This window comes from Acanthochromis polyacanthus, chromosome 3 (genome assembly GCF_021347895.1).
Source record: "Acanthochromis polyacanthus isolate Apoly-LR-REF ecotype Palm Island chromosome 3, KAUST_Apoly_ChrSc, whole genome shotgun sequence".
Taxonomy (NCBI): domain Eukaryota; kingdom Metazoa; phylum Chordata; class Actinopteri; family Pomacentridae; genus Acanthochromis; species Acanthochromis polyacanthus.
In genome coordinates this window covers 12,746,039-12,887,969 of record NC_067115.1, presented here as the reverse complement: position 1 = coordinate 12,887,969, position 141,931 = coordinate 12,746,039, and the positions used below count along the sequence as shown (strand labels likewise).

At 40.0% G+C, this 141,931-nt stretch overlaps 9 protein-coding genes across 14 annotated transcripts in view; 2 read left to right on the top strand and 7 right to left on the bottom strand.

The window, feature by feature from the left end:
• nfil3-5 (nuclear factor, interleukin 3 regulated, member 5) overlaps positions 1-6,594 on the top strand; it is a 9,393-nt gene extending 2,799 nt beyond the window's left edge. The window contains exon 2 of the mRNA XM_022205231.2: positions 2,606-6,594. Within this exon, the coding sequence (XP_022060923.1) occupies positions 3,158-4,972 (1,815 nt within the window). The 5' untranslated portion in view covers positions 2,606-3,157 and the 3' untranslated portion in view covers positions 4,973-6,594. The remainder of the gene's footprint in view (positions 1-2,605) is intronic.
• Positions 6,595-21,065: 14,471 nt separating this feature from the next.
• On the bottom strand, positions 21,066-44,482 carry rgl3a (ral guanine nucleotide dissociation stimulator-like 3a). Its single transcript, XM_022205218.2, has 19 exons — positions 44,373-44,482; positions 43,933-43,981; positions 42,851-43,110; positions 33,716-34,005; positions 31,146-31,190; positions 30,803-30,972; positions 30,265-30,425; positions 29,857-30,168; positions 29,664-29,767; positions 29,493-29,577; positions 28,038-28,112; positions 26,612-26,698; positions 26,501-26,533; positions 26,249-26,370; positions 26,063-26,158; positions 24,760-24,895; positions 24,424-24,663; positions 23,586-23,700; positions 21,066-22,867 (listed from the first exon to the last, which is right to left on the bottom strand). Exons 3-19 carry the CDS (start codon positions 43,037-43,039, stop codon positions 22,713-22,715), a joined length of 2,415 nt encoding a protein of 804 aa, XP_022060910.2. The 5' UTR covers positions 43,040-43,110; positions 43,933-43,981; positions 44,373-44,482; the 3' UTR covers positions 21,066-22,712.
• A 2,155-nt stretch (positions 44,483-46,637) lies between these two features.
• odad3 (outer dynein arm docking complex subunit 3) lies at positions 46,638-54,622 on the bottom strand. The gene is made up of 13 exons (XM_022205063.2): positions 54,452-54,622; positions 54,124-54,245; positions 53,600-53,677; positions 53,187-53,378; positions 52,938-53,039; positions 51,474-51,599; positions 50,934-51,056; positions 50,057-50,206; positions 49,785-49,945; positions 49,203-49,359; positions 48,906-49,055; positions 47,338-47,425; positions 46,638-47,264 (listed from the first exon to the last, which is right to left on the bottom strand). Exons 1-13 carry the CDS (start codon positions 54,528-54,530, stop codon positions 47,140-47,142), a joined length of 1,653 nt encoding a protein of 550 aa, XP_022060755.2. The 5' UTR covers positions 54,531-54,622; the 3' UTR covers positions 46,638-47,139.
• A 274-nt stretch (positions 54,623-54,896) lies between these two features.
• On the bottom strand, positions 54,897-80,190 carry slc44a2 (solute carrier family 44 member 2). Of its 3 annotated transcripts, none has more exons than XM_022205206.2 (22): positions 80,008-80,190; positions 71,265-71,313; positions 71,106-71,179; positions 69,144-69,228; positions 68,925-69,009; positions 68,711-68,830; positions 68,539-68,599; positions 68,311-68,437; positions 64,392-64,475; positions 63,335-63,447; positions 63,129-63,260; positions 62,950-63,049; positions 61,635-61,727; positions 61,388-61,472; positions 60,905-61,167; positions 60,515-60,609; positions 58,934-59,037; positions 58,762-58,835; positions 58,558-58,628; positions 58,371-58,459; positions 58,198-58,282; positions 54,897-55,784 (listed from the first exon to the last, which is right to left on the bottom strand). In XM_022205206.2, exons 1-22 carry the CDS (start codon positions 80,042-80,044, stop codon positions 55,675-55,677), a joined length of 2,136 nt encoding a protein of 711 aa, XP_022060898.1. In that variant the 5' UTR covers positions 80,045-80,190; the 3' UTR covers positions 54,897-55,674. The 3 variants fall into 3 exon arrangements, with proteins under 3 accessions (XP_022060898.1, XP_022060889.1, XP_051801512.1); XM_022205197.2 differs by lacking the exon at positions 54,897-55,784 and adding an exon at positions 56,004-57,944 and having other exon boundaries at positions 80,008-80,188; XM_051945552.1 differs by lacking the exons at positions 54,897-55,784; positions 80,008-80,190 and adding exons at positions 56,004-57,944; positions 74,470-74,579.
• Positions 80,191-85,600: 5,410 nt separating this feature from the next.
• On the top strand, positions 85,601-93,183 carry gcdha (glutaryl-CoA dehydrogenase a). Its single transcript, XM_022205184.2, has 12 exons — positions 85,601-85,734; positions 86,105-86,214; positions 86,416-86,448; positions 86,552-86,692; positions 86,865-86,927; positions 87,111-87,281; positions 87,388-87,517; positions 89,565-89,781; positions 91,316-91,419; positions 91,562-91,687; positions 91,785-91,945; positions 92,301-93,183. The coding sequence occupies exons 2-12, from the start codon at positions 86,112-86,114 to the stop codon at positions 92,372-92,374; spliced, it is 1,323 nt and encodes a 440-aa protein (XP_022060876.2). The 5' UTR covers positions 85,601-85,734; positions 86,105-86,111; the 3' UTR covers positions 92,375-93,183.
• Positions 93,184-93,233: 50 nt separating this feature from the next.
• syce2 (synaptonemal complex central element protein 2) lies at positions 93,234-94,923 on the bottom strand. The gene is made up of 3 exons (XM_051945901.1): positions 94,850-94,923; positions 94,637-94,763; positions 93,234-93,626 (listed from the first exon to the last, which is right to left on the bottom strand). Exons 1-3 carry the CDS (start codon positions 94,912-94,914, stop codon positions 93,429-93,431), a joined length of 390 nt encoding a protein of 129 aa, XP_051801861.1. The 5' UTR covers positions 94,915-94,923; the 3' UTR covers positions 93,234-93,428.
• A 12,747-nt stretch (positions 94,924-107,670) lies between these two features.
• Positions 107,671-110,915, bottom strand: acp5a (acid phosphatase 5a, tartrate resistant). Of its 3 annotated transcripts, none has more exons than XM_051945421.1 (6): positions 110,775-110,915; positions 110,180-110,270; positions 109,894-110,093; positions 108,611-108,735; positions 108,180-108,525; positions 107,671-108,093 (listed from the first exon to the last, which is right to left on the bottom strand). In XM_051945421.1, the coding sequence occupies exons 2-6, from the start codon at positions 110,268-110,270 to the stop codon at positions 107,854-107,856; spliced, it is 1,002 nt and encodes a 333-aa protein (XP_051801381.1). In that variant the 5' UTR covers positions 110,775-110,915; the 3' UTR covers positions 107,671-107,853. The 3 variants fall into 3 exon arrangements, with proteins under 3 accessions (XP_051801381.1, XP_022060857.1, XP_022060864.1); XM_022205165.2 differs by lacking the exon at positions 110,775-110,915 and adding an exon at positions 110,412-110,628; XM_022205172.2 differs by lacking the exon at positions 110,775-110,915 and having other exon boundaries at positions 110,180-110,392.
• Positions 110,916-112,504: 1,589 nt separating this feature from the next.
• LOC110958552 (interleukin enhancer-binding factor 3-like) lies at positions 112,505-124,376 on the bottom strand. 2 transcript variants are annotated; one of them, XM_051945419.1, is made up of 20 exons: positions 124,159-124,372; positions 123,576-123,683; positions 122,651-122,762; positions 121,839-122,032; positions 121,548-121,722; positions 121,267-121,423; positions 119,308-119,399; positions 118,733-118,828; positions 118,476-118,587; positions 118,294-118,391; positions 117,870-117,978; positions 117,637-117,771; positions 116,818-117,008; positions 116,225-116,344; positions 115,951-116,082; positions 115,088-115,249; positions 114,859-114,988; positions 114,695-114,733; positions 113,199-113,540; positions 112,505-113,034 (listed from the first exon to the last, which is right to left on the bottom strand). In XM_051945419.1, the coding sequence occupies exons 2-20, from the start codon at positions 123,680-123,682 to the stop codon at positions 112,922-112,924; spliced, it is 2,616 nt and encodes an 871-aa protein (XP_051801379.1). In that variant the 5' UTR covers position 123,683; positions 124,159-124,372; the 3' UTR covers positions 112,505-112,921. The 2 variants fall into 2 exon arrangements, with proteins under 2 accessions (XP_051801379.1, XP_051801380.1); XM_051945420.1 differs by lacking the exon at positions 114,695-114,733 and having other exon boundaries at positions 124,159-124,376.
• Positions 124,377-125,268: 892 nt separating this feature from the next.
• Positions 125,269-134,898, bottom strand: LOC110966292 (prostaglandin E2 receptor EP1 subtype-like). Its single transcript, XM_022215617.2, has 3 exons — positions 134,502-134,898; positions 131,499-132,409; positions 125,269-127,217 (listed from the first exon to the last, which is right to left on the bottom strand). The coding sequence occupies exons 2-3, from the start codon at positions 132,366-132,368 to the stop codon at positions 126,948-126,950; spliced, it is 1,140 nt and encodes a 379-aa protein (XP_022071309.1). The 5' UTR covers positions 132,369-132,409; positions 134,502-134,898; the 3' UTR covers positions 125,269-126,947.
• Between the last annotated feature and the right edge of the window lie 7,033 nt (positions 134,899-141,931).

The window sequence follows — 141,931 nt, the reverse complement described above, 5'->3', positions numbered from 1 at the left end:
GTGTGTGCGCTGACGTCAATGCCACATCCAGATCCCTCACTATCATTTTTCATTTGCCACTGATTCATATTGTTGTGCGCCGCATTCAGGCGTCACGGGGTTTCTAGAGCGGACAGGAATTACTGCTGCATGAAAATCGCCGGGGCTTTCATAATCTGATTTTTCGGCAGATGATGTTATTCAAGTGTGTCTCTCTTGTATTCCTTCCCGCTGCAGATTCTGTAAAATTCCTCTCATGTTCACCAACCGAATTCCTCCTGTCACCCCCCCCCCCCCCCCCATATCGCCGCTGCCTGCTTCCTCCCTCCCTCACCCTCGTTCTGTCGCTCTATTTTTAGAGTGCACTCTAATGCTCTCTTTCCCTCTCATGCCCTCCCTCCCTTGCAGTCCCACTGACCTATTTTATGGCGCACCGTCAAAGACAGGAGGAGTGTTTACTGCTTAGCGTCGTTTCTAGGTCAGTGGGACAGCACAGACGTATGCGTGCTTCCTTTTCGGCCCGCCTTTTGTTTTGCGCCCTACTCTCCCTGCATGTCTTTATGAAAATTATTCGGGGTTGGAGAGAGAGAGAAAAGGAGGGGGTGACCCTTACATTTTTCCACATCTGTTGGCGGTTTGTGTTTAAATCCTTTTCTGTAAGCTGAAGCTTTACACGGGTCCTTTAAGAAGAAAAAGAAGAAGTAAACAAGTGATGGTATCAAAAAAAAAACCTGAATTAGCCTGCAGAATATCCACACCTCACCCCTGAGTTGCAACATAACAGGCGTTGCTAAATAAATGGTTAAATAAAGCAGTTTTTAAGCTGTTTCAAGGTCACAGTTTTGAATGTAAGATTATGTAACAAGGCCACTGACTCTGGAGGGAAGCAGAGAAATGTGGTCGTTCAAGATGTTCACTAGTAGATTACAATGGTATGTGGCATTGAGTGATTGCAGCAAAGCAAGTGGTTCGTGTTGTTGGAACAAAAGTCTGGTTTTGTTGAACCAGCAAACTTTTGTTCTACTCTCTCAGAGACTTTAGCGTGCGTTTGCCCTCTTGCCTTCGCAGTTTGAATAACAGGAAGAGTTTGGTCTTTGCTCTGCCTCTGGTCTCATTTTCAAGGCTTCACTTTTGCAAGAATTTTTGAAAACAGAGCTCTCAGTTATTTTTCATTAACAGCAGGTCACAAATAGGACTGACTGCAGTAACAAATGTGTAGTATACAGTTTTGAAAACAACTTTTGCTCCAGTTTTGCATGAAGCGTGGAGCCAAAAAGTAAGAGAGAATATTCCAGTTATTGCTGCTTAACAGAAACCCGTAACACAATGAAAATATGTTGTTTCCACAGACAACTTAGTGTCCATTAAGCTGTAATTATGCTTCACTGAATCCAGTTTCCGTTGTTTGAAATCGCATGCCCCGAAAATACCACAACATTTAGAGAGCAACAGGGCTAATAAAAGCTTTTCTAATGCTAAAAGGTCATATTTGTGCTCTGTGTAATTCCAGCGCCACAAATGAAAAGCAACACCAGAGTCACTGTTACCCAGAGGCACAGTGGCCTAGATTATTTCACTGGCTGTGTGTGTCGTAGAAAAAGATGTTTTCATGTTTGCAAAGAACTCCAGGGCTCTGTGTAATGATGTGTTGTTAATTAATGCATATAAACTTGTAATGCTGCGCAGCCAGAGTGCAGCAAAAAGGAATCGAGGGAGCTAAAAGAAGAGATTATTACATAACGGCGGACCACTGTCAACATCGCTGCGCTTGGCATTGTTTTTGACTTTGTGATGTAAGACGTGTTCTGAGGGCAAGGCTTCCTGTTGGGCTACGATGTAGACACCGCACAAGGAAATTCAGACACTTGTGGTGTTGTGTAATTTCAGACAGTGCAAAGGCCAGCGGAGAAACTGAGACGCCTCTGGACTGTGACAGAGCCAAACACAGGCTCATTTAAAAGCAGAAATTTGAATTCTTGGCACTTTGGGAAAACAAACATGACTTCTCTTTTAGGTTTTTGAAGACGTTTCAAGATGAGAGATGAAACGTCTTCAGGGACCTAAAGGTGACCGTGACATGGAGAAATGCAATTATTTGTCTCATCATGCATTAAACTACAGTAATGTGGGGTTAAATTGACGATACGCTAAATCTAACTCCTCCACCCTCCCCTCATCTCTGAATGTGTCAGTCTCTGCAGAGCTGGCATCAGGTCAGCCTGCCTCAGTCATCATGATGTGACAGAGCTCTGCCTTACACAAGAGCTCTGCAGTCGCAGCAGCACCAGCAGCACGTACACATGTTTAGTCCCAGCCACAACCCTTGTTTCTACTTGTCTGTGCTGCTCAGACTCGGCATCTAGCCTCCTTTTCTATCTGGAAACACAGACAAGAAACGCAAACAGTGGGGGTTACGTCATAGATTTTTTTGGTACAGACTCTGCATTGATCTCTAACTGTAGACATTACACCACAGTGAAGCTTTGCCTTCCAGCTTATAAATCTATTTTGACCTGACTTAAATGTAAATGTATGACACAATGAACTGCAGTGATTTTACAGCTAATCTAACTGTCTCCTCCTCTGTGCCCCTCCCTCCTTCTTTCTCTCTCTCTGACTGTCTCAGTAACCCAGTTGATGGTCAACAAACAGCGGCACTGAGGCTGGATCCACAAGGAGCCCAAAGTAGACAGACTGACCTACATCCCGTTTAAGACACTGGAAGAAGCAGGGCAGCAGCCTGACAGCCATCACAGCTCTGCTAAAGATTGAAGAAGACAGTGGTAAACTCAAAGTCACCTCCAGCGAGACTCCGGAGACTGCTGCAAACTAGACAGCTCAAAAACTTGTCGCGCAAAACTCAAACTTGCTTCTTTTTTTTAAGTTCCTTGTTCAGAACACTGTTTCAATGTCTGAGGTTTTTGTGGAGTTCCACCTCTTTTTAATCTTCTTGGCTAATTTGGACACTTGAACGTTTGGCTCTTGAACTCTAAGTAACAAAAATCAATGAGGCTATCTCTTCGAGGAGCACAAATACCTCATCCAGAAGTTTTCGCTGATCCTGCGACATAATTCAAACATCTTCGGAAAAGAACAGAAGGGTAATATCGTTTTACATCTTTTCCCTTCCCCCTTTGCCCTTTGCTAGAGTCACACTCTGGCCCCCAGCTGGGAAAAAATGGAAAGTCTCAGCCTACACATCCCATCCACCAGCAACAAAAATGCCATGGAGGTCGACTCGTTTTCCCCGTACAGTGAGGGCCTCCACTCCCCCCTTCCTGAAAATGAAGGACGGATCAGTCGCCAGGGTAAAGGCAGCAAGCCTACAGTGACCTCCCGTCGCAAGCGAGAGTTCATTTCTGATGAGAAGAAAGATGCTTCCTATTGGGAAAAACGGAGGAAGAACAATGAAGCAGCCAAGCGCTCAAGGGAAAAGCGTCGTCTCAATGACATGGTGTTAGAGAACCGCGTCATGGCGCTGAATGAGGAGAACGTTCGTCTGAAGACAGAGCTTCTTCAGCTCAAGCTGCGCTTTGGCCTCATCAGCACAGCCTCCTACATGGAGAAAAGTCAGCAGATCTCCAACAGTGCTGCTGACAGCAACACTGGTAGCAACGGGAGCAGCACCAACGGCACCCCAAACAGTAACGCCTACCTCTCGAGCAGCGGCTACTCCAGTGCGTCCCAGGTGATGCTGAATTCTGACTCATCGGAAACTGAACAGTCGAGCCGTGGCGAGCGTCACTCAGCGCTCCACAAGTACTCTCCACGGGGGTCCGTGTCTGACATGTCTGACGGCTCCTCCAGAGACAGCCCTGAACCCATGGGCTACAGCATAAAGAAGGAGCCCTCAAGCATGGAGATGGCTGGACTGGAAGGCAGCAGGATTCCCAACGGGATGCCAAGCGGGGCTTACCATGGCAACCACGCTGCTCTGGTTTCTTCTCACCAGCAAAGCGCCCCATTGGCTGAAAGTGCCATGGACTACCAGCATCACCAACAGCAGCAGCAGCACCACATGGAAGCCTCCGGCTGTGCTCCTCAGGCCAAGTCTGCACAGAGGAGCGTCATTTTGTATCGCTCCAGCAGCGGCTGTTACCCCATGGACAGCCAGCGGCCGGAGGAGCAGCAGACCCAGCAGAGCAGACTGCCTCAGCACACACTGACCTCCAAGTTCTCCGACTGCTCGGTGACCATCACAGAGGTCGCTGAAAAGCTTGAGAGAACGAAGACGTTGGACTCGCCGCAGTATGAATACACCAGTGGTCATGCGGAGTCAGCAGAGGAGCTGCAGCAAAGATACGATCAACAACAGCGTGACCATCCCTGCAGCTACCAGGGTCAGGAAAGCAGTCTGCAGCACACTGAAAGCCACCACAACCCCTTCGCCCCAGATCTGATCCACAACAACGAGGAGGGCAAGTCCTCCTTCGTACAGCACAACGGCTACCTCAACACACTGGATGAAGAGCCCCCCGTGCTCACCTATGAGGGAGGCCCCCGAGCCGACGGCTTCTATCAGGAGAACTCCTCTGCTAAAGACACTTCCTCGAGTGATGGAGACCCCCGAAGCTCTGATAAGGAGGGCTCCACGGACGACGAGTCGCCCTCCTCGTCCTCCTCAGATATCAGCAGCTATCACCAGAAGACGGAGGAGGCTGCCGGTTTGCACGGCGAGTGCCAAGCCGAAGTCAAAGCCACTGCCCTGCCCCACAAGCTTCGGCTCAAATACAGAGCTCTGTCCAATGGGGCGTCTGGAGCTCAGCTGGAGGGGATGGTCAGCACCTCCATGTCCCCTTCTCCTACTTTGCCCCAGCACCCTTACTTAGCTCTGCCCAGCAACCCTCCCAGCGGCCAGGCCAATGAGGAGAGCAAAGAGGTGGAGAATGAGACTGAGTATGCGGAGGTGAACGAGAGGCCGGAGGCTAAAAAGGAGGGTGGGAAAAAGGGATCCAGCAGCGGGAGGGGAGGGCGCAATAAGAGGCGAGATTAAGGACAAATAGGAGCAGCTTGAGCATTTTTCCTGTCACTTCTTTGTTGTCTACAGCCAACAGACAACCTCGACTCATGTTGGCATCTTGCAAGACAGAAAAGAAGCCGGTGATCTGTGTGAGGAGTAGTTAAGATGTGATTTCACCATCTAATATCACTGTGTCACCTGTACCCCCTTCCTTTACTCTCCTACCTCCCACCGATCTCTCCACTTCAAGTAATAGATTAATGAGGGATTCGGCAGAATGAAACTCTCCAGAGCTGGAGTTTGGGATATTCCTCTTGTGGAAAATTCAAACATGATTCAATTATTCATTATTGTAAACTGCCTTAGTGGCTGGCCAGTGTTTATTGTGGCATTATGGGAACATTCCTTTAACCAAAGACACACATCCTTCCTTTGCAATCTCCCTTTTTTAGCAGAGAGTTACATTCTTCCTCCCTCTCTTCCCTCTTATTCCTCCCCTCTTCGCCCTTTGAACCATCTGCACACGAGTCCCCCTTCACTCTCGAAGCACTTAGATTGTATATTACTGTGACATATAAATTTGCATATATGGAATATATATTTTATGAAGAAAAATGTGGCAAAAACAATAAAAAATAAAGCAGTGGGCAGTCGTAGACTTTAAAGTAACCGGTTTGTTGTTTTGAGACACCTTGTAAAGTCCTTTGTCTAGAAAATGCCTCAAAGATTTTCTTTTACTAAAAGTGTGAGCCACAACTTGTAAAAAAAAACAAAAACAAAAAGATTTTGTTTTTCAGGCTTATAGTTCGGATCAGCATCCTCGTTCAGACGATCTGAGCTCTTTGACGCTCAAAGCTGTCAAAACAGTCAAGGCCAGTTATCTGCATATCAGTCAAGGCTATGCAGTCCCACATCGCTGCTGGCGAAACTTGACAAGCACAAGGCGAGCCTTGTTTGCCATCCATTCGACAAAAATCAATGCTTCATTTCAAGGACAAAATTTGTCTAAAAAATGAAATGTCTCTTCAGTCTCAACCAGCAAAGCTGCTCTCTCTCTTCATAAGGTGCCTCTTTATTGTGTTGTTCCTCGTCCCCACGTCGGCCAACGTCTTAACAATCCCACTCACCTCCGCACTGAGTTGTTTTAGCTACAGTAGCTGCAGTAGATCATACAGTATGTACAAGTTTAACTGTTTCACTTCCTGGTGCCTGCCTCTGGCCACTATGTATAAATGTAAAGTTGTCTCTTTATCTCTTGTATACTGCTGTCATTATTTTATTATTATTTTATTAATATTGTTATTTTCTATTGTATTCGGTTACTATTTTGGCTACTATTATTATTATTATCATCATGTGTAATTTTCTGTCATCCACTTGTGTCATTTTGCTCTTCCTGGTTGTGCTGTGTATTTACCCATGCTACCCTTTGCCCCAGTTACCATTTGTAATCTGTGTTACTGTATAACCTTTGTCGTTTGCCGAACAGCTTTCCAGCAACGACAAAAAAAGAAAAAAAAAATCTAATAAGGCTTGTCCAGAAGTGATTATGTATTGCTATACTTCACGTTAATATGCAAATGGTTAAAAAAAACACTCATTTTTGATTGTGAACGATTCAAAATGGGGAAAAAATAAAAAGGTTGTTGAATTTATGCACTTGTCTTTTGAACTTTTTGAGTCCCTCTGAGGGAGTGCATCATGAAAGGGACATAAGCTCACATCCAGAGCAGCTGAGGCTGATTCACAGACAGTAACATCCCAGTCTGCCAGCAAAGCTCGGTGTGAGTGGACACAGCCAGAAAAACTTCACTGATTCACCACATCACCCCTTCATACCGCCTGCTGGCAAACAAACTGAAATGGAGCAAATGATCAACACACTGACTGTGTAGCACAGGAGATCCGTCTGAATATTCATGCGATATGCTTCCTACAAACTACACACGGCTTCATTAGAAACCACAAATCTAATTTTTCATGAATAGGTTTTCTTCTCACAGGGATTTAGCGTATTAAATAACACAGATCATTGACTGCTTTAATTAACTAGCCGTGAGGGCAAAGCAAATCAAATTTAAAGAGTTTTACGTAAGACAAAGAAATGTATTTCAAGAACATTTAAAAAGAATTTACATTGATAAATAAAGAATATATATGTGTGTATATCAATTATGAATTAATGTAGCCTAATAAGATTTTTAACAGAATTTAAAGCTAATGAAAAATGTTTTAAACATTTAAGGAATTTCCACTTGGGGATCAATAAAGCATTTTTATTCTATTATTCTAAAAAATAGTTTCAGCGCAACTGGAGTGAAGAAAAACATCCAAAACTGGAGAAGATTCAAGCTGCATGAATCAGAATTTTATAGTAACAATCAATTATCAATTCATCTATGCCAGTGTTAGAGCTCAATGATTTGGTTTAACAGCCCAAAAATATATGATTTAGAGAACTTTGGTCAATGTTTTACAGCAGGTTGCAGTTTTTAAATTCCACCCATGCTGCCGCAAAGGGCAGACAAAGGGACAAAATAGCTGGTAGGCAGTTAATGGCTAAAGAGAAAAACATTTCCCTCAGCAGCTGAGACCAAAACAGACATAAAGGGGGAAAGCTTATTGGATTTGCATTTGTCAAATAGCCAGGAGCACAACTCCAAATTAATGCTGTGCCATGTCTGCTATGTGTAAATAGGAAACTATTTGCTCAACAAGGTGATGGTATGTCGGTGTTGCCTCGCCAGTACAGCTTGTTCCTCCGCCTGGCGATGGTCAACAAATAAAAAGCAATACAATAAAAATACTACCTTAATTAATAAGCCACCCAATAAAACCCAAGAGTGCCATCGGGGATCTGGTTCATCACCTTGTTGTCACTAAACCGACAGAAAAGCTCAAATCTCACCCAGAGCAGTGTTTACTGTCTGTTTCTGGTGGAGTCCAGAGTTGCTCAATGCCACCAGCCGATTATGTGTTTTAGTTGGAGGAAGACCGAGTGAAAGAACACTCAGCGTATCAGGGTACAACAAGCAAAAAACAAGTTACACAAGTGTCTTGGGAGAAGACTGTGAGTGCCGAACATAGCAGCCCCTCCATCCAACCCTGGACCGACGGGGCTGATGGGAAGAGCAGGTTGGCAGGAGGCCGCTGACGATGGTTACATAAGAGCCCACTACAGGAAGGAGAGCCTATCAGATGCAGAGGTGTTGCAATTTCAAGAAAACCCCCAAGTTTCTTTAGTAATCAGGACAGCAGGTCTGTCAAGAACAAACCCTTCTGCTCTAGCAGCTTATGTGAACTCGTGTTCTGATCCTTCAGCATTTATTATTTCGTGTTGTGCAATTTTGTGACGCACTTATATTTATCCTCTGCACTTCCTGTCCCAAGACAGACGTAAGAAGGGTTGTTTAGGAGCTGCTGACCACAGACGGATGTATTTGCCATTTTGCATCTGTAATATGAAGCTTAATTCCCTTGTGCTCTCCGTAACCACCCACCAGCCAGCTACAACAAGGTGACATTCCTGAGAAAAACCGCAGTGCTTTGTAGTGCATTATCCTTCCCTCATTTTCTCTCCTACACCTCCTCCTCGGTATCTCTCTCTCGCACTCATTCCCCCCTCTTCTTCTCTTTTTTTCAGCCCTTCTTTGAGCTCTAAAAAAAAGCTGCCTTGTATTGTGTGGAGGCTTGTGAAAACGGGCCAGGAGAGTAAAAAGTAGGTCAGCGAGGAGGGTGAGGAGAGGATGGAGGAGAAAGAGAGAGGGGTTATTCAGAGGGGAGAGAGAGGGAGGAAAGGAGGGGAGGAGAGGTTATGTCACAGCCCTCTACAGTGTAAACTTGAACAAACTACTCAGAAAGAAGCTCGCTCTTGTTACTGCCTGAGGGAGCAGGTCAGTAGCACACGCATTACCAGTATCGGTTTGTCGTTGCGTCAAAATAAAAAAAACCCACACTGGCTGTTTAATTCATCAAAGCTAACCGGATTTTATATTGGAAAGCACCGTGATATATTCACATAACTGTAGATCATTAATATGATGATGATTATTACAGCATCAATCAGTTTTTTTGTTTGCATTTGATGACCTCTTGAGGGCCTATTCTCCTGATTTTAGTTCATTACTTAACACCAATTTGAGTAGAAACTGAGGAAACTTGTAAATTTCCACCTTAATGAATGTCATTCCCAGGTAGAAACCTGGATCACCTGACAGTGACTCATGAAAACGACACCAAACTAAAGGATTTGACTTGACCTCATTTTGAATTTTTCTCACTCACACCCCAAACTAGTCCACCTGTTCCTCAGGTGTGCACAGCAGCAGCACAGGTACGACATCCGGGGTGCCAGAAAATGAACACGTTAAGGAAATTTGGTAGGTCACAGCGAGGAGTGAATGTGTGCGTGAAAGAAGCAGAGTGAAGGGGGGTGTTGGCCCTGCGCTGCCTGCAGTGATCAACAGCCCTGGATGGTTATGTAACTGGGATGCTGCAGTATGTAGGTCAGCAGCGCAGGGAGAGGCAGGGATGAGGTTAGGAGGATGAAGCTGCGCAGTGTGCCTCGCTATGCATCAGTCCTCTCAGCCGTTCGTCCACGCAAAGTAGAAATCATGGAGAGCAGATGTCAGATACCATCAGAAATCTCTGCCTAATGAGCTGAAATTCACATGCTGAGAGGAGATAAAGATCAGAAGCCGGATTCTGCAGAAGGTTGTTGCGCAATGAAGCCAGTTGTTTAAGCATTTACTCGTTTGTTGTGGGTGGATGTATGTATGTGTGGGTGGATGTATGTATGTATGTATGGACAGACAGAGGGACAGACAGACAGACAGACAGACAGACAGACAGACAGACAGACAGACAGATATTCAACATTACAAGGTGATTTTGTGTTAAATAGATTTAATAGCTGCTGATCTTATCAATAAAGTCAACATCTGATTGTACAGTTAAACTGAATATTATGAACTATTTACTGTTTTTTTCACATATTTTGAATTACAGACAATAACTGTTATGTTCAAAACAGGCAACACCAAAAAAATTATATTTTTTATAACTATTAATTTGTTCTTTTAGTGTTTGACCAAAAAAACACTATTTTATTGCATTTAAATTAGCATAAAATATTATTATTACAGATATTTGCTGTTGTGTCCATGAAAAAAGGTTCATAGAATCATTTTTTGTTCCCCATTTTGCTAAATTACAGAAAAAAGGTATTAACCTATGAAAGAACAGGTCAAAACAGTGATTATGTTCACATCAAAAATCTGTATTTTTATAAATAGCAATTCACTCTTTCACAGTGTCTGACTGTATGCTCTATGTTAGACATCATTTTGCTAATTTATAGATGCCTGCCAATATTTCAAGGAAAAATCCAATATGTTAAGTATTAAAAGCCTGTTATTTAACAGATTTTTGTGTATTTGTTAAATTACAGACACTTATAGACATCTAGTAAAATAAAAATCCAAACTAATAATTCACATGTATTTCTTTTTACAGTCTGAAATCACTGCATTGTGTTTACTGACAGAAATCAAACACTGCAACCAAAATTGTGATGTGACAGCAGAGCGGTTTAAGTGCAAATGTTTTCAGCAGTAGATCCTTGAAACCATGAGATGCATGTTGTTCCACTACTCTTTCCCCCAATTTCTTCACCTTCCAATCAAAACAAGGCTAAAAAGCCAAAAAGTACATTTAAAAAAGAAAGTAATCAAATATGGTCCTAATATTAAACACAGAAGGGACACTGGTAAAGAAAGACTCACTCTGGAATGCAGCTAATCAATTATTAAACATTTTTCAGCATGACTGGACAGACCAACAGAGTCTAAAGTTCCCTCTGTGAGTATCATTAGAAAAATGCTATTAATACATTTTCTATGCATCCTTTGAAGTTCATCTCCCATAAATTATTTCCTGTGATGACGACGGTAATGATCCGAATAAATATCCAGGGCTGTGGATCACTTACTGCTGAGTTTCTATCTGACTGAAGTTGTAATTTTCAAAGAAACAAATTCCCCACCCTCAAATGAGAGCAAACCAAAGAGTTTGATATTAATAAAAATAACAAAAGCTGTGTGTTTTACTACCCACGTAAGAAATGAGGTTTACGCCTGTAGAAATCCTGAGAGAGAAAACGAAAGAGAGAGCGAAAAGAGAGCGATGGAGGGAAGAAAAACGACTCCTCTGTTGAACATGCTTGGTTGGCTGCGGTTCAGGACAGAGTTATGTTGCCTGCCATGACCCATTCAGTCCCTGCAGCCTCTGTCGACTCTAAAATAGGTCATTCAGTGCTTGTGTGTGTGTATGTGTGTGTGTGTGTGTGTGTGTGTGTGTGTGTGTGTGTGTGTGTGTGTGTGTGTGTGTGTGTGTGTGTGTGTGTGTGTGTGCGCGCGCACTGCAGATGTATGTACAACAATGATTTGAGGATTGCCAACTCCACTGACACACAAACACACACACACACACAGCATTTACATCACAGCATTAAAAGCAGGCCACAAGGATGTTGCGCTGCTGAAATGAAAGTAGGCCACGAGGAATATCTGCGCGTGCGTGTGTTGGTGCATGTGTGAGAGATGAATCAGCTTCATGTTATGCAATGTAAAACCACACTTGAGTCCCCATTAGCATATCTTGTGCCCTTGTGCTACTGGAAAAAAAAATAAAACGGTGTGCGTCCAAATGGAGCTCAGAGAATGTTGACCTTTAAGCATCTGAATTTAGTGACGCATGATGTGCCTGGTGAACTCGTCCACCTGTTGGACCTTCAGATTTTTTTTTCTTGCTCATTGAGTTTGTTATCACGGCCCCGATTCGATTTAAAGGTTTCCCAAAATAATCTTTGTCCACTTCTAATTTACAGTAAATAAAAAGACCTCCACTGTTAAAAAATGCAGCTTTTTTAAACCTTGTTAAAAACTTCCATGTGATACTTTTTATGTGTGAAGTGGAATAAGGAGTCAGCACCACTCTGCCATGAAACTGCAATTTAAAAATAACACGTTCAAACACGTGGATTCAGACTTTGGGGCTTTGATACAAAACAAACGGAAGCAACCAATCCCGCCTATTTGCAGGATGGGAATGTCTCAATCGTTACACTACTTCAGAACTGGTTTCTAGCTTAATTGCTCCAATTTTACAATGTGCTTTTGCATAGCACAGAGTCATTTTACAGTGAGTGCAGTCAGAGGTGAGCTGGTGTGCCCGAGCTGCAGCCATTAAGGAGGGTGAGTGGAGAAAGAGGTGGGGAATTCGTAGACTTGCAGATTTTAGAGGAAAAACAATGCAGAGCTATAATGCGTGTCCACATTATCTGATATGTCCACGCCTCCATTCATTGTCTATTTAAATAGCTCTGCAATGCACCGTGTGTTGAGAGACGGGGCATCACGTTAACTCCTCATTTGCAGAAAGTTGAAGTCTAGGGCTACTTTTTAAAAAATTAAAAACATCTAGCTGCCACTCATTGCCACTGGGACCTCCTGAAAAACAGCCCATTGCCAGTGTAAGATAATGTCAGATTCAGCAACTGCATGCCTTATTTCTCTCTTCAAATGTTTTCAGACACACCTTTTAATTAATTTTTTAAAATAATTTAAGAAAATGCTGGCTTGGTTTGAAATCTAGGGGAAGGCAGTCTACAAATGAAGCCATTGTTTGTCATAAAAGATTGTAGTCTGTACCGGTTTCTAGTTAATGAGCACCAGTCAGTCATCTATCAGCACATCAGGTGTCCGATGCTGGGAAGCAACAAGACTCCACATGTCCAAAAATGCTCCTGTGAACACCTAATCATTACATGTAAGCCATTTCAACCCAGGAAATGATGAAGGAGAAGAAACGTATTACTCCCCCCCCCCCCACAAATACGAGTTTTTAAATAACCAGAGAAGGATTGTAAAATATTAACTAGATAATAGAGTAACTATTTTAAAGGTTTAAACTTTACAATCATAAACAACTGGAAAGTTACACTTCAAAACGTGTGAGACTGCTGCATGTGAGCTTATCATTTATGATGAATACTTTATTTGTCTTTACACGGGGCTGCACTGTGAAAGCAGTGGTGCATGAGTGACTTTAAACGCACTAATCCGCTTTCAACGAGTTAGACGATAAGACTGAAACTATTCTATTGTCTGCACACTACATATGACGTTACAGTTCTGCTTTGAAAGTCTTCACCCTGTTGCCGCTGGTTACCTGGCAACCTCACAACATCAACGAGACTCCAGGAAATCAGTACATCCAGCCAAGAAACAGTCTGACACAGAACCCCAAATAAAACCACAACGTGTCACTTGGATGAAGTAAGACACAACGTATGATGCTGGAGTTACTGAGCCAGAGGGGTGCTGCATGGCAGTTTTCATCAACTTTGGATGGACAGTCTTACTGTGGTCCTATATTTCCAGTCTTTCTGCTCAGCCACACTGACTGGCTGTGATAGCACTGATCATCAAAGTGGCAACAGTTCAGTTTTTTCTTGGTTTTCATTTATTCACAATGTCTGCATTTTATCAAAGTACTACCCTTCTGTTGTCCTCATTTACAGGTACCAAAAATATTTTCCTTGTCAGAGAAAAATCCAAAAATTCTGCAAAAAATTTCCCCAAATTTTTGAAAATGTGCAAAACCTTCAGGAAGAAAATTTCAATATTTTCCTAAAAATTTCCCTTAAAAGTTTTATTTAAAAAAAAAACTTCCCCAAATTTGGCAAGACAATTCTTGCAAATATTTTCAAAAAAATCAGTAAAAATCTTGAAGAAAAATCCTAAAAATATCTAAAGTGATGACATGTATATAAATAAAACTTATATTTTCTTTAAGAACATTCACGTAAAAATCAATGAAAGTCAGTGAATTTCACTGGATTTTGGTTGATTTTTATGTGAATGTTCTTAAAGAAACATTTCTAACATTTCTTTTTTCCACCAAAAAAATGTTCAAAGATTTCCCAAAAATGTTGAAAATGTGGACATCAGAAGGTTCACTGTGAAAATATTTTTTTTTCCACATTTTCAAACTTTAAAACAGGTCAGTTTTGAACTGCAGGATGTCACGAGGGTTAATAGTGCTTCATAAAACCCTTCAATGTGTTCAGAACTTTATACATAGTGTCTTTTACTCATGTATCCAGCAGATCTTTACAGTAAAACAGTCACATGAGGTAGCTAAGAACAGCTCTTGACTTTGTCCAGACTCACAAATTTCCCACATCGCTGTTGGAGAGCTCTGACTCAGGCGTAATGAATGCCTCTTCCTGCTTCCATGTAAAAACAGTCATACTTGTGCGATGTATGTGAACGGCACAGATATTTCCCTGACATCAGAGGAACACTAATGGCCCTTGAATGCATTAGTTCAAGTGCACAGCATTAAATCCAAGCTGCCACATCATTACATGAATATTTTAACTGGAGCATCACTGATCAATAAAACTAATTAAACACAGAGAGGAGGTAGACTACCTGCATCTGTAAGGTGACACTTTACAGCCAGGCAGTAAGGGTTTGTATAGTGTTTGTAAAAAAAAAAAAGATTCATTATTAATGATTTGTAATGATCTATTAAAATGCATAAATAAAAATATCCTTGCAGCTCACACAGTGTCTATGAGAGGAACGGCTTCTGTTGTGATATCTAAAGACAAATTCGTCTTTATAGCTATTATTCTTTCATCTAATCAGGACTCTTTATTGCTGATATTTTCTACTTAGGGTGTTAATACCTACACTCAGCTACATAAAGGCTAGGCAGCTGTGTTGAGGTAACAGATTACAAAGTACGGCATTGTAATCACACTACATTATGCATTACTGCTACTAAATTCCACATTACAGGTACAAACCAGGTACAGCTACCACTTTTATTTTGAGCCAGTTAAGCTACCTGCTGGTTCTTTTAGACATAGAAGTGAGACTTGTTCTCACCTTGGCACTTTTCTGTGAAACGCTTCTTCAGCTGATCTTCACTTTGCTGTTAGCTGACATCTGAGCACACACGGTTAAAAGCCATGCTGCCAACTGGAAATGAATGCATCTCAGGTCATGTTGCTGAGCCATGCAAAAGTACCAAGTAGTGTAATGAGGAATAAATCACAGTAGTTCTAATATTAATCATTAATAACGAGTGAAGCGATGCCATTATAAGTGTGGGGTCACTTCTGAATATGATGCTGGCCTCTGTCAGTCTGTGTGCAACTTATTACTATATATTTGTTTCGTCTTAAAGGAGATCGTATTTGTAAAGTTCAATCCACCAAAAGTGTTTCATGGAATACTACTATGTTCCTTCCAACCAATTCCACTACACATAAGACATACAGTCTCACTGTGTATTCACCGTGGTAATTCTGACCCATTGGACAGCAAACATGCTGGACGACTTATGAGCCAAACAAATATATCTTGGTCTAATCTGACCAAACAATATGCCCCCAAAATTCACCAGGCTTCTTTTCAAGTTCTTTATCAAAGTTTCCTCTTGCAGTTTTGTAACAACTGGACAGCAAGTTGTTTTTAAATTTGTTTTTGCATGCCATCAATAGAGGTTAAATTATGAACCCTGATTTCCAATAATGACACACTTGTCCATCTGTTTTCCAGAGCTAATGTTGCACGTAGCCCACTATTCAGGGCATTATATTAGGAGAACAGCCACTTCGGCTCTGATCTGTGGTACCACGCCGGTGTTTCAACAGATTTTTTTTTAGTTTGGGCAGGTTGAACTTCTAGCATACTTCTCTTTGTGAAGTCTCACTATCAGATTTTTCAGTTTCTCAAGGAATTGTTTCCCATGTGGAGCCATGATGCAGGCATGCAGATAAACTCATGGATCCAAAAACTGAGAAAGCTTAGATAGACTGAAAAAAAAAGTCCTGCTACCTCCCGCCTGTAGGCCCCAAGGTCCTGTTATCACACTTGAAAACTTGTTTCATGGCACTTATCCAGGTTGAAAACATCTGCTAAATCACAATAAATCACAAGTGTGTTCAGCTTTGTTTGAATATTCAGTTTTTAAACTTCACTTTTGTTGCATTGGTTTGCTGTATTTTCAATGTCATCTTTACAAAGTATTTTGTTTTGGGTCTTTGAAAATAGGAAAGATGCAGTTATTGAGAGGTGATGAAATTTGAATCATTCCACTTTTACATGATATTGGACAGGGCTGAACTCAGTACTTTTGCACACTGTATTAGTCTTTATGGCTGACAAAATCAATATTTGATGAAAAAAACTTACTAATATTTGCAGTCTGGGTTTTATCTTTCAAAGCTCTAATCTTTTAGAATTAAATTCCAGTTTGCTCAGTCAGGAAACTCTATATAGGTCAACAGAAAAGAAGAATTTTCTTGGAAGACATCCAGTTGATTTGGCTCAAACTTCTGAACAACATAAGATTGAGTTGCGTTTTAGAAAACAATAATTAAAATATCTTTTCAGAGTCAGTATGGATTCTAGAGGTCTACATGTACCTGTAGGTATGTGAACATTTAAAATCTATCCCAGGTCGATACTGTGAGATTCAGCACACAGACAGCTGATAATGTGCCGTTCCAACAGGAAGAGGCCATGTCAGCATTTTCCAACATTATTTGAGCTCCAGCAGCCCGACAGACAAACAACACGTTGAAGCTGTGGTCAGTGAGGTAACCTGCAGTCATTCATGGTGGTTATTAAGTGGATTAACCCCTTTAGATTCGTCTCAGCCATTTCTTCCATCTGTCCACTGTTACAGTAGAGGCCTGCTAATGTACAGCCGCAGGAAAACACAACAAAAGAGGCATTAAAATATGTTTACACGAGCATGTGAGCAAATCTTCTCCAACTGACCTACTGTACTAAATATCTGTGCGTGACTTGACGCACACGCACAAACTGACCGTGCTGGCTTGTGTTGCATGCATGCTGTAGACATGCTCGTATGCACAAAAACACACGCACACACTAATCTGTGATTAACTGCTGGTTGTTATTCGCAGCTGAGTGAACAGGAGACATGCAACTGGTGTACAGTAGTGGCACAACGAGGTGGAGTTAGTGACGTGTGGCTTCGGACACAGCTGTCAATAAGGAGGGACTTTAGATGAAATGTGTGTCACTGTGACACTACTGAGGGCACAACTTAAAATGCATAACTAACTTGTTTATTGGGATTTTTGTTTAATTTAACACACTTTATTTTGACCATGAAAATAGAAAAAGAACCCTGAGGACAAATGTAGTGAATTTAAGTAATTACTTTTTAAATTAGGTGAGCCTTTAAAAAAACTACCTGTTCTCACTGGCATTTGTATAATATTTTACATATTTTTCTAATGTTTTATTAATGTAGTTTATTTTTTACTTGTCTTTATTGATGTTTTACAGTCTTTTTTTAAACATTTTAATGTAGCTTTTTAATGTTTTTTATATCTTAATGTAATGTAAAGCACCTTGTAACTCCAACTTGAAGAGGTGCTTTTGAAATACATTTTTTATGATTACTATTACTACTAATACAAACCTTAAAGGTGGACTACTCTAGCTTTTTTCTTTTTTAACCTTTTTTTTTTGTCAAATTTAATGAATATCTCTTCATGTCTGCAAGCTGTCCAATCTCTGTGTTCAAAAAAATCTGGAATTTGTGTGTAGTTGTGGCTCTGTAAGAGGGGAAACAACCAAAGCAGCTCCAACAAACTCACAAACAGTTTTCACAGATTGCTTGTGCGTCTTTGTGTTCGTGCACAGAATGGAGAGAAACAAGTAAATGCAAACTATACAAATATTCTAACTTGGTCAATATCGACAATCTTGTACCAGAATCACAGACTCCACCTTTAAAAACTTCCTTACGTGCTACACGGCTCAGTTCTTGTACACATAGTAACATATGAGCAGTTTTCAGCATTCTATAGCATTATTTAAATTTATAAACAACTCAAATCAACATCAAGTTAAAATCTGATTAGCTTTGGGGCAGACAGTAACATCATCTAAAGTGTTGTGCCTTAAAGGAAAATTATTGGCAAAGCAGTTTTTTTTATCCGATTTTCAACAAGCAGTCCCAAAAAATGACTCATGAGTACAAAAATGTTACGAAAGCAACTAAAACTGAGAACCTTCCAACACCCAGTGGCAAAAGGTTAATAATCATCCAGTGCTGTGCTCACACTGGTGTATGAATGCGTGTGAATGTTGGTGGTGGTCGGAGGGGCCGTAGGCGCGGATTGGCAGCCACGCTTCCGTCAGTCTGCCCCAGGGCAGACAAATGTAGCTTATCACCAATGAATAATGGATCCATTGTGAAGCGCTTTGAGTGCCTAGAAAAGCGCTATATAAATCTAATCCATTATTATTATTATTAATGTGAAGTACCATGAACACGTTGTACAACTGCAACCAAACTTTGATTACAAGCACACACACCAGTTCAAAGGGATGCTGCTACATCTGGTAGCTTTCTACAGATAACTGCTGCTACACAAACATTACACAGCAGGTCAAAATGTGGCGCAATTAATCTTTTCACAGAGACTCTTCTTCAACTACACATCTGAGTGTTGTGTCTATTTTGATGCAGTTAATTAGCTCTAACACCGTTATAAGTTCTTAATTAACATGTTGCTACTTATCCAGGTGGATATGTTTTCCCCTTTATGATGCACCAGAATATCTTCCAAAAAATAAACGCAGGCTTTTAACTCTGTTGCAGTTCGAGCTACAGATGATGTTATATTTAATTCACAGCTCACAGTGAAGCCTCTGTGAGTCAACGAGAGCTGAACTGAGTCTAATTAATATTTAGCTCTCACATGACACTGGTTGACTGCAGTTCAGACAATCAGTGTAAGTTCAGATCAGGAAAGCGGCCTGACATGAACTGAACATAATAGACAACATTGAGGATCAATTAGAGCGAGGCCTTGGGGGCCGAGACGGGCGACAAGAAACAAATGCAACCACATGTGAGGAGAAAGAGGACTGTTCTGCCATCAGGGGACGAGTCACTGGTTATTTCTGTTCAGGCTGCTGTCCGTGAGGCTAATATAGCTAATGACACACACACACATACACATCCAAATGAGCGCATTAACACCACAAATGCAACAGGATAAGTAGAAGTGCTGCATGGCAGAATAAAGGAAGGAAAGGAGGAAAGAAATGTAAAAAATATGGTTCAGACTAAGAGGCGGAGGATAGAAATATGAGACAAATTATATGAAGCAGCCTGTTCCACCAGCGTCCTTGTAGCATTATTCCATCTGAAATCATCAAAGTCTTACAACAGTTTCTGATCAGCCAGCTCTGCTCAAAATAAAGATGCTCATGAAGTCTTAGCTTGGAATATCAAATAATTTCCTAGATTTTTTTTTTAATTGCCCATTAAACCACTTTAAGCAAATCTTTTGCACATTAAAAAAAAGGGGCTGATTGAATGATAATATTTCAGAAACTAACAAAGATAAAAGTCTTATATTTTCACCGCTATTTCTCATCATACCATTGATTCAGAATCTGCAATATTGGACAAAAAGATCAAATAGCCTGATAATGCGTTGACTTACAACATGAAAAAAAAATGAGTCATGAAACATGTAAAACACTGATAATGCAGAAGTCACCTAGTGATATGTCTGAACCACACACGCATGTTGTAATAATACAAAACAAAACATAAAGAATACTTCTCAGAATGAAATACTTTAAAAATTAAAAGCACTATTGGAAAACCCATAATTCATAACAAAATAAGGTTTAAAGCAAATCAGAGATGGTCGAGCAGAAGGTCTTTGATGATTTGAGATGAAATAACCCAACAGGCAAATCTTACTACTGAGCAGCCTTCATGGAAACACCAGAGACCAGACTCCTATCTGAATGAATGGGGGGAGGGCCATAGCAAATTATTTTTATAGCTCCTTTTTTTTTAGTGAACAGAAAGTTAAAAAAAAGAAAAACACGAAGGCAGCAGCTTAGCAATAACCCCTTCCTCATTTTAAAGAAAGAAAGAAAGAAATGTGTCTGTCAGAATTCTCCCATAGATTTCTATTTAACTCCCTTAAAACAATCTCTGCCCCTAGCAACAGAGAAGCTGTTAAAATAGCGAGAAGCGTGTTAAAAATAGGGAAATTAGAGCTCCAGCAACAGGCAGCAGAAGTGTCCAGACAGGTCACGGCCTCCTGCTGCTGCACACTCACACATCTGTCAGTCCCTGTGACCTCTGACCTCCTGCTCTGTTTGCTGCTGCCTCGGCTGCAGAAACAGGAGATTTCTTTTCTTTTTTTGTAGATCTACAATCGTGAGGTTAAGCTGTTTGTTTCGCTCTCATATGGGCTTCGTTTCCCTGAATAGATTTTTGCTGTTTAACTTTACACAGAATGTAGGCCACTGCTAAAAAGCAGCAATGTTTGGCTGAAGGATAAATCAGTAGTTTGTCTTTCATAGGAGCCAAACAGAGTTCATCATTTACAGTCTTTGTGTCCGGCTCCACCTAGTGGTTGTTCACAATCACTGTGTTTATGCAGAACCATTATTCCTGGAGCTCTTCAACAGTTTCCTGCAACCCCAAAAGGGCTTATTTTAAAAAAAAAAATCATATTTCTTTAGAACTACATGAAGGAACCTTTCATAACTCTGTTTTACGGGCTTGATTAAAAGGTTTTTCAGAGCCGATACCGTTAGTAATCCAGGCCCCAATACAAATTTGCAGTAAAGGTGAAAATCCTAAAGTCAATCTCCAACACAAAACACTAATGAAATACCTTTGTTTCACATATTTGTCATTAAAATGGAACTTTTCAACATTTATTGTTCAGTGCTGATAGGCTGCTACTTGTGACGTACAATCCATGAGTGCCAAAGTAGTGAATTTTTAAGAATTATTTAGTCAGGAATTGGCAATAATGAGGAAAAATAGTGAATATTGGGTCTGAGGAGCAACCACACTGGTAACTGGTTTATTTCGAGTCCGTTTATCTGAAATAATCCTGGACGACTTCATATTTGTTGTTCTATCGCTGAAGTTAGCATCCTCTTTCATTTCTCCTGGGATCAACAACGTCACACTTCATCAGGAACACAGCAAACAAAAACAAGTCATTACAGAGACACTGTGCTAAATAGCGGATTTACTTTATTAGTGGGCATTTGATGCCAATTATATACAATAAGTGCTTACATTAAACTTTAAAAATGAAGAGTCTTGTTAAAAAAAAAAAGAACAAAAATATGTTTGTGCAGCAACATGGAATTTCAGAAACATGTTGAACACCTGCTAATGTGACACACGGACGGACACAGCAGCTGAGACTTTTCCTTCATTTGCTGCAGCTGCCAAACCTCCTTCAACTTGACTTTTATTCAACTGCAACAGCTGCAAAGCCAGTGATGTAAAATCCTGTAGAAGACTTCACCAGAGTGCCTATGATTTTTGAGTCAATTTTAAGCAGGGATGTGAATTTATCTTATCACATGCTGATTGAAGAGATGTTCACACCAAGTACTTGTGAAAAGCTGCCTGGTATTCCTGGGGAGGACCTCACATCATGTGTCAAACTTGATTCGCATGCAGGGACACGTAATCTTCACATACAGGAACCCTTCTTCAGATGCATCTCATTCACAGCGACACAGGCAGAGGAGCTACTGGATTTCCTTCTCTTTATCGAAGGCCTAATGTTCTTTAACTGCCTGTAATTCACATTAATCTCTCATGTCAGCTGTAAAATTAAACCCCTGACAAAAATGCCTCAATTTGGACAAAGCAACTGCATATTCTCACATAAATTTTCCTTCATTTGACCACAGCAGACAGTAAAAATCTGCTTTCTTCATTCACACCGATACAAACTTGAGCTGAGCTTCCAAAAACCAAAGGAAGTTAAGATCTGTGAAAGAAAACAGCATATCGTTGAAGACTGGAGGGGACGGCGGTGGACCAGAAACAGACACAGAAACACATTTTTATCAGGCCACCTTTGCTCTAAAAGCAGGAATACTGAAATGCATTAAATAATTTATGTTGATAAAATTATATTAACTCACAATAAAATATTTAAACTAGAAGACGGCTGAATACTTAACGACTCTCAAGAAAACACATCAGGCCTGAAGTCCAAACTGTGTTTTTCACACATTTGATTTGGAGGAGTTTCACCATTCTCCAAGTGCAGATTCCACATTCAACCCAGATCTGTTTGCTTGCTCTTCAACTAGCAGCAAACGTCCCGTTGTCACTCGTCCTTTCAGGCTTTGCTTCTTTTTGTGTGTTCGAGAGTGTCAGTGCCTCCTGTTAGTCATTCAGCCAAACAGGTTGAAAGAAAAGTGCCAAATCTGCTGCACCAGTCGCAGACAAGAAACCGATTTCTACATTTTCTACTGTTACGATGCAGGAATATTGTCAGTCCAGCTGATCCTGGTGTGCAAAAACAGACATTTACTGGAATTATTGGTGCACTACGGTTATTTATCTCAGGAGAGAAGTTCCTGGGTGAACAACAATCTGTGACTCAGATTCTTTCTTCTTTATCCGTTTACATCTCCCTAAAATGTTCCAACACGCTGCAGTGCTGCTTCTGATGAACTACATCTTGTCAAAAGCTCCTCCAGGTTACGTTTCAGTCAAAGTCTTGGCGTCTCTGTGGCGAAGCTGCTCTTATCTGCTGCACTGTGACAATAACGGCCACAGATGTGCTGCTGTTGCAGATGTGCAGCTCCTCCGCCTTCCAGCTGTGCTCTTATCGTTTAACCGGGACAGATGCTCTTCACTTGGCGTGGCGGCTCTTGGGCTGAGCTCCAGGGCTGGAAGAAGAGCCAAGATGTCTCCCGTGGCTCTTCCAGCGCTGGCGCAGGACAAAGTCATAGTTGGCCGTGGTGCACATGGCGTAAAATACGTTGGCTTTGTCAGGTATCTGGAGCTCTGAGGCAGAAAGAGGAATAAAGCGATGAAGTGCCGCTGTTTAGTTTCACTACACCTGATTTATCTGCTTCTCAGGTTATTATGGAGAAGGATTTGCAGCACTGCCTCCATTTTAAACCCATTTGAAAACAATGAGAGCAAATTTAAAAGCAATGAAAATATATGCAGTTGGTTTTCAGCTGTGGATGATTACATCTCCTCAAAACATCATCATGTCTGGCAGTTTATTTGCACTGTGGTTTATGAAATATTGATTTTTGCATTCTTTAGATTGTAGTTTGTCATTTTTGGTTTTACAGGAGCCAAACGGTTCTCTGCTTTCAGCTCTAATACTGGCAAACATTTAGCCAGTTGTTGCAGTTTAAGAATGATTTTCCTTTTTGGTGCATAAGAAAACATCCCTATTGACTATTAGGCTCAAAGCTGGAGTTTTTAAGATTAAACTAAGATCTTATGCTGCTCGTCTTGTAGCTTCAGAATATTCAGCACAACCAGCTTCAAATACAACTTCCCAGAGGATTTGTACATTATATATGATTTGTACCGTGTCACGGCTTACCAGCAAAAACAGTTACCCTATTTAGAAACTTTATATACACACAGTTTAAAAAGTTCTGCTCTTGGTCTAAAGGACTTTGGAGTTAGCTCTGTTTCGAGCAAGTTCTACCAGCAGTCAGAAAAGTTCAGGCTGCTTGAAGCCTGGGGAGAAGATATTCACCTTTTCCGTTGTTGAGCATCTGGCAGAGGCGGAAGTCATTAGAGCTGACGTCCTCCATGTTGTGCTTTTCAAGAGCTCTTTGAATCACCCGAGGCGTGTGGTCCTGACTGGTCAGCTGCAGATGAAGCAGAGAATCCAACAGAAATCAGTACCTCACATCTGTACTCATGAAACCTATTAATCCTCTCAACCACGAAATGCACCAACAGGATTAAAAGGCAAGTTATCTTTAAAAAAAAGTATCAAAATAAATGTAAAAAAAAACAAACTAAAATGACCTCATTTATCAGAGCCAGAGCTGTGAAAACAAAGAATTGTCAGACTTCCATGTGGTTCTTCAACTACTCAGCTGTGATGTTGCTTCATTAGGAAACTTTCACAAATCTGGGCTTAAAATTGTGACATTTTATCAAAATCACTTTATTCTCCATGTCTCATTTAAAAATTCATCAAAAAACCAAACATTATAACCAGGTCATGTGAAAAAAATCTGTTTCTCAGCATGAGTGTAAAGTGACATACACTTTACAACTTTGTTTTTGAAAAGTACCAGAAAAATTAAGGTAAATTTACATAAAGGAAAAATGGTGAACACTGATTTACTGATAACATGTTAGACTATTTACAAATCCAAAGAGTCCTAAACTGTTTCTGATTATGCACAAACATTTTGCTCCAAAGTAGCCTTTGATTTAAATCCTCTTGAATGAAGTGTGTCAGTTTTCTGTCAACACAAGGAGGGTAAGAAAGTTCACTAAGCAGTCCTGACTCTTCTGCTTTCCATTTTTAGAACGACCGTCTGTCTGGCCTTTGAAGTGCCGCAGATTACAGAACTCACCAGAATGCTCTTGTAGACGTTTCCGTTGCTGACAGACTCCACACTGACCCTGACGATACAGGAGTCAGCGACCTGCTTGTTGTAAACGGGCAGCACAGCCTGAGGAGAGCAGCTGGACGAAGACTCTGGACTCAGAACCAGAGAGGAGGAGCTCAGGTCTGGATGTGAGGAGCTGCAGGACGAGCTGGAGGACATGGAGGAGAAATCTTCTGTCACGTTGTGAAGGGAGCCCGAGAGAGACTGAAAGAAGAGAATATGAACGTATTTACATCCCTGTTGTCCTCCACACGATCTGATATTAAACACAGGAGTCTGCAGACTGATAGTTGTTGGTACCTTGAGTTTGAGTCTGAGCGGTGAAGGCTGAGGGACAGTGAGATCCTCCATGTCTGAACTGCTGGAGCCAGAAGATGACACACTGATCTGGTCAGCATGAGTCTTCCTGAGGCAGCTGTCGCTGCCCGTTCGCAACCTGCACACACAAATATAAGCTGAGCACTATTTCACTGGTGAAATACATCTTTTAAAAAAACTGGCAACAAAATTGACTCATAGCAGCAACTCCTGTAAAGACACAAAGCTTTCTAATTTTCTAGCTTTGAACCTCTAAACCCCACACAGTATCAATGTGTTTTGTTCCTGTGACCTTATTTCAAACTGTGGGCTCGTTTTTCAACTGCAATAGAAAGTCTATGGAAACAGGACAACCATGACTAGAAGTACAACAACCTCAAAAATCTATATTTTGTAGTATGACCCAGTAATAATGCCATAAATTAGAAAACAAAACTGCATACAGTTGAAATTCTTTGATTAGTTTTTTTTTTTTTTTTAAACAAATGTCACATAACTGGAATCAATGTGCAGCATTTTTCTAAGGGCGACTCTTCATGCTTGAGATATTTATTTACTTAATTTTTAATTTGTCTTCTATCTTTTCTTTCTATAGACAGCCAGCAGTTTAGTCAAAAAGTCCCTGAAATGTGACCATGTTACTGTTGGTCACAGCTGGGTTACTACTGGCTTTACAGCTGCACCATGAAGGACAGATTATTTTGTTTCTTAAAGTATCTGGTTAGTGCATATAGCTTATTTTTGGAAATTTTTAAATGCAACATACAGAATAACCCGATTTTGATGAAAATCACAATTTAAAGCTTGTTCTGGATATCTGGCCAGACTGAACCACACAAGACAAGTGGGTCATTCAAGAAGCATCAGAAATTTTGAGATCCACAGATTCTCTTCATTTATAAAGTCTTTGACTCTGACAAATTTTGGCATTGATTTAAAGTAACGTGACTTCTAAAACCGTTGGTGGGTTTTGGGTTTCACAGAATTAATGTTTACTTCTTCAACAATTTTACACTAAAGATATAAAAAATATTGAATTTTCTGTTAGGAAAATAGCATTCACTTCAAGAGTTTAACCTGAAAGCCATATTTTGTCATTTTTAGATGAACTATGACGGACACAGTTTTCAAGGACTTTTTAAACCTTGAGTGACGCAGCCTCTTTGAACGTTTCCTCATTAACTGCTGGAATAATGCTGCTAAAAAAAAAATATTCATCTACTAAAGTAACTAAACTACATCCATTTCTGACAAGTTTTCCATTAAAGTGGCCTTCAGGACTTACGAGGCGAGCTTCTTGGTGAGCAGGCGGCTGCTCCATGAGTTGGGGGAGGCGGGACATGGGTCGACTGGAGGCTCCAGCTCACGAGACAGTTCATAGCTGCACAAGACAAGAACAGAGATGTGGTCAGCTGTGGATAAACTTACTTTAAAATCTTTACTGCTGCATTTGGTTCAGTATGTTTCTCACCTCTCCTGGTCTGTGAGCAGAGTGTGGGCCTGCAGCCAGGAGGTGATGTGAGGGTTCACTGGAAGGTTGTAGTGAGAACAGGAGGCCTGAAGCTGCCGAATCTGAGAGAGGATCTCAAACTCCTGTGAGGAGGAACAATAAAATCTTGGTCAAGGAAAAGGCAGCGTATTAAAACTAGATTTCAGTCAGAGCACATTATCTAAAAACCATCACAGTTGTTCAGGTAAGACACCACTAGGAGGCGACACCTACCCGCCTGCGTTTCTCAAAGTTGATGAGTCCACCCTGTGGAAACAAGGAAAGTGTTATATGGGATCATAAAACTACTAAACTGCCATAAAGACGAACAAACAATGAGCTCACCTCTACAGTGTCGGTCAGAGCTGTATCCAACATGGTGAGGACTGTCAGGTACGTGCCCAGGTACGGTACGATGCCACTGCTGAGGCTCTGAAGACAAAATAAAACCTGAATTTCTATAATAGCAATAAACTATACCTCTACAGCATCTTTCAGGACCATAATTATAAGCTGCTCTAAAAAAAACAAACAAAAAAAAAAAACAACAACAATGAAACATTAAAATGACAATATAAAGTTAGAAATGACATTATAAAATAAATCCAAATGCCAATCTACAGTCAGTGGTGAGAGTGGTCGTGTGTGTGTGTGTGTGTGTGTGTGTGTGTGTGTGTGTGTGTGTGTGTGTGTGTGTGTGTGTGTGTGTGTGTGTGTGTGTGTGTGTGTGCATATATGGAGGGAGGGTGGGATGGGTCCTCTTGTTTTTAAATGTTGCACAGCACTGTGTTACATTCTTTGTATGAAAAGTGCTCTATAAATAAAGTTTCATTTGATTTGAATCTGTACATATAGTTTTAAAAAGCTTTTTAATTGTGTCATTGACTCCACTGCTCTGACTGTAAGGGGAAAGTCTTTCCACAGTTTTTGGAGTAGAGCAGTAACAGCATGATCCTCTTTGCTTTAAGCATAAACAGCATAATGTTTAGCAGCATTTATTTTTTTAATTTGAAGGGTCTAGGTGTAGCATAGGGTTCCGAGGTGTAGAGTGGAACCAGAACACATAAAAATTTCAAGGTAATTAACTAAATAATAACTTGAACTATGAATCAAATGGCTGAAGTAAAGTGTTTCCCGCAGTCAGAGTTTGAGAGCAACCGCTTGCTGCAACTGTAAACAGGTAATTAGTTGTTAGACTGCTTGTTTGCAAAATGCAAAAATCAACAAATGTAACCACCTCATGACTAATTTACTGCAGATATTTTATTACAGTGGTGATCCCCTAAATGTTTTTATTATAGGAAATTATCCAGAACTCAACGTGAGAGGTCCATATACTGAGCTCTGTAATGTATCCACATGAACAACGTAGAAATTTAGTTTACGTGGAAACACACACGTACCTGAGACTATTTAAACAGAGGAAATATGGGGGCATAAAACGCTTCATACACAGCTCCACCCAGATTAAGTAAACTGATGAACTGTGGGAAACGCGAAACACATGTTCGGTTTTATGTCTTTGCCTACGTACGGGGGAACACTAGCAGTCATGTGAGCTGGAAGTGTTTCCATTAAATACTCAGATTGGAAAAGAAGAGGGAACTTGGTGTTTTTTTTCTGGGACGTCAGCTTGAACACGTGACTTTTTAAGGAAGAAGAATTGATGAAAAACAGACCTCAGCCTTTCGTTTTTTTACTGGCTAAGGTCTCTGGCGGTCAAACAGGACTGAATTTGAGGAACCAAACAAAATGCTGAAAATCTTCTTACCGTCTGTCTGGACTCAGAGCAGAGTTTGGGGGATTTGGAGTCCGAGGTAGCGCTGCTGTCTGGGTGACTCCCATCCTGCAGAGAGGGGACAAAGTCAGCATTGATGGGATGAAATAAACACAAATCAAGATGCTAATGCGAGACAACAACAAAGCTGGCATGTTATATAATTGTTCCGCTCACGGTTGAGCACCCACTAACAGGGTGCTGTGGGTGTGGGAGGCTGCTGTGCTGCAGGACGAGTTTGGTTAAAAGCATCTGGACACTTACAGACAGTATGTACTAAATATATTAATAGCTGCTGGTTAATATTGAAACCCAGCTAGCTTCTTTTATGTGCAGCCGTATTGCTGGCCACTAACAATGAGTTTCTGCTGCTGATAAACGCAGTATCATTAAATACACATTCATATCAGGTATTTTCCACAGTGGACGGCTCTCAGAACAGAAAAACAGAGTGGCAGATGAACTGGACGTTGAGAAGTCATTCAGTTATGTGAAATAAACCAAAAACAACAGGTTATAAAAGCTAACAGGAGGGCAGTTAACTAGCTGACTATTAGTAATTCTACGTACAATTAATTCAGTAAGGACCAGGTTAACAGGTCTAACATCCCAAAACCTGCTGCCGCATGTGAAAAGTGAATCATGTTTAAAAGATAATCACCAAAATTACATCATTTATCAGAGCCAGACAAATTAAAAACAGGAAGAACTGTCAGACTTTCAACTTTCTGAGGGTCATTGAACTTATGTGTGATTTTCAATTCAACTGAGGGAAACAAACCGAATCTAAACTTAAAATACATTTTCAAAATCACTTTATTCTGCATGTTTTATCTATAATTTGTGCAGAATTTGTGCCACTGAATTAATGATTTGCAGTCACATTCTATGTAAATTCATGTGAACCACATGTACACAATGGTTAGGCGACTACTTACAGAAAAATAATTAGACTTTAGTGATTAGACTTCTTTTTACTGTAAAACTATTTTCTCACAGTTGTCCTGGAGCACAGGACTCCACCAATAATTTCTCTAAGTGACTCTGTGTGACAGCTCATCTGAATGAAGCAAAGAAAATCACAGAGTTACAAGATTCTGACCGATCCTGTTCTCTAGGTTTACAAGTTTTCCCTCAATTTAGGTAATTTTTTGTTTATTAGTAGCTCAATAAATGTGAATGTACGGTCCAGTTTAGCGCATTTGACAAAAGCTGTGCATGTGTCTTGGCTCTCTCTGCCACTCTCATTAGTACGTCTGAACAAAGCTTTGATGAACATAAAAGTGACCTCTGTCAGAATGAAAGGCTGAAGTAACATCAACAGACTAATGAAGTGTAAATTATCGCTTGTCTGAAGAGGACTTTGTTGAAATAACAACAGAACTCCTCCAGAGCCAGCATTATACACATAATCTCATCTGTGTTTGGGTAGAAAACACATGAAGTTACCTCCACCAGGATCTCTCTGCTGGTCAGCACACAGTTCTCATCGGGGAAAGTCTCACACAGGTGGTCAAAGGTTGCCATGCTTTCCCTATTTGATATATTAGGACAGTTTTAATTGCAAAGTCAGTATTTTCTATTCTAAATATGTGCAGCATGCTGAAAACGTTGGCTGACCTGCTGACAGCTGCCCAGGTCTTCTTGAGGCGATACACGGCATTGGACTGCAGGGCTGAAAGAATCGCTCTTAAAGAGGAGAAGTTCTTCAGCTGTCTGCAATCCTGCAGAGGCACAAAACACAGTCATGTCTTCAAGTTTCACTTGATTGCAAACACTTAATGAAATTGTTGAAGTTTTCCCTGATCCTGACCTGTGCGATGGCGATCCACCTCTCGATGATGCGTGCTCTCAAGGCGGGGCTGGTGCGAGGGCAGCGGGGGGAGCTCAGGGCGGTGGACGGGTACAGGAAGGCAGAGGACGAGCAGGGCGATGAGATAGGGGAGGAAGTGGAAGGGCTGGATGAGGACAGGCAGAGCAGCGAGGTGATGACACGGTTGGTGATGGCGTTAAACTGCGAGATGGTGGCACGCACTGTTGGTGCCAGGTTGCGGTTTTCCTTCTTGTCACGCTGCGACCAGACGCAGCCCAGACAGTGGAAGGGCACCACTTTGACAAACAACTCCTGAATGAAGGACAGCAGATACAAAATAGTCTTAAGAAGTGACTCCAACACTGTCAAGTATCACAAAACATAAAAGCTTCTGAAAACGAAACCTACAGCGTCCAGTCTTGTCAGCTGCTCTGCCACGTCTCTCACAGGAGAGTCCATAAAGTCGAATTTGTTTTCCTCCTGAGTGGCCCACTCTCCTCCATCGTGCTGATCTCTGATCTCCTGCTCCGATGATTCATTGTCGTCCTCTGACGCAGGCTGGATGCGATCTATCAAACACACCAAGTCAGAAATGACATCCAAACGTGCTCATCTACCGACACTAAAGAAATTAAATATTTGAGGCTGAAATTGCTGTTTTTCACCAAAATGACGCAAAAACAAACAGAGTACTGAAGTTAATATAAAGCTCAATAGGTATCTCACTATTCAACTGCTGTAACTCTCATCTACACACCTCAGCTTTGAAAAATCACCATTACTATTTTCGATGAATGATGGATAATCTTTTGCACTGAACCAAAATACTGGAGCTGACAGTATAAAGAAAATTACAAATGGATGTTCTGAAACTCAACATTTTCAGTGTATTTGAAACTCATCTGCTTTGGTTATGCATCATCATGTATATAATTTTCTATCATACTTTGTTCCTGGAGCTTCTTGAGCAGGATCTCTGCGTTCTGAGCTAAACGTCTGAAGCAGAGGCGCCGGTGGAGGTGGACACACAGCAGCCGGAGGGCCCGATACTGAGGAGGTTCATGGAAGTCTTCACTGTGTTCCTCCAACCACAGCCGGATCACTGGGACTAAAGTACTGAGGAAAGACAATGGGGGAATTAATAAGTCTTAATTATGGTGTTGCCCAGGATTACCAGAGGCCTCGAGGACATCTGTATCATGGGTAAGAAACAAATACCAGCATTTGGGGAAAAAGGTGCAACAATGTTAAGTTGGAGAGAATTACCAAAACCGCTCAGCTGAACTCACCTGCGAGGGCAGACGGTGTTATCCAGGTTGGTGATTGAGTCTTCTCTGTGGGGCAAATGGGAAGCAAAATTACTGAGCAGCTAAAATGTGAATGAAAGACTTCTGTTTAATGTCAAGCTTTGTAGTTCTGTTGACACGTCCATATGGTGGTTTTCACATGCCAGAAAGCACAGCAATAAGCGGTTAGTACCATGACTAAGCATTTCTGCCCTAAAACTGCTGCTCTAATGGTACTACTCACACCATGAGATCAAAGCACGCCAGAATACAAAGACACATAATTGTAAGAGTTAAGTTGGGTTGTTGTATATCTATATGAAATTAAATTATGTTTAAAGTAATATAGGAAGAGATCAGATGAATCGGGTCGCTTTTTTTTGGAGCGAACAGTAAGAGGCTTTTGTGGAGTGGGGTGAAATTGGAGTGGAGCCATACTGAGTTGAGCACACAGGTCAGAAAAAGAGGAGCGCAAATGTTGTTCTCTACAGTCTGTTCACATGCCCTAGTGTGGTCTGGACTAGTTCTACAGTGGCTGAGCAGAGTTGTAGGTGAGCTGGTGTGCTCAAGCAGCTTCACAGACTTCACAGATCTGCACATTCCAAGGGAGGCTATAATGTTTATTTACATCCAAGCCATTTCACGAAAAAAAAAAATTCTAGGCAAGCGATTTTGACACAAAACAACACTGATTTTAACTAATTATCCCCACATAAAGATACAATATGGGGAGTAAGTGATGACAGAAAATATCCTGTAAACAACAAAGATCTCAGGGTTGAACGTGCCTCACTGTCCATCCTGTGGAAATGTCCTGCAACACCCTGAATCAGCTGGGACACTGTGGCCTTGTTACAGAGTGTAAACAGAATAATGTCTCCCTCGGGGCTTAACACCAACATCATAAAGTACACGTGCAGTAAAACTGAAGCACGCTGCCATGCTGTCTCATCTGTCGGGAGCCTGGTTCAAGTTTTATTACAGGACTCTCGATGGTTTTTATCGCACCGAAATGTGGCACAAAAGAGAATTGTAGGATTAAAAGTTTAATAACAGTCAGAGTGGAGGAGCAAATTAAAGACAGTGGAAGTTGCACAAATAAAGGCTAGTTTATGGAGAAGTTATCCAGTTACAGTGCTGATGTGTTATAATTTAACAGCAGCAGCAAACTGTGACATCATCAGTATAATCCTCTAAGGTGAAGGAGGGAGAACATATTTCCTACTTAGCCCTGACTTCACCATAAAGATCATCGGAAACCTGTTGCCACCAGCACCGCAGACATGAGGGCGACTGTTTGACAAATAATACATCAAGTCAGCAGACCTAATGACCACAGTTTAACACTCTCAGACATTTACAGCTCATTGGGCAAAGGTGAGCTGCAAGCAGCTGATTGAATTCAAGTTTCTTCTAGCTCTTTAATCATCTATTTACCAAAATGATTAAAAATTTTTACTCATTTCTACTTTTCTTGGGGGAATCTCACCCTACCTTCAAAAACATTCCTGCAGGTTATGCCTATTAAAACTTGAATGAGGCATGTGAAGCAGCTCCTCTGCTGGGTGTGGAGGGTGGAGTCGTGACCATTTTGGACAAAGGAACAAAGGCTGAGATTGCTTTGTTTAACTCGTGATGATAAAACCCGTCATAGAAAACCTGCTTCATGCCAACAGAGTTTTGTTTTGCGAATAACTGATGCGACACAATGAGGTCGTCTCCTTTTGAAAATTGATTTGTGCATTTGGTAGGTGGTAAAAACCTGGTTACGCATAAGTCCAGCTCTCACTTGTATACAGTGACGAAAGCAGCACACACACTGGAATAACAAATCAGTGTCAATAAGCCAACATGCAAATACTAAAGCTTTTTTATCTGCACCTGGTTTCTGATAAGAACCTTTAACTCATTCCACTTTCTAAAAGGGAAACCAGTGAGTTAGTTCATTCAGCCAGTTGAAAAATATACAAGAAGATGTGATCAAAGTTGCTTTGTTGTAACTTTCATATATTTTTTTTATTTTCTTTCAAATCCATGCCATGTAGATGTTCTTGTCAGAAAGTAACTGCACTTACTCGCTTTGTGGTCTAATGTGGCCACAGCCAGTTAGCCTGGCTTAGCATAAAGACTGGAAACTAGTAGAAACTGCTAGCCTTGTTCAGGCTGAATGCAATTAAATAACATGAAATATGCAGCGTGTCATTTTGCAGGGGCAGGCACGTGAATGTAACTCTTGGCAACAAAGAAAATAGGTCAGTTTCACAAAATAGAAAGATGAATAGAGGTAGCTAGATACTTTGTCTCACAGGAAAAATTTAAGGCATCCAGTAACTCCTACATGTTGCCTTTAAGAAGAGTAAGGAAATAAATATGTGAACTGTGCTGGTAGCATAAATAAGGCATCAACCTATTCCTTGCTCCTCCAGCATAAATCTTAGTGGATCCTTCTAAATCCAGCAGCAGCAATGACATCATATGTGGCCTTGCAGACCAGCTGACTGAGCCCTCATGGTTTGTGCTAGCACAGTTGACAGCTAAAGTCTGCAGAGCCTCTATTTTTGACAGTGTCTCACCTCTGAAACAGCAGCTCAATGAGTGTGCTGGTGGAGGTGAAGGCCCTGTAGGTGGACAGGAACACCGGCATGAAGTCGAGCTCGCGGTGTTCGCCGTCCAGCAGGTGGGTGACCAGACGTTCCAGCGTGGCGGCCTTCAGCCTGCGCACCTTCACTGTGTGGTACTGGACGAAGCCCAAAGCTGTCGGGAGCTCCGTCGTGTCCGAGCTGGGCAGGACGGGCTCCCTGCGCAGCGTGATGCCAAACACAGCTCCGTCTTCCTCCTCCTCGCCCCACTCCTGCACCGGGTCCTGCAAAGAAAGGAAGTCAAGGTCATCAAGATGTGGCAGATATGGAACCAAACACCTGATATGGACTTTAAGGTGCTGCAGAAACCCCAAAAGAATCAGTGAACTTTATGAGGGAAAATGTGTACAATCAGAAACTTTTGATCAGATCATAATCAGTGCAAAAACTTGCACTGCAGGAATAAGATGATGCTGCAAATTTCCCTCTGCATGAATCGAGTACAGCAGCTGTGGAGTTTCTTCAACAGCTGCCTACATCTGCAATAACTTGCCTTCAAGCTGCATTTTACGTCCGTTAACCTCATTTTTCAGATGCTGCTTATGACCCGGCCTTGAAACCTGACACAGACAGACAGACATCTCGTAACTGGACACGAAAGTATTCACTGGCGTCCTTGTTTATGTGAGCAAACACGTCAGGGACAATTAATTGAGCCGTGACACAGTTTGACCTGGAATTTCCTCAGTTTTATTCTGACTTGACTCACACTCTTTGCCTCCAAACTGTGGAGAAACACTGATAAGTGGATAGTGAAAGGTGGAAGTTGTATTTCTTGCTGTTTAGTTAAGCACTAGATCAGTTTTTTTCTTATAAAAGTACAGTTTTGGCTGCTTTTCACGAATCAAATTCTTATTCTCTAATTTTATTTATAAATCTTGTTTTTATACATTATGCACAAAGATACTGACTAATTTTGTTGCAAAAATGCAAAGACAATAAAAATTTTTATTCTATCCCAAGCACAACAAATGAGAAAATGAACACATCCACATGACAACGTCATCCTCTTATGTTGATTATTAATAACATTAAATTACAGCCCAGCAGCATTGGACAGATTTTTAGCATCAGACCACATGGCAAAGTCAGAAAGATCATTGTAACGTTTAGCTGAAAAATAAAGATTTAGCTGCTATTTTCCTCCGAGCAAAGCACAGATTCCGTCTGCAGTGTATTTATTTATTTAAAATCAATTTCAGAGAGATGGAGCAAAACTGCAGAGTAAGTCTTGAGTACAAGTCACACATAAATGGAAAAAGCAGAACTGGATGCAGAATATGCTGTTGCAAGTGTATGAGAGCTGTTTTTTTTAAATAAATATTTATAGCCACAACTTCAACCAGACATAAGGCAAAGGTGGAACAGCACTGAAATCACTACAGAAAATGATTTTAGACAATTAAAAACACACACACAAAAACATACATTTCTTCCATCCGCTCAAAATACAGCTGACTGCCTTCATAATGTAGGGTTTATTGACTAAATGAATCATATTCTCTGGGTGTCACCTCCTCTCCTGCCACTCACAGGCCTGGAATGAGGAGCATTGATTGGTCTGAAACATGTGTCCATGCAGGTGGTTTGTAATCACAGAGTTACGTAGCACATGTGCAACAATGGAAGCAGATCATGCTTAAAAACACCTGACAGAAACCAGCGTTAGCACAACACAATGCCACACTGCAGTGAATGAGAGCTTTATCAGAGTTTGTGCTGCTGACACAGAATTAAGCTCACATGAAGCTGACAACACTCAGAAACAGAAAAACACTGTCTCTAAAGTTCCAGCTCAGCGCCACAAGGCAAAAAAGTAAAATGTTATATTTAGGATGAACCTACCATAGATAGGTGCCATTTCCCCATGTTTGTGTTTCTGTGGCTCTTGCAGAGAATTAATCCGAAGTGAAGGCAGTTAATTAAGGATTTAACTCTGACCTCCGACAGTTCAAGTCGCCTGAGACGTTCATTTTTGCAACTAATGTCAAGAAGAAATTTTAAGTGTCCAGACGTCGAAGGTTTCAGCGACAGCGTGGAGGAAATGAAGTGAGGGCAGACGAAGAAAGAGAGGTATCCCAGTGGGCGGGGCTAATGAACAGGTATGGGCGGGGCTATGGCCGCTGACCAATGGATATGCAGAAGTGAATAGCATCATATTTTATTATGAAACTTCATGCAAATTTTACATGTAAGGGTCAGACTGGAAAACTGATTCTGATGCTGATATTTCTAAACTGAAGATTCTCCTCTTGTCAACTTCAAAGTTTTGCAATATTGTGCCACTTTCAAAGAAATGTAAATTCTCCACTGAAAATTTTAAGAAAAATCTCAAGGCATAAATGTTTCATTTTGTTTCAGGTTCGACTTTATGGTCTTAATGCCTTATACTGAAGGTAAGGTTTAAAAAAAAAAAAGAACTTTATTAATACCACAGTGGGGAAATCTGCAGTGTTACAGCATCACAGAGGATAGATTGTTCTTTATGTAGAGACTTCAGATATTGAACAGATTTACTTTAATGTAGAAACTTGAAATATTGGACAAAGTTTTTCTTTATATAGAAAAACTTTGATATTGCACAGACTGTACCATGAGTAGAAAATACTGATTCTTCTGTATGTAGAAAACATATTACAAATTGTTCTCTTGTTTTGCTTTATTTATTTTTTGTATTTCATGTATTTTTGTTGCTGGCTGCTTCATAACATTTTCAGCATGTGGGTCAGTTAAGGTTGTTTTAAACTCCATTTGAAATTTGATTAGACTTTGAAATCCTGCAGTACTACTGGACAAAAGTAAAAACTCTCATCAGATCAGTGCCTTGCAAGCGATGCAAAAATAGCATGCTGTAGAGTATCACTTAGTTGTCAAGTATGAAAGTAGTTGCCAGCTATTTTGGTAAACAATTACTTGATTTATTGGATAAAAAAATACAATTTATTGGGGTGGGGGTGTAGAAATTTTCACTTAGTAGCGTCATAATGTGTGTATGTTGGTTTTGTTTACACTGTGACGGTAGAGTGAATATCAGGAATGCCAAAAAAAAACCTGACATTTGCAAAATATACTTGAATATGAAAAAAATACAGGGATCACCACTGAATTCATAAGCACTAATCACTCTAAAAGTACTGTGGGTGATTTTGTAGGAGTACATCTGCATACATACAGTGCCTATCATAAGTATTCACCGCCTTTGATGTTTTACACTTCTATTGCTTTCATAAATCAATCATGGTCAATAAAATTTAGCTTTTTTAACAAAAAATATATTGGAAAAAACTCTTTAATGTCAAAGTGAAAACAGATTTCTATAAAGTAATGTTAAAGAAAGAAAATTATATAAATAAAAATAATTGTTTGCATAATTATTCACCCCCTTTTTAATTTAATGGTCTAATTCAATAGAGGTCCATCAAATTGTTGCCAATAGTCTCACAATTAGTGAAATGAAGATCACCTGAGTGGTGTGGGTGTGTTTCAAGTGATTGAGTTGTAAAACACCTGTGACTGAAGGGTCCAGAGAGTGGTTGATCAGTATTCCTGGCTACCATTACACCATGAAGACAGAAGAACTCTCTAAGCAACTCGGGGAAAGGGTTATTGAGAAGTACAATTCAGGGGATGGTTACAAAAAAATTTCCAAGGCACTGAACATCCCCCGGAGTTCAGTGAAATCAATTATCAAGAAATGGAAGAAATATGGCACTTGTGTGAATCTACCTAGATCAGGCCGCCCTCGTAAACTGAGTGACCGTGCAAGTAGGAGACCAGTGAGAGAAGCCACCAAGACCCCTACAACTACTCTGAAGGAGTTACAAGCTTCAGCTGCTGAGATGGGAGAGACTGTGCATGTAGCAACTGCTGCCCGGGTTCTTCACCGGTCAAAGCTTTATGGGAGAGTGGCAATGAGAAAGCCACTGTTGAAGAAAAGTCACATTAGATCTCGACTAGAGTTTGCCAAAAAGCACGTGGAAGACTCCATGGTCAAGTGGAAGAAGATTCTTTGGTCTGATGAGACCAAAATTGAGCTTTTTGGCCATCAGACAAGACGTCATGTTTGGCAGAAACCAAACACTGCACATCACCAAAAACACACCATCCCCACTGTGAAGCATGGTGGTGGCAGCATCATGCTGTGGGGATGTTTCTCAGCAACTGGACCTGGAAGGCTTGTAAAGATAGAGGGCAAAATGAATCCTGCAAAATACACTGAAATCCTGGGGGACAATCTTTTTCAGTCTGCAAGAGAACTACGTCTTGAGAGAAGATTTATTTTCCGGCCAGACAATGATCCAAAACATACTGCAAAAGCTACACAGGAATGGTTAAAAAAGAAGCAGGTAAATGTTCTGGAGTGGCCGAGTCAAAGCCCAGACCTCAATCCTATAGAGAATTTGTGGCTGGACTTGAAAAGGGCTGTTCATGCCCGATACCTGCGCAACCTGACAGAGCTTGAGCAGTTTGGCAAAGAAAAATGGCGCAAAATTGCAGTGGGAAGATGTGCAAGACTGACTGAGACCTATCCACACAGACTCACTGCTGTGATTACAGCCAAAGGTGCATCTACTAAATACTGACTTGAAGGGGGTGAATAATTATGCAAACAATTATTTTCATTTATATAATTTTCTTTCATTAACATTACTTTATAGAAATCTGTGTTCACTTTGACATTAAAGAGTTTTTTCCAATAATTTTTTTTGTTAAAAAAGCTAAATTTTATTGACCATGATTGATTTATGAAAGCAATAAAAGGGTAAAACATCAAAGGGGGTGAATACTTATGATAGGCACTGTAATACATTTTTTTAAAACATCAAGTGGGGCTGCTAAGTGACTCGGTGGTTAGCACTGTTGCTTTGCAGCTAGAAGATCCCTGATTCGCATCTCGGCCTTCCTGAGATCTTTCTGCACGGAGTTTGCTACTATAGCCTAAAAACATGCTGAGGTTAATTGATCGTTATAAATTGCCCCTAGGTGTGAATGTTAGTGTGATTGTTTGTCTCTATATGTAGCCCTGTGATAGACTAGTGACCTGTCCAGGGTGTCTCCTGCCTTCACACTAAGTCAGCTGGGATAGACTCCAGCTCCCATGACCCTAATGAGGATTAAGCAGTGTGTAAATGATGGATGCATGGATGAATGAAAAGTCAAGCTTAGTACATTTCTCCTGTGAAACTTTCCAAAAGTGTTAGGCAGCCAAAAAGCAAAAGTTTTTAGCTTTGGGTGATATTCAGGCTTTATATTTGTGGCACTTTGTGGTGCTGCTTTAAATGCTTAAACATATCATTTGTGATATATCATGTAGTGGCAAAAATTGCAAGACAATGTCAAGTTTTGTGTTTCTTTTTGAAGCCAAATCTTTCTTTTGTGGATATTTACCTTGTAGACTAATCATCAAAAAAAATGTAAATCCTGCGAGTTTTCTTTTTTTTTGTATCAAGCAACAAAAAAAGTTGCAGCATCACAGTTGAGCTCATTTGCTTTACTTCATATGGTGTTTCCTGCAGATTGACTGTAGCACACAATGCTTAATAGATATATTCTGCAGCCTTCCTGAACTTGTTAGGGTTGTCAACAAAACAAGACACACTTGAGGACTTAACCTTGGTGTTTGGAAAACAATGATCAACATCTTTTACTATTTTCAGGCATTTTGTAGACTGGACAACTAATTGATTATTCAAAAACAGAATCAACAGATGAATCGACAACGATTAGGCGCAGCCTTGTTGTAGAGGCAGTAAATAAATCACCTAAACGTGGTTTGAAAATTTCCCTTAGTTACAACAGTAGCATCTGTACATCATAACAAGGTATTAAGTCTTATTGCAACAAACACCACAATCATGCTCTTGTTTTACTGCAGTCATTCTTAGACAACCTTAGTTGTCGTGTACACACATTACATTTTGGGGTCATTTCAGTTTTACCACATGAATTTGGGACATTATTATTTTTGGACTTTGCACAACTGAGATGATTGTAAATTAACTGCTTCATTTTCAGTTGTGACATTTTTAATTTATTTTATATGTTTAATCACATGAATGACATTTGAGTAGCATTTTTACTCCTATGTCTGAGATTAAGTTTGGTTCCTTCCTGTTCTAATACTTTAAGCACATTTCTGGGATAATACCTTCAAACTTTTACTCAAGCAACACTTTCGGTGCAGAACTTTTAATTTAACAATTTGCACTTTCACTTAAGTAAAGGATGTGAACAGCGTTTATTGGTCATAAATACAGCCTCATTTTTCTTACAGCGGACAAAGTTAAAAGTGCAGCCTCATCTTTACTTCCAGAAACCACCAGAGTGCTGGTATGGACTTTTAACTGTTCATGTAATATATTAAAACGCTTTACAGCACTAACATCCATGTGTGACAGTGTTTTAGAGTCAGGTCCATAAATAATTTGGATAGCAACATCTATCTCTTCCACAGCAGTCCATTCGCTCGGATAGATCATCTTTGTTTTTTCAGCCTCCCACTTGCATTGACGCCTATTTCGCCCACTTATTAGGAAATCATATCATCGATCAAATGAGTCAAACACCTGGAAACAACGGCAAACCTTTAATCTCTATAAGCTGTGATGAAGTACAAAGTAAACATTCCGCACCTGACTATGAAACTGCCCATCAGGCGACTGTCCTACTTCTATATATATAGATTTGTTAAAAAATGGCTTTGATTCTCAAACACTTGATGCAATATTTTTGTGGACAGACTTGAATTAAGGTATCAAAGCAAACTGACTCATTGTCCAAAACACTGCTGACCTGGTTGTAGGAGTGATCATTGTAAAACACGACTGAGTGCGTTTGTATTCCAGCATTACTCATGGATTGTACAACAGCAGATATATTACTTCTTAATATAATTCTGCAAAGATGACACTAGGTCATCTGCTGGCCACACAAAGTTAAAAGATGAACTTTAAATTAATTCAATTTCCTTAAACTCTCTGTAGCAGCTTTCAACTTGCTCCTTTCCGAAAGTGTTTATTCTATTTTGAAGGAAGAGACTAAATGCAAAATGAATTATCTGGAGGCGAGAAACTGAATCCAGGCCAACTTCAACATGCCTGAAGTGACGCATTCAGCCTTAAAAGAATCCAGTTGGGACAGTTTTTTCCTCTAGATTACCTTCCTGCCAGTGGCATCTAGGTGTGGTGTGACATACTGCCTAAAACTGGTCTGTTTTGTTCTGAAAGAAAGAGGTTATGACTTCAAGGAAATGCAAAATGAAGATGGACATTTAGAGCCTTGTGCTTTTACGCTTATATCATACTTGGAGAAACTGGCCAAAAAAAGTGAAACACAGATAAGCTGAGCAGATGGGATGTCTGTAATCAAGCTGTCCGCTGCTCATTAAGCACAAAGGGAAGAATGAGCTCTTTGTTTGTCTGATGAGTCTCCGTCTCTCTCCGAAATAAAAGTCTACAATCATTCTCTCGTGTTTGTCGATGCCACCCACTATTTCTACAAAGGCTGAACAAAAGAGTGGAGGAGCAGCAGCAGCGACAGCAGAGACCCCAATTAGTTCTGATTAGACACATGAGTGGGTGACGAGGTGAAGGCAACGAGCATGCAAAAACATGTTGGTTGAAGATCTGAGGAATTCACACCATCAAAAGGCTCTTTCTCACTAGAAAGACCAGAATATAATCTACACTTCCTGCAGAGTCTCTAGTTTCGCTAAGTAGCTGCTGGTGCTGTTGACGATCTGAGAGGAAGAAACTGGAACAATAGTGGAAGTTCCCAGACAAAAAAAAAATCCTGACGTAAGCAATGGCTGAATACATGACAGTGGATGCAGTTTCTGCATCACACGGCAGCAGTACAATCAGCCCAAATAATTCCCAGATTGAAGTCAAAGAGGGCGTCAAGCCTTATCGTAAATCTTTTCTGAAACAGTTGGGGTCCTAATTTTCTATAAATTTAATCATAATCTGTCATTCCATTTTCTAAAAATTGATAATTTTTTGATTTTGTTATAGTTTTCACGGGCTTCTGTGACAGCATAAAGAATATTCTCTGGGTTCTGGACAGCTATTGTCACATATTATATTATATTATATTATATTATATTTGTTAGTAAAGTATTGGTCAGACAAAAAAGGAATTTGAAGATGTGTTGGGCTCATGATGACTTATGATCGATGATGTTTTTGGAAATTTTGAAATTTTGTTAAATTTGAAGGAGTCAATGGAAAATCTAGAAAATAATGCAAAATCTTCAAAAACAAACAAACAAACACTGACTCCTGCTTCTAAAATATCAACATTTCCTGTTTTTATTTGTCTATGATGGTGTTCTATGACAATAGAAAGAATATTCTTTGGGTCTTTTGGGAACTTGTAATAGGAATTTCCCATTGTTTCCCATTTTATAGACTAAATGATTCACTACGAAAATAACAGCTAATTAGAAGAACTTCCGTAAACTGAATCACTTTCGGTTTTAGAATGTTAGTCGGACATAAAAAGGCATTTAAAGATGTTGTGTTGGGCTCAGGATGACGAATGATGGCTGTTATTTGTTGGATTTAGTTAAATTTGATGGCCCAAATAGAAACTCTGGAGAATGTTTAACTGATCAATCGGTATTACAAATAATTAGTGGATGATTTCAACTCAGTACTAACAGAAAGAAGCATGGATTTATCTTTCACTAGTCCTAGTGTACTTTACTTTTCTGCTAGTCAAATAGGTTGAAACGTTCAAATATGTTAACCGTAATGCAGATTTAAAATCATTTCAAGCCTTAAACATTACAAATCTCACAAGTTTAATTACAAACTTCCCAATTGATGGTTAATGTCATATCACAGTGAATCACATTGCACTGAAATGTGTCCTGGTGATATGGAAACACCTCAGTAAAATTCATATTTCTGTGTTTCCACAAGAACCTCTGACAGAAAGCTGCATACCCCAAGTGCATTAACATGGACTTCTTTGTGTTATGTCAGTGGATGCTCTGCAACACTTGAGCTTAACCTCTTTAGATGAAATTGTAAAACACAACAAATGTCCAACAGACCCAAAACTCACCTCAACCTGTCCATCGGTGTCCAGTAACTGGAAGCTCCTGAGCCACACCCCGGGCTCTGTGTCCATGTGGATGCCCACGCAGGGACTCGGTCTGAGCATCAGCAGCTTCTTCATCCTGCCCACTCGGCTGCGGAGGCTGCGGGCTTCCCCTCCATCGCTGCCTCCGCACACAGGAAGGATGGTCCTCATCTCTGGCTCTGGTTCGGTCACGCCACAGTCCCACGCGCCTCGTCAGATCTCACCCACACCTGCTGCCTCATCTGAGTCGGGGAGGAAAGCGTGAAACTGAAGCAGTCAGTTTATTCAGAATCGTCTCCAGGTGAAGCTCAGCACATCACACTGAACCACTCTTGTTTTCAGCCATTTAAATCCCATTAAACAAACACCGATTATGGAAAAAGTGGGTCAGCAGCAGCCAAAAATGAGCAAGAAAATCATGATTACATTTATTTTACCGGGACAGAAATAGGTTATGAGGCAGCACAATTCAATTCATTAGGAGCAGCACTGCACAGTTACACAACTAACTTAATTCATTTCATATTAACATGGGTCTGTGTTCTCCTGGACTGATACACAACTATAAAATGTCATTTTGCTGAAAGAATATTATCTTACACTAAAATAAGTGAAGCAAAAAAGCATAAATTAACATTATGCTGAGCATGTGCATGAAATATCACAGTGCAAGCAGGGATTTTATGAAAATGACAATGTGTAGTGAGTAGAAAGATAAGACAAGAAAAGACAAGATAAGAAAAGATAAAACCCTGTGTGAAACTCACAGAAAATTCTACTGAAAAACATCACTTAGAAAATTATTTTATGTAAAAGAATAGATTCAAATTAGCTTTTTTATTGCTAATTCAAGATTAAATGACTTTCCAAAACCAAAACAAATCAATAAAAATCCAAAGATACCATAGATATCTTCGAATAAAGCTACAAAATGAACATATTCAGTTACACAAGCAGCTAATGAGTGCTCTTTTACAATAATCCCAACAAAAAATATTCACCACCCTACAGTTAAAGAAACACTAAATACATTTAGACAAAGCAAAGAAAAATAATTACTTAACTGCAATCCTGCTTCTCTTCAGAGCTGCATTTGTCCAAACCAGAATATTCCTGCAGAGATAGTGTGAAAGTTGGAAGGAAGAGACTCTGGCATTTATCACTGAGGACTGATTGTTCTTGGTGTTGGTGTTGGTGGGTGGATGATTCCCTGCGCATGTGTGCGCGTCTGAGTGTGTTGGAAAGGCCTCCTCCTTGTTTGGCTCAGCTCTGTGATTCATATATGTAATTATGTTCCACTTTAATTTCACAATTCAGATCATTCCAGTTCACTGCCCTGTTTGTTGTTACAATCCACCGGACAGTCTCTGGCCTGGATTTCACCATGACCCTGGATGTAATTTGAACAAAATCACAAACATTCTAACACATCCTCATTTCTTTTAGCTGTCATGCCTTGCCTTAAGAGTTTCTGTGAAATGTTGGGTGCTTGTGTGTTTCCTACCTGTGAGTGGGAGTGGGAGGTGTGGGTGCACATCCATGGCAGCCTCCACCAGGTGAACCTCACGCAGACACATGAATCATGGTGAAGTGGAGCCTGCTGGAGGAGAAGCTCCCACACTGCTGGCAGAGATTCAAACTCTGCAGCAGCAGCAGCAGAACCGCCTCCCCTCCCTGATTGGCTGATCAGAATGAAAGAAGCACCAATAGAATGAGCCTTTGCTGGTTTTTACTTGATGGACAGCTGTTGTGTTAAACTCATAAACTGGGCTGTCCAGTGACGTTATATAACATTCAATAAGACTTTGTCTTTAAACGGCCTCATGGACGTTCACGTCGTCATTTCAGGTGTTTTCTTGCATGATAGTGACTTTGCTAATCTTTAAATAAGTCAGTATTATTTGTGTATGTATATGTCATATTTTAATAGTAAAACAAAACAAGCAAACAAGCAAAAAAAGCATGCGTGTGTGTAATTTAAATATACAAATGCAGATTTTTGTTTACTGTTTATATGAGAGTATTGTGGAGGTTATCCATTAATTTGAACAGAAAATCCCCAAAACTGTTACATGTGAAAATGACTCTTGAGAAATTGCTGTAAAAATAAATAAACATTTATTAGTAGAAATCGATTTTCCATTCTTTGTTAAATTATAGATATCTACTGCATTACAGATTATTTTTTATTAATGCACATGTTAAAAGCAGAAGTAAAAATGTCTTTATTGTCATGATACAGAGTACAACGAAACTGCTTTCACATACTTATGGGGGAAGCTGCCATGTGCTAACCACGGCTCATCAGGAGCAGTTAGGGGTTCAGCGTCTTGCTCAGAGACACCTCGACATGAGCTCTCCAGGTCAAGGATCGAACCGCGACCCCCCATTTGCAGTGTACTCCAACTCAATGGGTAGAGACGGCCACTCTACCCATTGAGCCATGGTGGGCACCCACCCACCCATGTTGATTGTAAAAACAAAAAAAGAACAGAAAAGACGAAACCAGATAAAAATCTCCATCCACAGCAAAAGACTTTGGATTGAACTGTTATTCTCTACAATTTCCTGTTTTGTTAAGTTACAGATAATATCTATTAACATTAATTGACAAGCTGACGTGTCAAAAAAAGTCAAATGTCGAATATACAATACCCACATCAAAAATCTGTGGTTTTACAAACTTAATTCACACTTTTACAATGTGTGACTGTAAAATTACATTGTTTTACTGTTTTTAAATCAGATGAAACAATTATTTAAATATTATTTTGACAATAGTCAAACCCCTTCTTTTTCTAACATCTGAAATTATTTCTGTTTGGGTTTTGAGCAATGAATGGTCACACCAAATGAAGAAAATAAAATGAAATCATGTATGTGCGCATGTGTATACAGTATATATAAAAATATGTTATGGTGGACATGCACGCACAAGGAGGGTCAGTACGATACAGATAATGGGGTCACAAAGCAAAATCTGGAAACCAAGTCTCAAAACAGATAAATGATCTGAGTGTCTTTTATTTAGCTATTGATACAAAATAATAAATGTTGCAATTCAGATTTATTTAGATAGCTCCAGATGACATACTGTATTTTCCTCATGTTAACCTGCGAAACATCTTTCAGGCCAAGCTCTAATGGTTGCTTTTAACTGATGTTACTTGTTGAAATGGAGGTAAACTCCAATTTAGAGAGGAATGGATGCATCTGACATGACAGCAAAAATCCATCATTGAAAACAAACAAAACTGATAAAATGATGCTGCTGCAGACGATGCTACACCTCAGCTGCTCCTATTCTAACCTCCCACAACAAAACACAACAACTGTATTTCAGTGAATTGGTCGGAGAGTTCCTGTTCGCAGGTAAAAGCTGTCAGTCTAGTTCAGTCGTTCAGTCACTGCGTGAGGTGTCAACTAAACACAGAGCTATTCACTGAGTTAGACTTCTGACATTTTGCTATGCAGATTTATTGTTCTGCCAATAACTAGAACCAACCTGACACTCAAGAGCTGGCTCCAGCTGACGAGTTTGAGCAAAGAGGTAGAACAATGTCTGAGATGCCTGACATAGCAGAAATAGCTCAGGTGGGAAGGTATCAAATGCAGCTCTGCACCTATTACTGGAACAAAGCATGAGCATCTTTAGATGTCATGTAATTCAACCTTGAACAGCTGGATTCTCAGTACACTGCAGGCTACGGTGCATGACGCCTGTAAGATAAAACCCACAAACTTCACAATGGATTGGGACAAAGACAGGTTATCAGTTTCTGCTGTTATTATCCAGCTATTTATTGTATAAGAAATAAAGAGGGGAAAGAAATGCTTTGCTCGTTTTTTTATTGGATTCCCATGAGGCAGAGGGTGAAAAGTGATCAGTGAAAAACAGGCGGAGAAACGAGTGTTTGTGAAACAGTGACACAGATCATTACTGTTGTCTAAACAAACACACCTGTACAATTTGATACAAATACATCAACTCATAAATATCATCCTACAAAATGACAAACTGTGCTCAATTTTCAACGTGTCAACAAATGTGTTTTCATTTGTGTTTACAGCCAACAATGTACTAAGATTCTTTGTCGCACCTGCTAAGACACATACCACAAATAATTGTTGAGGTGAAACCTAATCACAATGGGAAACCTGTGAAGTCCATTAAGGCTCTTTGTCGTCACCGTACTGTACAACAAGGCCATTTTAGAGTCAGTCGTTGGTTTAGAGCATTTATTTTCCATCACTCTTGAGGACATCTGAGATCAGAACTTGCCCTTCTTCTTCTTCCAGGTCTTCTTCTTGGAGTTGGAGTCAACGATCAACTGAGACTGACGTTTCAGTGCCTCCCGTGAGACGATGTGAGCCTCGTCTTCTTCACTCCTGTCCTCTGCAACACAAAGAGTGAAATACAGTCAGATTTATGCTGCGTGCACGTATCAGTCTGTGTGCTGCTAACTCACCATCAGTAAAGACGTCCACTGCTTCATCGTCAGGCAGTCTGACTCGGGTGTTGTACTCTGGCAGTTTCTCTTCAATCCTGATGGTGAACTGCTCAGAGGAACATAAAGTCACACAATGAAAAACAGTGAATAACTCTCACCAGAATAACATGTATTTCTACTTTATCCAATACATATTTATTAGAAACTACCGTTCAAAAGTTTGGGGTCACTTAGAAAATGCCCATATTTTTGAAAGAAAAGCAGTTCTTCAATGAAGAAAACATTAAATTAGTCAAAAATCCAGTGTAGACATTGTTAATGTGGTAAAATGACTATTCTAGCTGGAAATAGCTGATTTTTAATGGAATATCTCCATAGAGGTACAGAGGAACATTTCCAGCAACCATCACTCCTGTGTTCTAATACTACATTGTGTTAGCTAATGGTGTTGAAAGGCTCATTGATGATTAGAAAACCCTTGTGCAGTTATGCTAGCACATAAGTGTGTGTTTTCATTGAAAATATGAAATTACCCAGATGACCCCAAACTTTTGAACGGTAGTGTAAGAATCCCAATGAAGTCTGACTTTATGTGGGTCTATTCATGCACAAACTGTGATTTTGGAAACAAATGTTTAATTTTGCCGTTTGGCCTTTACAATGAATGAGCTAGTATCTATAGAACCGATGACACAACCGACGAACCAATATTTTAAGAGTTTTATGTGATCATAAGTGGCTGGATACTCCAAGCATTAACACTGAAGGTTTTGTTTGAGTCATGCAAAAGCTAAGATGAACCCGCTGATCTTTTTAAGCATCACATCTGTTGTAGAGGACCAGCAAGCATATACCAACAGCAGTCGGCGAGCAAACAAGGTTCTGCTGATTTTCAAATTATCAGCTCAGAGTTGCGTCAGTGAGAAAGATTACACCTTCCAAACATGGAGCTGAGAGTAAAGTAAATGTCCTCAGTGAATGTCAGGCAGACCGTTGCTTCCTGCAGTACACTTTGTGTCCCATTTTCTCAAACGGAGAAGGGGCTGTCGAGCGTTAATAATCAAGAACAAACACTTCAGGTGGCTCTAATGGCTGCCTTTCCATTCAGATAAGCTGAACAAGCACAGCAGCATTCAGGCGCACTCACTGGGCCACGCAGTGTTCATTCGTCGCGTTGTGTAATATAGGTCTAAATAACAGTTCAAGTTCAAGCTGACACAAATTCCTCAGATTTTAAAATTGTTCCACTCATTGGTTATTTTCACCATTTTTGTGGTGTTCCCAACACCTTTCCTGGCAGTAATGGTGGTCAGGCGATCTTCAGGCATCTCATTCAGACGCCTCTATTACACGTGACATGCCACTCACATGCGAACATTGTCTGTTAACTGGATGACATCTACAAAGTCATTCATTTAACCGTCTGCCGTCTCCTTTCCACACCTATAATTACCACTGTGTGAAAACCTTCTGCGTAAGTTTGAGGATTACTGCAAGTGCAAATATGTTTTCTATATTCTAGCCAGACGAAGAACTTGTATTTCAAGTCTCCGTGATGCCTGCTGAGAATTTGTGTGTTGTCTCACCTCCTCTTCTTCCATCTCCTTCTTAATAGCAGCCAGATCCTTTCCTTGAACCTCCTGCTGCAGTACCTGTAATTTAGGCTCCCACTGGCTTGTCAGCTCCACTACAAATTTATCAGAGTCTGGATGTACTTCAGCAACTGCATCCGCACTCTGGAAGAAAAAGAGAAGAACTTTTTAAGAGAAAGAATGGTGTATTAAAAGGGAAATGGAAAATGTAGTGCATATATTTTAGGAATAACAGGCCATAGGTGGGGTCATAAATGAGATTTTTTTTGTAGCTGCGATGGTTGTTTTTACCACTGTGATGTGTTTCAGTTTGTCTGTCAGGTGCTCAACAGCGGCTCGGACAGTGCTGAAGGTTTTCACAGCCCAATCCAGGCGCTCTCTGCCTGCATCACACCTCTGCAACTGAGCCTGTAGCTGCTGCTCACAATCTTCCAAAATCTGCTGGTCACTAATAGAGCAACAGAGAAATAGTAGAGGCTTGAGAAGTATTACACAGCTGCGTACACAAAGGCCCTGTGACGGTCTGATAACTCATTAAGGCCAATTAAAGGTGGCTCAACCAGCCTGACCTCCTCTCAACTAGAATTGGATGGAGGTTGGATGTTGCCTAACTTTGTGATTTTTTGCATCAGGAATGGAGGAAAATTCAATGATATCAGCATTTAATTTCCACTTAAGACAAAGAGGAAGCAGTGGAAAGGTAGGAGCGAGAAACAGAAAGTGCTTACACATTCAACAAAGTGGAAGCCTGCATGTGTAAACTGAAACCAATTATTCAGTGTAATTTACTGTAATTCTCAGGCTTGTCACTGATGTTTATGAAACTACATTCCAGACTGGAGAATCTAATAAATGAGTGCATTTGGGTCTCACCTGGAAAATTTAGCCTCTCCTGAATATTTCATATTTTCAAACTGTTGGTTCAGAAGCTCCTTCTGCTGCTTCAGCTGCAGCAGGACCTCCTCGTTCTCTCCCTTCAGCTTCTCCAGATGCTGGTGTGTCCTCCTCTTGGTAGTAATGTGGTCTTCTACCTCCTTTGCACACAACAAAGTGAAAAAATATAACAGCAACCACATGAAAATGTAGAGCTCTTCTCCAATCACACAGAGCGGTTTTTATTACACCCTTTCTATCCACACCCATACCTGTGAATTTGTGACCCCGGTGGTCTCCTTCAGGTGTCTGAAGGCCTCCTCAAATGTGGACATTGGTTTTTCCTCCTCTCCTGCCATCCTGGTGGTGCTGTGTGGGGCTTCACTGCTAAGTTCATCTGGCTGGATTATTGTTCTCTGGGCCTGCAGGTAATAAACGCTCCAAATATAAAATACTGTTTAATACTGTACAGAATGTCTTGCTACCTCCGCCAAGGAGGTTATGCGATCGGGTCCGTTTATTTATTTGTCTGTCTGTGTGCGTGTCTGCGGACAGGATTTCTCGGAAACTACTTGTCGGATCTTCATGAAATTTTCACCAGAGGTGGCTCTTGGCCCAGGGAAGACTCCATTCAAATTTTGTGTTGCTCCGGTTAAGGATCTGGATTCTGGATCTGGATTTACATTTTCCAACTTCGTATCATCTTCCCTTGGCGGAGGTCAGAAATCTCGGATTGCTCTTGGTTTTTAATCATATTATATTTTTACCAAAGATGAGGTTATGAAGAGAGTGTTGTATGCCCTTCTGTGGTCATTACACTTTATGTCATGAAGATATTTTTGTATGTTTTATCGCGAGTGCACATGACCAGTGAGAATGCTGAAGCTTTTTATGGTTCATCTAAACTGATGTCTTCCTGTACCTTTCAGATAAGGCTCCTTCACACTGACTGTCACCTGTAATTTTCCAAATCTAATATTCACACCTACTTCATGCTGTTTTTTTTAATCTGTTATTCAACTCTATGTGTACAACATTTTGCAACACTATCAATGTCTCCCTAAGGGGGATTATCTGAAAATGTGAGCCGTTATCCCAGTTTTTAGACAGTGTCACATTTCCTTTCATGTTTCAAAAAATCTATCTCACCCTCCTATCGACTCTTTCAGCCTGGGCTTTGTGCTCCTCGGCCTTTTTCAGGTAACTTGCTTTGAGATGCTCTCTTTCCTTACGCTCCTTGTAGAGCAACGCCTCCAGCTGCTGCAACTCGTCCTGCAAAGAAAAAGAAAGGGCAGGAATAATGAAAAGTGTTAGTATGACACCACTGTATTACTCCTAATAATTTAGAACAGAAGGATATTTATTAACATCAGAGGCAGGTGAGGACTGGCATGGCACCCTCACCCAAAATGATCTTGAGAAGAAAGAAAAAAGGAACAGAAAACAACATTGTTCTGGGGAAACATACTGTTTTTTCCAATGTATCATGAAGAGGTAGGTTAACATTTCTGTATTTCATACAATTTGTTTACATTCATACTTCTGAAGACTGACAGCTTTTGAAGTTACTTAACGTGTGATAAAGACTACTTGAATGTGCAGTAATGACAGTAATGGTGAGCTGATGATACTTTTTACACACTAGAACCATGCATGTTGTCAACTCATAGCGGAAAAGTTGAAGATCACCTTAGCTGCTTTTTCAAAGAGCTGGGCATCTTTATTCATGGCCTGCAGGTTTTGATACTCCTCTCTGTGCTTCAGGATTTCGGCCTCCAGGTTGTCCAACTGACCCTCAAAAGTCAGACTCTCATCCTGAAGTGTGTGAAGGTGGGAAAGTGAGAAAACAGGAAACATGGATAGATAGAATAACAAAGGAAGTAAACTGACTGGTGGATTACTTGACTGTTATGTAGAAATCAAAGCATAAGCTGCATATGATATACACTCAGAGGCCACTTCATCAAGCACACCTGCCCACCCTATTAACATGCATGAGGTGGAGAGGTCAAATATTACAAACATTTTTAAATGTGATGTGGGCTAGTATACCACTGCCACGCAATAAAATCTAAACAGAAAGAACAGTAAGTGGCATAATCATCTTATGACAATGGCAACAAACTCGAAAATGTAAATGTTTAACAAAAGTACAATTTATGGCTTGTATGTCATGACCTATATTTAATTGAATTCTTTAAATAACACTCCCATTGCATTTAACTGTACATACTGTATGTGACAAAAAAATCCTCTTGAATCTTTAATTACATTTTGCAGCTGTGCCTAATAAAGTGATCAGTGAGTGTATGTGCACTAACACAGCTGCCACAAATCTAAAAGAGAGAATATAACATTATATTCTATGAGATTTTTAGCAAATCAAAACCGATTTTTGTTCTTATTTATAGTTGGCGATTTGATCTGAATTATCATTTTAATGTATTCACTATTTTTATGTTGTAGTTTTCATTGTTAGCAGCAAAATCAGCATCTCCTGCCCTGGATTTGAAGTGCATACCTACAACATTAGTGTGTTTGGTTGCCACTGGCTACAAACAGTGACAACTAAAACTAAGATGAAAAAATGGCCTCATGTTGTATTTCTGATAAAGAGGCTGCTCAGGGAGTGTTGGCAGCATTATTTACTGCACTCGTTACCATGGTGACCATGAGTGTCCTCAAATCAACCAGGGTACAATAACAAGACATAAAAGACAGTGACTTGAAGTGATTAAAGTGCAGGTTGGTCCACCATTGAGGATATTTGTCAAGCAAAGTTAAATGTAAACAGAGGTAAAGGGAAGTATTGTACTAATGTGGCTCTTCTGTCTTGATATTTACATACCACAAACACAGAGTCCCATATCAAAGGCACAACAATGTGTCATAGTACCGGCCTTTACATTGCAGGGTGCCACAAAGAGCATCTGACGAACAAACCTCTTTTGCTCTCACGCAAGTGTCTGTTTATGGCTAACATGCTGTTACTAAATTATACCGGCAGTGACAGCTCAGCACAATGGGTGTTTCATAATATTTCAAAAATATCACAGAAGACAAAGTATTATAGGTGATAGAGCCAACAAATTCTCCAGAAAAGTCTCCCACAAATGAAGAGAAGCTTCAGTGCAGGTTTCATGAAGGACTAACCTGTAAGTGACTTTTGAATTTCAAATAGTTACTCATGATGTTCTTAGCCTCCTTGCACTTATACCGAGTTTTCTCCAGACTGTTCTCCAGCGCACGCAGATTCTGAAGACACACACACACACAAACACAAGATATTCCTCACTGGGCTGTGTATCACCGTGTGTGCTTGTCTTTCAGTGCACTGTAAAAAATGACTGCCAATTACCAAAGAAGCACAAAGATAATCATATTTGTCAGAGAGGTAACTACCATGGCCTCTTCCTCTCTCTCGCGAGTGAAAGCATCAGTAGACACTGCTGCACTGCTGCCCACTGATTTCCCCCCATGGTACTTCATTTTCAGCTCGCCAAGGCGGCACTGGTGGGAGTGGGTGGTGGCTTTTAGGGCATTCAGACGTTTCCTCTTGGACAGCACCCTGTAGTCTAGAGTTGCGAGAGCCTCCTGAAAAAAAGACAGTGTTTGTCAGGCATGTAAAAAGGGGTCTAAAAGAGAGGAAACTCGATATAGATTTGTATGTATTGCTAGTAATTTCATGCTATTAATAATGGCACTTAAATAGTTCAAATAAGCTGGTAAGGAACTATCTGTTAAAATTCCCTGTTATAAACATTTGTTTTTTCACAGCAAAACTAGCTAAGATATGTATATTGATTTCTCCTCACATTTCCTGACATGTTGCGGTAGCCATCCTTCCCCAAGGCTCTGTTATGAAAGGCCACTTTGATGATGTGTTCATCTCCCTGAAGGGGAAGACATGAAAGTGAACCAGACTGCAAACCACTGCAACTCCAAATTCTCAACCTCAATCCTGACTATATATCTATTAATATTTTCATCCTGAAAACTTTTCTCTTTTAGATAGTCAATTACCCCTGTATTCATTGTCCATAATTGTATCTACTTCTGTACAAACAGAATCTACACAATGTGCACTAAACCTCTGGTTCTTTAAAAAGGCTCTTGTACACATATCTGCAGGTGGCAGTTTAACACTTATTTTCCTTCTATAACTTGTTTTTTAAAGATAAATGTGTGTATTGTGTATGTACACATTCGTTTGGACAAGTAAGTTGATTCAGAAGTCAGCTGTACCTTTGATTGAAATTATTAATTACAAAAAAAAAAACAGAAACAAAAAAAGCAAGCAGAGGTAAATTATCCTCAGTTTAGTCATGACTGCACTTACAGCATTCGCTTCTGCCAGTTCTCTCAACAGCCTTTTGTTGTCCTGCCTCAGCTGACGGATGGCCGTTGTGTTCTTCTTGATAGTGGACTGGGTGCTCTCATAGTATGCAGTTCTGTCGCCCTCTAGTCGGCACATTTTATTATCACATCAACAGTAACGACAGTCTTTATGTTGCTTCTTTTTTCTGTTGGATATGGTTACGTCCACTAAAAATCAGTTCGATAATCACGGCAGCTAACGATTAGCTAGCTCATTGAATTTAACTACTCGTTAGCTGCCTTTTGTATGAACCGAAAACAACGGTGAAACTGTTTGGCAACAAACTTACCCAGTAGTTGGATTTTCCGCTGAAGCTCTGTTACTTGGTCACGTAGCGGAGGTTTTGTTGAGTCAGCACTGAGTGCCATTATTGTACTGTACTATTTTTGGACCCCAATAGCGAAAATAGAATATGTTCGTCTTAGCTTTAGCTTGAACAAATGACAACATCCGGCAGGCTCCAGAGTTGCCTAGCAACATGTACACTAAAGTTAAGCTTAGGAAAGGGTGCATTAGGCAGTAAATTAGCAACAAAGCTACTTTATATAAATGTTACCACTAAATGGTGACATTTAAAACTAGTATGCTACAAGTAACATGCTTATGCTGTAAAAAATAATACAACACAGGCTCCCACACAGACAGAAACAACCTGTAACATATACATTTTAAGTTTATAAATTGTAGATGCAAGATTCTAATAGATTTTTAAAATAATGCTCCGATTTTCCAAATCTTTCTCATCTGCCACTTTTATTTTTGTTCATAAAGTGTTGCATTATCCAACCATTTCTGCCTGAGATGAATGCTAATTAAAAACAAACAATAACCTACAAAACTTTACCCAAATGAACTTAAAAGTCATTTCCCCCAAGTGTATACTGATATGGCAACATAACATTTATTAGTTTACAACAAACTTAAAGGCAATGTAAAACTTCTACAAACTCAAAATTTGCACAATAACAGTTAACATGTTTTATAGTCTGTGGAGATTATGTAAAAATAAAAGCTATTTAAAATATTATGAATGTAAATCCAGGTTAAACAGCCTGGGTCATTTGTAATCTCTTAAGGCTCTGGATATCAAGCTGAGTTGTTAATCTCCACACTTTGCTTTGGTGAGTTAATTTTTATCAGTGCAATATGCTTAAACTAATAAAGCCTCCATACAGACTGTACGACACAATACAATCAAAAAAAAATATCAGTTTATACAGTTATAATGAAAGCATTAAGGCAAACTGTTGCTTAAATTAACTACATTTATCATCTGCTACTTAATTTCTCGTATTCCTTCTGTGATAAAAAATTACCCTTGTTGGGTGACACAGTCCTTGAGTTTGTAACAAAATATAAAAGGAACAGTAACATCATACATACAAAAGAAATGAATCCCATTTGACAGGAAGACACAGACATCATGTACGTCCTCTTTTTGTTCTTTTAAAATGTAAAACAACACACATGCACACACAAACACACACATACATACTGTACACACACAAACAGTTAGTCCACGGATTTGAATCCTTCGTTGGACTTCTTAAGGAGGCTGAGCAGGCTCTGTGACATGAAGTACGGCCGCTCTGCTGATCCGTCGTTCCGCTCCAGGTCCTCCACTGTGACATGAACAGAGAGAGTTGAGGAACAACATTTTCACAAGGTTATGCCAACACAGAAATGTAATTTAAACTGCTTGTATCATCTGCTTTAATCAGCTTTATTAAAAATTAAAGCGGTACATTTAGTGCTGCACTGGAGCCTGGAGGCTGAGACCCTTAAAAGAGTCCCAAGAATTATCTGAGGCATCCTTAGAGGAATAAAAAAATGGGGGGAGCTTTATTTAGGTTACAAAGAATTGTTTATTATGTTTGCTCATAAATAATTTCTGCACAAAGTCCATAACAAGTGATTAGGGGTCACAAGTATACACATCATTTTAAGAGGTTACCAGCTAAATATGAAAAAAAATTGTGGCCCAATGCTCTAAATCAAGCAAACAAAAAAAAAACAGAAGTAAACATATCTTGGTTTTCGTTACAAAAACCTACAGTTCCCATGGTGCAACTCAATCGCTTTGCTGATAAAGAGTTTTCAGAATCTTCAGGCTTCTATTAAAAAATTGTAGCGCCTAGATGCAACCAGGGATTACAGCGAAAGACCACATTGTACAACTGGTTTCATTTGACCAGCAGTCTTTATAATTAATAAATTGATTTTGACATGTAAAAGAGTTGCAGTAGTGCCCTTTAAAGACAAAATCAAAGTCTTGGCCAGCTTTGACATGAAAACTCACCTGCTTCATACACCGAACGACCTCAAAAATACACGTGTTCTCCCATAACAGAACTATGATTAAATACAATCACTTTTAGTCCAGATTTACATCCAATAACTATGGAATGTCATCAGTAAATTTCAGTGGAAAAAAATCAACTGACAAGAGATAAAAGATACAAAAGCATCCAGAGATTTAAGATGTTAGTTGCGAGCATTCAGAAAGGCCATGTCAATACCATGCAGCACTTAGAGAAAGAGAGACAGACCGAGGGGAGGGACAGAGCAAGGCAGGTGGACTCGGTAAACAGGTGAGGGGAGGGAATCTATAGAGTCCGAGAGGTCATGATGGTTGCCTCATGGCGACACAATCACAGCACTTATGCCAGTCAGAAATACCAAGGCAAGTAGGTGGCAATACAATACACGGGATCCCATCTTGGCGAGGATCTCTGCGAGACTGAAGCCAAAAAATACATAACAGACGTACACTACTGTATATACACGAGTTTCATAGGAAAAAGAAAGACCCAATATTCACACAGTATATCAAATATGTCTGTAACATTTTGGCGTCAGCTGGTATTATTGTAAACAGTGAAAGAGATTCACCGCCGGTTGAGATGCGTTTGTTCCGACTGTAAACACGGTACTTAAGTGGTTCTGTAGTGCATTCAAGATTAAGACAACAAAATATCAGTGACAGTAATCAGGCACAGGTTCAGCACTCACAAAGTTCTACAGATCTTCACAATATAAAAACCAACACTGTTCTAAAACCAACACAAGAGCGTTTTTTGTTATTCTTTTTTCAAGCTACAGAGATGCACTGGGCTTTTGACCTGCTTCGACCTTCACAACCGTCTCCGCACGTATGTCACTCCACTCACATAGCAAGGCGATCTGAATTTTTAGCGTGTTTTATGCCGTACATTGAACAGGTCCATATCACAAAGTTGCACATCTTTCATTCTATAAGCGTCATGAGGGGCCTCAGTTGTTTTGCATCATCTACTCCTGTGGTGCAGACGGAGGATTATCTTCTTTAGGCTCCTCTTTCTTTTCACCAGTCTCCTCTTTCTCAGCCTCCACAGCCGTAGCCTCCTCAGTCTTTTCTTCTGTTTTTGCCTCCTGTTCTTCTGCCACTTCCATAATCACTGGATCTTCTTTCTTTTCACTCTCGTCTGTCAGACTGACTTTTTGCTCTTCTGTCTTCTCCTCTTTTGGCTCGTCTTCAGCATCCGTCTTGGACTGCAGAGGCTGCTCCTCCTCGTTGTCCTGCTTGAGCATCGTCTGCTGTTTCAGCTGAATTTCTCCGTCCTGCTGCTGAAGAGGCGTCTCCTCCTCCAGCTTCACCTCGTCCACTTGTTTGGCAGCGTCTGCCTGCTCAACGCCGTCGCGATCTTCCTCCACTCTCTTCGTTTTGGAGAGGATCTCATGCAGCTCAGGGGACATGAAGTAAGGCCGCTCGGAGGAGCCGTCATTTCTTTCCAAGTCCTCACCTTTTTAACGTGAGGGTGTGTTGTGTTTTTGAATGGGTTAATGGAAAATTAAAGGAAAAATGAAAGCATAAAAGAAAGGAAATGTGTGAAAATAAAAGTAAAGTGAAATTAATGGGAGACAAAGAGAAGAAGAGTCAGAAACAAAGCAGAAAGAAGAACAATCCAGCAGCTCAGCTTCAGAAAGTTGTATAAGTGCTTGTAAACAGGAAGAAGAGAGGCGATCTGGCCACTACATGCATTAAAAAATACTCACAAAAGCAGAGGAAAAGTGTGTCCACACACATGGCGTACACGCTGAAGAAGCCATGGGCGATGAGGTAGGATCCCACTACTACTGTCTATGTGAACAAAGGTACATGTGTCATTTAATGTCTTCAGCTGAGCAGAAAAACAAGGATCACATCACACACATATAACTGTCCTTACCAGTATTGGCACCCAGTAGTAGTTGAGAGATGGTGCAGCCTCCTCTACAGCTTTGATTCTCCCAGAGAAGAAGAAGAAAGAGAAAATCCCTATGCAGAGAAAAAAAATGCGAGTTGTTGGATTCAAAGTATAAAGCTAAACAGATCTCTCCCCAGTGTTCAGATCCATAAATAGAAATCTTCCTTACCCACAATGCCAACAATGAGGAGCTTCCCAAGAAACAGCAGGAAATCAGTCACTTTGTCTAAAACAGCCACCCTGTATGTAAATGAGGACACAATTTAAATGGGCTTTAGCTGCACACTGTCTATAAATGCCATTATATTATTGTAATAAGACAGAAAGGGGAACAGTAACAGTCTTTAAATATCACTATATAATGAAACCCTACCTGACAATGTTCCTCATTAGAAGGAAGAAGGCATCTCGAGCTGAGGTACAGAAATTTTTTCCATAGATTGCAATCTGGTAAAAAATGAAATGAAACAACACAGCTGAAACAAATTAGAAGCAAAAAGCAGAGAGCATCTCTTTTTTATCCGTATCTGGTTACGCCAGCTCACCATGATGTAGGCATTTCTGTTCAGGAACTTGATACATTTCTCCAGACACCAGAAGCAGCACTTCATGCAGCTCAGCAGGAATTTGGCAAATTTGTTCTGAGCACCTGAAGGACAGAAGCAGGCATGGACAGATAAAGAAGATGCAGGAATTATAACAGACAGGATGTATACATATAATAACAGAATAATGTGACGACTAACTACGTTCTGGCTACACTTTGGTTGAAGCGACATTAGGTCTGATTCAATTTTATAGTCATTGCACAGAGTACAAGCACTACAACGAAATGCTGTTTAGCATCTAACCAGAAGTGCAAAAGCAGCAATAAAGTGTGTTATATAAAATATATACAGATATATACAGAAATAACAGTATGGACAGAGTGCTATGAACACACTAATATATAAATATATGATGTGATATGTGAATACAATATTAAATAGATCATCTAAATGAACATGTAGGGATAAATAATGGTAGAAACAACATAAAAAGTATAACAGTATTAATGCTATAAGACGTATGCAGTATATATACAGCATGAACAGTATGAGCAATAGATGTGGTATGATATGTACTTTGGATGACTTTTAATTGTCCCTGCTGAATAAATTAAGGCAGAAAGGACAGTATTTGTGCATCTGCTGCACGAAGACAACGCTGTGTGAAAAAGGGATTGAAGAATGTGTGGGACAGGAGAGATGTATGAAAAGATTGGAGGTGCAAACTAGGCATTGTGGGTGGGATGTAATAAAATAAATGGATAAACACTGAAACCAACAATATTAATAATTCTATGCAAGATCTGCCACTGTAAAACACTGAATATAGTGTGTGCATCTTAACCCTTTAAGCTGCAGTCAATTCCAGCCGTTTTCAGTACAAAAAATCGCTAATATTCTATTTTTAAATTAAAAAAATGACGAAAAATACAGGGAATATTGTACGCGCATCGCGAGGTGCATTTCCTTGAAAATGACCGATTCGGGGATTTTATATCGACTTCAGGACATGTTTTGGACAAAATAGTTTACTGGCTTTTTTTGTCTGGATGTAAAAGGTTGGATTATGGCTGTTTTTCATGGAATATTTTCATCTGTGTGTAATAATGAACCCGGAAATGTGAGTCGCGCTGTGTGCGTTGAAGCCGTGTATAGAGAACAGATGGATGAATATTTGTTTTTGTCGGACAAATGTGTTTTTCTCACCCGCTGTGGTAATCACATCTGAAAGTGGTTTATACCGGCGGATTCATGAGAATCTAAGCTTTCCATCGGCGTATAGTGTTTGTATAATCGCGTTTGCAGCCGTCGGACATTCTTGAAATTCCTATGCAAATTAGTAGGTGTACACTGAAGTTTAAGGGGTTAACCAGGCACTTTTATGTTAGCAGTTATCAGATAACCTGAATAACTTTGACCTATGACTTTCCATCATGAATTTATTTAGTGAAACAACAAAATCCTAAATGCTCACTATCATGATCCCTGTTAAATACGTGATAGTGAAGAAGATACAGGCAGCCAAAGTTTATTAAATTTGCTCTACTGTTAAATTATCTTGTGATCCAGATACTCCACCTTTTAGCTTGTGATCCAGGTACTCCAGAATGACCCTCATAACCTGAACCAAAGACAGGATCAGAGAACCAAAAGCCAGAGAGCCTGCGTGGTACCTATACAGGAGAAAACAGGTCAACTGTGAGCATCACTGACTCTTTTCTCTACCACACTGGCATCATAACCCACCCACTGACCTCGACATATGCTTTACTTGGCATGAATAACCTTTTTCCTTTAAAATCCTGCCAGCTTTGTGCATCTCTTCCTGCCAAACATAAACCACTCAAGCTGCACTAAACTGCCTCATCTACTGACTATAATTAGAGGCTACAGAACAGAATACCCCATTTAGTGTAAGACAAGTCCTTATTAGACACAAATCTATATTAAAAACTCCTGTTTTCCAACCTGAGAGCCCGACCCAGAGAGGAGAAGATGGGGTAGGCAGGGATGTCATCGGGCTTCTTGAAGGCCCAGTAATACGAGGCAAAGGCACCCGATAGAGTGACCTGACCCAGGGCCGTGACAAAGTTGGCACACCAGAAGAAAAGGAAGACGTTGTAGAACTGGAACAGAATGAGGTATTTGTGGTAGACAGTCTCACCACCGTAGAAGGCAAACAGGCACTCTGCATCCGGACACTGAGCTGAAGCATTGGAGGTGTTGAATGTCTGGAGGGAGAGCAGGAGGAAAGCAGCAAGGTGTGAAATTACTGGAAAGATTTTTCACACATTGATCTGTGGTGCTGGCCAAGGAGACAGCAACACAACCAGTCTATCAGTGATAAAATATGAGCAAAATACTGCTTTTTGGCTGACTTTTTAGAAAATGTTCCACTTAAAACACATTGAGCAAGGTTATTTAATGCAGCAGTGACATTTGGAAGCATACCTGGGGGTCGCAGGTATCTCGGGAAAACGGACACTCAGAGTTGTTGAACACTTTGTACACCTGCTCATTAGATGTGGATAAGAAGCTGGTCAGAGCTGTCAAGGAGAAAACAAGGGAGGCACATCTCTGAAAAGGTCACAACCAAGAGTCATGCTACACTTTTTACAGGGATACAAGGAGGGACTTATTCTGAAGAGACATATTTATGTTCTGAGTCTTTGATGAGCATGAACAGATCAAAGGATACACAGCAGTAATGGCCCAGTAAGCGATCACCACAGCCAGAAGGGCAAAGGTCAGCAGTGGGTAGAACAGTGACGACATAACATGGCCGACAGCTCTGTCAACGAAAACAGAAAGTGAAACATTACATTAACAAGTCGAGAAATACTATTCTCAAAAAGATAGAGGTAATTGAGGCTGATAACTTAAGGTCTCCTCCTGCAATCAAATCATATTTTTTTTTCATCTTTTGGGTGGAACAAAAAAAACTACAGATGAACCATTTCCATATTGTTACATTATCATGTTGTTAAAAGTTGAAGTGCCTAAAGTGCCTATATACACATACAGTAGACACAAAGCAACATGTGTGTAGCTCTGGACAACTGATTAATCAAATTAAAACGGTGTGGTTCATTTAACTATGATCTTTGAGCTCCACCAACTCCTGGAGGACATATCTGACTCTCAGGCGACATACACACTAATGTGCTGCAAAACAAATACATTTAGATAGACTTATACCAAATGTGCACATTACTACAGCACTGTAGGACCGCTAAAATAAATACTTTCGGAAATGTTGCTGACTTCAGTTTAGTTTGAAAGCTTTTCAGTTAAAAAAGGAGACTTTTGGAAACAATGACGCAGACACTCATTTCTGTTTCCATATTGGATCTTATCACTCACTGTCAAGGTGTCCTACTCTGATTTGTCCCAGCCCTATCATGTCTCCTGCATTACTTACTTTAAGTAACTGTTTGACATCAACATTGCCACCACTTTTCATCTTCCTTTCTATTATTTTCTTCAACTAAACAACCAAGCTTCTGCTTCTTGTTTACAACAGGACACAAACACTCAGCCAGTGCACATGAATGGGGTGATATGCTTTTTCATTTGTGTTAGTATGTATAGAGATTATTTCTTAAAATGGGGCTAAAAACAGTCTGACAGGAGATTGTTTTTTAAAAGAAAATATTTTAGTGTGGACACAGTAGTCTTAAGCTGCAACACACTCCACTATGTCAATGAGAGCTGTTCAACTAAACCTCAACAATACAGTTGCAAGCCATAAAACAAAAAAATGAGCTGAAAGACTCTAAAATGCATCATAGATAGGAGAGAAACTGCAGAGTTGGGTGATAATTATCTGTGAATTACTTCTATTCAGTCTTCACGTTTCACCAGTTTTTTTGATCCATTGTTAATATGAAAATATCGGGGGGGTGCAGCTTTAAAACAAGTGAACAGATCTTGTTTTCTGCTTCAGCCAAGAGAACCAAACAGAGAAATCCTGCACAGTTAAAATCTGGGAAAAATTCCCAGTACAGACTGACCTGCTGGCCTCTTTGATGAGTGCGATGGCAATCAGGATTCTCTTCCTGAGGAAGATGAGTAGCAGAATGATGATGACCTCCACAATAGCCAGGATGATCACTGCAAAACAGTGAACGCAGCATCTTAACAGGATCCGTCAGCATTCCATGTCACAGAATCAAAGTGTGTTTGTGCTTACTGAAGGCCAGCCAGGTCTGTCTGATCTGCAGGTAGACAGAGAAGTCGGTCTGCAGGCCGAGGTCACGGATGGTGACGTCAGCGCCGGGTTCTCCTTTCAGACTGGCGTACTCCATGTAACAGTGGAAAATACCTGGAAAAAGACATGTTGGCTAGTTTGTTATCATTTTTATTTAAGGCAGAACAACCTTATCTTTAAAGACTTACCATATCCAATCACTAGGATAACCAAAACAATCACGAGCCAGACCATGACACCAGCTAGGAATCGCAGGAGGACGATAAAAATCAAGCTGACAACCATGGCTATCACCAGACCACTGCAGAGAGAAGACACACAACTCACATTAGAGAGCTATAAATGGAGTCATTTTGGAGCCATGCATAAAATCTGGTTTCATACTAGTAGAACACAGGTAACCTACTGAACCCCAAATCCCATTGGGGACGGCATGTTGATAGGCATGTGATCTTTTAAAAATTGCTAAAATTATACCATTTATCTGAGTCAAAAGATTTGGAAATAGGGAAAAATAGTCAGATTTTTGACATTTTGATGATACTTAAACTAATCATGTGTGATGTGCAGTCCCATCAGGAAAACTGACCAACTCCAAACTTAGAATCCTGATTATTCCTTAAAATTACAATATTATTATCCAAACATCTGCCTAAAATGAACTGTTTGCAACAACCAGATTCTGCAAATCCAAAAAAATTGCGTTCCTCTGCATACAATGCAGAAAAGGCATAAACTGTGACTTATAGTCTCCTAAAAAACGTTCAGAGACTATTCGGCTGAACTGCAGGCTGTGTTTACACAAAGAAGGCAGGAGACGTATAAAAGTACGAAAACTATTTTTAAAGTATAGTTGGCAAAAAATATAGTATGTGGAGCCAACAGTTTTTCCAGCATTGGTAACACCTGTGGGAACCAAAACTGTTGTGCATCTATTTCCATTTCTTTTCAATGTTTGTAAAATATTCGTATTTGTCTTTTTATGATTTATGGAATTCTATCAGTGTCATACCGCACAAAAGACGTGTCTGAGTTCTCTCTACTTCTAGCCACTTCTGTTTTGTTTCCATAGAGGTGCAGGACTTTTATTTTTGCAGTGAAAAATGAGCCCGTTGTGAGTAAAAACAGGACTGCTGCAAAAAGTTTCAAAGGCTTAAACACTCGGATGCTTTTCTAACCGTGTGTCATACTCATGGTGTTTAATTCAACACTTAATCTGTTGCCATAAATGTGAAGTAGACTTACAGTAATATCCAGTGCCAGGACTGAGTGTAGTCCTCAAAGATTCTCATGGCCACCTGTCGAGCTTCTACAACCACATTTGACTTCCTGTAACAAAGGGAAATTAGTATCAAAAATAATTACTGGTGTCCGAAATTAACACTGAGTACATCTGTTCCGGTACATACAGAGCAAATGTTATCCAAGGAGTCAAATGTGGACCCATAACAATAATAATTAAACAGTATTTTATGGTTTTTTAACCTCCATTCAGTTTGTGGTTGTCTGCTACAATCAAATGGAGCAGACACAAGGTTGGACTCACAGATTGGAACACTTCTAGCTAAAGCAGCCTTCTCATCATAAATTACCTGAGCTGGTGCTTGTAATGTCAATCATCTATATACTGCATACTGCTGTAGCATCACTGTATGACCTCGTTACAGCAGCTAAAGTTGCTTTTGTCAGTTTTGAACGTCCTTAGACAAGAATGAATAAACCAAGAAGACAAGTGTAACCGTTTCTAGCTGAAGTCCATCCATCCATTTTCCTCCGCTTATCCGGGGCCGAGTCGTGGGGGCAGCAGGCGAAGCAGGTCGTTCCAGACGTCCCTCCCCCCAGCGACGCTTTCCAGCTCTTCCTGGGGGATCCCGAGGTGTTCCCAGGCCAGACGAGATATATAATCTCTCCAGCGAGTTCTGGGTCTGCCCCGGGGTCTCCTCCCAGACGGACGTGCTCGGAAAACCTCCAGAGGAAGTCTCCCTGGAGGCATCCGAATCAGGTGGCCAAACCACCTCAACTGGCTCCTTTCGATGCAAAGGAGCAGCGGCTCTACTCCGAGCTCCCTCCGGATGTCTGAGCTCCTCACCCTATCTCTAAGGCTGAGCCCAGCCACCCTACGGAGGAAGCTCATTTCGGCCGCTTGTATCCGCGATCTTGTTCTTTCGGTCACTACCCAAAGCTCATGACCATAGGTGAGGGTTGGAACGTAGATGGACTGGTAAATCGAGAGTTTCGCCTTACGGCTCAGCTCCCTCTTCACCACGACGGTCCGGTACAACGCCCGCATTACTGCTGACGCCGCACCAATCCGCCTGTCCATCTCTCGCTCCATTTTCCCATCACTCGTGAACAAGATCCCGAGATGCTTAAACTCCTTCGCTTAGGGAAGCAACTCCCCCCAACCCGGAGGAAGCACTCCACCGGTTTCCGGCAGAGAACCATGGCCTCGGACTTGGAGGTGCTGATCCGCATCCCTGCCGCTTCACACTCAGCTGCAAACCGCTCCAGTGCATGCCGGAGATCACGGTCTGAGGATGCCAACAAAACCACATCATCCGCAAAAAGCAGAGAAGTGATCCTGAGGCTCCCAAACCGAAAACCCTCCCCACCACGACTGCGCCTTGAAATCCTGTCCATGAAAACCACAAACAGGATTGGAGACAAGGGGCAGCCCTGGCGGAGTCCAACACCCACCGGAAACGTGTCTGACTTAATGCCGAGTATGCGGACACAGCTCTCACTTTGGTTGTACAGGGACTGAACGGCCCGTAACAACGAGCCTCGGACCCCCTACTCCCGTAATGCCCCCCACAAAGCCCCTCGGGGGACACGGTCGTTGGCCTTCTCCAGATCTACAAAACACATGTAGACTGGCAGGTCATACTCCCATGACCCCCTCAGCAGCTCCGCAAGGGTAAAGAGCTGGTCCGCTGTTCCACGACCGGGATGGAATCCGCATTGCTCCTCCTGAATCCGAGGTTCGACTATCGGTCGGATCCTCCCTTCCAGCACCCGAGAGTAAACTTTCCCAGGGAGGCTGAGAAGTGTGATACCACGGTAATTGGCACACACTCTCCGATCCCCCTTTTTAAAAATAGGGACCACCACCCCGGTCTGCCACTCCCCAGGTACTGTACCCGATGCCCACGCGACATTGTATAGACGTGTCAACCAAGACAATCCAACAATGTCCAGAGCCTTCAGCATCTCAGGGCGAATCTCGTCCACACCTGGCGCCTTGCCACCGAGGAGCTTTTTAACTACCTCGGTGACCTCTGCCACGGATATGGACGCAGATACCCCCGAGTCTTCAGGCTCTGCCTCCTCCATAGAGGACATGTTTACCGGGTTCAGGAGTTCCTCGAAGTGTTCTTTCCACCGCCCGACGATATCCCCAGTACGGGTCAACAGTTCTCCACCCCGACCGTACACAGCCTGAGCGAAGCCCTGCCTCCCCTTCCTGAGGCGTCGAATGGTTTGCCAGAACTTCCCTGAGGTCGACCGAAAGTCCTTCTCCATGGCCTCCCCGAACTCCTCCCACACCCGAGTTTTAGCTTCCGCAACTGCCGCAGCTGCCGCCCTTTTGGCCAGCCGGTACCTGTCAGCTGCTTCAGGAGACCCCCGAGCCAACCAGGCTCGAAAAGTCTCCTTTTTCAGCCTGACGGCCTCCCTCACCGCTGGTGTCCACCAGCGGGTCCTTGGATTGCCGCCGCGACAGGCACCAGTGACCTTCAGACCACAGCTCCTAACAGCTGCTTCTGCAATGGAGGCTTTGAACATGGACCACTCAGAATCCATGTCCCCAACCTCCCCCGGGATGCAGGAGAAACTCTTCCGGAGGTGGGAGTTGAAAACCCTACGGACAGGGTCCTCCGCCAGACGTTCCCAGTTCACCCGCACTACACGTTTGGGTTTACCAGGTCTGTCCGGCAATCTTCCCCGCCATCGGATCCAACTCACTACCAGGTGGTGATCAGTTGACAGCTCTGCACCTCTCTTCACCCGAGTGTCCAAGACATACAGCCGCAGGTCTGATGATACGACTATAAAGTCGATCATCGACCTTTGGCCTAAGGTGCTCTGGTACCAAGTACACTTATGAGCAACCTTATGCTCGAACATGGTGTTTGTTAAGGCCAAACCATGACTAGCACAGAAGTCCAATAACAAAACACCACTCGGGTTCAGATCGGGCAGGCCGTTCCTCCCAATCACCCCCCTCCAGGTTTCTCCATCGTTGCCCACGTGAGCGTTGAAGTCTCCCAGGAGAACTATGGAATCCCTGGGCGGTACCCCTTCCAGGACCCCACCCAGAGACTCCAAGAAGGCCGAATACTCTGAACTGCTGTTTGGCGCATAAGCACAGACAACAGTCAGAGTTTTCCCCCCTGCAACACGAAGTCGCAGAGAGGCGAACCTCTCGTTCTCCGGGGAGAACTCCAACAAAGCGGCGCTCAGCCGGGGGCTTGTGAGTATCCCCACACCCGCCCGGCGCCTCTCACCCTGGGCAACTCCGGAGTAGGAGAGAGTCCAACCCCTCTCCAGGATTCTGGTTCCAGAACCCTTGCTGTGCGTGGAGGCGAGCCCAACTATATCTAGTCGGTATCGCTCCACCTCCCGCACCAGCTCAGGTTCCTTCCCCGCCAGTGAGGTGACATTCCACGTCCCCAGAGCTAGTCTACGCCACCAGGGGGCGGCACACCCAGGCGCCCGCTCCTGCCTACTGCCCGGTGGGCATAGCACCCTACCCCGACTTCCTGCCCTGTAGGTGGTGGGCCCACCTACAGGGTGAATTACTTCTAGCTGAAGTAATTCACACAAACATTTGCATAAATCTTCACTTTCCAATGTCAGGTAATCCGTCCATGACTTTTTGAGTTATGCTGTTAACAGACAAACTCCGATGATTACATAACCTCCTGGCGAAGGTAATTATACACATTTCTCAACAGATTTTCAGTGACAATTTTGATTTATCATGCCAGTTTCACACATTTAATGAGGTTCAGGGGAATGACAGGTTGGTTAAATGAGTTCACATAATGCTGAGCCTACCAGAACCAGGCAATTATTTCTGTATTTTGCAGTATATCAGTGTGTTAATCAGGTTTCTGTGGCGTCTCTTCTGCGCTGGTGCGCTTGTGGTGGGAAACAGACTCACTTTGATGCCTCCAGCACCTCGGAGGCATTAATACTGCCGCCTTCTCCAGAATCGAACGTGGTCTCATTGCCGACAACCACCACCCCACCTTTCATCGTTCCCAGAGCAGGAAGGCAGCGACGCGTGACTGTGGAGGGAGGAGTTTAATTTGTTTCAGTGAGAACAGACACAGCAGTTTGTAATGAAAATGAAGTAATAAAAATTTAGAAAACAAAGCGTCTTATTTACAGGCTTTACTGGGCATCAGCATGCCAGGACACAGGCCTTTACTCAGGAGCTCAGGAGGAGGCTGAATGATGCAAAACAGCCTTGAATTAAGGGTTTTTGTCAAACTGCACATTTCACAGTTTCATTTTAAGCATGTTTAGAAAATCATTCTTAGAGTTATTTTAATGTTTACCAGTGCGGCGAAGTCCACTCCTTCCTTGCAGAATTTTTGGTAGTATTCTCGGTCCTCGTTGTTGCCTAACTTGGCTTTCATCAATGTGAGATGCCTGTCGGGACAGCTTTCCACACATAACTGGGCACAAATGAAAACATTTAGTGATGAGAGTTAACTAGGTTGTTTGAATGAGCTGTAATAATCCCTCGAGGAAGAAGGTTTTGCTTCTCACCTGTGTGGTGGGACACTGGAACTCCAGCAGCACCAGAGGACTGGCACATTTCAGGATGTTGAAGTAGAACAGAAGAGGTTTCTTCCTGTTGTGTGACAGTGAAACAAAACTATTAGGCATGAATCAATGAATACTGTCTGCAAGTCCTACATACATATGATTTTCTGTAATACACAAGATAATCTGCATGTGAAAGGTTGGTATTGTCAGCAGACTTACTCCAGAGGTGTTCCAGCTTGTCCACAGAACTGCCCCCTGCTGTCTGTGGGATAAATCACTTTTCTGGGGTCTCCCTGAGACCAGGCTGCAGAAGGAAGAATAAATCAAAAGCATTACATCTGATTCAAAATAAAAATAAGATTTAGAGTCTGGGAAAGCAGATAGACAAAGCGTTGTTTCCAAAACAGGCAAAGAATTCCCAGCCTTGAGAGCAGTGTGGTACCACAGTGACCTTTAGTGCATCAAAATAAAAGACGCTGCGTAACTGTTCTCTCCAGTTTATCCAATGTCTGCTGCTAGATTTACTTTATCAGCGCGGTGTCTGTTTCCTGTCATACAATCTGCTGATCAGTCAGACCAAGGTTTTAATATATCACATTAAAACAACAGCTGTTTATGCCAAAAAGATCATGATTGGTGTTATTTATTAATAAGTCTAGATATTGGGATTAAGATTCTATAGTGATATCTATGGTGGGATTTTGCCTAAGTAAATTAAAAATTAGAGGTTTCAACCACACAAAAAGGACATATGATAATACACATGAAGGTTAAAATCATATAGTGTTATTAATTATTAAATAAAACAGATAAAATCCCCATAACAAAGTACCTATAATAGTGATAATAAATACTAAGACCAGTAAATTACATGAAACAACATAAAAACTTAATAAATGCAAGCCTAAAAGAGCACATTTTAAGGTTCTGTTTGGCGTTATCTACCCAATCAGATGCTCTGATGTCCTCTGAAAAGCTATTCATTCCAGAGGGCCAATGACACAGAAAGCAGAATATCTGTACATCTTAGTTTTACTCCGAAGAAGATTTAAGAGACAACAGTAAGAGGATCTCAGGGATCTAAAGTGGACATATCTAATCAACAAATCAGATAAATAGTAGGGAGCAAGTCCATTAAGAGATTTAAAAACTAAAAGCAATTCAGGGAGCCTTTAAAACTGCTATGTGCTCTCTCCGTCTGCTGCATTTTGGATCGTGAAGTTTGTTGAGAAGATTTCTTTGGAAGGACAGAAAACAGAGTAATTCAATAGTAAAGTTTTTTTACAAATCAAAGTAGGAATAAGTCTTTTGGTGCCTTCCTTACAGAGGGAAGGTTGTATCTGGACAACAGAAAACCGTAAAGTGTATTTCTCAAATAGTAAAGCTCATCAACAAGGAGGACAGGATTAGCCAAGACCTAATGACAGTGCTTTTCTTTGCTACAGACAGGTGGGCTGTCAGAAACACGGATTTTAAGCTACAGTATAATTATTCATTAGAAAGCAGTTGGCTTCACATTAAGTCCTGAGCTCCATCACAGCTGTCAGGATGGGGTTTTTTTTAACTGTGAAAGTTAATTATATTTTTTAATCTAATTTTTATTCTCTCACATTATTTTTTTCTGAGATTTTCCAGTTTCTCACAGTCTGACAGCTGGATTTATTGGCAGCTATTGCAAATCTGTGGCCAGAGTGCTCAATCACACGTGAAGCCAACACTTTCATATACAGAGAGAAGTCTATGTGTAAAGAAAGATTTAAGATTGCCACATATATATATATATATATATATATATATATATATATATATATATATATATGCAGGGTTTCAAGTAAATGTACAGTCTATGTTTAGCTTTGATGGTAATTTATATTGTCTCTAAATTATGAAATTTCTGAATCAACTTTGAGTAAATATTGTAACTAAAGTGGACTGAAGAGCCAATACGTATGACCACTCACATTTCACACTGTTTGGCAGCACACAAAAAACAGCATATAAGGCAGAAACTGTCAGAATGTTTTGATTCATTAGTCTGGAAAGAAACTGGAAACAATCTCAGACAAAGTACTACTGAAGGCAGAAAGCCAAATATGTTTGGAGAAAAACATATTTGTACCAGTTTTAAATACCTAAAAATAACATATAGTACATTTTGTAAGGACAGATGATCAATCTTACCAAGGATACCGACAGCAAAGTACCCCAACAAAGCCAAGATGAAGAGAATACAGCAGAGGATGTCTGTGCATCCCCTAAGGAGAGGAGACAGGAGGCAAAATGTTATATCATCTAGTTACTATAGAACACAGAAATGATCAGTTATTTAAGATACCTCACCTGTTGTGGATCGGTCCTTTGAAGTTTGGATCAAACTTCCTGGACTCCCCTGAGGATAAAAAGAGACAGCAGGCTTGTTCATGTTCATTCAGTCATTTGCTTTCAGTCTGATGAGACCAGAATGCATTTAGAAAGGCTGGTTTAACAAAAACCTGAGTGTCACTTCAAGGACTTTCTTTAACTGACTAACAAATCCTTTTGACTGTTTCCATTTAACATAAACTTAAATTAAAAGCTTTGAACCCTCTTAACTGAAGGCATGTCATGTATTTGAAAACAAAATCACCAAAATGACACCATTTATCAAAGACACAAACTGTTAAAATGGGACGAATTGTCAGATTATCAACTTTCTGACAGTCCTACAACAAATGACATCTCGTGTGTCACTCCATCAAAAACTTAATGAACTCCACAACTGAGAAGTCACAAGCATCCAAGTCACACAACAGCAGGTTACCAACAGGAAACCAATGCAGAAACAAACTGAAAATGTAACAAGTTAAATATCCATGTATTTTTCCCCTCATATTTTCCATTTCTCTCTACTTCTAGCCATGACTGTGCTATTTTCATGCAGGTGCTAGATTTAATACTGCAGTGACAAATGAGCTCATAATGAGAAATATGTGACAAGAGCAAAGAAAAAAAAACACTCAGAAGGGTACAACTACTATATGTCACCAGTCATGCTGACCCGTACACCAAGAGAGACGACAGCTGAGACTGATGCCACAATATTCAGGTATATTTCAATGATACTAATGTAGGAAATGTTTACTGTATTGCGTATAAAATCAACTATACTTGTTGATTTATTTGATATATTTCAGGGGCTGCACAGCGGCTGTGTGCTTAGGTGATTAAGCGATGTATAGGTATTGTTTGGATGGATTCATTTATTTCAGGCATGCCACAGTATCATAAAGACAAAAATTTAAATAAAGCACACAAAATGAAAAAACAAAAGATAACCAAAACCAGAAAGTACAATAATGTCTGAAAACAAGTAGTATGAAGTTTAACTTCTACTCGCTGTACATCTCATCACACTATTACCTGTTTGCATGAAAGCGCAGACTCTTCTACCTCTTTAGAAACCCAGAGAACACCTGCACTACCATCCAACTGATTCTATGTGCTCAGGATACCAGATAAGCTTATTTAGCCAGCTTGTTTTTCAAATTTACTTGGAATCCTTAGCGATGAGTGATGAGATTGTATACAATAAATAAATAAATACACTACACTTAAGTTTATTAGAGATTAAATATTATATATTTAATTTATTATTTATATATTTAAAATGTTATTTATTATATATTTAATATGTTATTGCCTCTTGTCGAGCCTGACTGTTGGCCAACACATAAAATATTCAGGATACTTTCTATACAGTAAATTGCCACTTTTTGATTATGAATAACAAGGAACAGTAAGGGTGAATATATAATTAATAGATTAGCTGACTGACAAAGATTATAACTGGCAGCTTTTGATAATCAATTAATTCTTTGACTTACATCAAACGAATTTTTAAACAAATATATGGCTCATTCTTTAGGAGGATTTGCTGCTTTTTTCCTTTATATGATTAAGAAAACTATCGCTGAGTTTTGGATTGCTGATTGGAGAAAACAAGCAAGCTGATCTGTGTGAAATCTGGGGCTTGAGCAAACTGTGACGTGCCATTTTCATTATAATCTGAGATTTTACAGACTAAATAATTAGTCGCTTATCACAGGGAGGGTTTACAGGACACTGAGGAGCGGGTCGTGACATGATTTCTAGAAATCACAAAATTAAAAAGCAATTACAAATAGCATGTGTTATGACATAAATGTAACAAAAGATAAAAAACCTGTGAGCCTGCTGCTCTGACACATTGTATGTTAACTCATGCATGGAGATTAGTTGGACCAGTGAAATCTGCTGCTAGTCTATGTTAAAAAAACGCAAAATAATACAATGGTTGTGAGACTGTTGTGTTCTAATTATACCCACGTTTGGAGTAGCCAGTTAGTGTGTATTCAGAAAATGTTTAGGAACCCCTGGTTTAGGAAAATAAGGCAGCCCTTTGTAGACACAGTAGGCTTGGTGATGTGCAAGACGTTATGCAGTTAAAATGGCACCTATATAGACAACCAGATCACCACAACACAACAACACACCACAACCACAACATTAGGTTGGTGTCTCACTGCATGGCAATAGTTTCCTAAAAAAAGCCATCATTCAAAAGCTTTTCCATGAGTACATCTAGAATGGATCATATGTAATTAATTTGTTCAACTGAATTATGTGTTTTTAAAACCAAAACTGAAACTGAGCTACAAATGAGTTTCAGTACATTTGTTTGTCAACACAAGTCACATACACAAGTTATTAAATTGTGTGCAAATTGTTATCTTTCTTGATCGAACAGACCATGAAATCCTTCACCATTTAAAATTCATTCTATTTTAAAGGGATATCAGTCAGGAGAATGTGTTTATGTGATACTAGTGTGCGCACTGAAGAGTGAGTCCACGTATTGACAAAGACTTGTGGAGAACAAAAGGATTCTTCTGCCTGACTGTCATGCCTAGCAACCCACAAAATGGCTCCCCGGCGACGGTGTGAGCTCCCTGTGGACATCACCAGCCGCCATGGAAACACCTCAGACACGGTAAGAGGAGAAAACATTGACCAAGCCCACTCTGCTTACAGCGAGAACATCGCTGAGCTGAAAGTCAACATTCTCTTAAGAAAACACAAATGCACTCCGACATGGCACCATAAATACACAGGAAATCAACCATGTGAAGAGCTACACTCAGCAAAAACACCATCTCCTTAACCTACATCCTCTTGTGAGATAACCAGACTGTCTGCCACACCCTTTATGAAGAATCATAATGGAGCACGACTGAGCTGCTCTTTAAACACTTTATTACAGAAGCAAAGCGGCTGTTAGAGGCTACCGCTACTTTCTATATCTGCTCAGTGCCTATATACAGTTTATCTGCTACTTCAAATTCAGTCACACACTCAGGAAACACACAAATTATCTGCCCACATACTGCAGCTGCAAAGTGTCGCTTTGCTCTAAGTGAAGTGTGAGAACAACACTTAAAGCTCAGTGACCCATGAGACGCTGCAATCCAACAAGCTGAAATTAACAAGACATTCGGTGATATTTTAGAAAGCGAGACAGCGACGGTACCTGCTCTTTCATATTTTGTCATCCCGGCGTTATTTCTCTCTTTGTTTGTGTTATGGTGGGTATTATTAGTTCCTCTCAGTGTGCTGCGTACTGCTGCTGTTTCTTTATGTGTCCTTCCTGTATGGGGCCAATGTCCTCAGACCTTAAACTCTTCACTTCCTTCTTTCAGGGTATTCAAAGCTCTGCCGTCACCTCCTATTCTCCATTTCTCTCTTTGCCATCTCTCTTGGCTCAGTGCAGCTGCAGCAAAAGCAGTATTGATGGAGGAATTGAGAGGGGATCTTAAAATAAACAGAGAGAGTTGTGGCGCCTGAGAACCTGCTGTTGCCCAAACTGGATAAAGACTAAAATGTGTGAGTCGTAGCCATCTGAGTGCAGCTAGTGTTTGTTCCAGTGGTGGGTTTTCAGGTTCTGAAATGAAAACAGTCTTTAGCTGTACCATCATAACAGTTATTTCAGGATTCAGCTCAGTGAACTGAATCAACATGACAAATGCTGTGCAGCTGTTTTACAGTCTGCAGCTGCATGCACTTTCACCTCCCAAAAATATGTCACCCCAACAACATCAGCTCAGAAAAAAAAGAGAAAACGCTGCTGCTGCTACTACGCAGTTCTTCTCGCAATGTTTCCTCAGCTTCCTGCTTCGACTTTAAGCTGCCTTCTCCAGCTTTTCACAGAATTTTGACAGCGTCCTCCTCTTCACATTGAACAATGGACAAAGATTTCTTCAAATGGCTTCATGCTTTGTTAAGACAATGATTTGGTTATGATGCTTGGTGCATGTGTCTGCACGTACGCTGCAGTGAGCAGAACTGTACATCTGAGATAAGGCCATCCTACATGTTCTCTGGTGGCACAGAACCACCTCCGCTGCCATGTGACAGCCTAAAAGCATGGCATAGTGTGAAACACAATGCTAACTATTGACCTAATCTGATACAGTGACAGTACCATATCCTTGGACACGCAAATCAGTCTGATTCTTCCTAAAAATCACAGCTTTTTCACCTGCATTACCAGACAGATACTGTATTTTTGGGAAGAAGGACTATTTTGAGAAGCACCTAAAATTGTTTTCTTGTTGAGAGTATTAGAAAATCAATACCACTCTCATATCTCTCCAGTAAATATGAATTTACAGTTAAGAGATATTTAGTTTAACTCTCTGAACCCCAAAACCTGACAACAGATTTGAAAAGTACGTTATCTTGAAAGAAAATCACAAATGTTTACACTATTTATGGGAGCCAGAAACTGTAAAAACAGAATGAATCATCCGATTTTTAACTTTGTGACATTCTTTCAATTACTCGAGTGTGATGTGCTGTCGAAAACGTAACCAAATCTAAGCTTGAAATTGTGATATTTCACCAAAATCCCTTTATTCTACATATCTCATTCAAAAATTTGTCAAAAATAAATTTCTTTATGAAACTAGATTCTGCAAAAAAGCAAAAAAATTCAGCAATCCCTGGAGCAACCATCAAGGTAGTAGTGACTGATCAACCATCAACAGTCACGACAAAAATTCAGTTACTGTATGTTTAAGTTGAACTGCAAGCTGTGTATACACAGAGCAGACAGATGAGTATGAACATAAATTAAAATGTAAGCAGTGAAATATCAATAGTGTGTAGAGTCACTACATGTTTCAGCTTTGTTAACACCTGTGAACACTTGGAAAAACGTTGCACATATTGAATCCAGGTATATTTCGATTCTTGCAAAACAAAAAATCAAAGAAATTCAACTTTCTGCTTTTTCTTTTTTTGATTCATGGTATTGCAACGGTGTCAAACGCATGAAAGATACTTCTGAGTTTTCTCTACTTCTAGCCATGGTTGTGCTGTTTCCATCGAGGTCTTTGATTTGCTACTGCGGTTAAAAATGAGCCAACGGTGAGTAAGAAAAACCCTAACTCTAACCGCTTGGGGTTTAGAGAGTTCAGTTAGCTCAGCAGCTAACTAGCCGGATTTAAAATAGCTGGTAGCAGGCTAGCTGTTTCCCCATGTTTACATTCTCTGATAAGCTAAGCTAACTAGCAAGCAGCAGATTCAGAGAGCTACAGCTCTCACTGAAAAATGAAAAATGAGAATAGTTTGACCAACTCAAATGCTTAATTTGGTAACGCACAATTAAACATTTTTTTCCCAAATTAAACTAATGATTAATATGAATATGAATATGAACGGATTTAAGTTAGATGTACTAAAGATAAATCATCCTCTCAGATGAACAATTTGCATCGCTGCAGCTGAATTTTAAGGAAAGTCAAACTTAAATTGATAGTTTTTACAACTTAAGCATTTGCTTCACCCCAAAGTAAAGTGTAAGCTTTGGTTCTTTTCTTTACTCTAAAAGGCAGATGAGCTACAATACAACATTTTGAAGAAACATGGACGTCATGAAATCAGGCATACAATGTTAAACCTAATTTTCTCAATTTTGCAGAAATTAGAATGCTAGTAAGGTAACATTTCAAATTGATAAAATCCATTAAAGCAACCTGTCCTTACCAAAGACAAAATAAGTGAAATTAATTTGAAACAGTAATTCAACTACAGCTCCAATACACTTTTTACAGTGTATCCCCTGAAGTATCCAACTTTTTTAGTGTACAAGCACAACATAAGCAAATCTTTGCTTAATAAGGTTCCCTGAAATTCAGTTTAATTAAAGAATGGTGACATTTTACAGTTGAAAATTCAACTCATCAGTGCTCTCCTATGTACAAACTATGCACTGAAGACACTGCTGCCAGCACAATTGCAATTTCTTGTTGCTTCTTGGCAAAAATGAGCAGATGATATCAGAATCTATGTATTTATCGGGCTCTTAACTGTGTGTTATTTTTGAATTTAGAAGTTGATTGTGTAAAAAAATAATCTAAAATTAAAAATTAAAAAATATGACGGGCATTTTATGACTTTATTTCAGTTTCAGGCTTTTAATTATAGAGATATCAGAAGAATGCAACAACTCTTATCAAACCAACTGGGTTTACATGAATAAAATATGCATAATAAAATAACAGGATGCTGAGTGCTGATATGTTCAGGATCCTGGCTGCTATTAGAAAGTGTAAAGGGTCTGTGTAGTCTTACTCTGCCTCGCTGGCATCCCTGTGTGTGTATACATTTCCTCTTTCTCGTCACTGATGAGGATAAACATTGAAAGAGATTTTCCATCAGCCTTTCATTTGTAGAACCATCTGTGAAAGTGAGACATTAGAGACCAGAGGAGCAGGCGGCTCTCTGACTGGTTTGTGCCATAAGACAATCTCTGATTGTGCCGAAAAGCTTTCCAGCAGATTTGTCTGTCTTGTTGTTGTTGTTATTTATACAGGCTGCCAAATATCTCGTAAATGGTCTTGTTTGTTTACGTATTTGGCACCACTGATACAACAGTAGTTTGAAGATGTCTATCTGATACAGCACATGCAGCCACATTAGGAAGAGGTTTTATTAACAGTGCAGTCTTATTCAATTATAACTGGGCTAACCTGGGTTCCTCAGGTAGTTCATTACACACCTTCAGGAGCCCAGATGGTGAAAACCCAAAGGGCCCTCCAGACATTAGTGTACGCTCAAGTCTGCCCAGAGTTAAAAACATCTGCCAGTAATCCAACCTTTAGCTGTAATTACTATCTTGAAATCCATTTTTTCTTGTACATGAGTTTAGTGTGAATGCAAAGAGTGGAATAACTGCATGTGTGTGCGTTAAAGAGAGCGATGATGTCATGACTGATGTGATTCTCTAATGGGCCCACAGGGGTTATCAGATGGACCTTCCTCTGCCTACTTTAATGGTTTAGTGGCTGCTGTGGTTGTGCATGTTTGAGTGCACAGACTGCACATGCAAAGAGACAGTACGAATACATTTTGTCTCCTTTGCTCTTACTCCTGACATGAGCATCTTTCTTTCCAGACAAACATGACTAATTGATTAACCACGATCACTGCACGGGACAGAATCACAGCAGCTACTTTGTGTACTACACTTCTGCTGCTCCAGCTGTCACAGTTTCAAAGAAACTCCCCTTTTACAGCCACTAATGAGGTCAGCGGCCTACATATTTTTTTAAAGAAACACATTTCAGAGCTTAATAACACTTGACAGCCACTGGCTTAGATCACTGTACTCCTTACAGTCACTGCTTGGATCACACAGCAACAGTTAGTCCCATTTTCCCCAAAACTCTAAATCATCAGAGGGGATCATTATGAAACACTTATCAGTGGTGTGTACATGCAGCGAGTGTGGCAATGCATCCCAGTGTTTGCCAGCTCAGTATTGACTGGAAGCGTCTTGACTGTGTCTGCTGAGTGGGTAGGACAGACAAGGCTGAACACAGTCCAAGAAAGTGCAAGCAGCGGCCTGCCTGAACGCACACCGGCCTAGATATGAGGAGGGAAATGTAACAGGCAAGGATTTCTCCCGTGTCAAAGTGAAAGAATACTGCTGAGCTGGAATGCATGTATCATATAAAGCTTTATCTCCAGTTTTTGACCTTTCAGTCTTCACTGGGGGGGAAGGGAGTAGAGGAAAAAGAGTTGTTTGGATGGCAACAGGAAAGCCACAAGGAAATGCTCCTGACTGGGGAGGACGTGCACTTAACATTTCACATAGCATTGTGAAAGAAGGAATAAGTCAACAGTGAGGCGGCATTAGTGCAGCATTCCCACTGAAATTCCAGCGTAGAGATTTGCGGCTTGCCTTTGAAACGCCTGTAACCATCCTCTGGTGTTGTCATGGGGCATTAAAGCAAAGGATAACACTGCTTACGAAAACTTCATGACTCAACAATCCATATCAACAACCCAGCCCAGACACAAGGAGAAGACCACACCAGGCTGCTGTGGCAGGCCTGATAACTCTGTATGGCTGGGGGAAAAAATATGCTTGTGTGACACACATAATGATTAGCAATGAGTCATATGTTTGGCAGATATAGAGCATGAATTTTCCATGATATGTGCAGGCAAACAGAAACAACTTGAGAATCACTTAAAATCGGTGAAGTTTACATGTTATGTTGGCACAAATGTGTCAATTTACAAAACAACAAATGGTTTCACAGAAAAGAGGATAACTGAACTAATTTGTTTTAGTGTTTTTCCCGCAGCAGCAGCAACAAAATAACCCTATTATGAAATTCAGTATAACCTACGTCTACCACAAGAAGTCTCAAATTATTTAAAAAAAACCCAACTTTAATCAATCCGATTGAGTTTTGGTGTCATCTGGAGATATATTTAGTTGTAAGACAATCTGTTCATAGATAAAAACACAACAATCCGTTCACTGTGGATTGTAAAATGTAAAATGAAAAACTACTTATTGGACATTTCTCAGAGAATAAAGATTAAATCCAATCAGAAAAATAACCGGAGAGGATGAAGATGCCTCCATATCCGCAAAAGCCCCGTGAGGTCCACACCCATCCATCCATTGCAGTCATTGTTTCCATTTCTTCGATCGTTTGGAGAAAAGAAATCAAAGATCGAGCAGAAAGCGGTGAAACAAAGCTCCTCTTACCGTATTTTGGGTCTGGGTTTTTCTCCTCCAGCTCCATCTTCGCACACTCGCTCGGCTCCTCGCTGCTGATCACACCTTAGACCGGACAGTTACCATGGAAATGTCGAGGCAAAAAACATCAATAACACTGACCGACGGAGCACCGAACAGACAGCAGAGACAGAAATCAAACCGGAGCACGGCGCACTCCAGCCTAACGGAGAGGAGAGACAGCCAATCAGACAGCAGCGCCCAGTGACTGACAGCTTCTGCAGCCAATCACAGTGCGTCTCTCGCAGCAATGGAATGTGTGTATGTGGTGTGAAGACTAATGTGTTTCTGATAGGTTTAATGCACTTAAAATGTCAAATTCTTTAAATTGCTTGCTGATAGTCACTAAAAACATGAAAGGCTCGATAAAAAACTGCACGTGATGGATAATATGCTGAAGTACAGTTTAGAGTTATTTAGTGAAGCCTTTTATGACTATTCAAACTTCTTAATGTAAATTTAAGCTTTGCCATCAGTTTTCACACAAAGCATCAGCTGTAGATTAAACTATGAAGTATATAGAAAAAGATACCACTTTGACCAATACACTAATAAAATACTGCTCGCAATTAAAAAAAAAAAGTAATATAATAATAACATAACATTGTTCCAATGCTGCAGAAACGGTACTTCTACTTTAGATAGTTTGTATACTTCACTGATTCGGTAAAGATAAAGAAGAATTTGAATGCACTATATTAGCATATGAATTTCGTAACATATTCCAGAGTAACAACCTACGGCTTTGCCAAAATACCGTGAAACTTGTCTGTGCTACACAGTGATAGTTGTAGTAATGGAGTATTTCAGCCATACGCATGTGAACCGAAAGCTTAATCTGAAGGAAAATTACACAGAAAACCTGCAAGTTTTTAGGGTCAGTTCAATAGTTAATTGTGCTTAAGGTAAAGAAAAAACCACCTCCACAACCCATGACTATGCTAAAACACTGAAAAGCTTACTTGTGCTACACAATGAGAGTTGCAATAACAGAGTATTTCAGCAAACCATGTTCATAACAAAACCTGATTCTGAAGAACAGTAATTACACAGAAAGCCTGCAAGTTTTTAAGATTGGGTCCTGAGGTTTGTTATGTATGAAAGGTTGCCTGAGTCAAACAGTCTATAGTCTGAACTCGTGTTTTTTAGAATGTCATCAGTACACTGCAGTTTCTAAGTAGAAATTATTTTGCTCTTGAAATGTCTTGCAGCATGTAAAAAACAACTTATGGACACGATAACAAGGTAAGAAAATGATTTTCACCAGAGAGGTCTTTAAGAAAAGCGTTTTTCTTCTCCAGTCTGTGAAAAGACTTTTGAACTGCTCATGACATGAGAGAGTTAAGCTCATAAATGATTTTGGAGCAGAGATAGTCAAGGATATGTCACAACAGTCTACATTATCATAATTTCTATGTGTCTGAATGACAAAAGTCCTGGCCTACTATATTTTGTGTTGCCCCATGTGACTCATATACACCGTGTAAAACCACTGACAGTTGAAGCAAATAACAATGAACATCCTGATATAACGTTCTGCAGAGAAACCTTGTGTTCCATTCATGTAGATGTTACTTTGACATGTAAAACCCATCTTAGGGTTGTTGCAGAAACTCTCAATGCAAAGGTCAAAAAATGCTTAGGAACACGTAGAGAAACACAACAAAGTGCCCAAACATGTGGCATCCAAACTCTCCGATCACAAGCATTGAGACTTAGACAGACTTTGTTATTCCATCCATCCATCCATTCTCTATACACCGCTTTATCCTCACTAGGGTCGCGGGGGGTGCTGGAGCCAATCCCAGCTGACTCGGGCGAAGGCAGGGGACACCCTGGACAGGTCTCCAGTCTGTCGCAAGGCTACATATACAGACAAACAATCACACTCACATTCACACCTATGGGCAATTTAGAATAATCAATCAACCTCAGCATGTGTTTGGACTGTGGGAGGAAGCCGGAGTTCCCGGAGAAAACCCACGCATGCACAGGGAGAACATGCAAACTCCATGCAGAAAGATCCCAGGCCCAGGCCGGGATTTGAACTGGGGATCTTCTTGCTGCAAGACAAAAGTGCTAACCACTACGTCACTGTGCAGCCCGACTTTGTTATTCCCCAGAGGGAAATTCTGTTGTTACAGCAGCTGGGTATTCAACAACAAGGGGACAAACAACAAGACGACACAGAGTATTAGGGTCAGGTATAAATTGAAGGTAATATAAAATAAAATAAGATCAAATTAAATAGATTGAAATAAAATAAAATACAACATAATACAGAAAGAAAAATGTAACAAAATCTACAAGAATATACACGAGTGATGCAGAAATGTGCAAATGAGAATGTGCTTAGATGTGCAATGATGTAAATAGGTGCAGATCAGTTTACAGATGTAAAGAACAATATTTAGAATGTAAGGTGTCCATTATGTACAGGGGTTTAATTGGGCAGAATGACGGTCTTTTTGTGAACTTCCAGACATATTGAAGAGTTATATTGCTGTGGGGAGGAATTTGTGGGATGCACTGGAATAGGCCTGATCCATAGAGGTCCCACTCTACAATCCATAGCACTGAAAGGATCCAGCTGGCAACTTCCAGGACAACCTCAGAGGCTGATGCTGTTTTGGTGGCACATTTTCTCCTGACTAGATCCTTGATTGTGTTGTATGTACTCTCAGATGTACGTCGCTTTGGATAAAAGCGTCTGCTAAATGAAATTGCACAACTGTAGAATTGTACAAGTGGATGCTACATAATATGAGGCAAGTAGTTTTAATGTGGGTGATCTATGCACACACTGCAGCAACTCTGTGATGTACACAGAACAAACTGGATGACATTCATACAAAAAAGAACTAATCCCCTGAAAGAGAAGCATTCGAAAGTGTCTCACTCATGACATAACTCAACTGACTTGAACCTTCAGACACAAAAGGGTCATGTGCACATTTGCTGGTAAAGCAATGAATAATTCAAAGGTAAGAAATGTTATCAGGTTTCTTAAGAAAATCCTCAGAGCACATTATTAATCTGAAGTCGGTCAAACCAAACAAAAATACATGTTACAGAGCTTCCTGGTATTTTTATTTGCTAATTTAACGTTAATAACCGGTATCTTTCAAAGAGAAAAAACAACAGGAATAGCTGGTTGCATATCAAAATGGTAATCTGACTTTTGCCTCTAAAAAACCCTTCCAGTGAACATCTTTTTCTTTTATTCACCTTACTAACAAGTCCACATGGTGTTTTAATATGCTAGAAATCATGTCATGAGTGGAATAAGCAGTCAGCATCATTGCTAAAAATTTCTTCCATGACCATCTAAAAACATGGATTCAGACTTAGAGGGTTTTGTATGTAAAAAAACAAAAAACAAAAACACAAGTGACCAATCTCATCAGGTTGCATAGTTGAGCACTCAAGGGTATGAACGGATTACTTTCATGGAAAAAGAAAACCTCTCAATGTGTAACTGAGATATGCAGAGGTGATATTTTAAGAGTTTAATCAATGACTGGAGATTGGACAACAACACCATTTTAAGCAACCGATCTCTAGCGGCCATTTGTTATTTTTGACATTTTGTAGCCTGAATTTGTGAGTCTTGCAGTTTCTTTGCTTTCATTCCCTTTTCCTTTCTTTATATTACCCTAACTTCAACTTTAAATGTGTATAGTCTACAGACAGGTGACAAAAAACACAAAAAACAACAGAAAGGGTCTTCAGACTTTCTGCATCTTCTTTTAGAATATTACTGAAAATCTCAGCTTTTCTTGACTGGTTTAAATGCAGTTATTTAATTTTGTCCTTGAATATTTTACTTTGATCCTCATATTTTTTTTTTACTGTGTTGGTTTACTTGTCCTGGAATTCTCTCTGCACCATCAGGGTGATGTTTTGCTTTACCTCTGTGTGAAACTAACCAATACTCCAAATCATTCATTCCTTTTGGTATTTGTCTTTGAAATATTTCACAGGATGCAATGCAACACTGAATTTTATTTAACTTTATTTATTAAAATTCATTTATTATGATGTGTATGGCAGGGGTGTCAAACTCCGTTCCTGGAGGGCCACTATCCTGCATGTTTTAGATGTTTCCCTCTTCCAACACACCTGATTCAAATGATCAGCTTATCATCAAGCTCAGCAGAAGCCTGATAACGAGCCTGATCATTTGAATCAGGTGTGTTGGAAGAGGGAAACATCTAAAACATGCAGGACAGTGGCCCACCAGGAACGGATCTTGACACCCCTGATGTAAATGGACACATTATTGCAAGCACATGTGTGGGTGTGTATACTTTGTTGTGTGTTGTATAACCCAGTGGTTCTCAACCCTGCTCCTCAGGACCCCATGTCCTGCATGTTTTAGATGCTTCCCTGCTCCAACACACCTGATTCAAATGATCAGCTCGTTATCAGGCTTCTGCAGAGGCTTGATAACGAGCTGATCATTTGAATCAGGTGTGTTGGAGCAGGAAACATCTAAAACATGCAGGACATGGGGTCCTGAGGAGCAGGGTTGAGAACCACTGGTATAACCTACAAGCGTTTCTGATGAACTACCACAAGTAGAATTAGCATGTATTGAAATGAATTCATTTTTCATTCTTTGAACTGTGCTTTTAATGTATTTCTATACATCTTCTATATAAACAAAAATCATCTGTATATAATGTTCTCCACTGCTTTTTCTTATTTATTGTTGTACTGCCTTTATACTTTTTCCTTTGGAGCTAACGGGGAACTTTCCCCACTGTAGGATCAATAAAGTTCGTCTTATCTTATTTGGTGTTTTGTCTGCTTTGTTCTTTCGTGTCTGCTTCAAACTAAGTATTATCATAATTACATTAGTACATCAGTGGAATATCTGCCATCAGTGTTCTGCTGGGTTGAGCATATCATTTACACAAACGTCAACAGTCAGTGACCTCTCCTGTCCTGTGGATGGGTCACTGTCAGGACAACTTAGTATTGATTTACAGCGACCCTTTCCTCTGAGGGCACAAGTGGAGCCAAACTATGCCAACAAATTGCCACAACAGAGACGCTGGACCTCCTCATTTTAGGTTCAAAAGTTAAAGTTTTCATCTCAATTTGTCACCCATTTGTAGTTGTTCTTCTTGTGCTTGTTTGGCTCCTCGGTCAGCTGTAGCGTCCACAGGGTGTTTTGACATTGTCAGTTACAAAATTAAGGTGCAGTGCAGGCCAGACATTCTGTACATGGCTCCTAATTTTACCGGCCAATGAGCAGGAAGGCGACGGGACGACACCCTCCTCTTCCCCGGTGTCGTGCGTCCATGCCTGAGCGCCATGTTGAGTGTGGAAACGCGCAAGAAAAGTCCCTTTGCAGACACGCAGCAGCTTCAATCTGAGTTATACACGTAGCACAGCAAGCTCCTCAAACATCCCCAACAGGAAAACGCCGCAATATATTTATCTCACGAAACTGTTTTCCATCTGAGAAAAGTTAGTTGTGTAACGTGCGTGTATTGCGTAACGCCTGCGCCATGCATCTCCTCAGTGCGCTTTGCCTCACCTGTCATGGCGGACGGGCGCACCCACATTTGGCGTTACGTATTTCTGTGACGTATGCTCGGCAGAGTTATTACTTAAGCAACTTTAACAGCTCGAGTCATCAACGAGGAGTGATCGGATCATCAGATAAACCCAACGAGAGAACAAAAGGTACCGAACAGATGAATGTTGACATTGTGCTGTGGATAAACTCATGTTGGTCTAACTGGCATGCAGTGCTCTAAAAACTATTCACAGGAACGCATGTTAGGGTGTTCTGACTCTTGTGAAATGTTTTAAACAGGCCGCAATTCGGTAAAACATTTCATATATTAAATGCAAACACCTATCTTGCCACACACTGAGTGATAATAATGCCTAAATCTATCCAAAAGGTGTGTTTACTACCCTGCTAAGACACTGTACATGAGATATGTGGCAGTGGCCTTTGTGCCTGAAGTGTGTTTATACCCGATTAATTGATGTTTAAAGTGACTCACATTTCAATTTGTTTTTAATTTTCTTTTCTCTTTATGTTCAGTAAACTCATGGCTCTCAGAAGCGCTGTTACACGTCTCCTCTCCAACAGCCAGAAATGTGCTGCAGTCACTGTTTCCAGAGCTCAGGGAACAGCTGCTACAGTGGTAAAAGGTGCACCTGAAATTATTAATCCATTCAATATGTACAAAGAAGTGACAAGATAAAGTTTGGCCTCACACTGCTAATGAGCTGGGATGTAGCAGATGGCATATTTACATGAAAACGAACCTATACATGCGATGAAAACAGTAGTAAATTTTGTATTTTTGTCTTAAATGATATTTAATCTACCTTTTACTTTGTGTCCTTCAGATGCTGAAGAAGTCAAAAAGCCAGCAAAGACGCGTAAGTGGAGTTTTAATGAGGTCTTCACGTGTGGTGTTCCTGCATGTGACAGTGACATAACCATAGTGTATATGTGTGTGTGTACATATGATCTGACCCTCAGCCAAGGTGGCATTCAACTGGCGGGACGCTCTGGATCTGGAGGGTCAGCTGACAGAGGAAGAGATCATGATCCGGGACTCGTTCCGCGACTACTGCCAGGAAAAGCTCATGCCCCGCATCCTCATGGCCAACAGACACGAACGTGAGCTAAACAGGATTATTCAAAAAGAAAAAATGAAAAGAAAACTATTCCCATAACACAAAATAAATCACTGTGAGGTTTTGCCTTTTTTTAGTCAGACTGTGATTTGAAGCCATTTAAAAAGTTGCTGCTGAATGTTTGATTGTAATTTTTTTGTTTTTCCAACATGCAGATTTCCACCGTGAGATCGTGTCAGAGATGGGAGAGTTGGGCGTCTTAGGTCCAACTATTAAAGGTGCAAAAACAAAACAATATCATCATTTTTTCAAGTTTTAGTCCCACCCTATAGTGGACTGATTCCAGTACACAACATGTGTGTTCTTTCACATTAGATTCAGATGTTTTTCTGCAAGATTTCTCAAAAATGTCCTGCTCTTTTGTTAGTAGAAATCCACTCTGCTTTCTGTCCGTGCTGCAGGTTACGGCTGTGCAGGTACGAGCTACGTGGCATACGGTTTGATTGCCAGGGAGGTTGAGAGAGTGGACAGTGGTTATCGTTCCGTCATGAGCGTCCAGTCCTCGCTGGTCATGCACCCGATTAATGCTTACGGCACAGAAGCCCAGAAGGAGAAGTACCTGCCTCGGCTTGGTTAGTGTGACACTTTTTGCAGTTGTAATGTGACATTTCAGACAGAAAAGGAAAGGCTCAGGATACCTGTATTGGAATCCATGTTGTTCCTTGTGTGTGTTCTCAGCTCGTGGAGAAATCCTGGGCTGCTTTGGATTGACAGAACCAAACCACGGCAGTGACCCCAGCAGTATGGAGACGAGGGCCAAGTACAACCCATCCAGTGGTACCTTCTCCATCAGTGGAGCAAAGACCTGGTGAGTAGTCGGGATGTAACCTCCAGGTCGACTGGTGGCTCGATGTGCTCTCATGTCACCAACTTCTCATTATTCGAACAGTTGCCAGATTCATAGTGAGAACAGCGCTTCATCAGTAATCCTCCAGACAAAAGTCATTATTTTTGACAGCGGACAGAACAGACGACCCGTGAAGACACAGTGAAGTGTGAAGACAGTCATTTTTCACAACTTCTGAATCATCCAACTTAATGATGACTTATTTAACATTTACTGAAGTCAATTTCAGACTAACTGACACCATGTCTGGGCTGCATTTTATTTGAACGGATCCCAAACAACACAATTGAAAACTATGAACAGGGTACAAGCTGGCATGTAATGGTGGAGTTTGGAGACAAATCTGTCTGTGCTGTATTCATCTTCATTTCTTTTGTTTGCATATTTCCATTTTCAGATACCGTATGAGTGTGTGCAAACTTGTATTGGTCTGCTCAGGGTCTTTTAAGTACCATTGTAATATAAAATAATAGGTTATAATGATTCAATATGCTTTAAAGGTTAGCTTTTATGTTTATTTCTGGTGTATTTAGGCTAATATGGACAACAGGTAGAGAATTCAGTGCACTTTGGCCGATTTACTTCATCTACAATTTGCACATTTTCCCCCTTGCAACCTTTTGATTGGTTGAAAAGTAGACACAATTTCATTCAGCCAAAGCTTTTCAGGTTGACTGTAGTACTAGTAAGTAGAGAGACACATACCAGCAGCTTTGTCTTTCCTGATAAAATGTTTTCTCAAAACTATCTAGCTCAAAATGAGACAAACACAAGATGGTCAACACAGCACTAGAAAAGGATTTCCACAGTAGATGAAAACTTAAAGCACTGAGGACACCAAGAAAACGTTGATGGTAACAAAATAACAGCAAATTAGTACTGCAAAATACTATAAATAAATACTATCCTATAGCTATAAAAGTATTATCTTACTTACGTTATGTTACGTTAATCCTCTTCACTCCTAATGGAGCACAGGGCCTCAACAGTAGCTCTCCACTTCCCCCAGTCTCTGGCTTTCCTCTTGGCTTCCTCCCAAGACAGGCCGATGGTCTTCAGCTCATCGATGACGGATCGTCTCCATGTCTACTTTGGGCGCCCACGCTTCCTCTTGCCTTGAGGGTTCCATTCAAGTGCCTGCCTGGTGACGTTTGCAGGTTCCTTCCTCAGCGTGTGGCCGACCCATCGCCACTTTCTCCTCCTGATCTGGACAGCCATAGGCTCTTGGTTGGCCCTAGTCCACAGGTCGGTGTTTGACACTCTGTCGAACCACTTAACGTTGAGGATCTGACGGAGACACTTGTTGATGAAGGTCTGGATCTTTTTGGAGCTTCTGTTGATGACCCCCCACATTTCAGGGCCATACATGAGGACAGATTTGACGTTTGAACTGAAGATGCGGAGTTTGGTGCGGGTTGAGATAGCGGTGGCCTTCCACACTGGTCGAAGGATGGCAAAGGCCTGGCACGCTTTCTTGATTCTGGCCGAGATGTCCTCGTCTGTACCTCCTGTCTGGCTGATTTTGCTGCCCAGGTAAACAAACTCCTGCACATCTTCCGTTCCCACTCCTTCGATGGTGATAGGGGCCTCCTGCCTGTTGTTTGTCCTGAGTACCTTTATCTTTTCTTGGCTGATCCTCAGTCCGACACGCTGCGAGATTTCTCTATTATCTTACATAGTTGTGCAAAAGAAGGGAGAAAATTCAGTCTGTCCTTCACATTTTGGGCTGGGAGACAGTTTATTCACTGTTCCCTTTCACATGGAATTTGTTATTTAATTCAGTTTTAGTAATGTAGCACCAATCCACAGTTTTGGTAATCACCTGAGACTTAACATAGTAAAGTTAAGATCTGATACTGTTACATTTTAGATCTAGAATCCAATGTTAATGAAGACTAATAATATCTAAAAGTTGCAATGGCTCACAGAAGCTGACATGGGCTGCTTCTCTCTTTTGGGTGAAATCAACTGAATTCTTCTTTGTTTCTGACTGTTCTCGCTCTGCCAGGATCACAAATTCCCCCGTGGCAGACATCGCCGTCGTCTGGGCCAGGTGTGAAGATGGCAGAGTGCGAGGTTTTATCTTGGAGCGTGGAATGAAGGGTTTCACCACCCCAAAGATTGAGGGCAAGTTCTCACTGAGGGCGTCCGCCACTGGTATGATCCTGATGGACGAAGTGGAAGTTCCAGAGGAGAACCTGCTGCCCAACGTCTCTGGTCTTGGTGTAAGTGGCTCCTCTCTTAGCTCAAGTTCAGCTCCAACAAATGAAAGTAGCTTTAATACAGCAACATTAATGCTAATACGCTAAAGACACACGGTACATTTATAGATTGCGCTGTCAAAGTCTATCAGGACCGTTCTGCTGAGTGACAAGTTGCATTAAATATGCATAAAGTCAGTAAAGTCTTTTAAATCCCTTATTATCCCCCGCCTCCACGAAGTGGAAAAGGGGGATACAGGTTTGGCCTCCGTCCGTCCGTCCGTCCGAGATGAAGGGGATAGCTTTTCTCAGAAACTATTACAGCTAGGATTACGAAATTTAGTGTGTAGCTTCACACCATGGACACCTTGATCAAGTTCAAAAATGACACCTGTGCGACAATATTTAACAGAGTTATGGCCCTTGCTCACTATTTTGGATATAGACTCATAGACATCACATGTGGCGGGGGATATTGATGACCATGTCGTCTTGTTTTTTATTATATATTTTTACCGTTCCTATCCTACATCCTAAAGGTATTTTTATAGGTCTTTTATCTATTCTATCTTTCCTACCATGCATTGGTTTTTACATAAATCTGTTTTCTTCCTTGCCTTTAAGCTTGATGCTTCTTTTGCTGCCAGTGTGAAGCACAATGTATGTAGCATGTATCCTGAGAAGTACTATATAAATACAGTTTATTATTATCATATTATTATTAATACTATTATACATTTCAGATTAAAACAATTTCTTTCCCACAGCCAAAAATATTGTTTTTGACATTCGTATCTCTACTATGAAAGGCACAAATATGTAAAAGGTTATGGAGGAGACATGCATGGGAATTTGGATGAAGAGGAAGCAGACTTTGAAATATGCTGGTGAACTATGAACAGAAAAGATTCCTTTGTCAGTATTACATCATGTTTCTCACTGCATTATGAAGAAATGCTTACTGAGGCAACTTATCTGTCAGTTCTGGATTATGGTGACATTCTATACATGCATGCATCAGCAGCAGCAACATTGAAGCCCTTGAATGCTCTTTATCACTCTGCATTAGAATTTATTCCAATACAGAGGTCGGGTGGTCTTTACTCTCTGGGTTTGATTTATTTATAAGGCCCTTACTGTTTTTTTTTTGTTTTTTTTTAACGTCCCTAGATTACCACTATCTTTTAATGTGACTCTTATCATACATCAAACAACACATCAAACGACTGGATTATCCTGCAGGTGCCAGCTGTTTTTACTGAGCTTGAAAAATCAGGTTTCACTCGCTGAGCTTCTGCAACCTGGAATAACCAGCAGAACAAATTAAAGTTCGACTTGTTTTTGTCCTTAGGGCAACTCAGCTTTTTAATTATATCTTATTTTGCTTCCAACTGTTCTTGTTTTGTCACTGTTATGCAAGTTTCTTATTTGTGTGCCTACATTGGTTGATTTCTTCCTCAGATACATTTTAAATGAGGCTTTCATAACTTAATATAATGCAAATTTAAATAAAGGCTGAATGAGTGAATAAATATAAAGTTCCTTTCATTGTGACCAGGGTCCCTTTGGCTGTCTGAACAATGCCCGGTATGGCATTGCCTGGGGAGCTTTGGGAGCTGCTGAATTCTGCTTCCACGCTGCCCGACAGTACACTCTGGACAGGTACATGACAACTTATCTACAGTGTGTGACCTTTGCAGACATAGGAACATAAAAATGCAATGAAAGAAGTGTGAACTTTACCATTTTTTCTCCTCACCGTTGTTTATTTTTTCTTTCTTTTGCCTCTTTATCATCCAATCAGAATCCAGTTTGGTGTCCCACTGGCCAGGAACCAGCTGATGCAGAAGAAGATGGCTGACATGCTGACAGAGATCACCATTGGGCTGCAGTCATGTCTGGCACTGGGAAGACTTATAGATGAGAAGAAGTGAGGATATTTCTTTCATGCTGCTCTCTTTGTTCGGTCGTTCTGCTGCAGAAACGGCGACAGCCTTGCTTTAATGGGTGTGTTTTCATCGTAACAGAGCAGCACCAGAGATGATCTCTATGCTGAAGAGGAATAGCTGTGGGAAGGCCCTGGACATCGCCAGACAAGCCAGAGACATGCTGGGAGGAAACGGCATCGCAGACGAGTACCACATCATCCGTCACGTCATGAACCTGGAGGCTGTCAACACATATGAGGGTAAGCAAAAGTATAAACAAGGGACAGTATTGTAATTTTAAAACAAAGAAAGAAAGCGGTCAAACTTTAGGTGCAGTAATATGTTTTCACCACGAGAGGGCAGTAATGTACTTATTCTTCACATAGACTCTAATATTGCCTATTTTTCACCCATTTTTAATCAGATTTAATCATATTTTGTGATGCAGAAATCAGTCAGTTATTGTAAAATACTGAAAATGTCCTTTATTGTAGCTACAACAGTTTTTGAAAATATCGCATCACTTTCAGGGCGATGCAATGATAAATTTAAGTATCTTTACATGTGAAAAGGTTTGTTTATGTTGTTTTATTTAGTTTGTATTTTTCTTCATAGGAACTCATGACATTCATGCCTTGATCCTGGGCAGAGCCATCACTGGACTGCAGTCTTTCACTGTTGAAAAGTAAACGACTCCCATCACCTTGAACGTCTTGATGTGGAATACCGTGTGCTACCGATTCATGTAAAAATTACATGTTTAGAGACTTGAGGTCAGTTAAAGATCTGCACACTTTTAGGCTCCAAATGAGTGATTAAATTATATTTTAAAGCTCTCTTATTAAAGGCCTTTAAAGTGCATCTGTTTTTTGTCTTGCACCTTTACACTTCTTCGTTTGTAGTGTGCACATTTTGGAGACTATTGAGGGTTTATTCGGCTAACATGCATGTTGGCGTAACTTACAAACGCTTCATCACATTTATAGTTTCAAACTACTATGGAAAGCTGTCTATTACTACCTCTGTTTGTTATCTTTAGTAATATGTAAGGTCAGTCTGACAATCCATTGGGTCCAGCTGAGATATGATATTTGTGTTGCTGAAATGCTAAAACTGTACATTTGGCCACAACTTTTATTGTGTAAAAGTTGTGGCATATCTTGTGATGAGTCAATATGTAAATATATGGCATCGAATGAGTGGGAACATGTGTGGCTGAAATACTGTATGTGGAGACCCCTTCATACCTTGTACACAATTTAAGTCCTATTAAGATTATTCATGGTCAATATCAGTTTGAAGAATCCTATATTGTTGCTGAAGCATCTAAGGTAAATATGAATATATAAATACATCACTATAAAGACCATAACACAAAAAGAAAGAAAAATGTTAACCCCAGATTCAAACAATTCAGTTTATTTGTTCTTGTTCGTTGTAAGTTTATTTACTGACTCAACAGATGCTGAAACTGAACATAAATAAAAAATGGATTTCAGCTCTTGTTTTTGCTTTCTTTGTGTGAAACTGAGTTTTAACCTCAACTACTGTTCTAAAAACAGAGTCAACTGCGTATTTTTGAAGAACAGGAACAAACCTGAAAGCAAAACAAAACCAATACCAGCAGGTGCACAGATAGCATCAGTTACTCTGAATTATCAATATAATAATGAACAAATTAGCATTTATAGTAACTTATTAACCAGTTCAGAGTAACGTTAATGTCAGATAATCACTAGTTTTTCACGGTTCTTTCTGGGTGATTGCCAGACCCTCTCTCAGACATGCCAGGGCCCGATTGGCTTCCAGCAGCTCATTGTTGAGCTTCGTGCAGCTCTCCAGCACCTCTGAAAGCTCCTGCAGCTTCACCTGCATCTCATCACTGTTCTCCTCATAGACTGTGTACATGTGTCCCTTCATCTGCTGGCACATCTCCCTCACCTGACAGGCAAATAATCAGATCATCAGCCAGATCAGAAACTGTTTCAGTGCAGAATACACAATAACAGAGCAAATGCTTCAATCTACATTCAACTTACTACTTTAAGTCATTAAAAGAAATCACTTTTGGCTTATTCCACTTCAAATCATCAGGGACCTTCTGCTTGACTATCTCTGATTTGGTTGAAACACTGCATTTATCATAAGCTAACAATATTAAAATGGTATTTGCGACATTCTGACTAATATATAAGCCCGTCAATCAACTTTAAGCACGTCTTTTTCACACACTGAATGTGTAGATGACAATGTCTAAGGTATCATTAAAGATAAAACTGAAAATTTTACGGTTATTTTTCATCATACCATTGATTCAGAGTCTGCAATATAGGACAAGTAGATCTTTTTTTATATATTATAGGTGTGGTAAAATATATTTTAAAAAATGAAGCAGTCATGAAAAGTTTCATAAACCAAAAAAAATAATGCAAAAATCAATTAGTGATAATTTCTGATTCTTATGTATCTGTATGTCACATCAAAACAAATCAAAACACAGAATACATTTAATATGAAATCAAATAATTGAAATTATTGATTTCTATGAAAAGAAAGTCATCGGTGTCTAACGTTCATAACTAATCGTGCAGGTATAACAAGTTGGACCACAGAAACAAACACATTACTAGTTACTAGCTTGCTTAATCGAAGTAGAACAGTTATGGTTGTCGAAGCAACCTTAATCTTTAATTATTCCTGAGTTATTGTCCGTCAAATATAGACTCGTGTAAATGCACAAAAAATGTGCAACTTTTAAAAGGTTTTATCTTGTAAACTATTTCATAGATCAAGCTAAAATTCCACTTATTTCTTTATAAATATCCATGTTTTATGACAAAAAATTTTCTGACAAATGAGAGATAGTTGAACAGGAATTATAAAAATGTGGCGAACTGATACGGCATGACCCCATAACAACTCAAACCAGATGCATGAAATAAGTTTTGTACCTTCTCCAACAACTTCTCCTCAAAGCTGTCCATCACCTTCTGGTCACTGGTGCGGCTGTGGTTGATCTTCTCGACCATCTTCTGTGCTCTTCTGCTGATGTCTTCTATGATTGAGCTACAACAGATGCTGGTGTACATACGTTTAAATGAGAACATGTAGTTTTATTGCCTGAGGAACAGTAGAGTCTCTCTTTAGTAATAGTGATTCTGTACCTGCTATACTGCTCTGGACTGTCAGTCATGCTTAAGCTTGAGGATATCCCTCTTGATGAATCCATCGCTGTGTCTTCTCTCTGTATGGACAAGTTAACAAAGAAACTACTTGGCATACTTCCTTCATCACCATTTGCACAATAGCTGACAGAAACATTGAGTTTTCCATGTATAATTTTGTAGCGTCTAAGGTTTTTAAGAAGTCAGAGAATTTATTATATAATATAATCTGATAAAATAATGTAATGTCTTAACCTTGATATTTAATCCAGGTAAGCAGTCTGGTAAATTTGTATTATATAAAATTGTGTAGGGCTTTAACAGTAATAGTTACTCAGGTGAAGTCATATAATAAATAACAGCAAACTATTAACATTTAAAATGGTTTGCTAAACTCACAATGTCAGTCTTAGTTATCTACTGGAAAGCATTCTGGCTGAGAACAGCTGTTGATTTAAATATGTTATCTAAAGATCATGGCGTTGAATATACATTATATGTTTTGCTATGGTTGAGTAAACATCTTATTATTGAAGAATGCTTTATCTTTTTATGCTTTAGCATTTACTGAACAAAATTTTTAATGCTTACTTCCTTCTGTACAACCATTTAGTACTGTGCTCATACAAATTAACATCTTGTTCTCACAAAATCAAAAGTGCTTTATCTTGTTATTTCAACAGTATTACCATCTGTGAATCTTCATGCCCTTTCTTGGGAGTGGACTGGGAGGTGGATGGAAGGTCCTCAAAGAAAAACTCCATTCTGGTCTGTTTGCCTCTGCAGGGAAGAATCTAAGTTCAACAAAAAAAGTCACACTTGTTAAAAAAAATACATTAAAACTGTGTGACATTTGGAAAATAAATCAGCAAGTTAGTCGGTTCCTTAGGTACAATGAACCAAGCTAAAGATATTTTAGCTTGAGCCAACCACTCTGATTTATGCAGCATAACATTTATTTTACATGTTGCAAAACAAAACTTAATGTAGTTACGTAGTATGAAGGGTGTTACAAATAAAACGCAATACTATGACTTTCCAAAAATAAATGTATTCATACAGCTATTAAGAATGCATTGCTGGATAAATATGGCTAACTCTGAAATGCTAACGTGCAGCATCATGCTAGCTATAGCTCTTGTTTTGTGGTTTTCCTATTATTATTAATTATACAAGCTGAAATCTTTCTTACCCATTTAATAATTGCAAACAAACTGCTAAACAAATAACTATTTAAAAAAAATGCATTTTTGTAGTTATTGGTCAAGCATTTCCAGAAACACGTAGCTAAATCTGTACTAGCTAGATAACGGCTAACAAGCTAAATCATGCTAGGTATAGCTGTACTGTTGGTTTTTGTATTATTAATGACTAAACAAGATAAATTCTGCACATTACTTTGTCAAAATCACACGTAGTTAATAATTATATTTCTATTTATATGCAAAATGAGGAGAGGGTCTTACATGTGTAGTGCCACAATGTAAAAGTACACTATAAGTAAATGCAGCCTCTTATAGTCACTGTTATTCTTGTTGTATGCTAGTTTGAAAATGATTTTGGGCCTGGGATCTTTCTGCATTAGGGTGGTCCTACATTTCAAATTAATATTTTTTCAGCTCCAACCCCCTAAAATAGTTGGAATAGCTGAAAAAACTCTCCTGGTAATTTTTTTTCCCCATTTCCAACAACATTTACCCCTCCTCAATGAGACTGAAATTTGGCCTAATCTCGTCAGGATCGCTGACAACAGGGCAATAACATATCAAACTGTGCTGAAGTTTAAAATACCTCTGTCAGCTCAAATTGAAGGGCTGAAAGATTTCCCTTTGGGGATTCTTGGTATTAGCTCTCAACTCATCAATTCACCCTTTACTGACTGTCCTCTCAGGAGCAAAGAGTTGCGGCACTAGTGTATTTTTGCATTTTTCAGGCTGACTGGCTGAGTTGTAATTTCTAAGTCATGGCTGCAGCATGCACTACAGTGGCGTAGTGGTTAGCACTTTCGCCTTGCAACAAGAAGATCCCCTGAAGATGGATGGATGGATGGATAGTTTAATTTGACTGTTCAGGCTGATATATAATAAAATATAACATTTACAGCTTAAATGTAGCAATGAATTAAAACACAGAATTACTTATATATACCTATACTTATGTATATATACATGGCTCAATGCATTGATCAGCCGTATGACTGGCTGATTAAGTATTTGTACAGGCAACTGCACAGGTGTGTCTCATAAAGTGGCTGATGAGTGTATAGGGCCTTTCAGATGGGTGGCTGAGTCTCAGGTGGCAGCAGGAGTTAATCCAAAGGAGGAGAGCCGAGTCTGGGTTGCCTCCTCCATAGGACCTGTCAATCATTCCAGACCGGACTGTCAATAAAGTAGCCCCGCCTCCTGGCTTCGCAAAACTTTAACGCGCTATAAAAAAATCAATATTGATTTATTTTGAGATCGGCCACCTGATCTCTCATTTTGACCATGAAAACTAATATATATATATATATATATATATACAGTCTATGCACCATACTCTGTTTGGCTCCACACTTGCTGATGACCACTTCCGGTCTCTGAAAACTGAAAAACGTACCTTTTTTCGTTTCTGCCTCTTAGTGATTTTATTTTTCTTGTTATTGTTAATATAAAATGAAAATCAAAGCATTTTTAAAATTTCATTAGCAAGTTATGTTGTGAATAACAATCTTACAGAAATTATTCATTATTTGTGAGCATTAGATATCTGTGAACACCAATTTTCTTGATATTTGACATTGCTTAAAAGGACATTGTGACGTTGTAAAGAATAGTGTGGAGATTAGCCCTTTAACTGATGTTCTCATATTCGTGAAATTTAAGTTGTGATGGAACTGTTTCCTTGCAGAGGAAAAAGAGATGAGAGTGTTACTGAAAAGTGCAACACCTTTTTTTTATATATTTTAAATTTAATATTTTTATGTCTTCTTTTATTTCATTTTAAGGTTTGGATATCTTTGAACACTTATTTGAACAGAATATAGATTCTGATATTGTTGTAAAGAATAATGTTGGAGATGTGCACTCATGTTGGAATAAATCCTCATTGTGAAGCAGCCCTTAATTGCACTGAATTGGAAATATTTTAGAAAAACACACTGAATTACAAGACAAGGCTAGAATGATTTTAATAGTAATAGGTCGTGATCTAAAGTGGGCCGGTCTGAGGCATGAAAGTCCAGGGCTGAAAATGAGTCCCACTCCGGCCCTGTGCTTGACTGAAACTGTAAATATGTGTTGTTTATGTGTGTGCATATGTGGGGGTGGGAACATTATGTTAGCGCATTACAGTGCACAAGATTGTTGTGGATTAAGTACTCTGTTGCTGGGACGGGGACGGGATGAGGGGCTGTGGTTTGCAGAGTAATCCCTGCCTTCCTCTCTATGGGCAGCTCTGTCACCGCTCACAGTCTGGATTATTTCAGCACACAGCAGAGAGGCGCAGAGGCTTTCTGAAATGCCCTGATGTTTGCTTTGATTTCTTTGCTGGAGGATGAACTGATGATAAGAACTTGATTCTGATGAAAGCAAAGTGAAGAAACATGAACTGGAGCTGCAGATTTGTTTGACTTGGAAGTTGCAAAATCTTGGCACAATATATTTACTGACAAATGTTCTGATTTTACTGTGACTTGTCAAAGACATCTCAGCAAGAGGATAAATTAAACTGGGGATTTTTTTTTATTTTTTTCCTTTCATTGTGAAGGGATAACTACTCCTCAGTGGTGGAAGTGGAGGTTGCTACTCTGGAAGTATGGACAGCTTTAACTACACAGAAGGAGGACAGTCATTCCAGTATTTGGTTCATAATATGGAGCCAATGTACAAGGAGTACAAGCCTCCACCCAGAGACCTCATCCAGCTCCCTAAGTCTGTCCTCTACCTCCTGATGGCCGCCCTGGTTGTGGTCGCTGTGGCTTACGCCATCGTGGGTCATCTCATCAAAGACCTCATGCTGGACATAACAGGTACTGGAGTCTATCAGAGATAAAGTGAAGAGTTTTTCTTGTTTTATTTTGGTTTTGTGCTGTCGGATAACATCAGCAAAGTTTGACATATAGTGTTGTGGTGTGAGTCAATACGATTTAATTCAAAATCTCTCAAAAATCATGAGCATTTTATCCCTAAGAACTACCATTTTACGACTATTTTAATACCAGAAACAAAAAGCATAACATCTTTATTTGTATTTGTAGTTTAAAAGCAGCTTCAAAAAAGTGTTCCTTAGAAATTAGAGAAATTAATTTCTACAACCCTTCTCACTCTGAAGGTTCTTGTACCAAGCTATATCTCTTTTTAAGGTAAAGTATTATACTGCTAATGAATAAACTGGATGGAGTGTTTGTTGTGCTTCGTTTCTGCTGCATCAGATTTGGCAGAGCTGCAGTTCAGGTTCAAAATCATCGTTGTCCACTGATTATGCTATTTACTCGGTTACTCGAGTTTCATTTTCAGTTTTTGAATCTCTCTCTGGCCTCATGGTGGGAACAGAGACAAAATGTAATTCAAAATTCTCCCATGTGTCTCATATCCATTGTTCGTTTTGGCCTTGTGGAGCCGATTCTGGCTGAATTTCTGGATGTTTCTCAGGTGGAAGTTTTTAAAAATGCATAGAGCTTAAATGTTAAAACTGTAATGATGATGAGAATAATTTGCACTCTCCTCCTCTCTGTATCCACAGACTGTTTGTTGGGTCCCGTTGAGGAGGAGCTGAAAAAGGACGGAGATGTGGAAGGAGTCTCCCCCCTGCACATGCCTTCTGCCCTCACCCACTCCCACCCGAACGCCTTCCACGTGTGGGACACGGATGACATCATCATCCCTATGACGCCCCACAGAGAGGAGAGCCCGCTGTCCAGCCCTCTGATGGCCGTCATCCCATACATACCTTCATTTTTCCCTAACTCCATCGGCATGGGCAGCCCGTCCTACAATCAGCCGATCCCCAAGGAGAGCGATGCGTGAAGCAGATTTGAAGGATACCAGACAGTTTTTACATTCCCCCATCTACTTTTGGGTTTCTTCTTAGCTTGAGCCTATTTAGCTCCTTGTTTGGAACACCTGCAGCGTCAATCCTCAAGTTTTTAAAGAACAATTTCTTGGAAAAACTGGATGGAAATCAGTGACTGTCACAAAACTGGGCTGCAAAGACTCTAAAACTTTTCTTTTCCACATCTGACTGGAAACATACAAGCAGCGGCTAAGAGGGCGGTTTGTGTGACTGTATTTACTTCTGTTGGAACAAAATATCTGTGTTTTTGACCAAAACAGGAACAAACGCACATTTTCTCAGGACCTGAGCTCAGACAGAGCCTGGGATACTCAGCTGGACGGTTTTCAATTCCCATTTTTCCCAGGGGATTTGTGCCAAGTTAGCGCCATGACTATTCTCCTGCCAGACTCGGTCGTCCCATCGGACTGAAATGTCACATTAGTTTAAAAATAGGATCTTTAGCTGATTTACCAACATTTACCAACATAAATAATCAACATTTAGCATTAGTTCATTTAAAATCATGTCTTAAACCTAATAACCAGTGATTCTGAAATATATTTTACAACATATTTTTAGGATATGAAGAGAAACAACAAAAGGGCACTTTGCAGAAAGCTTGTGTTTAATTTCTGTGTCAAATAAAAAGTGAAAAACTGTTGTCTACAAAAAATAATGTTGGCAAACGCAGTCTTATTCTGTTGCTAAATATATTTCTGGCCCTTAGGCGGATCGGCCTGACTTGCAAACTAATAGGGTGAGGTTAATTCAATTAGTCGAAGTGAACTCTTTAAGGTGACTGTGCAAAGACTCCAAGATCAATTCAAGAGATGGAAACCTCAGGAATAGAATGGTCTTTTTAACTTTAACATTTGAATGAAATTACATCAGTCTGCATGAATCAGACAATAAAATCCTTCATGAGGGATGTTTCATTACATTTTTTGCATTATTGTTGATATTAAGAGCATCACAATAATAAAAAATCTATTATTAATATCATATTAATTGTATATATATGATAATTCGAGTGTAATTCATTGGCCAAAAAAGAGACAAAACATGCAATAAACAAAGTTAAAAATGAATTTGGAATTATTTTCCTTATATCAGCTGTTAAGCAAAATTTAATATGTGTGTGTTCAGAGGAGACCAGCACAAGGCATGTAATGCTCTACTTGTGATTGTTGGCATTCAAAACACTGTTATACAACACAAAATGACAGATTTCAGGGCCCTTTTTAAGCAGGATGTTGGCTGAGTTACAGAAATCTGGGGATATTAAAAGTACGCACACACACATACAGAGAGAGTCAAATGCACACATATACACATTTTTGCAAACTATCACCACGTTCATTCATGTTACTGAACTAATTTCTCATCTTACTTTCATCCCCCTGGCTGTAACTACAAATAGGATTATTCCACCTTTACTGTCAAAGTATGAACTTTGTCTTTTGCTTGGTTTTGTTTTGTTTTTTAATACATAATTTTGGGGGAAACTCTCACTGAGCCAACATTGCTCATTCCATCTGTGAAGCCCGGAGTGCCTGTATTCAGTGAGGGGTGGAGATTAGGGAGAGAAGATTAGATGAGCAGCTTAGCCTTTAATACAACATCCTTTTATTACTTTTGAGCTGTGGAATTAGATAATCAGATGGCAGCAGCTCAATCTGAGGGGGTGAACTTCAGAATATTACATTCTGATTCTGGTTGCAAGCGACGACTGAGCGGAGATTTGTAAGTTTCCAGACTGATTGTTGAGTGTAAAGCAGAAGGAAAACGTGAGCAGTCTGTGGGTTTACCTGCTGGGCAAAGACCTCCACAGTGTCAGTTCTGCTGTTCTGTTACTGAGCAGGAAAGAAGCAGTGCTGTGTTGCATAGATATTGAGGAATGTGAGTGTTGCAGCGGTGCAGATTGTGGCATGCATGATAAAATGAGGAAACACTGAGCTGGCGGTGGAGGGTAGGGGAAGTTAAAGCCACAGATGAGACATTCAGGAAGAATTCAAGCAAAGTTATTTTGGCACAAACAATAGTGACACAGGGCACTCATGTTATACTTGACTAGCAAAATTCTAAAAAAAAAAAAAAAAAGAGAGCCTATTCTTGGTTTCCCTTTTTTAATTATGAAAAGGGGAAATTAAGAACATTTCACAGCATTTTTTTTTGTTTCAAATACATCAACCTTTATGCTTTTAACTTTAAAAATGTCTCTCAGTTTGCTAATCCTATTTCCTTGGGCAGGATTCAAAGATCTTAGGTCCACATTGACGCTATAGGAACAGGATTTCTCCAGCTGGAATAGAGGGGCTTAGCAAGGGGCAAGAAGAGAAGGTCAGGCTGTGAGGTAGTCAGAGAAGGTTCTAGATAGAGAATCACACCGTTACAGAATGTCACGTTAAACCAGGAAAACAGTAAAAACAGAAGGGGCTATTTATGGATGTGGCTCTTTCATTACTTCTGTCCTAACTGTCAAACTTTAACATGGCATTAATAAACAAGATAGAGTTTTTTTTTTGTAACTTTCATTTAATTTTTAGTGTATTTAGAGAGAGAGAGAGAGATCCACCCAGCCTTATAGTACAGCTCACTAGCACGAGTATGTCACTATAACTAAAGACTGATAGAAACATTACCTCAACAAGTTTCTTGCTAAAAAGTAAAAACAAGATGTATTCTTATAAAAGATGTTATTTTCCCCCTAATTTTTTCACTAGTTGGTCACACAAATCTAAAAAATCATCATCTCATCAATTCAAAATCCATGATGCTTGTTCTCAGTGACTCTTAAAACGTTTGTAGCTTTCATCATAAAGAGATTATCATAATCAATGTTTTTGGCCTTGGTGAAAATTATGTATTTAGTTTTATTTTCATTAATAAGAAATAAGAAAATTCCAATAATTTCTTAAAAGTTTCCCTTAAAAGTTTTGTTTAAAAAAATCCCTCAAAATTGACAAGAAATTTCTTGTAAATATTTTCAAAAAATTAGTAAAAGTCTTCAAAAAAAATCCTAAAAATATCTAAAGTGATTACATATATTAGTAAAACTTATAATATTTTCTTTGAGATCATTCACAAAAAATCTACCAAAATCCAGCAAAATTCACTGGATTTTGGTTGATTTTTTTGTGAATGTTCTTAAGAAATATTTTTAACATTTCTTGTTTTCCACCAAAAAAAGTTCAAAGATTTCCCAAAAATGTTGAAAATGTGGACATCAAAAGTTTTACTGTTAAAATACATATTTCCCCCCCCACATTTTCAAACTTTAAAAAGGGTCCATTTTGACCCGCAGGACAACACGAGGGTTAAATACCACAGAAATTAACTGTCATCAAGGAGAAGAATGCAACACTAAACCTTGTGTTTTTGCTCAAACAAAATTTGGCTACTTGTTGTAGATAAAACTACAAGGGCAAGGACATGTTGCTGCTATTAAATCAAAGAAACAAATGTGACTGAAAGAGGAGAGTTGCAACACCTTTCAATAAAAAAAAAAACAAGAACGAAATTGAATCAACATAGCTAGAATCTGTTTTTGTTATCTGACTTCACTAAACCTAACACATGCGATCATGCTCAGTGATCACTTGACACTGATCATCAGCTTGGCAAGTCAACCCAAGGTTTCTGAGCAGACACACATTTCTCACCAGAAGAACAAACTATAATCCTAAACCCATATAAGCTGTGATTTTTGACATTATGACAATATGAGGAATTTAAAAACACAACACAGGCTGAAAGCAGCACATCTGCTCGGGCTCAGAGAACAAAAATGAAGTTAAAATCTTCATGTAAGGTGGAGAAATACTTCAGTTCATGTCCAGTCTACATTCAGTCTCATTCCTATGGCATGTAAGGGAAGTTTCAGTCCTTAGCTGCAACCCTGCAAATAGTTTTGGAAGCAAGTAAAGAACAAATATAGAAACATCATTCAGAGCGATAAGTAGACTTACTGCAAATCTTGTAGGGTCAATGGGCGGGATATAAGGGTTTAGTGTTTTAATCTGTTTCTGTTTTAGGATTATTTTGCTCTACGAAGACAAACAGAACAATGAAATGACTTTGAAATTGCTTGCAGCTTGAAAAACTCTTATCTTCCTCTCTCACTGCCTGCAGACTGGGCTTTTCCAGGAATGGTGGTGGTATTCTATAAGGGAACAGATTGTTTAAAAGGAAATGTTTTGCATGTTGATCTGTTGTCTCAACTACAATCTGCTCTGGATCAGGTTGGATGTGTATCATAAGATACCAATGTGAGGCATCCCGGTAGGACTGAACCACCACTGTAAGCCTGTAAAGCCAGAGTTAAAGCTCAAGTTACCTCAGTAACCTCAAATCCTGCTTTGTCGTACAGGCCTCTGCTAATAATGTGGCTAAGCAGTGGAAAGCTGTGTGTTCATAGATCAGTTTTAGCATCATAAACTGTTTATTTCAGTATCTAAGCCTAACTAGTTCTAAGGTGCAAAAAGAAAATAAAAAGTATAATAAGTACAAAAATTTCCAATTTTCAGTGTTGGAAAGTAATTAAGCACATTCACTCAAGCATTGCGCTAAAGTAAGTTTGCAGTTTTGCAGCTTGCACTAAATTTGAATGGAAACCTCTTTTTGCTCCATTTTTGGTCTCTTCCAACTCACGGAGGAAATATTTCTCTGTTTTGTTTCATTATGTTCACCACTTTACACGGTATCTGCCAGATGTTTGGTGCCAAACAGGCTGTGCAGTGGATTTTTAAAGCTTCTATGGTGAAAATTTCTGCCAGCTGAGCTCAGAAGCTGCAGTGAACAATAATAGTGAACCAGATAGTTATAGAGCCATAAATCTTCTTTTTTTAAGAAAACAAAAGTTAAATTTATTCAGTGCAATATGAAGTAATAGCACAACCATGGCTAGAAGGAAAGAGCACTCAAATGTGTCTTCTGCACAGTGCAACAACAATCTAATGCTGTAAATCATAAGAATTTAATTTCTGTGATTATTTACTTTACAAAAATTGACTAAACCTGGAATCAACATGTACAACATTTTCCCAAGTGCCTACAGGTGTTACCAACAATGGAAAAAAGTGACACTAAATGCAACAGATATTTTACTACTTATATTTTTAATTTACCTTGATACACATCAAAGTAAAACTTGTCAAACCTGTAAAACACACATGTAAAACTTTGATTCTCCTAAAACAGGAAAATACACGTCCTGCAGTTCAACCAAAAAGATTTTTTGTTATGTTATTGCTGGTTTCAGCTGAATCACTCATGAGTACAGAGTTGTACCAATGAGTGCACATTTTATGTTTTTCTCCAATCTAGTTGGTGCAAATAATTTATTTTTGACAAATGTTTAAATGAGACACGTGGAAAAAAGTGACAAAATACTGTATCACAATTTGGGACTTAGACTTGGTTAATTTTGAAAGAAAACTAAAAATCTGATTGTTATTTTTGCTTTTACAGTTCCTGGCTTTGATAAATGATGCCACTTTGGCAATTTTAGGAAGAAAATATGCCTTTTAAACGTACTAGCAGGTTTTGGTGCTCAGAAGGTCAAACAACGAGCTGTAAGGAAGGTTGAGGGGACTTGCAGATTCAGGCGGGAAGACTCACTAAAATCAATTATATTAACGATAGCCACTTAAAATCATGACTTTACATGGTCACCTTGCTGTTAAACCATTGCAGCATCTATTTACAACATGTGGAAATGAGAAATCAACATATTGCTTCGCTTGGTGTAAATTCAGATAGTGTCTAGTCATCAGGGTTGACATGCAGCCTAGCAACACGTTGTTTTGATTGGCAATGGATTTACTTTAGTCGGGGTTAAGCGATCCTTATCGGTCCTTCATCCTCAGGTGACAGCTTACTCTCAGCCAAATTCTTACTGGCACTGGCTCAGTTTTTTCTGTGCAGCTCTCAGGCTGACAATGCATGACACTAGCAGACAGTAACTCAGTCTAGTTGGATCAGGAAAGCACTGACTAATGGGCAGTAACCCTGCAACAACCTGACTGTAGTTCAGACAAGGGACAACAGGAGGGATAAAATCTTTGTGGTGTTTTTATCGCATGATAAAATGAGCTATTACATTGTGTCCTTGCCTCTTGTAAGATACGTGAAACCTGTGACTCAGCACATCGATTACATTTGTTTGTTTTCTGTGCAAAATAAATGCATTGGATTATCTAAAACACCTGCTTAGATAAAACAGATAATAAAGCATGGAATTAAAGGTGATAAATTCAATGTGTCAGCAGAAGAAAGGAGTAAAAATAGAAACTAGAAGCCTGAGTTTATCCTGACCACAGTCACTGCCAATCTGCTATCATCCGGCCTAATCCTCTGTTGGCAGGCCAGGTGGTTCTCTGTGATGGACAAAAGAGCTCCCATAGTGGAAGTCTCAACCTCTGCTGTACCTCAGATGCAACCAGTCACGTCACAATTTAAATCTCGCAATGTAATGAGCATGACAGTGCTGTATAAGTCACAGAGTTGGGCTTTAAAGGCATTAGAGGAGATTCAATTTCCTACGACTTTGAACGTAGCATGCGCATGCGCACATACAACCTCTCCCTCACCCCCCCTCTCACCTCCCCCCTCTTAACATTTACGAAGAAACGCCCCCCTCCAGAAACTTGCGTAGCACTCATGAAGTTGTCTTCTACGGCTGGGTCCCCCTGGATCTTTATCTGCCATTATGTCAAAAAAGATGAGCAAAACAAGTCGCCAGCTAACTACGAAGCTATACCAAACCAACACATACAGAAAACACGTAAGTCCAAGGCGTACGTAATCTACGTAACTAGGCCTGAGCCAGAAGATTTTTGATTGACAGGAAAGGGAGCAAACCAAACGCCTCAGTCCGAGCGCGTTGATTGGCTGATGTTTTTCAGGTCCTGCCATGTCCACAGTTATTTTTATTTTTTATTCTTTTAGAGACCATACATACAAGTCCACTAAAGGTTAGTATATTCAGTTTATGTGAATCAGACAAATTAAACAAAAAAAGCATCCTCCATAATGCCTTTAAGTTGGTTATACTTGTTGAAAAAAGTGTACATTTAAATTAATCCTAAATAGCAAACCATTATCCCTGTATTAGTTGCTGGATTCCATTTTGCAACACTATTAAAATTTAAATGTGCTTTTCTGAGAAATTCTTAAGCTTTTTTGCTCCTTACACCGTTAAAAAAAAAAAATTAGATGTTTGACCACAAGCCTTAGCAGTGTTTATTGTTCATATGCACATATCTGGAAGCTTGAGTCATTTGCTTAATAAGTCTTGAAGTGGATCAAACAAAGAAGAGCAGCCACTATGAAGAGACCAGTGAGATAACCAGGACCAAATAAGCTACATCCTACTTAATGTTCTGTGTGGCTGCTGTTAAAGGATTTATGAAGAACAAAATACATAAATGCTTGTCTTGGGAAAAGAAAAGAAAGCAAACAGGCATTTGAATTGGAGTTTAGTTAAAACAAGAGCAGTCATCAGGTACAGATGAAGACCTGATATGGAACAAAAACTTCACCCATCTAACATACTGGACCAAACCCAAGTTTAAAAAAGTGAACTGTTTTTGCAGGCAAACTCAACTAATGTCTTTTCTAATTCTCTGCAGTTCGAGCCAAAAAGCTAATTCACTTCCAAGTATTCAAGCACTACTATAAAAGCCATGATTCCCAAAAACTCCCCACCCTGAAGAGAAAGATACACTCATCTGTTGGAAACATGATTATCTTGTCACAAGACCATCAAATCAAGCCAGCAAGACATGTTATGTATAAACAGCATTTATTGTATAATACAAAAATTCACATGTAAAACTTTGATTCTTCTAAAACAGCAAAATGCACTGTAATTATAACACCATAGTTAAAAACTGGATCAATGGTCACTGATTTCAAAACACACTGTAGACTAATACTGTATGTAAATGCCAACTGTTCCATTAGCTCGTCTACTTGTACTCTCTTTGGGAGAGAACAGTGCGATAGAGAGAAGTGCCTTTAGCCTGGAAAAAGGTCACAATCATCTTGTTCTTTGTGACTTCTGCGTGAACGAAGCCTCCCAGTGTCGAAGCCTGACCAGTGAAGAACTTCACAGAACCTTTGGGGACATGGCTCCAGTGACGGGTGTCGGGATCCAGGAAGTTTCCAGCACCGCTCACCACATGGCCCACATCAGACTCTTCAATGTACTGCAGAAGGAAGAAACGCAGCAAGAGTTTGAGCTTAAAGATGCAGATTTATAGACTAAAAGTTAGCATATTCAGCAAGCACCAACCTGCAGATTGTGGTCATGCCCACAGAAGTAAGCAGTGGCTTTGTATTTAATGAGCAGAGGACGAAGCCTCTGCAGCAGACAATCTGTGGGCCCATGTTTGGACACAGACCACACAGGGTAGTGGCCTGCCACCAACAGGAAGTCTGCTTTGGATCGAGCCAGTCTCTCCTGCAGCCAAGTCAGCTGACGATTAGCATCCACAACAAACATCGGCCCTCTGGGCTTTTCGTCCGCGTGGTCATCAGAGTTACCACACAGCATTATGGTGTCCAGCATGATGATGGTCAGAGTCTTTCCGGTGTTGGGGATGCGGAAGTTCAGCTCATAGTAGTAGGCAGGGAACTTCCTAACAAGGTTTTTTGAAAAAAAAAAGTTAAGTCACCATGCTTGAACTGTAGTTTAAAACTAGATCCGTTTAAGCTGCCACTTACCATCTGTCAGATCTGCCACTGTACTCAATTTGGGCTTTGACGTTCCCTGCATGATCGTGATTGCCAGCAAGAACATACCAGGGCACTCTGAGAGACTTTGCAGAGTACACAGACTCAAAAGTGTCCTGAGGGGAAGATTTAAAAGAGAAAGCACAGTTATTGTCTCCCAGGGGTGGAAAAGTATGCAGATCTTTTACTACAAGTATCAACACAGCAGCATAAAAATATTCCATTATAGGTCAAAGTCCTGCAAAAGTAAAAGGTGCACATTACAGGCAGCAAAATGTTCTTCAAGTTAAGTATTTGGTTCCTTTGGGGAGGAGGAAAAAAAAAAAAAAAAAACACACCAATATCACTTTATCAGCTACGACACAGCTGTGTTATCGCTGCTGCAGATGGAGCTGGTTCAAAACAGTCTTTTCAGTTTAGATACCAAGGATCAGCAAATATAACATAACAGAATTATGGCATTTACTAGATTAGATGTTTTTAGATACAATTTTCCCCACCACAAAAATTTCAAAGTGTACTTAAATTTGAGTTCTCCCCTAGGTTTTTATATACCTATTGTAAATGTGCATAAAAACATTAGCAAATGTGACCTAAAAGGAACGGTCTCAGGAGCATAGTAAGATCTTCGCCTTAACTTGTGCCCAGGAGTGGAGAATTTATTCAAATCATAAAAGTACTAATAAAGCAATGCAAAAATATTCCAATACTAGCAAAAATGTCCTACATGAAAAATCCTAAGGAAACGGAAGCATTAAATTAGCTTTGGTTCTAATATTTGCATCATATTAATAGTGAAGCATCAGTGTGTTGCTGTTCTAGCTGGTTTGAACTAGCTTATACAGTTTCATATGCAGGGACAGCAGATAAATCTGAGAGGAAAGAGGAAGAGAAATTCTGGCACAATTGTATTTTCAGTTTCTCCAATCTTAGATTATTGGAACAATACTGGATCATTTAATGAAATAAAACTAGACAGGGGATTAAAGAGGCTGTTAACTCAGACAAGAGTAATGAAACACCAACTACACACTGTTTTGTAAGAGGTTAGAAGCTGAGGTTGACACCACTGGTTAATCTTTAACAGACATGTTATTTTATCTAGTGTCAAAGCTTCGTCACCAAAACAACTAAAGCCGTCAGATAAATGTGGTGGAGTAGAATGTACTGTGAAATGTAGTACAGGGGAAGTATAAAGGAGCATAAAACAGAAATACTCAAGTACAAGACCTCACAACTGTACCCACTTTCAAACACTGTTGTAAGCATCTTACCTTAAACCGAGGAGAATCCACGCTCTCCACACCTTTGTAGTAGAAGTTGTCGCCAAGGGCCAGAACAAAGTCAGCTCCCATCTGCTCTGCCACTTTGCTCATTTCTTGAGCTGTAGCCTTCTGTACAGCGGTGGTGTACGGCGCATAATTCACTCCTCCCCAGTCTCCTATAGCCAGGAACCTGATGGAGGTTCTGTTCTCTACAAGGAAACAAAGCATAAAAAGAAGACATCAGGACTTCTGACTCTGAAGAAGAACACGAAAGTCAGTGTAAACTGATACTCACTACTACTCTCTCCCAGGTCTTCAAAGGCAGTAGGATAGCAGTAGGCCACAGGGACGGCAGCAATTAAAATGGATAAAAGAGTGACTGCCATCTTTAGAGACAAAAAACACAGTTACAGCCGACTTAAAGAAAAATAAGACATGCAGCTACAACCAAATAAAAGTCAGAACCTCCATGAGCAACAAAACAAGGAAGTGACTCATGAAACAAACACACCACAGTTGCAGCTTACCATGTGAACCTATGCTTCCTCTCTCCCCCCCTGCCTGTCTCATGATTTTTTATGCCTAAAGGTGAGCTGTGATTGGCTGCAGTCTGAAGCTGACATGTCCCAGCTGGAGTTAATGGAAGCCTATCAAAGGTGTCTGTGTGTTACCAGAGTTCAAAGAAGTTCAATGCATCTCAGTAATAAACTTCTCAGAACACATGATCGTCATCAGCCTCAGCAGAGACGCCACAAAGAAAAACAATAATCTATTGCCTGTCATGAGAATGAAAATGCAACTGGCTGACAGGGGGAAAAACAGAGCCTCCGTGTGTGAAGAGCTTAGGTGTCAGAGTGCAGAGATAATAAAGTGAAAGATAAAACACTCACAGCTGATAACTGGTGAGGTGAGCTCAAGATGACACTCTCCGTCCTCGTAGAGCTTTTTCTCCTCGTCTTTTTATCGACATTCCTGGAGGAGAGGCTGCAGGAGGACCAGCCCTGGGACACGCTGCAGGGGCATGATCATTGCTCACACCCTGACTCAATCTGGGGACTGGAGGGTCATCAGGACCACATGTGACCCTCTATGGTTATTATAGGCTGCTGTCCAGACTCCACTTTTTCCACTTCAGTGTTAATCACTGTTTCCCTCCTTCCTTTTGTGTGTCCATCTTTTTGGATAAATCCAGAATAAAAAATGTAGCCCACTGACTTTACTCAAGTAATCAAGTCACAGACAAATTGGGTGGTCTTACAAAATGTATTATTGCATTTAGTTTTGCAACTAGATTGTCTGTATTTTCTCTCCTTATGTCACTTTAAATGAAAACAGGACTACCTCTTCTTCTTTGATACAAACATACTGGCCTATTGAATAGCTAAAAGGCCACAGTGAAGGGGGTCAGAACTGTGAATTTATGTTTTGCAGACCTGAGATGTCGATAGAAGACAGACCGCATACAGACAAGAAACATCTAAGAGTATATAGCGCCTTTAAACACTTTGGTAAATGTCTGTTGCAACAAGGAGAATTTCTGAAAGAACAATAAACAGAAGAAACTACAGTGAATATTCAAGCTATACAAGCTATTATTATTGTACAATATTTTTGTCTTTAATATCCTGTTTTACTTACAAAAAACTGACACTGCATGGAAGATGATAATGCATCAGAGTAAATGTGATAATAAAAACAAAACAAGACACAAATGCAGTAACAGTGGTAGTATGCAAACAAACAGGCGCTTAAAGGGTTAAAGTCCATACAATGAATGAATGTTATAACATGAACATGTAAATATAGTATATAGCATCATTTGGCTGTTTTTGACAGTGACCATCAAAAACAAAACATTCTCTTAGCATTTACAAATGAAAAATATTTTACTTGTTGCTTACATGGTAATTTGTTACATGAAAGCAAACTGGCATTTAAAGAGTTTAAAGACTTCTTGGTAGCGATAACCAGGATAAATGCTCGTTCAAAAAATTACTCAGTAAAAGTAGAAATTAATATTATATATTCTTTAAAGTGTTTTTGATGTGTAAGGACATTTTTGTCCTTGAGGATCTCATTTTTTGGTTTAAATTTGAAAAATTAGAGGTTAATTTCTGCCAGTAGAACTCAAGTAACGTCTCAACAATGATGCCCTAATTTCAGTACTCAGGTCAGTGAGGCCTCCTCTCATCATTCATAACCATGCAGTCAGATATGTAGGCCATCTCTGCTACAGTGTCACACTAAATACACTCCCAGTCAAAAGTTTGGACACACTTTCTCATTCAAGTGAAAGAGGAAGTGTCCAAACTTTTGGCTGGTAGTGTACACACCAGACTGGCCGCACTGCAGAAACAATTTGCAACACTTGCTGGTGATGCAAAAAGTCCTCAGTAACACTCAGGTGAGGAAAATCCTTGGTATGTTTAAGGGAAGGTCAAGTTGAACTGACTTGAACTGCTTCAAATTCATAATCTTACAGGCGGAGCTCCGCTCCAACCTCAATTGTACTTTATCAGAACGTCATGCATAAAAAAAAACCCCTGAAAGGGTTAATGATAAAATCTCACCACACACCAACAAGCTTCTGCCTGTACGTAGCAAAATGATGGTCAGAAACTTTGCTCCAAAATAAGAGTTATTTATTTTTACAACAAGGTTTAGAGTGTTTTTAAAGATACAGAAAAGAAAACTTTAGCTCAAAATTACAAGCAGTTTTAAACCAAAACCATATAGTAGAACCAGTACACTAGATTAAAAAAAAAACAACACAACACTCATGTCTGCGTGGATGTGAAGGACGCTGTAGAGATAAAAGACAAAATGCCGAATAGGCAACTGTTTACCCAGATGTGAGAGAACAACAGAGGTGCAGAGTGAGAAGAGAACTAAAAATAAAATAAAAATTCCAGTTTCAGAAAAAACAACTCAGCTATTTCTTTGTTATCCTTTTCAGAAGCACTAACTCAGACCATCATCAGGGGTGAAGAATCCTCGCGTCATAGTGAGGTGAGACGAGCTGAGAATGACGTGATGATCAGTAATTCATGTTATTGTATCCAGAGTATGAGCCTTGGTTCTGTCCTCCGAAGCCCTGATACGAACCATATCCCTGCTGATTCCCCCAAGACGACTGGTTTCCCCCCCAGCCTGCGATAAAGACCAAACCAGGACATGTTATCTCCTTTATCTGGTGGTACTGTGTTTGCTAATACAGAATTAATGCAACAAAGTGTAATTATTAAGAGTAAGTTAACTTTATTATCTATTTTGATCAGTAAGTGGAGTTTAGCTTGTCAGTTACCATTACTCACCATAACTATTACTGTACCCCTGTCCGCCGGTCACTGAGCTGGGGTAAGCAGTGCTGTACATAGAATAATCTCCTCCGACACTCTGACCCTCGCTCTGACTTTGGGTCAGCATCTTCTTCTTCTCGTCTCCGTACCCGTAGCTGTACGGACTCTCCTGATCGGCGGGAGGAGGCATCGACTGGTAGCTTTCCGCCTTCGTGGTGCTGTTGTTGGTGCTGGAGGCTGGTGGGGAGGAGAAGGTGGCGCTGCTCTCGGGGTAAAAGGTGCCGTAGCCGACGTTGCTGCCTGAGACGCTGGGGCCGGTGTTTCTAGCCGTGGCTGCGTTATTCCCATATAGCTTATCTGAAAGACAGTTGAAAAAAAGACCTGAGTGACCCTGTGGTGTGAGATCTCATTTTCTTTAAAGACATGCTTTGTGCTAAGACCAAATCCCACACTGCTGACATTCTCATTAAATATACACCAGACAGATCCTTTAGATCAACAAGTTTCATCCCTTTAGCTAGATTAAATTCAGCTTATGCTGCCTGCAGTCTTTATGATCCCACCCTGGGGGATTCTCCATCACATGAACGAAGGACTGTTGCTGTCTGTTTTTCACAAACACATTTTTAGGTTTAAATTACAAATAAATCTTTATTTCAGAATGAGCTTTACTGCCATTCTTCCACTTTTTAATCATCATAATACTTTCTTATCCAATTCCCTTTTTTACGCTAACAGCCAAGGTAAGTTTTGGTCTTACCCTTTATACATAGACTGACAATATATATTCCATTCTTTTATGTTTTTAATCATATATGCATGATCATTGCCTATTTTTTTCTGTCTGCTGTATCAAATGTGACACAAATGACCTTGACTAGGCCTGTAATCGATGATTTTTAATAATATCTATCCGACAACTAATCGTGCACTCTAATGTCCAGAAGTACAGTAGCTCAGAGATATTTAACTTATTAAGAAAGAAATGTTGTTGCATTTTTGCATAAAAACTGACTTTAATGACTATTTAATTATTAGATTTGGTGGTAATTTTTAGTACAACACTATTAGCAAGAAAAAGCTGAGAGAATGTGACAGCACGGTTAATCTGTGTTCAGTAAAGGCAATGAGTCTGTGCTACCTTATTTGACAAAATCTGTGTGCATTCCTGTTATTTCTGACCATCTGATAAACAAAGTGTCTAATATGCTTAAGTAAATGAAACCCCAAAACTGTCTTTTACTGGGTGTGAAAAATTCCTCTATGCAGGGAAAAACACATGCAGTGCATTAATCATATCCAGTTGTAATTTCTAAGAGCACCAATTGAGTTTCAACACGACTGCAAAATAAGTAAATGGTCTCAAAGACATTTGCTACTTTATGTATAGTCATTTGGAATATTTAGTGTGTAATGCAGACAAAAACAAACCAAAACCCGAACAAATAAAAACCACCATGACTATCTAAAGTCAGTCTGCAAAGAGCAAACAGAGACGTTGAGATACTTACGATAGCCAGAGCCAGTGCTGCTCTCATAACTGTAGTTGGCTTTTAAAATAAAGGAAAGACACGACTATTTAGTTGGTTTCCTCACAGCGTGCAGTGCATGTTGCACATGTTTAAAGGATCCTTTAATGACTTGGCTGACACTTCCGCAGGGTAAAATTCCTTACTCTTGTTGTAGCTGGGTCCTGAGGGAAACGGTTTGCCTCGGCCCCTTCCTCGACCTCCCCTGTTGGGGCCCCAGCCGCGGGACCCAGAGTCTGAAGGAATGCCGCGGATGGTGCCGAACCCTGGGATGTGCTGTTGAGAAAGAAGTGTCAAAAATCTAATATGAAGCAATGTCAATATCAAAACCAGGATGAATTATAGACTTTGAAGGTCACAAGCTTGATGAACTACCATGTCGGTGTAGGTGATCTTCTTCTTTGAAACATTTCTGTTGATGTTTGACACGTCGCTGTCGTCTGGGAAGAGCTTCTCCAGAGCAGCGAGGGCAGCGTAGGCCTTCGCTTCCTTCTTATTAGAGCCTCTTCCTTTAAACTTCTGCCCATCAACTTCCACCTGAGAGCAAAAGAAGACATAGAAAAAAATAATCCACAGGCTTTATTTTCTAGTGATTATTGAAACTCTGGCCCAAAACCCTATTTGAGTGTGTTTTTTTTCCTCAAGAGGAGACGAGGAGAGAAATTCAGCTTTGTGTAAAAATGTAAAACATCAAAAATGTTTTCCCAGTCTGATAAAAATGTCAGTAAAAAAAAGCCTATTTAGGAACCAGTATGATGAAAGAAAGATGTTTTTTTTAAAACCAGGTTTATCATATTGTCAGCTACAAGTGTTCTGCTATTCTCTTTTGTTTTCTCTTCTCTACATTTTGCCCAATTAGTGCCACAAAACGATGCAATACATGGGTGCACCGATGAAATTGCAATCTTTTGACTGGGTGTCTTCTTTTCTATGATTTCTAAGCGGATTCAAGTATGCTTATATGCTTTCTGTTCTGGCAGAGTGTCCGTGTCTTTTACAGACCATATGCTGTCATTTTGGGAAGTTTAAAATCCTGCCAAGAATAATGGATGGCAGGATTACCCAGTATAATTTACCCCCCTACCTCCCCTCTGCTGCTAATCTGAGCCAAATGGGGCTTTACGAGTCAGAAAAGTCAGAGTTTTTCCAAATCCTAAACACGAGTTTAAACAGATCACACAAACGTAACAATATTTAGTACAGTTGTTGTTTTCTATGCAGACATATTGCTGACTCACCTCCATGACAAAGCACTTTTCATGCGAGCCCCCCGTCTCTGCAGAAAGCTCGTACTTCAGGCTGCGGCGCTTCTCATTCAGCTCCATCACAGGATTCTTGCCATTTTTAGTCAGGATGGGACCCTGACCAGTCTGTTCACAGCAAGAGGACAAACAGGTGCTGTCAAACCCACATTATGACCATTTGACTCAAGAACATAGAACTTCCTCGTCTCTTCACTTCAGTGTATGTTTTAAGATGCTTCTAAATAAATCTGAGAACTCGAGTACGCACATCTTCTGATGTAGTGGAGCTCGTTGCAGCAGCTTTAACCGATTCCTGGCTTCCTTCAGCATCACCACTGGACTCTGATTTAGATTCTGAACCTATTGGAAGACCGAGATCTTGCAGAACCTGTGAATGACAAGAGTCAAAACATTACAGCAAAAACAACAATTGTCCTTTTCTCCATACAATTTTTTCATACAAACAAGTGTTAAAACAAAATAAAAATGTATGTAGTGGAATATTTATAGTATTAGAGAAGCATTTTTTCTAGTATTGCCAACACATGTGGGCATTTGGAAAACTATTCTGCATTTTTATTCCAGTTTTTTTTCCAACTGATTTAAAACGAGTAATCAAAGAAAACCAACTTTTGTATTATTTACTAATGGCATTATAGCTGTACTGAACTGCACAGTTTTCTCTCATCATGTATAGAGCTACAGGACTTTAAATTGCAGTGAAAAATGAGCCCACAGTGAGTTAAAATGTCCAGAAACTGCCTGGGGTTCAGAGAGATACGCTTGAGGCCGAGTAGGTTTGGTTTTTCAACAGCAACAACAAAAAGTTCGCTTGTGTAGATAAAAATACAGCAGCCTTACCTTGGTGGCTACGTTCAGTTTGGCGGCGCGCTTTGAAGGCCCTGTGGCCTCGTAGGTTTTCCCATTCAGGTCAACAGCCATCGTAAAGACCGGCTCATGGACCGGACCGGTCTGAGACGTAAGTCGATACTCCAGTCCGGGTCTGTACTGGTTCAGACGCATCACAGCATTCATGGTCAGATCATCGGTGACTACAGGAAAAGGAAACAAAAGGCGGAGAGAAATATGAGCCAACAAATAAACTCATTCATTTCTAGGTTAGTCTTACAGAAATGTTAAGAAAAAGTGACTATTTGGTGTTACTTTTCATTCATTTCAAAAAGAACATTTATAGCTCGGAGGCAAATGAGAACATGCCTACAATGTCAGGTTCATGTACTGATAAGAGTACGTTAATGTATCCCTGTGTTGATCAGAGGTCAACAGATGTTTTTTCTAAGAACTAGTAGTCAAGGAGACACATAATCAGTATTTGAAACCGATACATCTTTATGGTCAAAATGAAAGTCTGGGTGTCAAAATCTGGAATAACACAAAGTCCAACACAAAACACTGTTGAAATATTATTCATACTATACAACTATTAAATTAAATATCAACTTTTCAACAGTCATCCTTCAGTGTTGGTGGACTATTATGTCTGACAACCCATCAGATAGTTCTGCTAGTACTTGGTCCGGAATTGTAGTACTGGAATCAGGAAACGATTTTTAAAAATGCCAATTAATGGAAACATTTTAAATATCAGAGCCCATAATAGTTAGCTTCCCAGTGTTGATGCAGATAAAATAACACAAGCCTCTAATATTAATTACTAACATGACTTCCTCTGAAAGCGCTTCTGGAACTTGAGGAACTTCCTCTGTTTGCTGTTGAGATGGGGCTCGTCCTCTTCTTTCTCCACCTCTGAGTAAGCTCTCTTAGGCGGCAGGCCGAAGTGTCCGGCTATCTGAGCTGAGAAAGACGCAACAGAAACAAGCGTGAGGACAGACCTTTTGAGGAAAGCGTTACATGATACTTGAACAGGCGAGGGAAGTTAGATTATTCCCTACCTGCGCCTTCTTTGCCGCCGGCTCCCATCAATTTCCGTGGCTTGACGGGTTTACTGTCCATCCCCAACACCTTGTGCATCTGTCCAAATGCACACAGCCTCAAGGCAAACTGAGAAAAACAGAAATATCAGCCACTGTTTCTGTGATTTAATAATAATTAATAATACATACGCTACCAGTCAAAGGTTTGGACATGCCTTTTAATTCAATGGGTTTTTTTTAAATTATTTTGTACACTGCAGATTAATACTGAAGACGTCAAAACTATAAAATAATACATATGGAATTATGCTGTAAACAAAAAAGTGCTAATCTTCAGTATCAATCTACAATGTAAAAAAAATACAAATAAATAAAAAGCATTCAATGAGAAGGGGTGTCCAAACTTTGGTAGTGTATGTTGGCATTTAAAGCCCCGTCTTACCTGAGCGCTCTGTGTGATGTCTTCACATTGCTGCACAGTCAGATATGCAGTGGCACCGACCGGGTCCTTCTCACATGGATCTTTAATTCCGGGACCATCTTTGCACAGATGCGGTCAAATCTTAATGTCACTGCCGATGCATCAACGCTCATGCTGGTTTGACAACACAAATAAAATCTCACCTTCCAAGAGAATTCCAGAAGCAACGCACTCCAAAACCCTGCGAAGAGACTCGCCCGTTCCCATTGGTCTCTCAGATGTACTAATAGCCTTTTCTACCAGCAGTTCAAGAGGCTGCATGGAAACAGGAGCACAAAGCAAAGCACTGATGATACCGATTAAGTTGCTGTTCATAACAAAAAAGGACGAGGGGAGGCTGACTTATACGCAAATATCTACTGTGCTGTTATCAGAAGAAGTGCACCAGCGGTTTTCTCACCCATCCTGACAGGGGCGTCCACGTAGGAACACGGATACACAAGTCCCTCAAGATGCGGATCACAATGACAGCAGAAGTCAGGTCATTGACTTTCGCCTGAAGAGACAAAATAAATCCAGTTCAGTTAGAGGAGCTGCCGCCTCTCATGCCACTTCCTCCCTGTGCTTTCTGAGTTTCCACCAAACGATTCGGAAAACAAAGCAAGCACAGAATGGTGAGAACTACTGAGCCGTCTCCATTTCAACAACAACTTATATCTTGGGTGTTTTGACCGTTTATGGCCTTTGTTGTACAGTAGGAGCTGAAACGGAGAGGTCTCAGTCTTAAATCATCTGCTCGTGTCGATACCAATGATTCATCCACATCTGTCAATGGTATGAATCAGCAGATCACCCCTCAGCTCTCTACTAAAACTCAAAAGTTCGATACTTTGGTTAGATCATAACCTAAACCTTCAAGAACTGAAGAGCAGCTTGTAAAAACTGTCACTGTCTCTAAATGAACACAAAATAAAAAAGGGAGGTCATTCAAGGAAACAGTTCAACCTTTGTATAAATAAGGACGTGAATGCAAACCTGGAACCACTTGGCGTGGCGGAGAGACGCCAAGGCAGTTAGGCATTTCTGCCTGTCCAGAACGTCCGGCGGATCGTTGACTGTTCGCATTTCTATTGACGAGGTGGGGTAAGAAGAAAAGGTACAGTTTGACCAAGGGGGTCGGCTCTGTCTTGCAGCTCAGGGAGTAGCAGCTTTTCCCAAACCACCAGCAGCAGGGAAAAGGGGTCTCAAGTACCTAATGTGTAAATCTTAGGTCCCAGCGAACATATTGGTCCCCCGTCATAGATCTGAGCTAACTTTTCCACAGTGCGTCCAAGTAAAAAGACTGTCAGAGAGACACAGTGGTATTTACAACACTGCATAGCATGTTGTGCACGTACAAACACTGCACTACAGTAAATACCCCTTTCCCTCTGCCCCTCGGCTTGGGTTTGCTGCTCCCCCCTCCTCCTGAGACAGTATGTCCAGTTGGTCAAAGGTCCAGCGTTCCTAAAAAACTTGACAAACTAAAAGGTAATCAGTTGTAAAATCACAAGCATTTAGAGAAACTTCACGTCTGCACCACACTGCAGCAAAACTGATGAGTCCCTGACCAAAGAGTGGCTTCAGGAGGCCTTAAGAAAGATTGGAAACACAAAGAGCCATACCAGGCTATTCTGGGCATGTTTTAGCTCTTTTTTCCCCCCCTCTACTCTACAAATACGATTCAACTAATGTATCCGCTGTTAGCTTTAGCCTACTAATGAGGACTTTCAATACAGCAGTGAGAAGTTACATGACTGAAAAACAGTAGGACAGTGTGCTTACAACGAGGTAAAAGCAGTAACTACACTTACGATGATATCGGATTAAAATGATTATTATTGTCAATATGCAAGTACGCAAACCTTCAAAGAAAAGTCTTCACCTTAAATTAGTGTTTTCTTTAAGTGTACAGAGTAATTGTGACTGGATTTAATGATAGTGGCATTATTAATAATTCTAACACAGTATGAAATTTTTTACAAAATGATCGCATCAAAGAGATGCACTAGCAATACGTGGAAAACATTGGTATATTTTAATCAGTTTACTCCCTAAAAACTCCTCACTGGTCACACTGGTTACGTGTGGATATGCAGTGTTCGATCTCATGCACAAGATGGAGCACCGTAAATAGTGAGAGCACTGCACCAGATTGGCTCTGAATTATTGTGAACGATCAGCTATTGCATAATATTAAATGTGTAGCCCCAGTGTGCAGTGTAGTAAATAGACCAAAACTGCACTGAGCCTGGTATGGTTCTATATGTGGAGCTTGAGAAACTCACTGCAACTTTACACAAAGAAAAACTGCTCATTCTTGTGAACACAGAAGCTCGACAAACACTCCCCTAACCAAAACATTAACCTAAGTCTACTGATTTGCTGGTTTCTGCTATTGCTGTCCAGTATTTTTCTCCTCGTATTTTAAATTCTCCTAAGAGCAGCCACAGAAACGTCCTTCACTGTTGATCAGTTTTGCTGCAGCTGGTTCCAAATGTACATGTTCAGCATCAAGGACATGCAATGCGCGCAGTAACTTGTTATTCTTGAGAAAGCCTTCACTTTAAACATGAAAACAACAAGAATAGACAAAGTTGGGTTTTTTTTGGTTTGTTTTTATGACTGAGGCATTGTCATTAAGATGAGCAGAATGTATCAGCGACTACAGAAGAGATGTAGAGCCGCAAACGGCAGTTTGGCACAAAAACGACGACAGGACTCTCGAGCGAGTGAAGAGCCAACGCTTGTTGGTTGTTCACTGGCATCGGTCTGAGACAGTCACTGTACAAGCTCCACTGGGGTTTCATAGGATGCAGATGGACAACTTACGTGGTATTTTTGTCAGTGCAGAGTTTTCAATCAGTGGAGCAGTACAGCGTGTGCATACTGAGAACACACAGATCAGGCTTGTAGTAGCTGATGACTAGTTGGAAACAGGACCAACATACGCACCTTCTTCTTCTTCAGCAGTTTTACTCTCTTGCTCTGCTCTGACAAGAGGTGACGTCAGGTGGATAATGAGAGTCAGGGCTGACTCCTTGGTGCTTGTCACAACAATGCCTGCGTCTCCTGGACACGGGCTTACTGAATATGTCCCAGCTGAAATGGTCTGTATAAAAGAAGAGGAAAAAATAGAAAGGTGAAAGAGGAAGTAAAGCCTATCTAATACCAGATCTGTGAAAAATGTTTTTTACAGAGAATGCCATAAAACAACCGAGGACACTCATCTCTACCTCTAACTGGGCAGTTAGCTTTTCAGCCACTTGTTTAAGCAGAGTAATTGTGGGTTTGTTGGAGCAAAGCAGCACAAGTTCCAAGTCTTTGTCCCCCTTCAGGAGCAGTCCTTTAGCCACCAGCCCGACCCTCATGACACCACGAAGGACACGCTCCTGTGCATTATCACTTGCACTAGGAGGGAAACAAAACAATCAAAACAAGATTCAGTTATTAAAATACCATGTAATCTAACTGTAATTTGATACACTTATTAGAGCTACCACCGACTGTTTGGACACTTTGCTTACTTTACTGCCTCTGTAGTTTCTTTGTCGTCTTTTCGAGTATCCATCTGGTCAGAAACGGACTTCAGGGCACACTCCACGTGGGAGACAATTGTCTGCACCGCCTCCAGCTCCTCTGGTGAGGGGTACACTTCAGAGTGTTTCGCCATCACAAGCCGATCATATGGCCCTGTGTATGACCGGGGGATTTGAGTTTCCTACAATGGAAAGAAAATCAAACAAGGGAAGCTTCATATTGGAGGAAAAAAACAACAACACAGTGCAGATGACAACAAATGCATGTTTAGTTAATACTGTAATCATAAACCCAATTTCAAAGAGGCCTGCGATCTGTCTGTGTGGAGTTTGCATGTTCTCCCTGTGCCTGCATAGGTTTTCACCAGTTTTCCTGTTTCCTCTCGCAGTCCAAAAACATGCTGAGGTTAGTTAGTGATTCTAAATTGTCCATAGGTGTGAATGTGAGTGTGATTGTTTGTTTGTCTCTCTGTGTAGTCCTGCAATAGACTGCTGCCCTGTTTAACTCTACTGCTACTCTTGCATTCCAGTGAAATACATCTCATGTCAGAAAGAAAGAATTAGGAAGTACAATGTCAGTATTTATAGCCCAGATTAAAAAAATGACTTGGAAAAAGAAACATCATACACAGGATACAGCTTTCACGTAAGAGGAAGAGCAACCTTTTTAAAGAACAAAAGGAAATAAAATGGTGATGGAAAACAAAACATTGTGGAAAAAGAAGCGGGTCAGATGGCTCAAACTAAAAGAACTTGTGTATGAACTATCAAGACATCGATTTAGCAGGTGAGAAAATAACCTCATGATGACGCTGATCCTCGATCTCCTCGATGGCAGCGATGTAGTCGTGGTATTGCCTCAGCTCCTCCTCGTAGCACAGACAGTCGTACCAGTAACGCAGCTCCTCGTATCTGAATGGATGAAATCATAAATGAGAGACGCCTTACAGTAATCCAGTCAAAAGAGGTGCTAGAAAATGAACAGTTGTGAAAATCCTTTGGGCTTTACAATACTGTGAAGAGCTGCTAGTTGGTAAAATTGATGACATCAATACTGAAAATGCATCAATCATCACACATTAATATTTTTAATCAATGCAAATGTTTTAATTCAGTATCACTGCAAAATTTTGCAACATGACACCAGTTGTTTTTGGCACAGAATGAATATATAGTGACTGAATGCCGCTCATTAAGATTACACATTACCAGGATTCACTTGCAAACTGCTGCTCTTTCATCTGCCACATTCATCATACAAATAGTCAAGGTGACAGGTGTGCCCATAACTAATCTGAATATATTTTCTTAAAATTTACATCTACCTGTCAAAGTCTGAGAACGACTACACTATAATAAGAAAAAGAATTCATTTTGCTGTTCTGAGCTTGTTAAATATCCACAGTGTCCATGTTTCAGTTAAAGACTCCTTTATCTACTTGTTATCATGTGGGAGTGTCCAGTTTAACTCTGCAGCTTGATATGTAAAACTGTGTTCAAATTTCGTGCTGTGCTACATTATTTTTGTATCGTTTCGTTGCTTTCGTCTGCACAGCACTTTGTGTAACATTCAAGCTGTATGAAAAGTGCTACATTAATAAAGTCGGATTGATGGATCTAAAAGTACACCAAGTCAAATCAAATGTGTTCTATCAATGCAGCTGTCAGTCTTGTATTGTTTCTGTTTTATCCAGAAAGCCTAGTTGACTTTATTCTATGCTGTACCTGTCAAAGTCTGGCGGCAGCAGCCGGTGGCCCTGTTGGATTAGACTGTCCCAGTACAGCAGCTCTTCATACGCCTGGTGCTCGTCCCACATCGGCGGGGCCGCCATGCTGTCACGACAGAAATTACCACCTGTTTTATTACTTACAAATACGTGTCAAATCCAGTGTATAACTTGCAGAAAACAGTCAGTCATTATACCACCAGTCACAGTAAAGGTAATTCCATACAACGGAATGTGTTTTTCATGTGCATGTGCAGCGAACGTTAGCAAACAACACACGTAGGAAACCTGCTTTACATGTTAAAAACACGTCGCATCGAAGCAAACAGGCAACGTCTGCGTTAATCACCGCAAACTAAACACGCAGTATTGAATAGGGTCGAGCAGTAATTCCGCAGTTCCTCTCTCCCCGCAAATTAAGACCGTTAGTTAATGTTTATTGCACCCAACATTGAATCGATGTTAGCTAGCTAACGTTAGCGAGCATGTCGCAGTTCTGCAAATTTGCCATTAGGCGAATCGATTTCGCACAATGACACTGATCTCTAATTGAGTTTCAATGTTAGCCATTTCGAGCTTACCTTTATCAACGAGCGAATAAATCGTTGTAGACCTTTTACGGTAACGTCGCTGTCTTATTGATGTCAGCCGATCACGAGTCGCTTAAATGTGACGTCACGATACCGCTGCGGCGGATGGCCCTGCTCTCTGGGTAGAGCGGCCGTCTAGTTGCAACCGTCGGGTTGCCGGTTCGGTTCGATGCGTCGTGTCGATGGTGTCCCTGAGCAAGACACCTGACCCCTAATTGCTCCTGGTGGGTCGTGGTTAGCCTTGCAGGGCAGCTTCCGCCACCAGTGTGTGAATGTGTGTGTGAATGGTGTGATTGTGTGTGTGTGAATGGGTGCATTAAAAAAAGATGAAGATGCAGATAGTGATCAATGTCAACAAATTTTCAAGAAATAAAGTGTAAATAAATCAAATAAATACAATCGTAGAAGAAGCCTTCATATGTGTATGTAATATATATATGTGTGGGTGTGTGTGTGTGTGTGTGTGTATATATATATATATATATATATATATATATACACACACACCTAACTATATACCTAACTTTCTTATTCCGTTGTTTTGTTGTGCATTAGTCTTTAAATCTGTTCTCAACGTCTTATGTTTTCAGCTGACTTTAAGACCCCTTGAATTCCATTTAACTCGTTTGAAAACTGCCATCTAAATTAATTTTGCTGATTGATTGATTGATTGATTGATTGATTGATTGATTGATTGATTGATTGATTGATTGATTGATTGAATTACTGATTTATCGATTCCACATAGTGATTGGAAAGATTGTGCCAAGTTAAAAGTTTGAGAAATCTGCTAAAGAAGCCAACGAGGCTGGATTTTTATTTTTGTATAATGACGCGACAGTCAGGGTAGCCATTAGTGCAGCACAAGAGCAGCAGAAACTATGTAGGACATTTGATGGAACTAAATCTGAAAGCAATATAGTCAGTGAGTTAATGGCTTACATTTCATTTTACATTATAATTTATATATATTACATTCTTGATTTATTTAGTTTGCACATTTCAAATGTGTGTAGAGAGCAACATTAAATAAACATCTGGAGGTAAGCATTTTGTAACAGTTATAGATGAGCACAGTATTAAATGACTCACTTCTCATGGTAAAAATGCAATTTTTTATGGAAATTTAACAATAACAACCACTGAACCAAAGTGAGTTACAAATTTACCGAAAAAGAACATCATGGTCAAGACTTTAGATCATTATACAATACAAATTTACTAAATGAAACATTACAGCCTCAACGATATCATTGATAATACAACATTACCTGCCAAAGTTAAATATTACGGTTAAGATGTTACAATATTATATATAAAACAAAATAACATGATTTATTGAAATGTTAAGAGTAGCAAAGTGCACCATGGGTATCACTGGCCGTTTATCAGTGGCAGCTGACAGAAAGATTCATGAGCAGTGGAATAAGAAGAATAAAATGTTCCAGCTACAGACCACGTGGATGTGGTTGGAAAAAAATGATGCTGAAGAGGAACAAGATAAAACAAAAGCAGCTTGAAACAGTAATATTTCCCTGATGCACGGCACTTCATCTTAGGTTACTCATATCAGAGCCAGACAACCTGAACAGACATTTGCTCTCGTAATGAAGCAGCACACCATAAATAACGAGGTGTCCAGTTAAGCCTAAGTCAAACAAACTGGCTTCACAGCATTCTTGATCAAATAGGTCGTTATCTGCATGACCTTTGTGGATAATCCTTTTCGATTCATCATTGCCTGTTGAAATGACTCTGCAGAACATTACTGCTTCAGATCACAACATCCTGATAGTATAACTATGCACAAACCATAGACCTTTTGGGAAAGGTCAGATCTCTGAGGAAAACACTGAAGTATCAAATAAATACTGTCAGTGTTTACAGGACTTCACAATTGAAAAACCTTTTAACTACTAGAATTACTATAAATAATAATCTATCATAAGAGCAGATTCATTAACCACTCATGTACCTTCTATTGCAAACGGGCATGTTTTCAATGAAAATTATACAAAAAGACACACATTGCATTGTTTTATTTACATTCACCTTAAGGTTCCTTACATATCCTCAGTAAACTGACAGCACAATTCAAGTAATAACTTATAAAATGTTACATTATTTCACATAAAGCACTGCAGAAACACATCAAAAGCATGTATAAACTCAAACATACACAAAATCCACAGTTCTTGTATATTACATTCCTTCATGAAGTACATTCAGCAGAAAACTTAACATTAGAAATAACATCTAAATACTGGGTTTACGCTGGTGCTCAGTTCTTCTGAAACGGTCTAATATGAGAGCAAATCACTGTGCATTTTTTACTTATTTTTACTTTTATGGGTGGTGAAAATGAGGAAATGAAACCAGAAAATACCACTCATACTAACCTTTCAGTCTCTCAGGACAAAGGATGATTATTGCTGGAGCGTTACATCTTTGCCTTTAGTTGGGAGTTTTCTCATAAGGAATGTTCATGCTTTATTGAAGTAAACAGTAGAACGTTTATGATCTTTTGTGCAAAATCAAAGCATTAGCTAGCTTCCATTTTAAGGTCAGACAGTGGTAAACTTTGACGGTTGTGACAGAAAAACAATTTGATCGAATCCATGAAGATTTTTTAGACAAGTAAGAATTTTAAAGGCTGCTGCACCATCACAGCTGTGATGTCTGTTCCTCTCACCATCTTCTATGCAGCTCTTCTTTTCCACAAGTCTCTGCATGCAGAGTTCTTTATATCATCCTGTAACAAATTTCATCAATTTTTCAGTTCACACTTGGTTGACTTCGTTCTTCTCTGAGCTGGGGTAAGATGTCGGCTCCCAGCGGCCTAATATAGTTCCCCTCAGGCCTGCCTGGCACTTAGTAATGAGGTAGATTTTGCGGAGCACGGTGCGGCGCAGCAGGATGTAGACCCAGGGATCAAGGATCTGGTTCCAAGCAGCCAGCCTCACTCCCATCACCATCAGAGTTTTATAGTTCGACAGGTCGTCCCCAATCGTTCCTGTGTAGGAGCGGATCACCGACATCAGGCCAAAGATCTGCCAGCGTGAAACATACATGCAGTTACTGTGTGATCAAACAGTGGAAACATGTCAAAAATAACCGCTTTGCAATAGAAACAACAACAAACTAGATTCAGTAAGTGACCTTGTCGTACTGACTGTGACCTGAATACACTAATATTGCTTTTAAAGGTCTGACTTGGTCCCTGCATATCAGAACTTCTCCACACTGCGAACACTCGTAATTCTTCAGAACAAATGCTTTTAACTCCTCCACAGTGCTAGAGGTTATTGAAGATCATGTCATCGCAGTAGTAGCTCCAAAAACTTTGACCTATCCTTCCTCTTTCAGTTAAATCCTCCTCTTCCTACACTTTTAACAATAATCTTAAGATATGCAGGTTTCCAGTGGCCTCTGGTTGCTGTTAGTGGTCTTCATTATTATGTTTTTTATATTCATTTTATTTTTAAAAAAATATCTTGTAAATTGTTATCCTTTTTTAGTATCTTATATTTATTTTGACAAGTTTTAATTCTGTCTGTCCTGTCTTAAAATATAGAAACTTGATTAGATTTTTCTTAAATATACGCTGAGTGATGCCATGAAGTTTTAGTTATAAGTGACTGCACTAAAATGCACTCAGTGACTGGTATTTCTTGATTCCAGGGTGGTTTCAATGTAAAGTAATACCATGTCAGAGTACTGATACCAATACATTTCATTAATAAAAGCTGTAATGTGTAATTATGTCAGTAAAGCAATATGTTATGTGATTAATAAATGCTAAATATTCAATTAATATGCATTGCATGTTAAAATACAAACACTGCATGCATACAACAGCTGCATGGAGGTACTGGATGCAATCAGTGTTCCTGTAGGCTGAGTTGATTAATGTTTCTGTGCACACTCCGAAAGTCACGCCTGTGCTTTCTTAAATAATACGTGCATATGGTAATTATATGACATTATCTTCATGTTCCCGCTAATACAATTTCAGTAATGTATTCACTTTTGATGAAAGAGTTATAAAACTTAGTTCCCCTGAGTGCACATGTGCAGCAGCATTTCACAGGAGAAATATGAGCAGATGTTTTGCAGAATCTCTGGCTAAGTTTGTCAAAATTAATATACATCTTGCAATGCGCTACGTTAGTCAACAAAAAGAATATGCTCATGCAAAGGTATTTCAGAAGAGAGGATTCAAATTAAGAGTTCACAGAATATTTAGGTTGTTATTCCCGGAAAGTAGTTGCAGAGTTCACTCAAGTTGTAACTTAAGAGCTTCTGCTGCTATTTCTTGTGATCTAAAACGGGGTTCTGTTGGCAGATCACATGCAGGGATCCTTTCCCAGGTTCAAATAAGGGTGAGCATTTTCACTTTCTCATTAATGTTGTGTATGCTGTGCAAATTACAGTGTCTTTTTTAATATCTTAATTCATGTTAAATGCTGGTTTTTGTGTTGTATGTTGCTCCTGTTTTTGCAGCATTTTAGTCTCTCTTTTTGGCATCCCCTCTACGTTTTGACTGTATTTAATCTTTAAACACTTACATGCTGCTAGACCACCCAGTTCTTCTTCCTTGTTGAACATTATGATTTCACAATGATGCAGTTACACAATGTCTTCCAGCTTGAATTGTTTCTCTTGTGTTTGCTAATTGTTGCATACTTGGTTGTTTTAGTAAATACAAAAGATCTTTGCATGTAGAGTTCTCAAATTTCAACCTTCCTATGTGCCCGCAGGATTCAGACATCATCAAACTGATTGTTTCTGGGGATCAACTGTGAAACTTGAAGTCCCTGCACTTCGACACATCCTGCATGCACAAGTATTATAAAGGCATCCAAGTAGGTTTGTTGTCTTTTGGGTTGTTTTTTTTTTTTTTTGGATAATTTTCTTTGTTTTCATGAACACAGATCTCACCTGTCTTGTCTTTAGGTGCTTTGAGTGGTCTTCTGTTGAAAACAAAATTAATCCTGCTGGCTAGTTTTTGTTTTGAGTGCCTATATTTAGTTAAGTCCACACAATTGTTCAGTTAAATCACAATAACTTAGTTTGTTTAAGTTGACAGCAGTTGGATAAAATCAATAAAAATGAAGTAAATACAGTTAAATTAACACAATGATGTACACACGTGGACAAAATTGTTGGTACCCCTCAGTTAAAGAAGGAAAAACCCACAATTCTCACTGAAATCACTTGAAACTCACAAAAGTAACAATAAATAAAAATTTATTGAAAATTAAATAATCAAAAACAGCCATCACTTTTGAATTGTTGATTAACATAATTATTTAAAAAAACAAACTAATGAAACAGGCCTGGACAAAAATGATGGTACCTCTATAAAAGATTGAAAACTATTTGACCAGAGTGACATGATTAACTCAGGTGTGTCATTTAATTGACATCACAGGTGTTTCCAAACTCATAATCAGTCAGTCTGCCTATTTAAAGGGAGACAAGTAGTCACCCTGCTGTTTGGTGAAAAGGTGTGTACCACACTGAACATGGACAACAGAAAGCGAAGGAGAGAATTGTCCCAGGACATCCGAAAAAAAATTATAGACAAACATCTTAAAGGTAAAGGCTATAAGACCATCTCTAAACAGCTTGAAGTTCCTGTGACAACAGTGGCTCATATTATTCAGAAGTTCAAGACCCACGGGACAGTAGCCAACCTCCCTGGACGTGGCCGCAAGAGGAAAATTAATGACAAATTGAAGAGACGGATCGTTGGAATTGTATCCAAAGAGCCCAGAGCAACCTCCAAAGAAATTAAAGGTGAACTCCAAGGCCAAGGTACATCAGTGTCAGATCGCACCATTCGTCGTTGTTTGAGCCAAAGTGGACTTCATGGGAGACGACCAAGGAGGACACCACTGCTGAAAAAAACTCATAAAAAAGCGAGACTGGAATTTGCAAAAATGCATGTTGACAAGCCACAAAGCTTCTGGGAGAATGTCCTTTGGACAGATGAGACCAAACTGGAGCTTTTTGGTAAGGCACATCAACTCTATGTTCATAGACTCAAAAACCAAGCATACGAAGAAAAGAACACTGTCCCTACGGTGAAACATGGAGGAGGCTCAGTAATGTTTTGGGGCTGCTTTGCTGCGTCTGGCACAGGGTGTCTTGAAAGTGTGCAAGGTACGATGAAATCTGAAGACTATCAAGGCATTCTGGAGAGAAATGTGCTGCCTAGTGTCAGAAAGCTTGGTCTCAGTCGCAGGTCATGGGTCTTCCAACAGGACAACGATCCAAAACACACAGCCAAAAACAGCCAAGAATGGCTGAGAGAAAAGCGTTGGACTATTCTAAAGTGGCCTTCTATGAGCCCAGATCTGAATCCCATTGAACATATGTGGAAGGAGCTGAAACATGCCATTTGGAGAAGACACCCATCAAACCTGAGACAACTGGAGCTGTTTGCTCATGAGGAGTGGGCCAAAATACCTGTTGACAGCTGCAGAACGCTCATTGACAAATACAGAAATCGTTTAATTGCAGTGATTGCCTCAAAAGGTTGTGCAACAAAATATTAAGTTATGGGTACCATCATTTTTGTCCAGCCCTATTTCATTAGTTTGTTTTTTTAAATAATTATGTTAATCAACAATTCAAAAGTGATGGCTGATTTTGATTATTTAATTTTCAATAAATTTTTATTTATTGTTACTTTTGTGAGTTTCAAGTGATTTCAGTGAGAATTGTGGGTTTTTCCTTCTTTAACTGAGGGGTACCAACAATTTTGTCCACGTGTGTAAGTCATCTGTTTGGTATTAATGTATAATTTTTATGGTTTTACTATTGAATTTCCAATTAATAAAGCAGTTTTTCTATATATTTCAGGCCAAGTGAAAAGAGGAAATACTCGAGAAAGGAAAAAACCAGATGCTAAAAAAACCTTTCTGTGAAACTGTAGAGGGTCAGTAACACAATAAAAGACCAGCTGTTATTTTTCATTTGCTGCTCGTGTTCCATTTGTATTAAGTGACATAATTGTAGAAAATATTACAAAGTTCAACAAAACTGAGCAGTAAAGATGCTGCATATCCACAATGGATGATTAGATCTCTGGTCAGACTAGTAAAGGATGGAGATGTAGGAAAGCTGTAGCTTGTTCTACCCTAAAAGGTGCAAAAAAAACTACACAAAAAAACACTGCAGAGAGAGTCAAAGATCTGAACTGAGCAGTCTGGAGGAAGAGGAGGTCCAATGAAAACACCTGTGTGAGTGAACTATTGCTGTCTAAGAGCTTAAGAGAAAAAAATCTACTATGCTCCCTTCTCACTGTACCTCCTGATACTCACCAGCAGGGGGCTCCAGCAGATGCATGAGGCGACCATGATGCCGACCAGCTGCACCACCATCTCTATGTCATGGGACTTTGCTGAGTGATGGGAGCCGGGCTGCCTCCTGAGCCGGGCCAGAACCAGTGTGACTCCACTGATGGTGTTACAAACCAGCGCCACAGCTAGAGACGTCAGACCGAGTCCAGAGAACAGCACCACAAAGGCCACATCCACCTCCTCAGTGTCACTGAGCACATTGATGAAGCACCAGGTTCCCGGGTCCTGGTAGGTGTAAGAGCCCAGCTGGAAGCAGGGCAGCAGGGCCATGCTCAGAGCCAGCAGCCAGATCACAGCCAAGCAGATCTTTGTGCGAGTTTTGGTGACTAAAGATGAGTGCAGCAACGGTTTAGTAACTCCCAGACATCTCTCAGCAGCCATGGCGCAACCCATGAAGAGTGGACAAAGGCCGAAGAACACCATGCTGCCACCCAGGAACTGGCACATGCCATCAGAGGAGTCAAAGTCTTCAGGGCTCACACCTCCAGAGAGGTAGAGTCGGAGAACCAGGGCTCCAGGAATCGCGTGTCCAATAAAGTCTGTGATCACCAGGGAAGTGGCAAACAGAAGGAATGTAGCCTTGGAGCGCCGGCGCTGGAGAGAGTAGGCGTTCACCAGGATGAAGAGAGCCACAATATTAGAAATGATGCCCAGTGTCATGCTCAGGATGACGGCGATGATGCCGCTGGTTGTAGGTTCCACAGAGGTGAAGTTTCGCTGCTGCAACAGCCCCTCAACAGCTACCATGACCTCCGCCTTCCCTCCACTGTCATTAACCAGACGAGGGAGGAGCGGGGAGGCCGAGGAGTTGTAGTGGCTCAAAGCTAACATCTCTGGACTCTGAAGGTCAGGAGCTCCATAGCTAAGGGAGGCTGCAAGAGAAAGAAGATCTGTTTCATGAAGTGCTCATGTATGGATTTAAGTACAATTCTGCTGATTTGATCAGTTTAATTGTTAAAAATGGTTTTAGCTTTTCTGCTGCAGACACTGGGAAAATTTTGCAGCAAACTATGAGGCTTGTTGATCCACTGCTTCTGAATTTAACTGTGTTCCTTGCCGTCTGGTTGATTGTTAGCTTTTATTCTGTTGACTCTCAACATTATTACCAATTAGGACTTTCCCTCAATGATTCATAGAGATTGTAAAGGTTGAATGAATGAATTAAAAGCATAATTATAAACAGTGAAAGTTACACATGTACATACAAAATCAAAATAAAACCTGAATAAATTAACCCAGTTTTTAAAAAAACACTGAGTGAGATTTTGTCAGCGTTCTCTTGTACCATCATCAAAACACTAAAAGAGCTAATAACTTTTGGAAGAAAGTTGTTCAGAGTTCACACAGAGTCTGTGACAAGGAGCACTGAAGCTGCTGGAGGCAAATGTGATGAAAGACTTTAAGAACCATCTCTCTGGTTCCCCTGAAATTTAGAACTCTTGGATCAGTTAAGGTAGTGGTCTGAGAGCTGCAAATAAATAAAAAGACTTAAACGCATGTAGGCTATTTGTGCAAATTCTTCATAGGTAACTAAAGATCTGAATGGACTTTTGTTTCAAAAAGTATTCAGTTTATCTAAAAATTCTTTCTGAGCCTGACATGACAGCTGATCACCTTTGTGTTGTGTCCAGACAGACAGAATACATGAAAGCATTTCAGCAGCCAGACGTCATGAAGACATCTACTGAGACGGCTGTCAAACCTGCAGTGCTGCAAACTAGACTCTGATCTGGAGGTCAAACACAGATCATAAACAGGACACAACTTCCAGCAAAACACTCACATAACAGCAAGATATTAGAGCACAATAGAGCTGAGCAAACGGGTGTATTGTTGAGCATCTTTTATCATAATCATTCACATTTTAATGCAGAGAATTCCCACACATTGATTTCTTGTATAAAACGACCTTACGTGGTAATTATTGGAGCAGATTCTCCCAGAATAAGGTCTGAATTTGAAGAGTAAAGGCTGGAAGTACAATGTGATGCAAATAAACCCAAATCATGAAAACCTAAAACCATATTTTTTCTGCCATAAGAGATCCTGTTGAGATATGTTGCCCATCGACACACAATTTCTCAACAACCACTTTGTTAAATGTTGAAGAATTCCGATTGGATGGTGTTTTCCATCGAATTGCAGGAAAATTTGCAGCTTCACAGAGCACACATTGAGATCACGGTATTTAAAAAGAAATGTTATCTATCCATCCATATATCTATAAGCAGAGGGACTAGAGTCTATCCCAGCTGACTTGGGTGAAGGCAGGGGACACCTGGACGGATCACCAGTCTATCACAGCGCTAAACAAAGAGATAAACAAGCTCACTCACATTCAGTGAGCTGTAATTAACCTCAGCTTGTTTGGATTGCGGGATGAGTATCCAGAGAAAACCCAAGCATGTACAGGGCGTTCTAGCTGTAAATAATCTAAATCTCAATGGTAAACAACAAGCAAATAAACAAACACAAAACAGGCCAAAACTGTAAATAACATCCATAAAAATGGAATCATTTTACAGATTTCTGCCATTATTTAGAAGAAAATGTATGTACAAGGACTGAAAAATAGGGAATCACTTGTAGCTATTTTAAATAATACAATCTAATAATAATTTATCTAGACAACATCTAATAAAATAATTCATATATATATATATATGCAAATTAAATACACAACTTCACATACAGTAACATGTCAAAACTGTGAATAATGACCACAGAAATGAATTGTTACAAAGAATAATTTGACCATGAATGAGGGTGAAATCACACTGTTTTACTGTATTTAAATCATCCAAATATAATTATTTTACAGATATTTGTCGTTGTTTTCACCGTCTTATAAACGTGACAGGAAGCTATACTTTTTAAACCTATTTTTTTCTGTCAGATTTGCACCGATTTTTACGTGATTTTATTTTTTTTACAGTGCAGATTTAAAATTAAAAGTCGACTCACCACTAGACACTTAATCTCATTCTCAGTCCAGCTGATGTTTTTCTCCTTGTCAGATATCCAGAGATACCCCAAAGACGACTAAACAATGTCAGCAGTCCAGAAACAGATGAAACAGCGTCCTTTTATTCGGATCAGAAGTCATGTTTCCCTTTGACAAACTCCACAGCTGCGGTTGAACTCACGCCTCGGTGTCCTGTGCAGACTGTAGATCCATGCAGGTCTAACGTCTGCTGCACGGTGGCTTTAAGTCAGTGAAGGATCCCCTCTGACGCTAAAAGACCGACCCACGTTTTTGTAGCGTCTTTTTTCCTCCTCCAGAGTGTGTGTGTGGGCGTCTCTGCTGCTGAACCGAAGTTCATCCTGCTGCCGCACTTTCTGTCTCTGCTGTCTGTTTATATGAGAGACACCTTCAATAAGCACAGTGTCAGTCCTTACTCACTGCATGTGTGTCACCTGCATTCCAGGAAAATGACCCCAAAAAGGCCTGTTTGCTCTCAGATCTGCCCTAACTTCACAATTAAATTATTAGATAAGGTATTATAAGATTTATTGATCCCACAGTAGGGGAATTTGTATTGTTACAAAGGGTATAGTGCAATCATTAAAGACATATTGTTGGTTGACTCATTTTAAGGGCAGGAATACCGTGGCAACACACACATTTCGCGGAGGAAAAACACACACCACATCGGTAACTTTGACCGGTATATGTTCAACTGAACACCGCATCGCTTTATTGCGGAACTTCCGGTTTTTTATTTTGTTAACCCCTTCAGTGTAAGAGCACACAAAATAACATACAACCATTCTGGTATATTAGGGCAACACATATTAATAGAAAAAATACAAATAAACAAAAAAAATTTACACAGGTATTAGTTCAGATTGTCCAAATTCCTCCGGATGTGGAAAGAACAGCATTGCACAGACTAATGATATTGCAAACTCATAGAGAGGTAATAATATTGCACAGATTTGTCCATAGAAAAACATTCGTTCAGAACAGAAAAATTGATATTATACAGATTCTTGTTTGAGAAGAACTACTGATGGGGAAGTATTAGAATTGCACAGATCTGTAGAATCAGTAAGCAGAAAAAAATTAAAGACTCTTGTGTATGAAGAAAAACTGATATTGCACAGAATTTTTAAATGCACAAAATATTCCTAATCCACAGATTTGAATGTGTTGATACTGCACCAAAAAGGAGAATGACGTGTATTTGGTCTATTGGGAGCAGAGCTGGTTGCATATTCTGACAGCAGCAGGAAGGCTATTCTGGTTTGCGCAGTTGGTCAGGAAGGAGTTAATTAGTGTTTCTCGGATGTGATTCATTTGTGGTACATTATTGTTTGCTTCTTTGGTTTCTTGAACCTGGATCAATGTGAACAGATAGCCTACGGTTTTTTTTTTTTCCTAATGTGCAGCTCTGTGCTCAAAATAACCTCTGGAGTATCAACTGTCCAGACAGGTCCAGTATATTATGGATGTCTTGTGTATCAGTCCACCTGGAAGGATCTTCTTCTGTTTCTGAAGAAATTATCTCCCTGAACTAGCCTAGCCGCGCTAGACCCATGTTCTGAAGGCACAAGGGTCTAGGACCGCTCGACAGGGAGGGAGGCGGGCTAAAAGGTTGTCTTTCAAATCACTCTGCAGCAATTGGGTAGGTATACAACCAATCAGCGCAACGAATAAGCTGACGTAGTTCCAAGAGCACCGGCGGATTGTGGCTAAGTCCCGTTAGCTTCCCAACCAGCGGAGCCAACTGCTATATTAAGGATTTGCCGTATCCCATCGGCATAAGTCCAAATACGTCTTTCTTCTCAATGAAACACTTCAGTGCCATCCTTTGTTTATCTTTCAAGTTGAATTTTAGCTTCAAATCTTTAAGGGCTGTGGCCAAAGCCGAGTCGAAAGATAACTGTTTATTGTGCACCGGTTGTTTCTGTCAGAATCGTTGCGCCTCTGTCGTAACTTAGTTACGCCCGCCTTCTGACTCTACATTTCATGGTGATCCGTCCGACCAGTTTTAGGAGAATCCAGCCTCGAGCCTTATGGAGGGTAACTAGACCCACCCTGGCAGAGAATTAAATTCGTTGCCGTGGGTTGTCTAGCGCGGCTAGGCTATCACTGAACAGGAAGTAGGGCAAACTCCAAACAAAATCTAGAATTTTAAGCAAAAGCATACATGAGGATGTTGTTTTGATGTTGTGCAAATTTTTTGGAAGTCTGGTAAAGCCATATATTCGTCCAGATGTTCCTGAAGGACTCTCTGCTGTCCGCCCTCCGAGGTTTCTGCAGCTGCATCAAGGAAAACATGTCAAATCTTCTTCTGTTTGATCCACACTGAGGAGGCATTTTTGTTGTTTTCCTGCACTCTGCGGGCAGGTGGTTGTGTTTGTTTTACCTTTACAAGGACCTTGCAACCCAGCTGGACTCAGGCTCGCACAAGTTGTGGTTTGGAAACTGACTAAAAGCAACATTTCAAGCTGGCTGCCGGTTTGCAGGAAGCAGATTTGAGGCAGGCACTGCCACAAAAATTATCTGGAGGGAAACTTTACAGGCTGGCAAGAGTGTAATAAGTCTCGGAACCGATGGCAGTCTTTGGGAGTATCGGAAAGTGTGTTAGATGTGATTGCACTGTGAAAAAGAAGTGTAATTAAAACATGGAGAGGATAAACATGAAGTAAAGCCCTTTTCTGATGTTGAGGAAACAGAAGTTTACAGCCGTGTTTGCAGATCACATACTGCACAGGAACAGCAGCACTTTGAGCAAAACACTAACATCTTACAGGTTTGTTATTCAACTGGCAGTAAAGAGAGATAAATAAAGCATAAGCAAGCAGAAAAGTGGAAAGCATTAAATTTATTTCCATTGTTTCCTCATTGGATAGCATAAAAACATCTTAGTTTGGTGCAGTTCATTTAAGGTTGGTGGAAACACTGGGCTTGCACATGGCAGTCCAAACACCAACGTTATTACAAATCATCCTGAGGGAATCATGACTTTATGTATTAAAATTTATGACAGGCCATCAGGGAGTTATTGAGTTGTTTGACACAAAGCCACATCCTCATGAGAGATAAGTCAGAAATGCACAAACTCTTTGGACACTTTGGATAGCTGAGGCCTAAACTGCAGACTATGAACTTTATCTCCTCAATTTGAGTCTACGTGGTGATGTTTGTTGTGTGTTTATCTGCATTTTTGCCCTCTAATGAAGGCAAAAATGTTTTTAAAAAAACAAGTACAATGGGATAAAAATTGTTGGAATCTGAGGGGTTAAGGGATAGTTTGGTTTCTTAGAAGTATAGGCTTGTGTGAGGTGATGTTAATGCTGTGATGAGATCAGAAGTAAAGTGAATTTTAGCCACTTCAGTTTAAATGTACGTTCAAGTTTAAATCTAGAATATTTTCACTGCTTCACTTTGCTGTCAGATGGCCCTTTATGATGCAGAAAGGAAACAGTTATATCACTCTCGGCAGAGCCACTAGACTCCACTGACAAAAACAGGATTTTTAGCTCCCAGAAGACGTTGGTTGCTGGTCTGTTAATGTATAACTTTAGTGTTTTAACACCTTAGTTCAGATACAATTTAATTTGTTGAAACACAAAAGTCATGCAAACCAGCTGATCAAGGTAACTGTAAAACAGCAACTCCTGCTTTCTGCAAGTTAAAATGACTGTTTTTGTTAATGGAGTTTGGTGGCTTTGAAGAGAATATAAGAGCTTCAGTTAACCATCAAAACAGCTGTTTGACAGCAAGGTAAAGGGGTGAAAATATTGTACATATAATGTATAATAAAACCGATGCTGTATATAATTTATGTATGCAGTCCCTCTTCAAAGAAACAGAACTATCCCTTTGAGATGACTAGGATGTAATCAGTCACATCATTCACATTAGGGGAGGAGAGTGAAAGTCAGTGGGATTCATCCTCTTGGAACAATGAAAATCTTGATGATAAATTACATGGCAATCTGTCCAATAGATGTCAGATATTTTAGTCAGGATCAAAGCAGGACTGATGGACTGAATAATGGACCATGCTGAAAAAATAAGTGTAATAAACCTTCTTTCAAACAAGTCAAGTAGTATTTACATGTTGCAGTAAAAAGATGCATTAACAGATCAATAACAGAAGCACTTGACTGTGAATTTCTGCAATTCCAGCTCTGGCCGGACGATTGTTCATTTCAGCACCCAAGCAAGGATTTGATAGAACAGACGGGACACACGAGGAAGCTGAAGGTAGATTGCTGTCTATGTTATTGGCTCCATGTATCTTAGAGGCACATCCGAATCAGCACATTTGTCAGTGTCTGCTAGTCTGAGACTAAATAATTTATGTCTGATTGTCTTCCTTTCCTCGTGCCCTTGTTCAGAGTGCAACAATCAAGGGTTTGGCTGCCATGTGCGTTTTCCCTGCAGCTGTTTTAGGAGACCCTGCTGCCCCCATTTTCCTCATCAACTGCTCTTACAAATGGTGCCATTTGGCCTCTGCAGCCCATTGGCTCGTCCAGCGCTAAGTCTGAGGGTTTATGATTCTCTCTGCCAAGTGAACAAACCCACTGACTGCACAGCTAATGATCTCTGAGATGGAGGTGCTCTTCAGATTGGAAAAGTTTAGAGCAAGGTCTCTGTTCTGTGAAATGTAATATTGAAGAAAAGCGAGTTTTCTGGTGCATGTGCACACAAGAATTCCATCTTGGCTTGGAGACTCAACTCCCTCAACCCAGCTGGCCAACGGTTCCTCTCATCGCCCAGTTTGCCAAAACTTTCAGCAGAACACATGCACCGAGGCCATGCTAAAGAGAGTGTATTTCTTACCATCTGAGTGGCTTTAAAGCTGACAGGAGTTTGAAATTTGATTTGTGCTTCTTAATAAGGCAAGAAAATTCAGCCCTGTGACAGAAGCCATAAAAATGTGCTGGTTTAAATCTAACAATGCAACATCATGTAAATGTATTCACTGTGGCAAAGGTAGCCATGTTGTGCACACATTCCTCACTGACATTTTATGGAGACGATTATGAGTGGAAAGCCACACACTATCTGTCTGGACGCCTCAGAAACTGCCGGCCAAAAACAGTGGAATGCTTGCATGAGAATATTCCGCTGAGAGAAGAGAAGACAAACATGCTGTTGAAGAGAAAAAGAAGCTCAACGTCTTTTCTCTGATGAAACGCACACTCCTTGTAGTGAAAACTGTTTAAAAACTTCTGTCTGGCTGCCTGGCTGCCATCCAAAGGCAATTTTTAATATTGGGTTTACTGCTTTACCTACTGGATGTCTCAAACTCTGCAGAGGTGGGAGGGATTACCGAGTGTTCCAGGAGAAATAGCAAAAGTCTCAATACGGTGAAATCTACAAATAATTCCATATGTCATCTCTCCTTTCTGGGCAATGCAAAACTAAAGGTTTATCACAGCTCATTTTCATGTTTCCAGCAGACATAATATGACAAAGCACCCATGATAATTGGTGTTCTCTGGTTTAGGTCAACATTTAGGGGGGGAAAGTGCAATTTTGTGGTTTTATTGTTGAGCCAAAGCTTCTGTGAAGAGAAAATAGTAGTGCTTCCTTAGTAACAGCTAAAACTGTACAACATCTTCGAAAATAAAGCTGGAAACGACAGATACTGATTAAAGAAAACAAGAAGGAGGAGAAGATACCAATAAATTTTGTCTTTCAACGAGACACATGAAGCTTGGGATTCAGGCGTATGTTGCATTAATTCTGCAATGAAGTATATTTAGACCTTGCAGAAGCTTATCTGGCCCAAATATTTACTCTTGCTGTTTTAAAACTGCTGCCAATATTTGGCCTTGATTTGTTGTGTCTATTCCAAAAGACTACGTTTAGCAAGAAATTTCTGTTGCACTGAAGTAAAACGAGCATGTAAATATACTGTAGGTGGTAAAGTTAGAGGAGATGTTAGGTAACTTTGATCAGCAATAATGTAGCATATTTATAAAACTGATCTTATCCTTGATATTTTGTATGTAAAACCTTAAAGTGCCAGAGTTTGGAGCTTTACTGAAATATTATTTCATGAGTAAACACACTATGCCTGATGTGTTTTCATGGTAAAAACAAACTGATTTTGATAGAAATTCTTAAGGCGTTGACCATTTTTCTTTTCCAAAATCTGTATACAAATATTGAGTTTAAGTATTGGAAAGTGCATTCTCATTCTATGTGCATTCAGGCTCAATGTTTCCAAATGACATTTGTTAAATTTGCTCAGTAGGGCCAGGTTTGGCCTCAACCCTCATTGTGTCACAAATCCTGCAGCAGGTGCACACCCTAAAACTCAGATGTTTTTGAATGGAGAAAGACTTTAAAGAGCCTCTATGGTCACAACAACAGTTACAACAACATGGATTCAGACTTGGGGGTTTCATACAAATCAAACCTAAAGAACCAGTTCTGTTAATCTGTAGAATGGGACTTTCTGCATCATTAATCTCCTTCAAATTTGGTTGTAATGCATCAACGGACTATTTACATAGAAAAATGATGTGATTTTAATACACAGAGATAAATTTGGAATCATTTGTTCACTGGCCTTCACATTCACGTCTTCTATACTCCCTTGTTTGTTTTATCAATTAATAAACCAAGCTATTAGTTGTCACGTCAGTACAGAGAGTTAGACTTCATCATATAATTCTCTGCCCAACACACACCTTAGTAGAAGTCCAATCAGCTGTGTGAGTGTGCAGATCAACTGTAAATGTAGTCTGTTGTAAAAACGTACAAAAAACAAGAAGTTTTACCAAACTTGGACCGCCCGGCGACAAAGATGACCCCTGTGACCTTGAAAATGAGGTCAAGGTCACCAAATTCGAACTTGACCTGTGTCTTATTATGGTACACCTGTGTACCAAATATGGTGAGGCTACATCAATATTTGATCGAGTTATCGCGCGGAAACCAAATTGTTACAGACAAACAAGCAACCAACCAAACAACCAAGACCATGCAGCTCAAAACAATACCTTCCGGAAAACGCAGTTTTGCCGGGCGGTAAAAACAACAGTACAAAAATAATATCTCCAAACAGTACCTGAGTTCTTGATTTCTACTCACAAACTCACTTTTAAGAAACATAACATCCCTGTAAACTATAGAGTTGATTCAAACGAGCTGAAATAATGAACAGTATCTTTCCTTTCATGCATTCTGTAAGTAGTGTACTGAGGTGAAAACGCTATCTCATTCCATTCGGTTTCTATTGATCAAATCCTGCAACAACAGCACAAAATAGAAATTTGATCATTCTCATTATTATCAGTCTTACTGACTGCTCTCTTTTCATAGCAGTGCTCAGATATTGTTGCAGTCATGGAAATGGAGGACAGCGACATATAATAAAGTTTATATGGTTCAGTTTTCACGTTTGTAGATTGAATTCTTCACA

What these genes read in the sequence shown, in the direction of transcription:
- syce2 (XM_051945901.1), bottom strand. Translation starts at nt 94,914, where the DNA reads ATGGATTCATCAAGAGGGATATCCTCAAGCTTAAGCATGACTGACAGT. An exon ending in AGTCCAGAGCAGTATAGCAG is followed by an intron (nt 94,764 to 94,849) that starts GTACAGAATCAC and finishes TATGTACACCAG; the next exon opens with CATCTGTTGTAGCTCAATCA. An exon ending in AGGAGAAGTTGTTGGAGAAG is followed by an intron (nt 93,627 to 94,636) that starts GTACAAAACTTA and finishes TTTGCCTGTCAG; the next exon opens with GTGAGGGAGATGTGCCAGCA.
- LOC110958552 (XM_051945419.1), bottom strand. Translation starts at nt 123,682, where the DNA reads ATGGCGGCCCCGCCGATGTGGGACGAGCACCAGGCGTATGAAGAGCTG. An exon ending in AGGATCAGCGTCATCATGAG is followed by an intron (nt 122,033 to 122,650) that starts GTTATTTTCTCA and finishes TTTCCATTGTAG; the next exon opens with GAAACTCAAATCCCCCGGTC. An exon ending in AGCTAACTGCCCAGTTAGAG is followed by an intron (nt 121,424 to 121,547) that starts GTAGAGATGAGT and finishes TCTTTTATACAG; the next exon opens with ACCATTTCAGCTGGGACATA.
- slc44a2 (XM_022205197.2), bottom strand. Translation starts at nt 80,044, where the DNA reads ATGGAGCTGGAGGAGAAAAACCCAGACCCAAAATACG. An exon ending in CAAGCTGGAACACCTCTGGA is followed by an intron (nt 69,010 to 69,143) that starts GTAAGTCTGCTG and finishes GTCACACAACAG; the next exon opens with GAAGAAACCTCTTCTGTTCT. An exon ending in CCTGGATCACAAGCTAAAAG is followed by an intron (nt 59,038 to 60,514) that starts GTGGAGTATCTG and finishes TCTGTCCTTCAG; the next exon opens with GTGCTCAGAACAAATTTGCC.
- gcdha (XM_022205184.2), top strand. Translation starts at nt 86,112, where the DNA reads ATGGCTCTCAGAAGCGCTGTTACACGTCTCCTCTCCAACAGCCAGAAA. An exon ending in CAAAAAGCCAGCAAAGACGC is followed by an intron (nt 86,449 to 86,551) that starts GTAAGTGGAGTT and finishes TCTGACCCTCAG; the next exon opens with CCAAGGTGGCATTCAACTGG. An exon ending in GAAGTACCTGCCTCGGCTTG is followed by an intron (nt 87,282 to 87,387) that starts GTTAGTGTGACA and finishes GTGTGTTCTCAG; the next exon opens with CTCGTGGAGAAATCCTGGGC.
- odad3 (XM_022205063.2), bottom strand. Translation starts at nt 54,530, where the DNA reads ATGGCACTCAGTGCTGACTCAACAAAACCTCCGCTACGTGACCAAGTA. An exon ending in AACTGAAACACATCACAGTG is followed by an intron (nt 49,056 to 49,202) that starts GTAAAAACAACC and finishes TTTTTCTTCCAG; the next exon opens with AGTGCGGATGCAGTTGCTGA. An exon ending in AGTGGACGTCTTTACTGATG is followed by an intron (nt 47,265 to 47,337) that starts GTGAGTTAGCAG and finishes TTTGTGTTGCAG; the next exon opens with AGGACAGGAGTGAAGAAGAC.
- acp5a (XM_022205165.2), bottom strand. An exon ending in AGACCTGGGAGAGAGTAGTA is followed by an intron (nt 110,094 to 110,179) that starts GTGAGTATCAGT and finishes GTTTCCTTGTAG; the next exon opens with AGAACAGAACCTCCATCAGG. An exon ending in AGTGGCAGATCTGACAGATG is followed by an intron (nt 108,526 to 108,610) that starts GTAAGTGGCAGC and finishes AAACCTTGTTAG; the next exon opens with GAAGTTCCCTGCCTACTACT.
- rgl3a (XM_022205218.2), bottom strand. Translation starts at nt 43,039, where the DNA reads ATGAGGACCATCCTTCCTGTGTGCGGAGGCAGCGATGGAGGGGAAGCC. An exon ending in ACACCGATGGACAGGTTGAG is followed by an intron (nt 34,006 to 42,850) that starts GTGAGTTTTGGG and finishes CTTTCTTTGCAG; the next exon opens with GACCCGGTGCAGGAGTGGGG. An exon ending in GCAGAGAGATCCTGGTGGAG is followed by an intron (nt 28,113 to 29,492) that starts GTAACTTCATGT and finishes CCCTCTCTGCAG; the next exon opens with GATGGGAGTCACCCAGACAG.
- LOC110966292 (XM_022215617.2), bottom strand. Translation starts at nt 132,368, where the DNA reads ATGTTAGCTTTGAGCCACTACAACTCCTCGGCCTCCCCGCTCCTCCCT. An exon ending in TCTGCTGGAGCCCCCTGCTG is followed by an intron (nt 127,218 to 131,498) that starts GTGAGTATCAGG and finishes TCACGCTGGCAG; the next exon opens with ATCTTTGGCCTGATGTCGGT.